Raw genomic sequence first — 114722 nt, 5'->3', positions numbered from 1 at the left:
ACAAAAGTGAATTCACCAAGTGCTGCTGGTGCTCGTAAAGAAGATTGGTGATGCATCTAGTCATTTAGTTGGACAAGTTCAGTTTGTTAAAAAATCCAAAACAAAAGTGCAAGACAAGTAGTGACATATGAAGAATATGGTGTTATTGATGGGTAATGATAAAGTGTGTAGAATACAGCAACATGCTTGTCTTGCACAAAAGATATAAAAAAAGAAACTAGTAAACTGAAAAACTTTTACATAAAAAAAATAAATAAATAATTACCTGAGGTCTATAGAACACTACGTTGGCCAGATCCAATTTGTGGGTCGTGAGTGCATGTTTAATAGTGGATCTGTCAGCAAAAATACAGTGAACAGACCTTCACATTTTGCTTGTAATACAAATCATGTTGGCATGCAGTAAAGTAGTACAGTTAATACAGGCGTGATTCAGGTTGTCGGGTTGGGGTGTTCCCTGTAACAAGATAATGAAACGGTTTATAGATAAAGATGGGTTTTTGTTTTGTGATTTTTATCCTGACCTCACAAGCTTGAAACATTAAAAGTTAGACTCTACACCCTGTTTGGCCTGTTAAACAGGAATTGTTTCTACAGGTCTTATGTAAATACATTTTAGTTTGTCGGTACATTACTGTCGGTGTTCTCTGGCCAGACCTGTTTTTAGGCATATTAATTTATTACTAGCTCTTAATATTAATTGCAACCAGATTAACTGTACTTGCAGCATACCTGTAATTATTATTAACGTATATTTATAGAGAGCCAATATATTACACTGCGCTGTAATCTTTTGCAGCAGTCATTGCCACATTGGATCTTGCAGTGTAAATTCTCTCCCACACACAGCATACTGTACAGATAACATAACAGTACTTGGAGAGATGTCTGTGACATAGAATTATCTTGCTTGTTCTTTAAACTGTTTTAAAACATGAACACATTTTACTTGACTCTCACTGTTTTTATTACTGCTATATTTACATTAATATTATCTAATTACTTTATTTTTTTGTTTTTTTTCTCAGTTTGATAACAAAGTGATGGTATTAAAAACATTCACAAAGGTTATTGTTCATAGTCCCACAGTATCAAAAGCACAAAGTGAAGAATTTACCATGTTTTTGGTGGATAATTCCAGGTACCTCTTTAAGGTAAATATGATAGAATGGCTGTGGAACATGTAACTGAGTTGAGATGTTCTGTAGTTTAAAATATTTGGTACCGAATGACAAACAAACAAATAATAATTTCTCTATAGCAGACACATTTTGCTTTCATTCCCTACAAATTCTGTTTAACTGCTGATAGTGTGCTTTATTTCTATGCATTCAGACACTTTCACACATGCATTCATGTGTATTCGTAAAAGTAGGGTTACGTCCTTCATGCTTATTTATAAACCCTAAATTTGCATGTGTTTGAACATGTGAAAGGGCTTTGAATATTGTCAAAATAGGTAATGGAAAACAATAAAGGACATTCTAGACTATCCTTCCAATGACTTTTACTTATTGGCCTGCATGTGTTCTCTTGCACTTTTAATTGTTTTATTTTTCGCACTTGTGTGCTGTCCAGTAAGTGGAATCCAATGTACATAGCAGCCTTGTATCATGTCCACAGGCAAAGAAACCTAGTTCCTGTGGTGATTTTTGTAGCCTCCTTCATGGCAACAAGTGTCCTGGCTCTCTGTCCAACTGTGAGCATGTTGCTAAATAAATATACCGCCATCACAGTGCTCCAAGCTGGTGGATAACCACCATGCACGCACAAGAGGGAAAGTCTTGTCTTGAACCAGAAGATGAAGGAGGTTCCGTTAATGTATATGGCGTAGGACAGTGACGGTTGCCAGCAGCTAACTGTCTTCAGATTTCTACAATGAATAATTCATCTTTAATCTCATCTTTACTTTGTTTTATAGCGATGTATGTAATTAGTTTCTATTATGATCCCCTTAATGTACAGTTCTGCATAATGACTGAACTTTATAAATGAAAACAGAAACTGACGATACATACCAATATACTGTATATTGCAGATAAAAAAATGAGTAAACATTCTGTTTAAGGAGATTATGTTAAATTAAAGGTATAGGCCTTATGAGAAATTATTATGTTGTGCCTTAATTGATGTTGCTTTTTGTATCACCATAATGCTACCGGTAACACGTGATATTAGGCAATTAGCCAGAAACTTAAGCGTATGTGGCTCAAAAATCAGGTAAATGACATATGACTGCTTTTGGCCTCTATGAACGTTCATCTTCCCACATCAAGTAGTCTGAAATCTTGATTTATTTTGACCCACTTCCTGAATATCTGCAATTTTTAAATAGTCATTAAAAGTATGTAGTGTGTGTTTCATTTTAATGAGCTTGTAATCCTAAAACACAAATTGCTTTAATAGCATTCACATATGTATATGTAAAAGTTCCCATACATTGATAGAACTTCAGCTTTCACATTAACATTTGCTGTGTAGCTGAGCGCAGTCTGTTTTATGTTATCGTTCATATCCGACCATGGAGAGGCTGTATGCAGTGTCCTTCAATAGGATTACTGATCAGAACGTTATCTTCATAAGCATCCCCTGAAAGTTTGATATGTATATTTGTTCTTGTGTTTATCTCTTCTATGAAAGCCTATTAGTATTAAGTTAAGTAAATCCTTTTCACATTGTATATTTTTAATACTTTTGCTGAGCAATGTCTGTATAATATTTTCTATTCGTATACAAATTCTTGCTTATTATTGTGCAGACACCTATGGAGTTACTGGATCTCGTTAGCACGAAATTAAGATGCCTGCAGAATGGAGAAGATCCTAATGACCTTTCAGGTAGTCGCTTGTGGTCATAGAAAACCCCATTAAATAACGATATTCAGTATATGGTCCACTAGTTGGGAAATGTAGCAACTCTTGCACGTGAACTGTACAAGGCCCTTATTCATAATTCTGTTACTGGGTTTACCTGATATGTAATAACAGTTCACCGGCACATTTTAAGTGATGGTGTTTAATTATTTCCGATTGAACACTGTAAAACCAATTCATGAATGAGATTTTTTTTTATTATTATTATTTCTGGTTTCTACATTCATAGTCAATCCCTAGAACCAGAATTCACTGACAGTAAATGTACATTATAACTAAATTATTAAACGTTAGTTATATTGACTTCTGTGACCAAGATGGGTAATGTTAATCATGAATGGGGAGGTAATCTCTCAGAAATCTCATCCCATTGACTTCTAAAATGACTGAAATACAGAAGATGTGACATTTTGGAAGCATTTTTTCTGAATTGTTAATTTGTAAAGCTGTACAAAGAATGTTATGCCACCATCCACTACTGGGATCTGACACTGTACAGGTTAAATATTTTATAACCTGAATGTAGGGACTCGCCAGATGAGACTGATTGCCCAGCCTGATGTATATTACAACAGGCACAAATACTCGTCCCGGCTTGAAGCCAGGTGTATAAATATTTTTGGTATTATATCCACTAGAGATTCATATGGTGGAAATGCTATGTGCAAAACTTACTACACATCTATTTCAGCAATGTTTTGCATTCAGTATAGACTGTAAGCATGGCATGATAAAAATGTACTACACACTTTGGAAGTTATGAGGTATCAATCAGTTAATATTAAGAAATATTATTTTATTAAAATAATCAATTTCCACAAAGCATTTGATTTAATAAAAAATGTTGTGAAATCTCATGTATACATCTTGTCTTGCGCCAGGCTTTACGTTTTGTCAGCGTTTAACGGCTGAAGAATATGAAAGACAGAGGTGTACCAACACAAGAATTGAGATACAACAGTTAGTAGAGCTGGTGGATGGGAGTTGTGCAATCCCTGAGAAGAAGAAGAAGAAAATGATGAAGGAATTCCATAAGTATCACCCTTCAGGCCTCAGATACCAACTCGACTGATCTGTTTACTGTCAGGAGGCTTTCTGCACCTTTTCGAACTTCGGTCTGATCGTTTGTAATGTATTAAGCCTATGTATACCTTGAGAAGAGAAAGGAAAGGGAATGAGCAAAGGGCAGTTGTCTTTATCTGCTCTGTGGCACAGATTGTCAGGGATTTGTATGTAGGGTTATGTGTGTGATTTATAAGGGAAGGATTTTGCTCTTGCTCTAGAACAGTTTGCCAGGAAGTAACTACTGATTTGTCACCTATACATAGTGGAGACAGCTGTTTTCAACCAATATTCATGAGAATGCAGCATATCAACACTGGGGTCATGAGTTCAATTCCTGACCTCCACCGTGTGAAAGCAACAGGTACTCTTTAACATATAGTAATCTTAGCTGTTCATGATGTGCTGGGGTAGTTTGGGAAATGGAATTTTAGCATGAAAATATGATGTACTGTAAACAAAAAGTTTTATGATGATTACACTAATTTATTTTTGTTACGTTCTGAAAAAGGACATGCTACATTAATGTATAGTGCAAATAATTTTCAGGGATTAAGTGCAATTAATTGTATTTGTGTAGGAATTCTAACTGAATATATTCTACCACTCTAACGCCTGTTGCATTCTTGGCCAAATATTTTGAGGAGCGTACACAATAATGCTTTGTCATCTTTTTTTATAACAAGCTTGTACATGTGCTTCCAAAATGCAACAATATATCACAGATTTGTACTATAAAGTACAGACGAAAAGTATTGGTACATAGAAAGAGAAGTATTGGAACAATAGGACATGCACTAAAACTAGAGGTTAGCAGGAATAGGGGAAATTTGAGGGAGAATTCCTTTACTGAAAGGATTGCAGATAAATGGAATAGACTTCCTACAGAAGTGATGGAATCTAATATTGTATAGGAGTTTAAACATGCTTAGGATGGACGCAAGGCTATCGTAAATCTGGCAAAACTGGAGTATTAAATGGCGATCTGCAGACAAGATGCGCCCTATGATTTTTATCTGCTGTTAAATTCTAGATATCTAGAAAGCATGGGCAGCACTGTGGCTCAGTGGTTAGCACTTCTGCCTCACATCGCTGGGGTCATGAGTTCAATTCAATTTATTTATATAGCGCTGCGAAATCAGTGGCGCTATATAAATAAATGATGATGATGAAAGGCAGGAAATTTTAGAATTGTATATTTACTATGATGCTCATATATACACCTAGGGTAAGTGTCACAGGCGAAGGATTTTTTTTTTTATCCGCTCCCCCCCCAAAGCAGTGATCTATCATAATATATTAGAGTTTATTTTCATAAGAAATTTTTCCACAGATGTTTTGCTGAATTGCTGCTGAAATCAGTTTTTTTGAATTTTTGAGGTTCGACATGCAGCAACACCAGCGAACATGCTCTTTATACCAGAAGTCAGATACCATTCAGTTCAGTAGAGTTGTATTTTTCGGTAGCATATACTTTACAAATTTTGTGTAAATAAGGAAGCACTTTTCTAGTAGCTTCAACTAAATAAATTTATTAGAGTTTAGATTAAATTGCCATACCTGTTAAGCCCATCTTGATCCATTACTTGGGTTTAGTAATATTACAGCTTAAAAGTATTGTGGTAAAAAAAGGCAGATAATCAATAATACCTATTAATCTTTTGATATGAAAGCTAAAAAGTTGTTGGCTTTTTTTTTTTTGGGGGGGTTAATACACTGTTTATTTTGTAAATACAAAGGGGAACAAGTTATTCTGTCCCCTGGCATATCTGCACACTTGCACTGATCCATGTGGATGGGTACAGCAGCCATTCTTGCAGATACCATTCATACTTTCTAGTAGGCGTTATGTCAATAAAACTGGAATAATACTTGAATAAATGGGAGTATCCATTTTTAATTACGTTCCACTTGATGCCTAAAATGTCCAATATATGATTAATACTGACATTAATAAGAAAATATAATTACTGTGTTTGTCGGGCTTCAGGTTTTTCTCTTGTTTTTTTGGTTTGTTTTTTTTGAAATTTATAATTATGTGAAGCATAGTAATAATAAATGTTAAAAACAAGTAAATTATTTGTAATGTCTTGTTTCACTGGACAGACTATTATCATGTGGGATGTTGCTTCATAAATTGTTCACACATACTAGTAATGGAAGGTACAAATGGTATAAATAGTATATATGCTGAGTGAATAAATTCGGGATTCATATGGCACAGCCAAGCGACAAGTAGCCCCTTATAATCTATGGTTAAGCCGAATAACATATTCAGCTTTGTTTTACTTCTGTGTACATAAATACATTGTGCACATTGGAGTGTGGATCACTTAGTACATGGCTGTTCTCTCGAGTTTAATCACATCAATCCACATAGTAGCGCTCTCTAACAATTTCTTTTTAAGATTGGACATGTATGTTGATCTCCAATACTGAACAAGAAAGTGGGACTCTTTATTATTATCGCATTTCATCAAGTGTAATTACAATTGCAGTTTTCCAATTTCGATTTTCACATATTCCTTATTATATTTAATATGATGCTTACTGTGCGCTGCGAGTATTTATGTACACTGATAAGAGATTGGAATGCTGTACTTACAGCAGCACGTAGGATCTCTAATTGTCACTAGACTGTTGTGCAGATATTGCATATTTTTTAAATAGACTGGCTTATTTCTGGTTGTATGCACTGACTAACCTTTTGTGAGCGCCATCTAGTGGCTGACCTTAATATCTCTTGCATATTGTTAAACTGATTTATCCCTCTGGAGGTGCACATTCTTACACTGTAAGGAACACTAGTGCATTCTCTGAGTAACACACACCATCCTACTAAACTGTTCTGTAAAAAAAGAAGCATCATTTTCTATTTTTCTCCTTTTGATATCCTTGCTGATTTACCACATGTACAGCCTACTTTTTCAATAAATGGCTGCTATCAAAATTGACACTAGTCTGTCTTTGTATCTGTTAGGCAATTTAGACTGTAAGCTCTATTGGGGCAGGGACTGATGTAAGCGAGTTCTCTGTACAGCGTTGCGGAATTACTGGCGCTATATAAATTGATGGTAAATTTCCAAATTTCACATTTCTAGATCTTGTGGCCTTAATGTAGAGTAGGAAGGTTTAGCTGCATGTCAAACCACACATAGGCCACAGGGTAATGTGTAGCAAGGACAGAACCATATACACATGTTCATAAGTGATGCTTAAGTAATGCCTTATCGAAGTGCCAGTTGCATAAATATTTTTACATGAGGTCTTTCACATATTCAAGACACCTGTATATTATGTAACTACAGATGTAGAATCTTCCAGCGGCTCTGGTACACACCGGGATTTCTTGAGTGGATTAAAATCTTTTTAAAATGCTTGTTTTTTTTTATCTACTAGAAGCAACCAACTTCATACTGCAAAAACCACAGGGTTCTTCCAGGTGCTTAACTGGAAGTTTAGGAAACTGTGTCCTCTCAGAGAACAGAAGCACCCCTACAGTGCATGTGTGTATGTGTTTCATATACATACATACACCGATCCGTCAGAACATTAAATCCACTGACAAGTGAAGTGAATAACATTGACTATCTCATTACAATGGTACCTGTCCTGGCAAACGAGTGGGATATATTAGGCAAGTGAGTAGTACGTTCTTGACTACTGTTATGTCATGCTACTTGTTTAGGTACCCGTTTTTGTCCTACCAAACTGTATTGAGCTGCATACTTTTGTGGCTCCCATAAATGAATAGTAACTGACAAGGAAACTCTATGTAAACAAGTGCTCAGTAGTTTCTACATTTTCTGAAAGCACAATTGGTTGTGTCGAAGTCAAATAATTGGATGAAAGAAACTATATATTGATTAATATTGTTTTACCATGCGATTGCGATCAGTACGCCACGTGTTATGACGCAATCGCACGATAAACACGCACACATACACTTACACATTCACTTTTACATAGTTCATTTTTATAATAGTTCCAACCCACTGTTGTTTTTGAACAAATGTTATTGAATTTATAGCTAAATATGATAATGTTAGCAGCACTTTATTGAGATCTAAGGTTCAGGGTACAGCAAACATATTATGTTTGGTGTCATTCTAATCCCCTATTTATCCTTGGTGATCCGGTTCCATTGGCTATGAGATCGCATCTCGCGTATGCTAGTTATGGAATATAGGGAATTAATGACCAGAATGGTATTGTGGGGGTGTGTGTAATGTAAATAGACCAGTTTGAACTAGCTGTCGGCGGGAAGATTAGTATGCAGCTGTTGGAGAGCTAACCCCGACGCTTGGAGGGTGTCGTTTGAACTGACCTATAAACTACACTATACTGGATTGTCCTGGAGCCTGAACCTATGGAAACATGCCTAGTCATCTGTATTGTATTACTGTAACATCAAATGTGTGTATATATATATATATATATATATATATATTGCTCTCTGAAACCAGCATTCAGTCTCTTTGACCACAGACTTAACAATTGAATGACTGTAAGCTGGATCCAGCAGGGCACGGCGTATGTATCGGCTGTATTTATTTATTTAATTGTTAGTCTTTTGCTAATAAATCGCTTTGTGAGTTGAAACAACACAAATCGCAGCAGGCAAAGATTATGGTAAACGATAAAATAACTTTAATAGTTGCATGAAAGATAATGTAGAAGCCTAAGAGCCTAAGCTATACATGCATGGCAATGCTGGGAGAGTTTCAGTAACATATTTAGTTACTTTTTATCATATTTAATATGATGGCAAAACAACCTATAAATATACAATGATGGGTCTATGCTACCATTTGTTTAAAGGACCACCAAATCTAGAATACAAAATTATTCTAATATGAAAAGGTAGTCTATCCTTCCCAGTTTGTTCTTTCCATCCATATTTGTGGCACCCTACTTCCCCTTGTCCCTAATCTCTCTGTCTCCTTCTCCGATCCCTCTTCCCTTTATGCTCTGCCCTTTAATTGTTTAAAACAAACACCGTTGAATGCCTTCTCTCTTTGGCCTTTTGATTTTATTTGGAACAAATGTGTGTAAATTGTAATCGGTAAATTTTAAAAAATGGTTTCTTGTATTGTTCACAAAGGTTTTATGAAAAAAGTTCCTATGCCATGACTGGATTATTTAGCATTTTCCTGTCTCTTAATTCACTGCAACCTACGGCACTCAGTCGTACACTACATTCAGTGTCCTCCTATAAACAGGAATTCTGATAATAATTCGTAAAAAATATTATTTTTGCACAAACATTTATTTAAATACAAATGTAAGTTTCAGAAGATAATCTAAAATTAGAGATATATGTGAATGTTTAATAGACACACCATTACAGAAAGCAACTTTAGTTGGAAATACTTGAATACAAGTTCCGAGGGCAGTGGCCTCCTCATACATGATGGCTCACTGTAGGCAGAAATAGAAGAGGGAGCAGCTAGTACATATATGTAGTGATGCAATGCTGTCATGTCACATGCTGTAAAGCTGGAGAGAACAGTAAATACAACTAAATCATCTGCATCAGACATACATTTGTCACCATTGGCCACCTTGCAATAACTTCAGTGCAGTGAATTAAAAACAAGTAAACGTATAGAAGGCAAAGATGATGTTTATTACAGACGCCCATAATATCAAAGTGGCAGGAGAAACAAAAAGTCAAGGTGTAAATTATGAGACAGTCATGTTAGAGGTGAGCAGATAGAAATGTATGCTCTTAATAACAGCACAATAAATGGCCCAGCCCTCTGGTCTTGTGCGGCTACATCTCTGCGAACCGCGGCCAGCTCTTCCTTCAGTTGTTTGATGTTTTCTTTATGTGTCTTATAAGAATGGTTCCGCTTCATTTTGTTCCATATCAGCCTAACATGCTCCATGAAGATGTCATCCAATGAATGGCAAAAAATTAAAAGTAATTACAGCATTATATAGTCTATGATTTCATGTTACATAAAGTCAAAGCGTGTATGGTGAGTGAATACATTTGAGTTCCATACAAGTTTTTTTTATGTTTTCCCTGTGTATCTTAGAAGAATGGTTGTGCTTCATTTTGCTCCATATTAGCTTAATATACTCCAGGTAGATGTCATCCAGTGCAAGGCAAAGGAAATGTAAGAGCCAAAGCATACTTGGAATGTAGTAGGTAAGTAAAGTCACTGAGACGATAATACTACTTGCACCTTAGCCAAGGTAAAAGTAACTGAGAGCCCGATTTGTGAGACAGAAACTGGTAACCTGGCAGTGGTGACATCCCAGTGCCTAACACATTCCATTGCATCACAATTGATAACCACATTAATTTAAAGGAAAAGGAGATATCGTTCAGGTACTTCTAAGTCTGCAACAGAATAACACAAACAGTATAACAGTCACATGCAGCCCACCCCTCCTAGGATCTCCTCCACCAAAAATCCCACCAAAAATAAAAGGGAGGAGTTCCTGGCTCTTGCGATAGGAAAAAGTTCACATGGAAAATATATTCAAATAGCAAAGAGTCAATTTCTTACAGTTCGTCAATCCAGAAAATAAATTCTTTCGATTCCACCTTGATTCAAACTCTTGCTGCTTTGCTCTATTGTCTTCAAACTTGCCTCCTGGGTAACATGTGAAAACATATAAATAAAACCATAGTGTAGTATGTAACCCACACATACTGATATTACTTGAATAATGTGAAGATGGAGAATCTATAGAGAATATCTATAAAAACATCTGCTAGTTCACAGAAAAACATGGTTAAAACTCCATTAGTGTATTGTCCAAAAACTTGATAAATATAATAAGTGTTAGAATAAGGAAACGAAAACAGAACTTTTAATTATAAACAGTTAAAACTTGTCCAAAATAAAAATGATAAAAGTGTAATAAAGTATATAATTTTGCAACAAGAGAGATTATACACTTTCCAAATCAGCTTTGCAGTAGCATTCAGTCAATTAACATGAAAAGATTCCACGTGAAGATGAATACAGCACCTCCTTAGTTAATGCGGGTGTGATATGCTCCGTGCAAATGTCAATGAAGGAAGAGGAAATAGCAACAATGCATTATCTTTTATTACAATTGTAATATAACCGTTAAAAACACTTGCATAACAAGTAATAAAACACGCTTTTGCAATAGATCAAACAAGAACACATATGAAGATGGACTCTTACCCAGGGTCGGACTGGCCCGCCGGGGTACCGGGCTATCTCCCATTAGGCCCCGACCCTAATCGCTACCCTCTTCCTTGGTGATCGGAGCAAAAATCATTAAAAAAATAAATTAAATAAAATAATGTAAAGATAGAAACAGCTTGGGGGCGTGGGTTGAATGGACATGGTGTAGAACGCACGGTGCTTCCTCTCCCACATACATCCGACAAGTTATCCAGTACCTCTGCACCTAACTGCCCTGGAACAACACCCTTATACCAGCTGGACTCCCTGCGTCTCCCTGGTCCGTGCCTGGGTCCTATCTTGCGGGCTTGTCGCTGGAATCACTGTTTGGGCTGTGGCTGTGGTGCCTGGGCGCGTCGGCCAGGGAACGCTCATACCATACCTTCTGTCCGTGGCTCCAGCTGCACGGCCTGGCAGACTCCTGGCTCCCCTCTTTGGCAGTTGTGGGGTTTTGGAGCAGGTCCCCCTGGTGCCCCATCTGCTAGCATTGGCGTGGTTTGACTCCATTGGGAAGTCAGGCGTGAAGCGGCCCTTTTGGATTGCATCATCACTGAGAGGTTGGAGGACAGCGGGAGTGTGCCGAATGCTGGGGTGGCTGAGCCGACAACCTGCTCCTCGACCTGACAGGTCGCATCCAGTTCGTGAGTAACGAGAATATTCTGTAGCTCCCACCCATCGCTAAGTGCCCACTTGTGACTGTGCCATTGCTTGGGTCCCTCACTGATATTGTGAAGCTTTCAAGATGGCTCCCTTGTCCTCCTGGGCAATAATAATCTAAGAAAAGGTTGGGCCAGAAATTGGTCATTTTTTCCCTGGGAGTGGAATTAAGGCTCCCAATACCACAGGGGCTCACCCCACTCCCGGGGCTCCCCCCTCCCCCTACTGGTAAAACTTACAGAATCTGACATATGCATTTCTGTGGAGTGAGAGTCACTACTCAGAGAAGTGGTGAAGCTACCGTTGCTATACAAGACAAGTGATGAGAAGTGCTGCTGCCATTAGGTAGTGATTTGCAACTAATATTTTGACACCTTATCGTCATTTGGTTTCTGAACTCCCTTCATGAGTGGTTAATCTCTGAGATTGAGTTGCTTTGTACTATACTCATCTTCACATCTGAATTACCCTTCCTACTCCTACCCTATTCTTCCTAAACATGGGCAAGACTAACGCTGCTAATACAGCTGCAAACCTGGAGAAATATGCCCAGGCCTTTTCAGCGGCTCAGTCTGCAGAAGCGTCTGGCACTACAAAGACATCTGTACCTGCAGGGGTTGCCCCTCCTATACCCACAGGGGACCCCAATTGCATCCAGCAAGTTCTTCTCGTTATAACCTCTTCTGAAAAGCGGGTCACAGATCGTATTGGTGAGGTGCAGTCGGATCTCTCATTTGACAAGCTCTACAAAAAATGAGGGAGCGAGTTGGAGAAACAACATCATATATCTTCATTAGAAGATGTTACTGCTCCCATGAGGGGAGAAATCACGGACTTGGCTACTCAAGTTAACATGTGTAAACAAACAATGTCTGATATGGAGGGCCGCCCATAACATCTGTTTTGTGGGCCTTCCCGAATGTGCGGAGGGATCCACTCCTGAAACATTCCTGGAGACCTGGCTTGTCTGCGAGTTTGGCAGAGAGGCCTTCACTTCACAGTTTGCACTCGAGCAGACTCGTTGTCTTTCGCCTCAGCCTCCCCAGCCTGGGGCCCGCACATTCATAGCTAAACTACTTCATTACAGGGACAGAGATACCGTTCTTTGTCTGGCCAGAATGCAAGGACCTCTAAAATATGAAAACCATGTAGTATCAGTCTTCCCAGACTTTGCTATTGAGGTTCAAAAGAACAGAGCCCAATTTACCCAAGTCAAGCGGCAGCTCCGGGATCTACAACTACCCTACGCAATGCTCTTCCCTGCAAGGCTCCGAATGGTGGCTGATGGGTGATCCAACTTCTCCACACCTAAGGAGGCCACGGACTGGCTGGATGGTAGGCCCTGTGCTGGGCCAAAGGCGAGATAATCCTTTTCATGGTTCAGGATTTAGCTATTCTATTGTTTATTTGCTAATTATACTTGAGCTGAAGGGGTTATATAATATGTTCTATTTCCTTTTTCTTTAGCAGGGATACATCAAGGGAGAGTCCCCTTGTCACAAGCTAGGACCAGCTCTCAAGTAGGTAATAGTTGGGTTTGTTTGAGTTTTGTTAGTTTAGTCTAGGGATGTTTACGGAATTAAGTATACCAAGGTTTTTGTCTAGGTATGCGGGGTGGGGGGGGGAATAGTAGATAGGATGTTTGACGTAGTTCCACTTGTCAAGATTTTTTAAATGCCATATGCTTCTACAATACTACATGTTTCTTTATTTTGACAATTTGCAATGTAATTCCTTGAAATATGCAGTGTTCAGCTATAAGATGTATTGGGGAAAGACTTTCATGTGCTTAAAGATAGATGATCGGGTCACCTAGGGTGGGGACTGGGGGGCTTCAGTTCCTCTCGTGGAATGTACGGGGGCTTAATCTTAATGCGCGCATCAAAAGATCCCTGGTTTTCACACAGACCAAAAAATATAACCCTGATGTAGCATGTCTCGTAGAGTCCCATTTAGTGGGGGGTCGTGTACTGCCTCTGAAAAAGTGGGATGGGCATACCACTTGGTCTACTCCTCACTACTAATGGGGAGTATCGATACTGATTAAAAAGAATTTAAGATTTGTGTTGGAGGAGGTACAGATGATGCCTATGGTCGGTATGTATTCTTTCGAGCTCTGATAGATAATTCACCTCTTATAGTCCTGGCCATATACATCCCTCCACCTTTCAATTCGGAGGTACTCAAGAAGGCCTTCAAGTTCATTGCACTCTCCCCGCATGTCCCTGTGATCAGCATGGGAGATTTTAATGCAGTTATCCACAAGGGTCAGGTGGCAGGAGAGGTCTGCGGCGGCAAGTGGGAGCTACTCCCTGTTTGTCAAATTAGTAACAGATATGGGCTTAATAGATATATGGAGGACTCGCTATCCCTTACAGAGGGTATTCTACTGCTACTCCCCGACCCATCATGTCTTCTCCCATATAGATTTGGCCCTAATATCCGGAAAACTGTCCCTGTTAGCTACAGAAATTGGATACCTCTCTAGGGGAATATCTGACCACTCCCCGGTGCTGCTGGTTGCTGCTCTCATACCAGGCACCAGAATTATATTTTGGAAACGTAATCCTTTTTGGCTTACACTTATGGGTACGGGTAGTGATCTGGTGAGGGATTGGGAGGGGTTTTTCTTGCACAATGCTGCCACTGCCAGTCCGCCGGTCATCTGGGATGTCTCCATGGAACTCTGGTCAACCATGTTGAGGGTCAAAAAAGGTCTTCCATGGCAGAGGAATCAAGGTTAGATCAGGTCTGTCTGGACTTGGAGCAAACATATTTGGTCACAGGACTCCCCGCTGACCGGCTGGCTTGGCTGCACAGAAGGAATGGGCTGATTACTTGCTAGATAAGTCTACCCACAGGCTCCTGTTCTCTAAACATGATATATATGCACATGGCAACAAGAGTGGTAGCCTCATGGCATACTTGGCCATGACGGAATTGCAAAACAAAACTGTATCTGCCATTTCTGACTAGACCGGAACCATTCAATCCCAAACGGAAAAAATTGCCATTGTGTTCCGAGCCTATTATGAGAATTTGCACTCCTCCAGGCTGGACTACTCTGCTTCTTAGCTGAATGATTATCTGTCCCGGGTGCATCTCCCCAGGCTCTCTTTGGAGGCTGTGGATTCCCTCGAGGCCCCCATTACTGTAGAGGAAATTGAGGCGGCCATAGCATCCTCTCCTTGTAACAAGGCCCCGAGCGTGGATGGACTGCCCATGGAGCTGTACAAAACATGTGTCTCTTTCTTTATCTCTAAGCTACTGGAGCAATATAACAAATTCTATGAGGTGGGTGCTATACCGCCATCCATCTCTGAGGCAATAATAGTGGTCATTCCTAAGCCAAGGTCGCGTTTTATGCATTCGATATGCTTCTTTTCCTGAAAGACTCGGAGGAATAGCCACACTGCTACACCTTGTAGATGAATGCGGTGGATTCTCTGGCCTGAGGATAAACTGGTCCAAGTCTAGCATTTTCCCTATTGGTGGGTCACTTATCTCAGTCAAAGGCAACAGCCATTATTCACTATCCACATTCCCTTCACTACCTTTTAACAATCTGACCACTTCCTGAACAACACTATCAATGAGCAGGGCCCAGTTCTTAAACCTCTAATAATATACTTGTAAATCCAATACAAATATCTATTTTACACAAAAGACATCTATTCTAAGGGGCATATTCAATTAGCTTTCCGGTTCGTGTTACCGCGAAACCTGCGCAGTATTGCCGGTAATACAGTACCACAATAACGCATATTTTCATACGCAACCCTATGGGCTGCAAACGAAAATCCATGTTATTGCGGTACCGCGGATTGACTTCGCGGCCCGTTCCGGCATGATCCCGCAAACCGGAAAGCTAATTGAATATGCCCCTAAATATCTTTAGCAACGGTCACAAATGCTACCACTTGAAACAACAATCCATCCTAAATATAACAGGAACTCCAGGAATTGTATAGTATTACAGGAATCAACACATTGTGAGCCATCGTAAGCACATGTGCTTGTAATGGCCTAATTTACTGCCAATGCAACTTTCATAGCAACAGGGCGCAGTTCTTATTAGACTACATAATCACATACAAATCAGACTAACAGCATACCATTACCTATGTTATATCTACACAGCATTGCAACACTATTACAAGGCATGCATTTATGTAACACTATCCATACCAAACCAAAGTCTTCACTAACTCAATTTTATCTGAACTCAGACAATTCCATTAAAATAACAAAACTCCATTACAACATTAGTCAACCATCTTCTATTCAAAAACACATTAAACTATGTTTCCAGACTCACTCACCTTTCATTCATTCCATTCAAAACTCCATTATAACATTTATCCTGCTAGCCAGGTTCTAATATAAATGGCCTCTCCAGACCCCTTATACAAACCGCCATTCCATTCCAGCAGTTCGGCCATGTGTGTCCTCCCAGGTAGAAAAACAGCCAGCAAGTGCTTCACTTCCCTTGTTACGTGAGATCAAAAACCTTTCTTGTGGGTGGAGTTTACCTTTCCACAGGAAACGGACCACAGCCTTTCACATGTAAATCTGACCAACTGCTCAAAACTTGGTATTCAAGTTCCATAGTAACAGGTGGGGGAAGGGATTGTATGTGCACAGTCACTGTGCTCATTCAACTATGGCTGAATTCTGATATATATGATAAAATGAGATATAAAATAATAGATTATTTATATACTCTTCATCATATTGGAACTATGTCTTGTTTTTCCTGTAAAAATTTTGTTTCTTTTTTCTATATGTTTTGTACTGTAATCTTAGGGTTAGGGATGGAAACAGTTTAAAGGAAAACCCATCAAGTGAATCTATGGGAGGCTGGCAATCACTGTAATGATTATCAGTTTAATGCAATGCTAGTTGGGATTATACATATGGAGAATTGCACTACTTACTGATGATCCTTTGACATACTTTGAATGTACCAAATTATGCCTGTTCTCTCTAAACAGATATTCCACAGGTCATAACTGAATCCTCTGCTTGTTGAAAAACAAAATCCTCCTAAGTGGAGACTCCGCGAATGGAAAGAGGGAAACAAAACGGCAAAACTTTGTAAAGGTGTGGACAGCTGTGATGAAAAGAGTTTGATAACACCTTATCCAGCCTGTCCCTCGTTTCTCACAATATGTGGATTATAGCATGTACTGTTTATAGCCCTTGCTTTTGTTCCCTGGTTCCCAATTTCCGCACTGTGTGGTGATTTTCACAGCCAGGGATATTGATATAGGACCTGATTCTTTAAATAAAGTTAAGCAAAAAATTGAGTAAGTTTTCTGGACAAAACCATGTTGCAATGCAAGAGGTGCAAATTAGTTTATTATTTTGCACATAAGGAAAATACTGTTTTTTTTCATGTAGCACACAAATACTTGATAGCTTATTTGTACACTGAAATTTAAAGTTGATCTAGGATATGCCCTATCCCAACTATAAATCTGCCATCACATTTTTAATTTACCTCCTCCTCCAATGCAACATGGTTTTGCCTTACTTACTTTTGCTTAACTTTCCTTAATGAATCAGGCCTATAATTACTAGGCTCTGCAGTTTTCTTCCACAGCAGGTAAGCTATTTGGAACATAACAGCTACACAGCAGACACCAGACCTCATGGACCTATTGGAAAGTGTGGTCTACCAATCAACACGTGAGTACAGTCATCAAATGACCATACTGCAGTTAGCCCCTGTAATACGTATGTTTGGTCAAAACACCAACAGAAGGTCTACAATTTGTACCTCCAAAATAGCTAAAGAACTTGTAATTTTGTATTCCCACCTTTAAACCGCATTGTTGCTCCACTTAGCTTGAATTTGTAACTGGCTCCCTCTTGTCCTGTGGACTTGCATAACTAGCTCAGTGCACCTTGTATTATGCTTTATGTTATACAATTGCCTTCCAATCATGCCTAATGTTACTGTCTAATCTAACTGTGTTTCTAAACACACCCATCTGGTATCTCTACTGTACTAACTGCTTCCTATTCCCTGGCTCATACTTTACTTCTTTTCGTCCTCTTTTCTCTCCTTCTACCGCTGCACTCTCTCGCTCTACTCACCTTTCCTGTTCTCACTATTTACTCACTTCACTTGTAAGCCCTTACCATCCTTGATTTCTGTATTACTTTTAACTGTCTATTCCACACCTTCTCTAGCTTTATCATGATTTGCTCCTCTCACACTTCTGTCCTCTCCGTCTATCCCCCTGCTTCCCTTGTCCAACCTTTCCATATTCTTCCTCCTCCTCACTCCCCCCTCTCCCTTCCCACCCCCTCCCTATTTCACCCCTCTTCTCTCCTGTGCTCCTGAGCTGACTCGCTGCCCCCTCCATCATCTTTCCCTCCTTTTCCTCATTCACACCCTTTCCCTCTTGTCCCCTTTTGCTGCTCTTCTCTCAGCGTCAGTCTGTTCCTACCTACCAACTCCTTCTCTTTCCCCCCAGGAAATCTATTCCCTCACATCACTCCTTCCTTCTGCCTCTCCCATTTATAAACCCCCTTATCTGCCCCATCTCCACTCCCCCCCTAACTCTTGCTCCCCTCCCCCCGTCTCCTGTCTGCTGACAAGTCCCCTCTTATTTCTGCTTCTCGTCCAATTCCAATCCTCTCTCCCTGTCATGCCCCTTGCTCCATATCATATTCACCCTTGCAGCCGAGCAACCCCAACAATCTCATCCACATCTCTCCTCTTCCCTCTTTTCCTGTGGTCTCTGGAATGCCAGGTCAGTCTGTAACAAATAGACCTCTATCCTTCTCCCACACACCCAGACCTGGGGCCCGGCAAGGTGATGGCGTCGACATACTTTTCTCCCCCTGCTGCTCTTTTCGGGTACTTCCCCCTGAACCCTCCCTCTTTTTCTTCATTTGAGGTACACTCTATCTGCCTATTCCACACAGTCCACCTCCTGGTCCTGTCTCTCAATTCCTTGATCACTTTGCCACCTGGCTCTCTCACTTTCTCTCCTCTGACCTTCCCTCTTTCATCTTTGGAGACTTTAATATCCCTATAGACAATCCCTCAGACCCTGCAGCCTCCAAACTTCTCTCCCTCTCCTCCTCCCTTGGTCTCTCTCAATGTACCTCCTCTCCCTCCCACCGAAATGGCCACTCCCTTGAACTGGTTTTTTCACACCTCAGTACTGTCTCCGACCTCATTAATTCACCTTTTCCTCTCTCTGACCACCATCTCCGCTCTTTTAGCATCTCTCCACCCTCTCACCGTCCCCATCCCCCAAGGTTACTCTCACCAGGCGTAATCTTGACACAGTTGATTTTACCACATTTTCCTACTCCTTGGGCTCGCTCCTCTCCCCCATCACCACTCTTTCTTGCCCCGATGAGGCTGTCTCCTTTTACAATCACACCCTTACCACTGCACTTGATCCGCCCCGGCTGTCACCATCAAGCTTCATCGGTCCCCACCTCAACCGTGGCACTCTAAACTTACCCGATATCTTCACAAATGCTCCTGCAGTGCAGAATGGCTCTGGAGAAAGTCACGCACTCATGCAGACTTTCTCCACTTCAAGTTCATGCTTGCGTCTTACAGTTCGGCCCTATCACTCTTTAATCCTTCTTTAAGGCTCTAATTTCTTCCCAATCCTCCAACCCCGTCGGGTTTTTCCACCTTCAACTTCCTCCTCCCCCCCTCCCCTCCACACTCTCTGCTGTCGACTTTGCTACCCACTTCACCTCCAAGATTGAGTCAATACGTCATAACATCTCCAAGCAGTCCCTTCTTACCCCACTCTGTCCCCCTTCCCACCCTCCTCTGCGGCTGCTATCGCCTTTCTCCCCTCCCCACTTGCTAGCTCACCCTCCTTCTCTTCCTTCACTCCGGTATCTGCAGATGAAGTCCATACCCTTCTCTCTTCCTCACCCCTGTCCACTTGCCCACAGGACCCAATCTCCTCCACTCCCTCTCTTTTAAAGCCTGCTCCCACCTTGCCCACCTCCTCAACCTATCCCTCTCCTCTGGAATCATGCCCTCCTCTTTTAAACATGGACTTGTCTCCCCCATACTCAAGAAACCATCCCTTGATCCTGCCTCTCTCTAATTACCGTACTATTTCGCTTCTTCCTTTTGTCTCCAAACTCCTTGAACGGGTTGTCTACAACCGTCTCACCTCATTTCTCTCTTCTCACTCACTCCTTGACCCGCCCCACTTTGTCCAGACAAAGCGAGGAAGCGAAACGCGCGTCTGCACTTGCCTCGCTATGCTAACAATCCAATAGTGACCATCTCTAATTGTATTTAGGAGCATTATTGGGAAAAGACAGATAATAGATATCTATAAGCAAAATAGCTAGGGTATATACAATGCCGCTAAAACTGTAATAGAAAAATCTAAGGATACTTTCTGTCTGATTTGCTGTCAGAATCCTCTGAGATTCATTTATAACAAGACATACTCAGTGAAATGGGACTAATAGTCCAGAGTGAATGAGCTCCCAATTTGGTGAAGACTTAGTTACAGATATCCAAATAGGAGTAAGTCCATAACGGAACTATATTAGAGGTATATATATATATATATATAAGGACGTCTACCTTGAACATCAAAATTAGCAATATACGTTGCAGACAGGATACCACTCCCAGCCCTATTGCTCCTATACAGCGATAGTATAATTACCTCCTCAATAATAGGGGCTAATTACTCTATCTAATAACTAACATACATCCATAGATGGTCACTATGAGTCCAATCAGGAACGCATGATATTGAATCAAGATTTTATTAAAAATAATCCTGTAATTGTGACAATATCATATGTTGCGACATATAATAAATTACAGTATATAGGTAATACATGGCCAGGGGCGGTGGCAGTGCTATTATTTTAATCATTTTATTTTTCACAGTATTATCACAATCACTTAAAGGGGCATATTCAATTGTCAGCGGAAACGCCGAAAATCTCGCTATTAAATAAAAACCGTTATTATGGTAGTTTTCTTGCTGGATTTCAGCTCGCAGCTCAGGGAGCTGAGAGCTGAAATCCAGCTAACTACTACCGTAATAACGGTAGTAGTTTTAGCGCGCTGCGGAAACGGCACAATTGAATATGCCCCAAAGGATTTAATATTTCGCTATTATTTGTGCTCAGGAATTTGTGAGAATCCTTGTTCCTCCTTTCATTTATTCTTAATATTAATAAAGATTATAGTTTTAAAAGGTTACCAATTACTGGATCATAGAGTACTCTATTAAAGTAATTCTATCGTTTTAAAATAAGCATTGCCCAATCAATTGTATGTGTATCCAAAGCACATGGTGGTTTATTTTAACAGATGTAAATAGTCAACAATTCAATACATTATTATATTATGATACAGTACAGTACAGCACAGCCAATACCAAAAGATAAGTACATACCAAATGCAATCGCTTGCGCACGCTGCGCACCCACCGGACCCGATGGACAATATTCTGTATAGAATATTGTGTCAGAGTTGACTAAGGCCCCAGTGAGATGCAACTAATATATATACAGTCAGTGTTTCATTGTGAACAATAGAGATGACGTAGATTGTTTCTATAGGTCCAGACGTTGGGTGGGTCCAGGCCAGACAGGTAATAGGTTGATTCAATCTAAGGAATCCAAAGGTGGGGGTCTTCTGTCCAGGGGGTCTGCTCCTTTTCATAGCCAGTATCATACAAAGGTTTACTCTCTAATATCAATAACTAAAGTATGCAATGTGCGATCTCTTCGCCGACTGCACCGGACAGCTGCTGATGATTAGGGCTTCAATATGATATCAGGCATGACACCTTTCCTATTACCTAAACCTTTAATAACACTACAATGTACATATAATCAACATATATATATATATATATATATATATAGATTAATAATAAACCGAATACTATCTGCTCCTGAATTACAGTGTAACAGAACCAATATGAAATTATATAACTAACTGTTGTAATGCGAGTGTGTGCGTGCGTATTTTACCGTGCGAACGCACCACGTCACGTAACACGTGGCGTACGCTTCGCAATACGCACGGCAAACCAATATTAAACCAATATACTTTCGTTCATCCAATTATACGACTTTGACAACCCCTAAGAATCAGGTTTTCCTACTTTTTTGCTCTTTGATATTAAAGCTCAAATCTATAGGCCTCTAACATCGTCCTCTCCTGGTTTTTCTCTAACCTCACCAACCGCTCCTTCTCAGTCTCTACACATGACTCTACATCCCCCCTCTTCCCTTACCTGTTGTGCATTCCCTAAGGTTCCGTTCTTGGCACCCTGCTTTTCTCCCTCTACACCTCCTCCCTTGGTGTCCTCATCCGCTTCTTTGGCCTCCTCTACCACCTCTATGCTGATGATACCCAAATTTATCTTTCATCACCTGACCTCTCCCCTTCCCTTTTGTCTCGTATCTCCTGTTGTCTCTCGGCCATCTCATCTCAGATGTCCCAATGCTTCCTTAAACTCAATATTTCCAAGACTGAACTTATCATCTTCCCCCTTCCAGGACTCTCCCACCTCCCCCCTCTCTATTTCTGTTAATAACACTACACTCGTTACTGTCCCTCAAGTACAATGCCTTGGGGGTCATCCTTGATTCCTCCCTCTCCTTCAAACCTCACATATTGTCCCTCTCAAAATCCTGCTACCACCACCTTCGGAATATATCAAAGATACGCACCTCACCACGAAAGCCACGAAAACCCTTGTTCACTCGCTTGTAATATCTCACCTTGACTACTGTAACCTCCATCTCTCTGGCCCACCCGATTCTCACCTTGACCCTCTTAAGTCTATCCTCAATGTTGCTGTCCGCCTCATTTTTCTCTCCTGCCACTCTATCTCTGCTGTCTCCCTCCAACAGTCACTACATTGGCTTTCCATGGCCTACAGAATTAAATTTAAACTCCTCACCCTCACCTCTAAAGCTCTTAATCAATGCTCCCTACATCTCCAATCCCATCTCTACCTACACTCCTAGCCGCCCCCTCCGCTCTGCCTGTGACCGCCGCCTCACTACTTCACTGATCACATCTTCCCATTCCGGTCTCCAGGACTTTGCCCGGGCTGCTCCCCAGCTGTGCAACGATCTTCCACGTTCCATCAGGTTAGCATCTACTCTCAAAGGCTTCAAGCGTGCCCTTAAGACTCCTTTCTTTATTCAAGTCTTTCAGTCTTCCTCCTAACTCCCTTGTCCCGGCTCTCTCCCCAGTTAATACCACCCTATTTGTTTCTCCCCCTTTCCTTTAGAATGCAAGCTCTCAGGAGCAAGGCCCTCTTTCATTGCGTGCTCCTTCTATTATTCCATCATCCTCTGTACCTCTTGGCCTGCTTTCTTAGCTCTGTTTTCTTAAGCTTCGGCCTACTTCTCGCTGATTGTACCATCACTTTCACTCACGGTCTCAGAAATAATTTGATTTGCATTACCATGTTACGTGTGTGTGTGTATATATTTATATATTTTTGTTCTTCATATTTTGCTCTTTATGTATTATGTTGTGTCATGGGTCACGGTTTTCTGTATATGTCATGTACGGCGCTGCGGACCCTTTGTGGCGCCTTATAAATTAAAGATTATAATAATAATAATTTGCAATTCAGCTACACAATCAGATAGCCACTGGGCCTAGCCCAACACTGCAATTGCACAATATGGGCACAGCCTATCATGGAATTAAAACATACATTAACGTTACCACAACATGTACAAAAGTACAAAAGAGCCTGGAGGCAGTGGCTGTAGTTTATTTTACTTTTAATAATTACATACAACCGTAGTAAACATATCTGGAAGTGACATGCCACATGACATTGATATAATAATAAAAATAAGAGACACCAATGTCATTCAATGATTACTACTATAGTTCTATTATTAAAAAAATAAAATGAAACTTATAGTGCCTTGATCCCTTCAAACACTATTCTTTCAACATATATATTTTTTTCCATATGGACTAAAATAGAAAGAACATTTACACTTCTTTCACAATCCTTTAACACTGCAGACTTTAATGCATACAAACAATACTGCAATACTGACACAACAAATGCATCTAATAAATAATGTTTATGAAAAGTCAGGCTATTTACATTACTAAAAAAATGTATAGAAAAGTAGTACAGTACAGTTATGAAATAATTAAATATCAAATTTTTCTTCACAAATCTCATGCCCATTTTCTTCATACTCCTCTCTGGTTACCAGCATGTCCTCAAAGTCATCATTTTCTGATATTAACTTTCCTCCTTCCCATGAGTAAGTAATGGGGCTGAAAAAGTGTAGAAATAAACATTAGTACAATGAGGTCTCAAACCTGTGGAGACTATCCATATGCACATGTATGGCTAGCTGCTTATTTTGGGGAGGTCAGAATGTTTTTCTCTACTGGATCACAAGAAAAAAAAGGGAACTTTGTACTTATGTTAAATCCTTTACTCAGAATCCAATGGGGGGGACACTGTAACATTGGAGTATAAAGTGCGGTAACAGGAGCTTCAGCAATTTAAATTTACCAGCAAAAAACTCTATACCCTCATTGGCTGCTAAGACTTCAGTATTTATTTTTCAGCAAAGCACCAAAGGACAGAACCAGAGGAAAAGAGGAAAACAACATTCAATGTTAACAAGGATAACAGTAAAAATAAAATAAACAGAAACAAGAACAAAGAGAAGCCCTGAGTATGGTCTGAACCACGCTTTTCGGGAAGCTCTTGGCTTTAAAGATCATAGCTTCAACAGTCAAGTTAGCCAATGTAAACTCAGGTGTACAAAAGGTCCCTAGCTTAGCAAGTTTGGTCTTAGAGGTAGATGCCACAGAGGGCCCTCTGCCACACTGAGAAGTTCCATGTACCAAGGCCGGTCTGGTGCCAGAGAGCCTCTCTCTTTACATTCTACCTGAGGAACAGGCAAATCACGTGAAAATCCCAATGTACCAACATGGCATCTACCAACAATGCCTATGGGTTCCTTGTCCTGGAGCAGTAGTGCTGCACCTTGAGATTTAACCAAGATGCCATCATATCAACATCTGGTTGACCACACCTGTCCACCAGCTGCTGGAAGACTTCTGGGTGAGAGGACCATTTTTCTGCATGAAGGGCCTGCCTGCTGAGGAAGTCGGCTTCCTAGTTTTCTGTTCCTGGTAACGAACACCGCGTGATGGCTGGAACAAACACATAGGGCTAGATTTACTAAGCTGAGGGTTTGAAAAAGTGGGGATGTTGCCTATAGCAACCAATCAGATTCTAGCTGTCATTTTGTAGAAGGTACTAAATAAAAGAAAGCTAGAATCTGATTGTTTGCTATAGGCAACATCCCCACTTTTTCAAACCCGCAGCTTAGTAAATCTAGCCCATAATCTCTCACAGCTAGGGCACTATTGGTACCTCCCTGACGATTAAAGTATGCCACTGCTGTGCATTGACCGACTGGACTTTTACACCCCTTCCTCACAGAAATAGACAAGCTCTGACCAGGGAGTTAAAAACCACCCTGTGCTCCAGCACATTTATCAGGAGCTTTGACTCCTCCAGTTTCCAAAGGCCCTGAAAGTGGAAGCGAAAGCATGGTCCCCAGTGTATAGTCCCAAATGGTGAATGGGCAACCCATGTTCAAATTGTCAACCCTCAACCATTAAAGAACTGACTAGTGCACCCTTGGAGATTGTCTGAGGCATGGAGCTGAAGGTGGGACTTGTTCCATTTCACAATGATTTCGATCTCAAACTCTTTGAGTGGAAAATGCACTAACTCATAAAGTGGAGACCATCTTACCAAGCACCTTGCAGAAGTGAAAACACACCAGTCTACGACCTAAGAGGGACTTCAAGAGTGTCCCTGTAAAGAGACTATCTTGTTCTTCAGCAGGAACACCCTCTCAATGCTCATTCCTTTGCAGCAGACCCAAGAAGACCATCTGCTGGAAAGAAATGAGATTGGATTTCTTGTTGATGCTCCAACTATGAGATTCCAAGATCTGGGCTGTCTCCTGTACATAGGCCTGAAGTAAGGTGGGAGAATCAGCATTGATCAGTAGATTGTCCAGGTATGGAATGACAGGATTTTAGAAGGGCAGCCATGACTGCCATTATCTATGTACACAGCCTTGGTACTGCAGATAAGCTGAATGGAAGGGCTCAGAATTAGAAATGCTGGGACTGCACAGCAAATCTGAGGATGCACCTGTATCCCTCCCATACTGGAACATGCAAAAGGGTATCCTTGATTTCCATGGATACCACAATCGCGTCCTGCTTCATGCCATTGACGATAGACCTCGGAGTATCCGTTTTGAACTTGTACACCTGAAGTTGGACAATCAGGAACTTGAGGATAGGTCATAAGGACACATTTGGCTTCTACACCAAGAAAAGTTTTGAGTAAAAACCAAGCCCACTCTGATACTCCAGGAGTAGGACAAGGACTGCATGGCTTCACTTGAAGCTCCAACCATGGTAGTTCCTAGGTACACTCCCTGCCTGTCATGCGGACTGTCTGCGGGCTTAGGAGTTAGACTTATAGCTGCTCAGGCCTATCTACCTTTCTGTTGGCCTGTGCAAGAAGTGGAGGCCTGACACCTTACCTTCAACTATGAGCGAAAATTAGGGCTCATAGGCCTAGGGGCATTAGTGGAAGGAAAATAACTCCCTGCAGTCAGGGAAATGATCTTATCCATCTCAGGGCCAAAAAAACCTCCCCTGTGAAGGACAGAAACAAAGAGCCTTGCCCCAATGGTTCTTGCATCCCCTTGGTATTTTTAGGTCTCTCCACCAGAGTGAGGAATTTCGATGTGGGTCTTCCAGGCCCCAGACCCTCTGCTAGCTGCTCCGCCGACCTCTCCACTGCCTTACTTACCCAAGCCAAAGCTAAAATGTGTCTACGGGAGTCCACTGCAGCAGTGAAAATCTTCCTATACCTTAGGTTAGCAGCGTTTAGTATGGGAATAGCGGTGGGCTTGAACAAGCGAACTATGGAAGCATCCACCTTAGGTGGATAAACCTATTTCACCATGTCCACGCTATGGAGTGGATAAAGGGACTGCAACCTGTGTGACACCTGAAACATGCAGTCAGGCTTGGCCCACACCTCGCAAAAAAGGTACTCTAACTGAAGAGAATGGGGCAAGGAAACCGTTTGTTTCTTCTTCCTCTTAAACAGTGAACTTTTGGATTCCTCTCTGTCCTTAGTCATTAGTGCCTGACGGATGGATAATACAAATGCCTCCACTCCCTTCCTACTGCTGGGGTACTCATCAGTGTACGTGAGGACATCCAGTATAGATTCGTCAGACACCACGCATTCTTCTGGGGAGGACACCATAGCCCGCTCCAGGCATTCCCAACTGCAGCTGAGGGGTGCCAATTACAGGTTCAAACAGCACTTTAAAAATAAAACAAAACACTCAACGGCTGCAATAGGCAGTTTCAACGGGCACTGAAAAAGACTAAAGCCCCAGGCAGCCAATTGGGTATAGAGTGTTTGAGCTTGAACTTTTGTCAGGAAATGTAAAGTATCCAAGCTCCTGCTACCACACTCAATACCCTAGTGTTCCAGTGTCACCATTAGGATAAGTAAATAAATGAATGACATAATTATAAGATATGCCTAGACTTTGGAATATACATTTGTGATATATTTGTTTTAGCCAGCAGTGATCAATATAAAAGATTTTCTGTCAATATTCCTTCATGTTCAATTATAGATGGTACAGGGAGGTGCAAATTATCTGTAGCTTTTTCATTAGTTACATTCCACACTGCTGTCTATTAGTGTTGTCTTTTCTACTACACAATTTACTATTGAAATGTCCACAAACTATGGTGCAAGGGAAAATCTCTACAGAAGTCAAATGAGTATGGTCTAAATACCTGTTCATAAAGAGTTAACAGGCATACGGGATGAGGGTTTGTTACTTGATACATGTCATGATTCAACTCAGCATCACACTTTCTGGGGACTATATGTTGGGGTCCTGTGTTCTGCCATTTATGTGTACTAGGTATATTACTTACTTGTCAGGCAATATAACAGACACATCATAGTCTGTAGGAGTGAGCTTGCGCACCTCAGAGTACACCCGCTCCTTGAATCCTGGAAATAGCGAGTTTCCTCCAGTGAGAACAATGTTCTTGAAGAAATGAGGTTGCATTTCTAAAGAAATGGGGAAAACTGTCAGAAATGTATTGTGTATCATGTCATGTATAAACAGTTCATACAGCAATACAAATAACATAACATTCCACTAAAATGTAATGACAATCCATACCCGCTATTAAAGGAAAACTAACCTTATTTTTTAGCCCCTTTGTATATCTTGACTGTAAACATTAAGGAATGACTAATAATGTGTTACATTACCTTCTATAAAAAGTATTACTAACTTGCCCTTGAGTACAATTGTTTTCTTGTATATGCCCCATAATAGTCTTATTTCCCCCAACATAAGACTGTGTGAAGTGTACACACTTTCTAGGAAGTGTTTGTGTATATTTGCAGATTACGCAGCAAATCTTCTATAGATGCATTAAAGTTGTCCACCATTGGAGACCCTACAAGCTGTCTAGAAAGGGACAATAATGTTAACCCTGTAATGTCAGTAGAGAGAAAAATGTCCTGAATGAAGTTTTTATAACTCTGGTCATTATCACTGCAAGAACAAATAACACAAGGGATAAGAAGGGTTGCAGGCTATTGTGAATCTAATATATACTACAAACTAAAATTATGTAGATCCTGAAAGTATAGAAAGGGTTATTTAGGTTATCACTGGACATCAAGAAGATGGTAGAATACCAATTATACTAGATGTACACACTTCACGAATTACATAAAGCCAGAAAATGTATTTTCAATGCCAAACAAAATATATATTGATATACAAGCAAGGAAATAAAGAAGGTGTGCACCTATTACAAGTTTTAACTTGTGAAAAAACTAGGTATAACAGCAGACTAACTGAAATCTAGAGAATGCTTCAGAACACCAAAAGAAAATTGACGATTATTAGAAATTAACAGTTTTAGTTTACAGTTTCATAAAATAGGACAGGAATGATTTTCAGACTAACCTTCAGGAAGATTGTGAATGGAATGCACTATGGCTTCTGGAATACCCATTTCTTGAATTCCTATGTCGGAGGGATGGAAAAGAATTTCTGGGACAGCAAAGCGTTCATTGGTCAAGCGAAGTATCTGCTCTCCAGCTGTGGTATTTCCACTAAACACCATCTCTTCCCTTGGCTGTTCAAATTACAAATACAATAGTCATACTGTAGGGACCTCTTTCTTCTACTATAATTAAAGGTAAAAGGTAGTGGCCTATAATTCAGGGTTTCCCAGTTTACATCCTAATGTACACTCAACAGATCACATTTTCTTTTCCTTAACTCGAAACGTAACAGCCCTACTACACACAGTATTCATATTGACATATTTCAAAGTGATGTTAACAGCACAACCTCTAGCTGGAAGCAATGCACTCTTTATCCCTTGTGAGGTGACACTAATTAATCAAACAAATGTATATACATCACTAATTGCATTTTCATGAATATAAATGGTGTTTCTATCTGCATACAAGTGATTAGGGACTGAATCTTTAAAAAGAAAAAAAAAAGTTTATATTCCCTATTTTTGGAAGTTTTCCTTTATATTGCATTTTCTGTAAGAAACATCCCAGTATCATCTTTGAACGATAGCGCCCTTTAAAAAGTGATATTAGTGTGAAATGTACCTCTTTGGTTTATGCAATATAGAAAATAATGTCCACTTAATGACATCTATCACATATATTTAATAGCCTAATAAATAAGCATTTAACATTTATACCATAGAAGTATAGAAAATACTTATCTACTGTGTAAGAATGAAAATAAGAATGTGACAACGTTTACAAATCCAAATAGCTTTTCAAATTGTAAATTATCATGACATTATTTGAGGTGAAGTTATATGGACTTCATTAATGCATTTTTTGGACTGTGGAATGAAATCCACGCAAACACAGGGTGAACACAAACTCCACACAGATTTGACCCTGGTCGGTACTCAACCCATGACTCCAGGATTATGATGCAGCAATAATATTATTAATATTATATAAATATTATTAATTTGGTTTAGCAAGACTATTATTATTATTAATATTTATTTATAAGGTGCCACAAGGCATCCGCAGCGCCGTACAGAGACAAACAAAATCACAATACAATGGGAGACAGCACAGTACAGTAAACACAGCAACTCAGTAAGCTCAATGCACAGCTAGAGAGGGCGGGGAAGGGGGAGGGAGGATCCGCAAACGACGGGGCCCAAGAAGGGGGGCGTGGAAGACAGGGAGACCCCCAGGGGGGAGGAGGGAGCGAAAGTGGACGTGGGGTGGAGGACCCTCGAGGAGGAGGGCTAAGTAGCTGGAGAGCAGAGTTAGAAGTGGTGGAAACAGGAGGAGAGATGGCCCTGCTCAGAGGAGCGTACAATCTAAGGGTTAAACACATCCAAACATATGCTTCTGTCTATTAGAATTTGTCTCTCCTTTCTTAATAGTTTAAAGAATACATACCCTATGCATTGCGGGAGACTGCTCCAAAAATGTTGGCATTCAGATCTCGCTCACCATTAACAATCTACATCACCTTAACTTTCCTTAATTAACTCCATACTAAACTTGTGATTTGCCTATCTGGTCCTAAGGCTAGAAAGAATTGTGTTGCTCAAAATTGTCCCAGCCTGCTACATTCAAATTTGTGGAGGAGAAAACTTCTAGGAAAGCTAGGTCCCAAATATATGCCCCCCCCCCCCCCCAAAAGTCAGGGGCGTCTACAACAGTCTATCAATATTCACTACACTGGTATATATGGCTACCCCCAGAACACATCAGCAGAGACCTCTCTGTACACATACTATGTAATATACAGATCTAAAATATGCTCTGCAATCATGTTTCTACAATGCAAACTGAGCGAGCCATCATACGGCCACGTCCTATGTATATTTCCCCACCCTGTCCTCTTGTTTTCGGTACCCTATCACTACCTTCTGGAAAAATTAACAGATGCGTCAAAAAAAGTATTGAAACAAAAAAAACCCACTGTAGAAGGCGAGTGAATTCTGTATTATTAATATAACTATTAGTAAGGTATTACTGCAGCCTTGGGAGTTTTGAGCTTGTTTTTCTTACTTCTCCTATTATTATTTTCTGTTGTGGAATCCCGACACCACATCAGTAAAAGTCAACTCCAGGAATGGATCACCACTGAGTGAAGACACCTATTCTCACAGGCTTCAAAAGGGAGCTTTCACAAGTGGAGCGTGTGCAAACATCTCTTTGTTTATTTACTTTTATCCACTTTTACTGTACATTACCCAAGGTGTGCCAAACCTCATGTATGTGTTTTGCCTACCAGAGATACAGTAGTGCTTGAATGTTAAAAAACTAGGTCATTAAGTAATCAAGATTATTGGCCTTGGGAGATGAGTGATCCTGTCCATACTTTTTCTATGCACTAGCAAAGCATTAAGGTGGCCTCCAGAGTCTGTATTCTACATGTGGATAAAGGGTTTAAAAGCAGTATTCTAACCTATATCAAAGTCAAAAGCAAATCACTCTGACACTACAAATAACCACTCTATTACTAATCATCTCTGTGATACAATATCGCTCACCATAAACTTTACCATAATATAAGAATGACACATACCTTCACAAACCCTTTCTTGATTGTGCTAAAGTCCGGCAGAACATAATCAACCATCAAGGAGTTCTCTTCCCCTTTCGATCTAAAGGAATGACTTATTAGGGTTGTATTTTGTAATTAAACTGATTAATAAATCTCTCTCAGAATACATACTTGGCCATCTCCATATCCTTGTAGAAATCTGCAGCCACGTAGCACACGTCTTCTTTTACTTGATTAATTACATGCGTCTCGTCCATAACTTGCAACTGCCTGAGAAGAAATATAAAATACAGATACAAGCTTTTAAGTTCCTTTGTAGTACAAATAATCTTGCCTGACCTTACAGACACAGTTACCAACACAAAAAATATTATTATTAGAGAACAAATAAATATGTTTCCTGGTCTTTCGTATGTGATATGTGGTGGAGAGAAACGAGCTGCAATACCATAGCAAATTCAAAATATAATAGGATACTAAGAAAAAAATTTAAAAACAAAAAATAGCGAACTGTTCTACACTGCCTAAAGCTGAATTACATTGTATTACAAACATTCTTAGGATGTATCATTATTCCTCTTTATTTATATAGCACCAACATATTACATAGTGCAGTACAAAAAATGTTTACTCATTCACATCCGTTCTGTTAAAGTATACAAACACATGTAGGGTTATCAAGGGTTTGTGAGAATAATGAAAATATTACTTGAAAAAGCACTGCCATTGGTAAATATGCTTTGGAAATATCTTTGCAACATCACCAGAATGGTGGTTATTTTAAGGTGGCCAACTTCAACTTCTCCAGCAAATATAGAATATTAACAGATCCTGGAAGAAGTTTCATTGACTGGAAATTAATGGGGGACAAATACACATTATGAGGTATGGGGTTGCAGTGCTGCTTGGTCAAGATAGAATAAATGTAGATTTGTCACCTATAACTGGTTACTGTGGAAAAATACAAGTATGTACAGAGTCATTTTAATTAAATGCAATGAGTACTTGTAAATAAAAATATATAGATGATTTCCATTACTATGAGAGCATAATCTTCCATAAATAAATGTAATAGATATCTATAAATATGTACATTTTGTGAAAATGACTAATACTCCACAAGTAAAAAATTAAGAGACGATTAAATAAAATATTATTGTAGAACCCTAAACTATGAAACCCAATCTGAATTGAGGCTGATAGAAGACTTCATTTTTTATACATGTACCTGTATGAGATGATCTCTTTTAAATGATTTGTTAACAGCTTTCCACCAACATTGATTCTAGAAGAATAAAATGATAGAAACAGTGTAAATAAATTTTGAAACACCTTAGACCAATGGTAGGTAACCGATGACCCTCCAGGTCCCAGCATTGCCCTCCCATTCTCTGGTTGGCAAGGGATGGTGGGCCGTGTAGTACCTCAACAGCTAGAGAGACACACCTCTAATGTACTTGGCTTTTTAACATTGTTACCTACCTTATTATCCCTTCTTGCTTTTTCTTACTGCGGCAATATGGCACAATGTGTGTGAATGAATAGCCAGTGTCAACAATGATGCAGCACAATTCTGAGGGGTTGTCATGGAAGTATCTGTGTGCGCTCAGAGCCCCAGCTTCAAAACACAACAAGATAGTATATATTTAACCTCCATCACTTTGTTATGCTACTGAGGAACTAACACTAAATTGTTTGAAACCCAAACCAGCGGATACTTACGGTTCACTCTTAGAGCTGCCTGGAACTGATATTCTTCAAACAAAATCTCATTCATAGACTCTTGAATTGAACTGAAGTTAAAATAGGGTTCGGTAATAATGATATTCGAGTCCACGAAGTCCACCTTACAATACAAAGTTCTATGCTTAAACACCACTTTTCCCACAGTGCAAATACAAACAAACACATTCCTTACCCAAAGATCCTGAACAAATCTAATTTATAAGAAAAGATCATAACAAGATGGAGACGCAAATACAAAATTATTTTAATTTCTTGGTTTTTCCTAATTTTCATGTATATCTTATGCTACTGTATTTTTATTTTATGTTATTCCACTGAAAACACAATGAAAATGAGCAATGTAATAGTGTGTAAAGTTTATATATTTATTTATATCTGGCGAGTAGGGACGTCACTTGTGTTTCTGTCTTTCTGACAGTATTGAAACAAGCTTATGATAAGCAATAAAACTGTCCCTAAGGTAAAACAGAAGTACCCTCTCAGTACCGCCACCTGGCCCTATATGGTCCATTCATCAAGTATAACATTGTATTGTCATGAGCTGTGCATTACCTGAAACATTTCCTTTCCGAAAAGATAATCCCATACTTGTCTTTGGACATCCCAGTTCACCAAATAACCCTATAATTATAAATAAACATACTAATTTATTTTTCATCAGAAATCAAATAGTATTGGCAACATTAATTGAACTACATGGTGTGAATAGAAATGAGACCTCTTGTTTGCATTACCTAAACATGATACATTTATCCTCTATTGATTACAATGTATACTCTTTGTATTTGTTTTATTATATAACTATCCGCTAAACTACAACATTACTTTCAATTACTTATCAACCTAGCAACCTAGCTCCTTTTTATTAACTGGAAACTACCATGAACTGCCTAAATTACTTACACCCCTCACCTGTCATCATGCAGTGCTTCATGTTGAGCGAGCATTGTCAGAGAGCTGCTCAAAACACACACAGTTAAAAGAGGAAATGATGGGCTCTAGCTGGACAAGGGGAATCACCCCCACACTATTATTTCTGTGGAAATATTTTAACCCACAATAGAGTTAGAGAAAATGCAAGTACAGCCTAAATCATAAAAAAGCAAAAGGCCTCTAGTGAGTATATTTACTAAACTGCAGATTTGAAAAAGTGGAGATGTTGCCTTTAGCAACCATTCAGAATCTAGATATCATTTATTTCGTACATTCTACAAAATGATAGCTGGAATCTGCTTGGTTGCTATAGGCAACATCTCCAAATTAGCAGTTTAGTAAATATACCCCTAAGAGTTCAATAAACTACAAATGAGACTGTACAGCAGAACCCAATAGGTGTCACATAAATATGAAATTATTAAAGACTGGATCCTATTTCATGTAAAAAGCTTTTCAGCACTTGATAATGTAGTAAATGTATAATTATAACAACCAATGACCTTCTGCAATGAATATCTCCTCTAATGGTACACAATTATTAGCTACTTAATATATAAAATTATTACCTTCTGAAATGGAAGTATATAAAATAGACCAGATGGATCCTTTATCTCATCAATTTGATTAGCTGTGAATGTCTTTAAGCGAGCAGTCTTTGATCTAAACTGACAGTTTGGAATAACACTGAAAAGAAACAAAAATAATCAAATTATAAAAGTATTTTTACCTAATAACACAGGCATAAAAATGCTAAAAGACAAGTACTACAATAGTTCTGCTAAATGTTTCTATGTAAACCAACTTGCTGGTGGAAAAAAGGATATAAGTATTTTTAGCGTACCATAGAAGTCTGGGGGGGGGGTTGAATTAGCATACAAATGCATGAGAAGGCAGAAGCTACAATCTGGACAGCCCGGGACTGAACTAATTATAATAGAAATTGTCGATACTTGTGCTGATGGGAACATCAGCAATATACAGTCATGGCCAAAGGTTTTGAGAATGACACAAGTATTGGTTTTCACACAGTTTGCTGCTTCAGTGTTTTTAGACCTTTTTGTCAGATGTTGCTATGGTATACTGAAGTAAAATTACAAGCTTTCATGAGAGTCAAGGGGTTTTATTGACAATTACATTAAGTTTATGCAAGGAGTCAATATTTGCAGAGTAAATCCTTCTTTTTGAAGACCTCTGCAATTCACCCTGGTATGCTTTCTGGGCCACATACTGACTGATGGCCGCCCATTGTTGCCTAATCAATACTTGGAGTTTGTCAGAATTTGTGGGTTTTTGTTTGTCCACCTGCCTCTTGAGGATTGACAACAAGTTCTCAATGGGATTAAGGTCTGGGGAGTTTCCAGGCCATGGACCCAAAATTTTGATGTTTTGATCCTCGGGCCACGTAGTTATCACTTTTGCTTTATGGCAAGGTGCTCCATCATGCTGAAAATGGCATTGTTCATCACCAAACTGTTCTTGAATGGTTGGGAGAAGTTGTTCTTGGAGGATGTATTGGTACCATTCTTTATTCATGGCTGTGTTCTTAGTCAAAATTGTGAGTGAGTACACCCTTTGGCTGAGAAGCAACCCCACACATGAATGGTCTCAGGATGCTTTACTGTTGGCATGACACTGATGGTAGCGCTGACAATATGCCAGTGCGAATTGCAGAGGTCTTCAAAAAGAAGGGTCAACACTGCAAATAATGACTATTTGCATAAACTTAATGTAATTGTCAATAAAAGCCTTTGACAATTATGAAATGCTTGTAATTGTACTTCAGTATACCATAGCAACAGCTGACAAAAAGTTCTAAAAACACTAAAGCAGGAAACTTTGTGAAAAACAATATTTGTGTCGCTCTCAAAACTTTTGGCCATGACTGTAGATATCTATCTCCCAAATGGCCAAATTTAGACACATAAAATGTGTTATAAAAATGCAGTCTTTGCATGCAGAGAAATGCACCCTAGTACTTTTGTATACAAATGCTAATAAAACAGTTTATCATACACTGCTGACACTTTCCCATCATAGCTGATCCCTGTCTTTCTATTTGCTCTAAATAAGCCTTGATGTCATTCAAATTGTAGCTCTTTTGTTTTATGTAATATAACTCAATATTAATAAGATTACATTTTCTGCCCCTCAAATAAAAAAAAACAACTAACCCCCTCTGTACATAACAGCATTTTATTACCATGATCATGCAGTTTAGTCACATAAACAACCCAACACGATAGATAACGTGGATTCCAAATATACTAGAAATCAGTCTTTCACACTGTCTGTGGATATGAACATTTAATTAAACTTCTTGATTCCCTTTATTACTTGTAGCAGTAAGTAATAAGCTATATTTTAGAAGAATTTGTCTCGCCAAGTCTGTAAGCATATGTGCATGCGGTTTCAGATAGGAGAGACCTATTGCTTTTACTCTGCCAGTAAAACTGGTAACATCTGTTACCATAAGAAACCGATCATCTGACAACCATAAGTGTCACTCTTTTGTCATCTATATGGGCAAATGACGTCAATGGTGGAGTTTATTCATACAGATTCATATCTCGCATCCTAATGATGGATAATTAGGGGCAGGGATGACATGACTATAACAGATAGTTTAGAGTAGGAGGTTTGTACATTAAAATAAGAGTTCAATTTTATTGGAGCATTATGCAGATAAAAGGTTAATAGAATAAGCCGAGTCCTACAATTTGTTCCCAAATAAAGCTAAATTGCAGCAAACCCACTTGTACAGCGAATTATCCCCCATAAAAGAGACGTTATTATGCATCATAAGACATTGCTGGTCCTCCCAGCAGTGAGTGAGTGAGAAGGAGGCTAGACAGTACAGGAGCCTGCCACTCTATGTGGACTCTATGGTAAGCAGCCCGGTAGCGCCCTTTGCTCCGTTCACACCGCACCTCACTTGTCCGTGGCTGTAGCCGAGCTTTGCAGTGTAGGCCCCGTTATCTAACACCAAGGTGGTCATCCCGGGTCTTGAAACCCCGCATACAGTGTAAGGATCATCCGGGAATTGTGTGACGTGAGCCGTACGAGCCTGGCGCCGCTCTCCCCGCTGCATTGTGGGAAATGGGAGGACTGTGATCACCTCCCTGCGTATAGATAGTTTGACTACAAGTTGTTACACAAGTGTCTGCGCCGTAAAGCATCGGGCTGCAAATACAGCATGGGAGTGACTGAGGGCAGGGGTGATACTTTATCCCACACCCAACAGGTGAAGCAGGCGGGCACGGTACATCACATGAGACGCTGTACCTTATTACATGCACTAATTCACAGCTTCAAAATACATTGCACTTTAAGGCGTTTGTTCCACTAAAGTTTACTGGCTAGCGTTGTAGAATGTTGTCTCCTTTGTAAATAATGATTTGGTGTATTACGTGTACCGGAAGCTGTTACCACCACCACCATTTATTTATATAGCGCCACTAATTCCGCAGCGCTGTACAGAGAACTCACATCAGTCCCTACCCCATTGGAGCTTACATTCTAAATTCCTTAACATACAAACAGACAGAGAGACTAGGGTCAAGTTGTTAGCAGCCAATTAACCTACTAGTATGTTTTTTGGAGTGTGGGAGGTAACCGGAGCACCCAGAGGAAACCCACGCAAACATGGGGAGAACATACAAACTCCTCACAGATAAGGCCATGGTTGGGAATTTAACTCATGACCCCAGTGCTGTGAGGCAGAAGTTGACCCCAGTGCTGTGAGGCAGAAGTGCTAACCACTAAGCCACTGTGCTGCCCACAACCTTCATATTGGAGGTTTTCTTGATAACCCATAAAGGAAACACCAGTGTAATGAACCTTTGTGACACTTTTATATATCTAAGGATAACTGCACCAGTCTGGACTTTAGTGGTATAAATGTGCAAAATAGACCCAAAGGCCTTATTTTGCAGATATAGCTCCTTTCCTGTGTGTAATTATTTGCCAGATACACTGTAGTAGAGTGTATTTAGCGCTTACCTTTCATGTAGTTTCAACATATTAAGTGGGCTGGGTGTCCTCTGAATATACATGGCCTTCACCACCACATCATCTTGCAGATTGCAGTGGTTTAAACTGAGTAGTGCAAAAGCTGTCTGGACTTCCGCATTCAAAGCAGATGATTTGAAACATTTAGCTGTAACATAAGGGTTACATTTAACCTATAAACAAAAATGTACACAAATATCCTTTATTTTAACCATACAGCAAGCTAAAATAGCTTTGTCAGAGGAAAGTTGAAAGGTAGAACACAGGTGAAAACTGCTGGCTGTTAACATTTTAGTAAGTTTTACTGAGTTTCCTTTGTTCCAGCCTTTATAAATGTTCCCTACTAAGGTTAGTGCCAAACAAGCTACAAAATGCCAGTATTATGTATAATTTTATTCCTCTGTGGGATGATACAACCTTCTTGATTCTTTGGCTTCAAAATGCTACTTACATGATGCAGGGCATCATTTGTCCACTATATGGACACAAAGTATTCGGTCACTTGACCATTACACAACAGGGACTGTAATGACATTGTATTCAAACATCTACTTTAAAATGTAATTGGACCCCCTTTTGCAGCAATAACAGCTTCCACTCTTCTTGGAAGGCTTTCCACAAGATGTTAGTGTTTCTGTGGGAATGTGTGCCCATTCATTCTGTAGAGCAGTCATGAGGTCAGACACTGATGTTGGACAAGAAGACCTTGCTTGCAATCTTCATTCCAGTTCATCCTAAAAGTGTTCGATGAGGTTGAGGTCAGGGCTCTGTGCGTGCCAGACAAGTTCTTCCACACTGTACTCATCAAACCATGCCTTTGTGGTCCTTGCTTTGTGCACTGGGGCACAGTCCTGTTGGAATAGAAAAGAGCATTCCCCAAACTGTTGCCACAAAGTTGTGAGCCTAGCATTGTCCAAAATTACTTGGTATGCTGAAGCATTAAGATTGCCCATCACTGGAGATAAGGGACCTAGCCCAAATCCTTAAAAACAGCCCCATACCATTATCCCTCCTCCACCAAACTTCCCAGTTGGCATATTGCAGTCAGGCAGGTAACATCGTCCCCGCATTCACCAACCCCACACTCACCCATCTGACTGCCAAACAGAGAAGCGTGATTCCTCACTCCACAGAACACGTTTCCACTATTCTAAAGTTCAGTCTTGATGTGCTTTACGCGACGCCATCTGACGCTTGGCATTGGTCTTGGTGATGTGAGGCTTCCATCCAGCTGCTTGGCCATAGAAACCCATTTCATTAAGCTACCGCCGCACAGTTTTTGTGCTTACATTACTGCCAGTGGAAGTTCGGAACTCTTCAGCTATGGAATCAGCAGAGCGTTGGCAATTTTTACTCACCATGCGCCTTAGCAGTCTTTGACCCCGCTCTGATTTTTACATAGTCTTCTGATTTGTGGCTGAGTTGCTGTTGTTCCTAAACGCTTCCACTTTCTAATAATATCACTTACAGTTGACTGTGGAATATCCAGCAGGGATAAAATTTTACAAACTGTTTTATTGAAAAGGTGAAATCCCATCACAGTACCACGCTTGAAATCACTGAGCTCTTCTGAATGACCCATTTTGTATAACAAATGGAGACTGCATGGCTAGGTGCTTGATGCTATACACCTCTGGCAATGGGTCTGATTAAAACACCTCAATTCAATAATTAACAGGTGTGGCCCAATACTTTTGTCTATATAGTGTATATATATGCATGTATACTAATCAGAGTCACAACATTAAAACCACTGACAAGTGAAGTGAATAACAATGTTTATCTCTACACAATAGCACCTGTCTAAGGGTCAGATATATTAGGCAGCAATGAACAGTCAGTATTTGAAGTTGAACTGTTGGAAGCAGGAAAAATGGGAAGCTTAAGGATCTCAACGACTTTGACAAGGGCCAAATTGTGCCAGCTAGAAGACTGGGTCAGAGGCCAGATCATCTCCAAAAAGGCAAGTTTTGGGTGTTCCTGGTATGCAGTGGTTAGTAACTACCAAAATTGGTCCTAGAAAGGACAGCCGGTGATTCGGCACCAGGGTCATGAGCGCACAAGGCTCGTGATGCACGTGGGTAACGAAGACTAGCCTGTCTCCCCAAATCCCACAGAAGAGCTACTGTAGTACAAATTGCTGAAAAAGTTAATGCTGCCTATGATAGAAACGTGTCTGAACACACAGTGCATCAAAGCTTACTGTATCCGTTCAGAGTGCTGAGATGCTTACCCTACACCCTTTTCCGTTGTTTAATCATTTATTCATTCTGTATTTGAAAGAAAAAATGTAGACCAAGACTTCATTTTGCAGGACGATTGCAATAAAAGTTGTTAACCCTCTCATTTAATTTCCACTAGGTGAAGTTTCAAGTTGGTGACTGTCTGCATCCACAGTTGTGGAAGATTATGTGTGCATGCTTGGACTGGTAGCTTGTATGAAAAATATACAAGTCCTAGGTAAATTTCATTTTGCAGGGTGGTTATCTTTTAACTGCTCACTGTTATACTTTTGGCACTTCGCATACATTCCTCTTACGAGTCTCTGTAATGACTTCCAAAATCCATCTGGCAAGAGTGTCTTTGGAGCTTTCCTTTGATGTGGACCTCCAGAAAGTACAAAGAGATGGTCCATATTTCTGAATTCCTTTTTGTTTTTTCCCAAGAGCTAAACAGAAATTTCTCTAACCAGGCTTAGAGTATGAGGTCTTTTCACACTTTCATTAGTTGACATCGGATAAAGGGACAGAAGTAGTTTCTTGATTGACATGAAATGTGGAAACTACCTTAGGTATGAAGGAAGGATTTGTTTGTAAAATTATGTTCCAGGTTGGATGAGATTCTATCGGTTTCAAAGAGTTAATGACTCATGAATGCAAGATTTATTGTGATGTTTACCTTTATTTTTACAATAAACATAACATAAAAGAAAAAGTAAATCAAATACTTAGCTTCCAATATGTTCAAGTAACAGTCAATTTCCAGGACCCCTCTTTCACACGAAAGCTGGAGCAATAATAGGCACCTTTCTTCATCAATGTCCAGTCATGAGGGAAGGGTCTCTCTGGCTGCACTCCAGTTTTATACACAGAGAACAAAGGGTCTTGCAATCAACTTACATATAAGGGTATGAATATATTTTCAGACTTATAAATGGATAATGACAAACCCTTACAGTGCTCCACAGACCACTGCTGCAAATATATTGAACTCTAGACTATACACTTAAATCAGAATAAATGGAAAGAAAAAGGATAAAGATCAAGCTTTCTGCTCTGTGGTTCCACAATAACGAATAAAATCAAAATAGAAAATAAAAATGAATACTTATATTCAATCGTGTTGTTGTGTTCAATTCTTTTCACATTTTCTTTCCAAATTGTAATAGACATAAAAGAAAAAGGAGGACAATAGTATAATCCAGTATAATAATAATGTTAACTAGATAATCAGGATAAAAATAGAAAATAAAAATTACATATGATGGCCGTTCAGAATCCCAAGACAAGCCTTCACCGACTAGTAGATTTCAGTTTGTATATATAAACAACGCTGCACCAGGTGCAATCTCTTATCTTCATGTGATGTGGGAAGCCTCCCACAGGGGATGCTACTTACAGCCAATATTCTTTAATTTTGGCACTTCAGATAATATTCCTATTCCTTGAACATCTCGATCAATATTCATGAAAAGGAAATAGAAGAAAACATATCTAAGGTAGTAACTAAAAACATTTATTCGATATACATAAAAGCATGGGTACTCCTACCGAAATACAGAAGGTAGTCACAAGGAATATTAGATTAACAGCGCCCTACCTTGTGCCCACACACGCAGCGTCACCCTGCCGGGTGCAAACACAGATTATGTAGCACTTACCCTTGTGTATCAAACTAGCATTGTCGTATTGATTGTAAGCTTGCGAGCAGGGCCCTCTTGCCTCTCTATCTGTATGTATTACCCAGTATTATTTTATTAATGTTTGTTACCAATTGTAAAGCATTACGGAATTTGCTGGCGCTATATAAATAAATGATGATGAACAATTAAAGTTACAAAATAACATCACCAGTTATCGGTATGACAATGGCCAGATGATACTATTCCTTTTCTTTATTGTATTGGAAACCCTAAACAAATAGGGGAATTATTATATAGGTACTTCCTGGCCAAAAGATATGACCTTTTCCCTTTGTCCTAATTCTTTTACTGATATACTGATAATACAGATGTTGAATTCATCAATATAGTAGCAAAGGAAATAATGTACAATATCTAATAAATATAATCTCTGGTTGCTAACAATATGCAATACATTTTTGTCAGTGTTTCAGCTATACATATACCAATTTCATTTAGTAATTAAATCTCCCCCAGAGGGATAACCCCATTGGGAAAAAAATCTTGTAATTTTGGCCCCGTCTGTGATAAATTCATCATTTTGTTACAGGTGGTGGGGCCAAAACGACGTAATTCATAGTGAATTGTGATTTTGGCTACTGATTTGCAGGATGCAGGAGACTTGCCTGCTTGCCCGAGAGACCTACCCGGAGCTCGGGAGTCTTCCGGACATTCCAGGAGAGTGGGCAAGTAGGCACTAGGCTGCCAGTAAACCAAATAAACTCTTCACACCAGTGGGATCACTTAACCAGGGTCACAGAGTAGCCCCAGCGTGGTGCATTTATATGTATTGCTGCATATTTACTGGCACTGCATTATATTAATGCATAAAGCCCTTGGGGTATTACAGCACTATGATAAGAGCAGGTGTGCCATACATTCCTATGTTAGGAGCAGTATGGGGCTGTCCCCCCTGCGGCTGAGGTAAGCGGGGCTAAAGCCGCCACACCGTTCTTATCTCGCGCTACAAGTAGCCCGGTCCCGGGTTATACAGCTTGTAGTATACTAAGCTACTCACTGCTGTACAACGGCTGAAGAATATGCCCCGCCCCAAACATTAACCCATTCATAACTGACAACAGCTTCCCATAGTAAGCGAGTTATGTGCTAGCGCGGATACGGGTTAATAATGAAAGGGGCGTGGTATGAAGGTCACCAGGACATTGTCCTAGCAACGGAACTCAGAGAGGGGGGACAATGCATGGGAGGAATACTTCCGTAAATACGTGACGTGTACAATCGGGCCGTACCATTATGTGTATGCACCTTTAATTGGTTTCCCACCGAACTGTCGTACTGTGTAAGATTAAAAACATCGTTCGCTTGTAATAGTGATAGATAGCCCTGGCGCTGCATGCGCTGGTGATGGCAGCAGCTTGTGTCTGTCACAGCCGTCCATGTGCTAAGATTGGTACAGTCCACCCCTCCCCCCGCAATCAGCTGTGAACTGGAGCTTGAACAAAAACAACAGAAGCTGCTGTGAGGCTGTGCTGGCTGCTACATACAGTGACCTCCATCACAGCGTCACACATCACTGTCCCCTGCTTCACCCGACGACTCGGACAGTACATGGAAGAGATGACCAGCTAGTCCCGATCACACAGCGAGGGGAGCTTGTTTTGTAGTCCTGGATAGATCCCGAGCCGCTTGTTTACTAGCTGCAGTAGCGGACTGTAAACAACTTGGCCGATCGTCTGCTCGTCCCCGACACAGTGAGAGGTAAGCGGTGTGCTCTGCTCCTATAAGTGCGGGCGCAGCGAGCTAAGGGTACGCTAAGCATAGTTGTCTTTATATTGCTTGGCTGAAGCTACTGTGGGACTACAAATCCCAGCAACCTTGGGCTGCTGTGGAATTATCAGTCCCAGTATGCCTACCTGTCCTGAACGTGACTGAGAGCTATATACTGCAAGCCCCAGTATATGTCATTTTATCCCTCCTACTTCACTATTGTATAAGGGACTTTTATGTGTTATTTCCGATGCTGATGCTTAAATCCTCAGACTGGTAGAGTGTTGCCTTGTAAGGTCCGGATTAGGTGATCTGCTTCTGTGGGGGTGTTACTGCCCTATCACTTTACACCCGAGCCAATGGCTACAGTATATCTAGTGTGGTATATAACTTGTTATGTACAGCTTTTACTTTGATTACTAGCCTAAATTTTCGAAAACATTTTAGCTGTAAACTTAATATGAATATTTATACATGTGCCAAACCTATGGTCTCTTAGTTTAGGGAGATAAACTTTAAATATAGAAGTATTTTTTGACTTTGCCTTCCTGAAATGATTTGCATAACAAGTAATCACAGCTACTAAATTTCCTTTCTCTTGTAATTGTTGAAACTTATTTGTAGAATGTTTTAATTAAAAAATGGAAGTGGTGCACTTTTTTTTTTTAAAAAACAAACAAAAACTAATATGGTTAAGCAAACAATACAACAACACCAGCAGGAGAGCACTGTTTTGGGGGATTTCCATGACAACCCCCTCCTTGGGTGCACTGATTCTATTATGTTTATCTCAGAAGGTGGTCTCATGACCACATACACCTTTTTTTCTCTCCTCTTGCCACTTGAGCTGTAAACTCTCCTCTTTTGTGTCATTTATTTATTTTACCTAGTATTAATATTGGTAAAGAAAGTTCAGTTGCCTATATCAGTAGCTGTTAATTTCAGTCTTTGAAATAAACTTAAGAGATAATTAAAATGTGGTCTGTTCACAGCCAAAGAGTTTACTAAAGGTAGCTGAGTGTAGATGTAATTCAGTTGTGTCAATGCCCTTAAAATAACTACTGTTTCCAGTAGACAAGTACAGAAGCTGGGGAGGGGGTTCTTCATTGTGAAGTGTTTGTGGTATACATGACTCCTTCTTGTCATCTGTCTTATGAGACCATAAATGAGTGGGACTTCTTTTCTTTAAGATCTGGTTATTAAATAAACAACTTGACGTGTTTAACCTGTTAAAGTTGTCATATTTATGTGACTCACATGGAAAATATGCTGGGTTTTTCTGTGTACAGTTACTAAAATGCCGTTTAGTGATGAGAAACCACTTGGTAATGAGGAGCAGCTAAGTGATTCTGATACATCGCGATTGTCCGAAAGCATGGCTTGTTCATCCAGTGACAGCGAGTCTCCGAGGGAAAGCTTTACCAGCGACTCGTCAAGCAAGCATGCTTCTCCACTGTGTAAGTCTTTTATGCATGATCTCATCGTGTACCTGGGATGGTGTTCTTGTTTGTGTAGTTGCTATATAACAAATTATATTCGTGTTATGGCATTTTAATATTACCAACATGCTGGTGTGTATAGCTCAATGGAATGTGCAGAGTTGTTCTAGTATGATTACACAGGTTTAGACACGTGTCATTTGTGTTGTCCAGTTTATATACTGTTCCAACTTGAATAGGCTTTTTCACTGCAGTCTGTAAAGAGCAAGCGGTAAAATATTGTTTAGTTGCTAGGCTTATCATATAAGAAACCGATTAATACCTAAGGACTGTAAGGACCCAACCCAGTGTTTGAGTTATGGGCCTATTTCCTTACTTAGCGTGAAGTTATGCGCTAAAATTATTGTTAATCGGGCAGAACCCCTATTAAATGAATTAATTCTTAATAATAAAATCTGATTTGTTCTGGAGAGGGAAGCTGAAGATAGTACCACCAAAATGATTGGCTTCTCATCCTCAAAAAAACCTGCGATTTTTACTTTCCAGAGATGCAGAAAAAAGCATTTAATAGGATAGACCTAGGGCAGCACGGTGGCTTTTGGTTAGCACTTCTGCCTCACAGCACTGGGGTCATGAGTTCGTTTCCCGACCATGGCCTTATCTGTGTGGAGGTTGTATGTTCTCCCCATGTTTACGTGGGTTTCCTCCGGGTGCTCTGGTTTCCTCCTAAAATTCCAAAAACATACTAGTAGGTTAATTGTCTGCTATCAAACTGATCCTAGTCTCTGTGTGTGTGTGTGTGTGTGTGTGTGTGTATGTTATGGAAGTTAGACTGTAAGCACCAATGGGACAGGGACTGATGTGAGCGAGTTCTCTGTACAGTGCTGCGTAATTATTAGCGTTCTATAAATACATGATGATGATGATGATAGACCGGCCATTTGTCTAGACTACTCTAAGCAACGGGCCTGTACTTATAAAGAAAGGATTTTTTTTTTTTTTTTTAGAAGCCCTATGTTAGAATTAAGATAAATTGAGTATTATCCAATCTCTTTTCTATTTCTAATGGGACAAGACAGAGGTGTCCACTATCTTCTGAAGTCTTTATTTTATGTATGGAAATCCTTGCTAGAGCCATAAAAACTGTTCCAGTTATACAGGTTGTGCATTTAGACTACAAACTAGATTTATTTGCCGATGATCTATTAGCTGTTATTACAAATCCATTTTCCAAACTTTAAAATTAATGACATAAAATCAGTGGCTCTCAGTCCTGCTACTCCAGACCAAATCATACATGGCCTACAACATGCTTTTACATTTAACTGACACCTGTCTTAGATCAAATACTTGGGTATAAAATTAACCAAGGATATTGGAAAGTTAAATAAAACTTTGAAGCGATATTAAGAAAAATAAGCACAGATCGAAGGAGTAAAAACTTCTTATGTATAGGAAGAGTAATGTGATGAAAATTAATGCCCCCCCCCCCAAAAAAAAAAAAATCAACATATTTAGAAAAAAAATAATTTATTGGAACAGTACATAAACTTGTATATAATACATGCTGATTTCAATAAAAAAGGGTTATTTAAAAAAAATACAGTTTGCTGTCTAGTCCTAAATGTTATGGAAATGAAGCCACCAAACTCAATAACACTTTTAACCTTGTTTACAGACAAATAGGGGTGCCCCTGTTTTCTCCAGTGACACCTATTCCGCCCATTGCAAATTACATAAGGGGCCTGAGTCATTAAGGAGAACAAAGCAAAAAAAGGGCTACCTTTGCCCTTGCAAAACCATGTCGCATTGGAGGGGGAGGTAAATTTAAAACGTGGGGACTTATATAGATTTATAGATGGGGTAGCGCATGTCCTAGATCAACTTTAAATTTCAGTGTAAAAATTAAGATATCAAGTATTTGTGTGGTAGATAAAAAAACAGCCAGTATTTAACTCATGTGCAAAATAATAAACTAATTTCCACCCCTTGTATTGTAAAATGGTTTGTCCAGGAGCAAATTTACTAATGTTTTTGCTTTGCTCACCCTTAATGAGTCAGGCCCAAGATGTTTCATGTATGTGGTTTTTTTTTTTTTTTGTTTTTTTTTTATAAAATATATTGTTTTGTATTCTTTCTGTATTAGCAAGTCCACCAAAAACCACAACCTTTGATGAAATGATGTCAACGACAAGGAATCTGTCAAATTTATTACTGGCCCATGAAATTGTTGCAAATGAAAACTTCCAGATGGATAACATAGATCCTCCTAAAAACAGGTATGATGGCTTGTTCAGTGTGTCATCATTTTATCGGCAAGTCCTGGAAGAGATTTGCTTGGATAACAGCCGCTAAAACGCTCTTAAACTGTGTGTTTTGTGTATGTATTTCTTATTTTTAACTGTCCCTGCAAGTCAAGCAAGTTATACCTGTGTAATTGTAACTAATTAGACAATTTTTATCAAATGCTAAAAACCAAATTCAGGTAGGAAGTGTTCTCCTGGCATCTGCCAGATCCAGATTTGTCCCTCAGACAGCTAGATGGTGAAACGCGATTCGTCACTCCAAGGAACACATTTTCACCACTCCAGAGCCCAGTGGTAGTGTGCATTACACCAGCCGACGATTGACATTGCGCAGGGTGATCTGCGGTTTGTGTGTGACTGCAAGGCTTAGAATTTGGTAGTGAGTGATGCAACCAAGGACACGTAATATTTTTATGCTATTCACTTTATAACTTGATGGTACCATTCTGTGAGCTTTTGTGGCCTAACGCTTTGCCGCATAACTATTGTTGCTCCTCAACACTTCTAATTCTCAGTAACAGCACTTACAGTTGACCAGGCAGCTCTAGCAGGGCAGAAATTTGATGAAATGACTTGTTGGAAAGGTGGTATCCCATCACCGTGCCCCATTGAAACTGCTCTTCAGTGCGGTCCATTCTACTGCTATTGTTTGACTATGGAGATTGCAGGGCTGTGTACTTGATTTTATGCACCAGTCAGCAATGGGTATGGCTGAAATGGCCAAATATACTAATTTAACAGGTCTCCATGTACTTTTGGCCATGTAATGTATATTCAATACAGTCCTTTGGGTAATGTCTGACACACCCACCACTTCCATACAAAGCAATATGTAGGGAATAGGTTTATGTTCTTCTATTGTGGTTTGTTAGTGAAATTCCATCTGAATTCTCTCGCTTTTGTGATAAACTCTAGAGAATTTGTTAAATGAAAACAAGTTGGACAAGTTCAGGAGTTGTGGTTTTTTTTTTTTTGGTTTTTTTTCTTCTCCTTTTGAAGTGAGAGCTTTAGAGATGCTGTTCTTGAAAACAAGAGTAAGGTTATTGTTCATTTATGTATCTCCCCCCCCCCCCCCCCCCCCCCACCAGTGCTTCATTTCTTCAGATGCGCCATTGTATAGAAATCTTACACGTGGCTTCAAATACTACTAATTTTGAAACTTTCACGCAGTACAAATGGAAGTGTAGCTGAGGCTCGCAGTAGCTATCTGACCCCAGATTATAGAAAAAGTACACTGTCAGCAGCCGTTAATTCTGTTCTATACATATCTCTATATCTCTGTTATCCTTGTATCTACAGTTTAGAAGGAAGGGTGAAGCAGATTGTTCACAAAGCATTCTGGGATTGCTTGGAGTCAGAACTCAAGGAGGATCCTCCACAATATGAACATGCAATCAAACTTTTTGATGAAATAAAAGAGGTAATTACTCTTAAGCTGTTGTGTAATTAATACTATTTTATTTTTATTTGTGTATTGCTTAAATTGCAATTTTGAGACCAAACCAAACTGACTTTTGGTGCAATTTTTTTAATGGAGAAAAGAGTAGTTAGCATTTTATAGTTTATATGTATACTCTGTAAAACCTTTTTTTCCCTTATTTGTATTTTCTTCTTGTAGATTCTGCTTTCCTTCTTAACTCCTGGTACAAACAGGCTCCGGACCCAAATCTGTGAAGTTTTAGATGTGGACCTAATAAGACAACAATCTGAACACAATGCTGTTGATATCCCAAAGCTTGGCAGTTATATCATTAATATCATGGCAAAATTATGTGCTCCTATCAGAGATGATGACGTGAGAAAGTTAAAAGCCAGTGATGACATTGTACAAATGCTGCGGTCAGTGCACTATTTTTTTAAAGTTTTTTGAGGAGGGTCACTTAGCAGATTTGTTTCTTTGACAACAGCGTGGATGGATCTATGGCCAATTTGGCACCACTTGCATGGGCACAGTTAGTGCAGTCAGTGACACACATGTAATTTCAATATGCTCACTATAGGCCTGATTCATCTTCAGACATAAGTCCACCTGCATTTATCTTCTGTGAAATAGCTCTGCACATGCTCAGAAACGGACCTTACTCCAATGAACGCAGTTGCATGAAATTCATGTCTGAATACAAATGACATGACTGCTTATGGCTTGAAGGGCGGAACAGGGGAGGGATAAGGAGGGTGAATGGAGCAATGTACATTAAGGGCCTGCAGAAGGTGTGCCAACATTGATGTGGTCGATTCAAGCCCCGTGTTTCTCTTAAGTGCATGTTTCTTAGCCGTATTTGCTCCAGCTATAGGGCAGGTGTAAGTGCCGACTGACAGTGATAACTGCCATTGCATCGTCTTTATGTTGAAAACTACATGTATGCGTGCAACTAGATGGCAAAGAACACTTGTATGCAAGTATTAGAATATAAATTGTAGGTACAGTATTAAGAACATCCTGATTTATGTATTTACTCTTAAAAAATGAAGAACTTTTTTTAAACAATTTTATTAATGATTATAGTATTATGAGTTGTTAATTTACTAGAATATTTTAATTTGCATGCGTTCTGCGCAACTTTATATTGCACATATGTAGGTGCATATCCTGCAGTTTGCTCTTTCTACACATGACAAGTAATATTTAGATAGAGCATACTTCTATACTTCTACCCAGAAATGTATTTTGAAATCAACTTGAAATTGAATATTTACACTCAAGTTCCGTGCTCGTGGTTTTTTTTTTTTTTTTAAACTGCATAAAAAACACACTGTTAGTAACACATTCAAACAAGAGCACAGATAATAACAAATTAAATAACATATATAATCATGCATGCTCTTTAAAAGCCGGTTGCGTCCAAACATGCATCGGGCCCTATGTGTTTAGTTTTTTTTCTTTTACTTTCTCTGTTGCATATATGATGTCCTGATTTTCCACAAAATAAAACTGTAATTGTCCAGTAACACATTTGGTTATCTTGTATATAAATTGTTCGGATACAGAAATGGCTGTTGGAATAATCTTACTGGTTTCCAGCTGTTGTGCTGCTAAATGGAAATCTGTTTTGCTCCTAGATGTGATCATTGCAGGACTTGGCCAGCTATAGTTTCTAGCTGCCTGAACGTCATCCAATCAGGAATCACAAGTGCAGACCTATTAATAGTGTTTCACTCATCTGGTTATAAAAGGAGTGACAAAAGTGCTGCAGAATTATTTCTGTCCTATGTGAAGTTCAGTGTCTGTTTCTTTTTATACTTAACTAGTGTTTACAGTGCTCAACTGTCCTCATTAATTTAAAGGGAAACTATCAGCACACTTTTGTATCTGTATGCTTGGCAATGCTGCTGTTGTAGACTGCATCTGTTATCATTGTTTATATTATCCTTCAGTCTCAGTATCTCTCTTTGTGTGTCTGTCTTGTTTCTAATTGAGAGTGGAGTCTACAGCCAAGATCAGACCTCTCCAAATGGTCGATCTAGACTCATTAATAGATCATGGAACCCCACTCACTCCTGATACTCAATCCTGTGGCTTGTACACCAGATGTGGGAAATCAGGAGCTTGACCCTCCTTCGCTATCTTTGGACAGTGGAGGAGGGACTGAAGTTTTGCACAGAGCTTGCAGAAACTCTGCGTTCTCCACATAAATTCTCAACAAGCCCAGGCTAGTTTCCATCTTAGCAGGCAGATAAGGAGTGTAGTATCCCCCTGCTATAGTGAAGACCAGTCCAGCGCCGGTACCTCTATCACAGCGGTACAAAAGAAAAGCTCCCCCCAGATACCACCAGTTTAGCTCTGAAACAACCATCTCTAGTGTCAGACTAGTTTATAGCATTTTTACTAGAATGCATATAGAGTACATTTAACAAATGCTTTGTGGCTACGATCACCCTTTTCTGGGGACCGGTTGTATGCAAGTTTGTCAATGCTCTGCTTTTTGTGCTAGTAAGGTCAAACTGTTGACCTTTGCCAAATGATGCAGCATTGGGGTCAAGGATAGATTGCAAACTCATTCACCTAGACCCTGAAGGTAATCTGATTCATGGTGTACTTGTGAGATTGACGTTGGAGGTAGTTTACAAAGCATCGGACGTGCGGTAGAAAATCTGCTTTGGACCCACCGAGCACCTATGTTTGTGCAAGAGCACATATTTATTATTGTAGTAGTTGAATTGTAATGCACCACAGGGCCTCGCAGCGCTGGACAGTGAGAAAAACCAGGCATGCATAAAACAGGGACATAAAAGGTAGACGAAATAAGTACAGATGTGAGAACAAAGCATAGAGAGCACCCTGCTCATGTGATCGTTTAAAATCTAGTTGGAGAAGGGCACAGCTGAGATGTGAAAAGTGAGTGTGGCTCAGAGTGGAGACTAGGACAGTTGTGAGTAGTATATGTGGCAGTAGGGTAAGCTCTTATGCAGAGGTGTACAGTTATGTGCTTTGGCAAAGCTCTATGAAGTTTGCAGATGAACACCCAAAGAGCGGAGTTAGGAAAAGTGTAAAGCATACTTGCCAACTTTCTGAAGTTGGCTTCCGGGAGCCTGCCGGGGGAGGTGGGCGTGAGGGGGGCGGGGTGACGAAATCCCCGGTGACGTAATGACACGCACACATCATTTTACACCGGGGGCAGGGCCAAATGCTGCGATTCTCGGAGAATCGTGGCATTTTGGACTTCACTAGGAAGTGGGCAGATTCCGGAGATTGCCGTACTCTCCTGGGAGTCTGGACATTCCGGGAGAGTTGACAAGTATGGTGTAAAGTACGGAGTAGGCACATCGGTTATTACAGAGCACAGCAAAAATTAGTCTCATTTCAATAACCATAATTTGCAAAATGTATTAAGGCGTGGAGAGGGCATTTATTTATAGAAGCGTACCTTGCTGTGTTCAAAGGCACATAAGCATTTCCTCATATAACATACACATCGGTTAAGAGCTACTTGTTTACGGTGCTTGCTCCATATTTTTAATAGGACCATTTTGTACCTCCATGAAACGCGTTTCTCTGTGCAGCATGGAACAACAATGCAGTAAAAAGACATATACACGTAATAAAAAAAAAATCACCATATTCTCATGATTTATTTAAACCATAGTAGTATAAGAGATCTTTTTTTAATCTTATTTAATGATTCTAAACTAAAGTGACATTTGGGTGACCTTTGACTATAACGCTTTGCACGCAGGTCTCTTCTTATTTCTACCCTTCCCCACAGCTAGATGCATTTCTTATTTTTAAGTTTTGCATTTGTATTGTATTAACATTTCTTTTCCAATTCATTTTTGTTGGTCTTCAGGGATGTCTTTCATGTGCTGGACCTCATGAAAATGGATATGGTAAATTACACTATCCAGAACATTAGACCACAGCTTCAAAGACAGTTAGCAGAGTATGAAAGGGTCAAATTCCAGGAAATACTTGAAAAATCACCTGGTACGTATGATCTTCAGTATCTGACTTTTGGCAAGGAGTTTGTTTGGTTTGCTTTTTTTTGCGTTTTTCAACTTGTGTGTATGTAAATGTACAACTTTTTTTGGTAGTTAATGAAATAATTTATACAATAAACAAACGGACAGTGCTGCATTAATCCACAACAAGCCTCTGACCAAACCTTAAAAATATGTCTGAATTCAGATACTCCTGGAAATGGTTTCATATATAAATATCAATGATCATTTAATTCAAAAGGCGGGACACAGCAACTGAGATGGTGATCCACTGTGAACCATGAAACTTCAACATCAATAGCTGCTAGCAATTATAATTGCCATACTAGTAATGATTAGGAGCTGTATAAGTCCCAAAGATGTAACGCCACTTCGTGTGGCTTCTATGAATATAGAGAAACTTCCCTTTTTAGCATATAGCTATCAGCATGCAAATCCGTGGCAAGTCTCTCTCATACATTTAGAACGCAGCATTCATTGTCAAATATATATATATATTTATTTTCAAAAAAGAATGCACAATTTCCCACCCACTCATATTTAAATAAAAAAAAAAAAAATAGTCCAATACAAATACACAATGGGGATGTAAATAAAAGGGATTATTAGTATTTAGTATTAATTTTTATTCTACATAATATTATATTGCAAAAAAATATTTCTAGCCTACTCAAAGGGCTGAATAGCAGTAGGCTGAAAAATTTGCAGCCACACAAATCATGTTACACTGCAAGGGATGCAAACATTTGCCCCCCACCCCAGCAGCACAAAAATTATGTTCTGTTGTAGTTTTTGCACCCAGTAGCTGTATTTGCTTCTAACTGTAAATCAGCCCCAATATTGCAAATTGTGGTGTTTTTATGTTCTGACAAAGTGGTTAATAACTCACAATTTAATGGGTAGTTCAAATGTCCAATCTTAATTTAGATGTGCTCAATCAAACCACCGAATGGATTCGGCAATCTCTGGAGGCTGCCGCAGAAGCACAGTCCCATAACAGCACATCTGGTGAAAATGGAGTAGCTAAGGACAAGCTGAGTCCTACCCTGGTGCTAAACAGCGGTTTTGTGAAACTTTTGCATATGGACTATAAGGGTGCAGTGCCAGAGGTAAGTGACAAATGCTGCTGCTTCAAATATTTCTCTTTCTGTAGACTCGTATACAAGTTTCTAGAAGTTTATTTTAGTTCTTTTCTAGTCACTACTCAATGGTAGAATTTTTTTTAATTTTTTTTTAATTCTTTTTTTTTCCCCCTCTGTCCAGACACTTATAACAGATGACTTACGGATTCAGGAATTAAAGTACAAGTTGCATCAAGTTAAACTGCTAGCTTGTGTATGCCTCGTTACTCAGAATACAATGGGATCTGTGTGCACCGCCACATTTATTGAACAAGTCAAAGAAATCACAGTAGTTCTCCTTCAAGGCATAAAGAGCCAGTGAGTGGTCATTTACTATTGGCTAAGCTTTATGTACTGATATATTTGTTACTACAAATTGGATACCAAAGAGTGTTCATATCCTTATTGTATAAAGGTTTGCAATCAAAATGTACATTTTTATTTATTTTTTCTTTATATTCCTCCCCAATATTTTCAGAACATTTAATTTGAAAGAGACTCTCATTGGACTGAGTACCAAAATATGCTTTGAGGTGAACAAATTGTTGACAGAGAGTGCACTTGGCGCGGAGGCACAAGCTATCCTGACTGGTCAGATCTGCAGCTTAACTGAGAAAGACCATCCCATTTACAACTTGATTGGTAAGTGGCAGAATATTAAAATGTGTATCTTTTGCTTAACAATGTTTATTGGTAAATGTTACTGTTATTCTTTGATATTTCTATAATAGATTCCCGAAGGAATGTTGATAATATTTGCATTAGTAATCAATAATAATTATCACCTAAGGTGCTCATACACACTGTCATTTTCATGGCCTATTAGCCAGGTTTAGACCTAATTGGTCTCTAATTGGGTTGTTTATTGTTACCAAGAGACTTGATGAATGGGAAATAGCATCTTGTATGCAGTCTTTGCCCAACTACGGTAAATATGGTCTGTCTGATGAAGCTGCTTGCCTGGATTGTCAATCTTCCACATATGTCACATGTATGGCCAGGGCCGGTGCTAGGGTCCTTGGCGCCCTAGGCACACTCTCAAAATCCGCCCCCCCACCTCCCCCCTGTCTTTCCTTACCTTATCTTGCCTCCATAAAGCTGCTCCGCCTCCTCCCCTCCACTCACTGACACTGTCGGGCCGTGATGATGTCACGCCCGACAGTCAGTGAGTGGAGGGGAGGCGACGGAGCGCCCCATCAGCTGTTGGAGGGGAGGGCGGCGGTGGTGATCCATAGCCCCTTTCCCCTCCCCGTGGATTTATCTGAAGCTGTGCAGCGGCCGTGGAAGGTATGGTCAGCGGTCGCCGCACAGTTTTAAAGTAATTTTAATTCTGTGGCACCCTCCAGAGCTTGGCGCCCTGGGCAACTGCCTAACCTTGCCTAATGGGAGCTCCGGGCCTGTGTATGGCCAAATCTAAAAGTGAACCGGTCTGTGCAGTACAGGCAGGGTCAAACAGTGTATGAGCAGCTTTACATTGTAAGCCAATTGACTGCGTTAGTAATACAGAGTGACTTCTGACTTTGACTTGCATTGGGCCACAAATGCAACTGACACTGCACAATGTTGTTATGCTCCTTCATATTTAATGCTTTGCGTGTGAATCATTGTCCACATTAATTTCAGCCTTACCAACTCTGCCTGAAGCTGTGGTTTCATAGGGTGACTTCCATGAAGCAGCAGACTTCACCTGCTTCCTCGTTTTATATATCATGGGGAAAATACAGATCTTCATTTTACCTCTCCTTCAAACATTTGGTTAGCAATTTATAATATACACATTGCCACAGAGCGTGCATTATCCTTTAGATTGTTTTGAAGGGCCTTGTGGGTTAAAGTGAAAGGAAATTATTCTGGAATGCATTCCTAAAGTATTACAACTTCACAACTTTTACGAATGTGTGAGACTGCAGTCTAGAAACCTAGCTTAGTCCAGCCAGTCCATGGGTTAGAGCCAGTCCCAGACCACTTTCCACACATGTATGTGGCGTGTTGGTTCAGCCCACAAAATGACTACCCCCACTGTTTCTTTTAAAAAGTAAATGAGGTCCACTATATGTATTGAATTTAAGGCAAACCTAGCAAATCAATATTTATTGTTAGAATTCCCTCAATGTTGAATGAGGCTGCATATCATACACCAGTGGCATCCACTCCATGTTTGTAGTCTGTGATGTTTTCTAGAAATATAATGCACTGATACCTATTATTGCTTAAGATAAAGGCCACTAATCCTGAAATCTACCTAATGAAATCTCCTCTCATTAATTTAATTTTTTTTGTTTTATTTTTTTTGAAGAAAAACGGATCCAAGAATACTTGACGACATTCCTTTGTCTTCCCTATCCATACAAACGTGTTCCTATACTTCCTGGCGGTCTTGCATCGGTCCATAAGGAAATGGAGTTCATTGGATTTCACTACTCAAACATTGTGAACTTTAACAAGCAAGTGTACGGACCATTCTATGCTAATATCTTTCGGAAATTGCTATTCAGCGAAGCGCAAAGTGGGAAAGCAGAGACACCGTCATAGTCGGGACAACTATTAAAGCATTGCACACCACTTATGTAAATACTCATTTCTTAATAGAGTACTTTTTCAATGAAGGAGAAAAATACATTTTATAAAGAGTTCTAACTTTAAACGTTTTGTTTCAGAAGCTCCCGCTAAATAGAGTTCATATTTTTTAAAGAAAGCCGCTCCACTAAGTAAGGCCTTGTACTCGCAGGTGTTAAGTTTAAAGCATTTAACGCACATTCTCAAAGCCTGTTAAAAGTGCTTTAACAATGGCGGTCTAAAACATAATGTAAGTGAATTGACCTGTACACACACTTTCTGGCTGCTAATTTAAGTACATAGTACCTATGCTGTAGCGATGATTTACCAGTGTTAAAGCATATTATATTAAACATGTTTCAACATTCATGTGTATGAGCCCTAAAACGGTCAAGCGGCATCTAGATTGTGTAGGTTGGAAAAAGTTATTCGTTAAATATAGACCAGAGTTACTGGCCTGTTCACAAGGAAGCAAGTCCTAGATAGTGATATGTACTATTGAACATTGTAGGTCCCTATGGAGAGCACGTCCACAGCACACACTGTGCTTATAATGAATACAAGTTATACTGTGAATACAAGAAAAATATCTAGTACCAGTCAGGCGGTATATAATGTCCAATTCCACTTTGTCTGTGCCTTCACCATACAGCTGAATATAACAGTGATGCATAAAAATGCCCGGTGTGTTCACAACCTATTCTGTTTCTGCATCATGCTGAAGATGTGCATTTAGTAGAAAATATTAAGCAACAAACAAAACCCTGTGCTGGTGTACAAATGAATAATGATGCACAGTCTAGTGAGATTATAACCCTGTTCAATTAATGAAAAATCCCCATGAATTTGTTTCTTTGTCTGCCGTCTGATGATAAAAAGGACCTTTTTGCGCAACCTGCAGATTGCTTTGTGGCTGCTGCAGAAAAATATTTTGCCCACTAGACATTTACTGGTGTTATCCAACTAATTCCATTGTTCCCTAGGCTGTTACAGAGCCTTGTAAAAGATCTTCTACACACAATACTTGTAATTACTGCATATTTCTGCCATGGCTGAACATGTACAGCAAATACTGCTGTTTGATAGATAACAGTTGCTTTTTAATTTTCATTGCAGAAAGAATATTATGGGAGTTGTCATGATCTATAGTAAATACATTCTATATATATATATATATATATTAGTATTCACACATTGAGCTGTAGGTTCCTGCCAGTAGACCAAGTTTAGCATGCCCATTTATTTGACATGTGTTACCTGTGTTAGGACGTTCATACATAATGAATCCTTGGGAAGATCTAGTCCAATGTAAAATATATTTTATTCCTGCTAGAATAGCTACAATATATTTCCTGTAATAGTAATTGTTAATTTTACTGAGCTGGCATAAAATGTGCTTATCCTGACCGTGCTTGCAAATCCCACGCTAACTGTAGGCTGTTAGCAGCCATGGCTTGCAGACCGCTACTTAGTTACAGCTTAACCATTTTGTATAGTGCATAGCTGCTCTATATTTTACATATCTCTCCCTTGAACACGTCATTTATACTAACGTTTACGTCCAAACAGTGTTTGTTGTGAGGTATGCATGGTCTTGCATGTATAGTGTTACGTGTTGTAATCTTGATTATTTCATAGCATGCTGACAGTAGCACATAAAGTGTGTTTGCATTTTTTATACTATCTGAACATTGGTTTGTTTAATTTTAATTTGTCTGCAGTTAAGTTGTTCTGTTGTAGTTTTATTGTGGGAACCTACAATATATACATTTTTACTTAATTTACAACTGTTAATGTAGTGAATAAATGTAGCAAAGCAAATTTGCTGTATAAACCTGCCTTGAAAACAAGTGATGGTGTAATCATGCACAAGTTTTTAATCCAATGTGTTACATTTTATGTTATTTTATTGCTTTTTCAGAACAAGCCAATCCCAAAAATACACAACAATTAATACAATATAACAAAAACAGGTTATAGACCCTGCATGGCATTTGTAAGGCAACTTGGAAATACAATTATGAATAGACTTGAAGCAGCAGAAAGTATTTCAGCGCAGTCTGACCCTTTTGCTCCAAACTTTCTCAAACTAGGGTGCGTAAGGGAGTTCATAGAGTGAGACTAGACTAGAGTGAGCAGGATAAAGAGAATTAAATGATATTTTCTACTTGCAGACAATTGCCCTACAGGCATAGAAGAGACTTGAATTTTGAAACTTTATTTATAATAAAGTGTACCTGGTAATCTGTGACCTAAAATAGTTATTGGTCAATTGAGCATTTCAATATTCTGCAAACCAATTTTACATCCTATACATATGAGATTTCTTAAACCAAAATAACTTTTGTTTTTGATTTAAGGAGAGTGTGACATCTGGTTTTATTTTATTTTGTTTATGCATTATGTTACATTGTTTAATGTTTGTAATCTTTACAAAGTTTGTCAATGCAATAAAGTGTTCATTACATAGTGACCGTTGTGTGAGCTGGCCTTTTCTTCATTTGTTTACATTAAACTTAAATAAATTCCAGGAGTGGACAATAGATAACATGTAATGCCCCAGTGAATCAGTGATCTTGTTTTTTTTGTATGCCAGCCAGTTATGGATTAACCTGCTGCTTGATGTTAAGTAGTGGGCATTAGGAAGTCAGCAATACAAGAAGTGGGCCAAATTGTATACTTTTTATTGTCATGAGCTGTGCATTTCTAACATGACAGATATGTTTTATATTTCTCACTTTGAGATACACCACGAAGCTGCACTTTCAATCCTATTACTGTGTATTCAATGTAGAGAGCACAGACAAGGCTTACATTGGCTTCTTCTCAAAATAACTTTATTTTTCAGTGATTCAATCAGTTGGTTCACTGATTTTACAGTGGAAATCCACAAGGGGTTGTCCTTTTACACAACTCTTGTATTTTTTATCTTGGGCCATCAGGGTTATGAATCAGAACTGGTGACAAAGTGGGCACAGGAGACATTTTCTCAATTTTATTTTTTTTTAGATTATTTTTTAGGTGGCCTCAGTTATGTGAGGCAGGTTTTAAATTTTAGTCTGCCAAACAATTCTTTTTTTTTTTGATCTGTTAAAATGTAATTGTTGTATTTGTATACTTTCAATTGGCTGTAAATCTCCCACCATTTCTCACTTTAGATATATAAATAGTATTTGCTGCCATGGAGGAGGAAGAGTAAATTTATATATGTAACTAAGGGGTTTATTTCTCCCTCTGGCTGAGTCAGGACAAAAAAGAAAATCCCTCTGAAAGATGTATAAGGACATTCCCCCTTCCTTCAAGTGTTGTCTTTTCTGTTCTCAAGTATAGTTCAGGTACAAATTTCTAGCTATTTTTTAAAGGACTACTGGGGTGAGAGCAGTGTCTGATCCAGAGGTTGCAATGCAGCCACTCCCCCCAAGTACACACTACATAGATGTGCCTTGCTGTGTAAAACACAATCGGAGCATCCAGCCAAGCAGTGTGTAGCTGCACAGTTACTGGGTTTGACAGTGTCCTACTAAGTTACACAATTGATTAGTCAATGGCACTGGCTATCACACTGTGAGTAGTGAATGGTTGGAACTACCTACCAATCACAGTGGAGGAGACTGTCACATGGCCCTTACAGCGTGGTGAGGGACCTCCGGAGGGAATAAGTAATTTAACTGGGTTGCCCCCACAGATCTGGTGTCTGATTTTTACACCAATAAACTATCTTATAATACCACCAGAGATCTGGGGTTTGATCCTTCTTTTACATTTTTTTATTAATAACAGAGAATAGGGGGTGATCCTTCCTAAAAGAAAAGTCTAGACCCACCATTGGATGCGAGGATACTAGACCCTATATTTTTCGCAGTGACAGGAAATGCTAGCACGTGTCTGGTGGACATGATGGGAGAAGTTGGGCCCAGTACAGAAAAGTGTTTTGTACTGTGACATGGGAAAAAAGTGAATCCAATCACAAAACTCTGTAAGCCCCAGTGAGTTCTTGATAGATTATTTACTGCTAGCTGGATCTTTGGATCTCTCTCCGCAGTCTTCCTGCACTCCTCTGGTAATTAGCACAAAATAATAGACCTAAGGTTGAAAAAAAACTAAAGTAAAGACTCCCAGAGTTGAGAGGTAAAGAAAGTCATTAGAATGATTTTTTTATTAAATGGCCACAAAATATCCCTTAACGGGGACATATGCGGCCATTAATAAAATGGTCCCCTTAGAGGTCTGAGGCAGCTTAAGATTAATTTCTGTCCTTATCGCTTACAGTTCAAATTAGGTTTTGTATTGTTATGAGCCCTCTCAATTAAATGAGCTATAGTTTTCATGAAATACATGATGTTTGCATAAGAAAATGACATCCGCTTCATATTGTAATGGGAGGAGCGGGGCAGATCAGGCAATTGAAAACTAGATGCAGGCTGGGCACACGTGTGCGTTTTATGGTATATCCACACAGGAGCGGATAGGCTATTCACTTCTCCGGGTAGGTCGGTGCCCTAATGTGGCCTCTCTTATGCCAGATAATCATCATCATCCTTTATTTATATATCGACACTGATTCCACAGCGCTGTACAGAGAACTCCTTCACATCAGTCCCTGCCCCAATGGAGCTTAGTCTAAATTCCTTAACACACACAGAGACTAGGGTCAATTTGATAGCAGCCAATTAACCTACTAGTATGTTTTTGGAGTGTGGGAGGAAACCGGAGCACCTGGAGGAAACCCACGCAAACACGAGGAGACCATACAAACTCCACACAGATAAGACCATGGTCGAGAATTGAACTTATGACCCCAGCACTGTGGGGCAGATCTAATGGAGACAGGCAGCTAGGCAACAAATCGGACTGCTGCCAGGCTGCCTGTCATTGCAGTGCGCGACCACTGAGCTATTGGTCTCTTGAGATGTGACTTACTTTCCTGTTCTATGCAGAATTTCTCCAACGGATGTCAGCAGCAGGTAAGTACAAGGGGCCAGGGGGTGGGGTGTTACATGCCTGGCATTGTGTATGTATGTAGAATTTAGTGTGGGTATGTATATGGCATTATGTGTGTGTGTGATTATTTATATATATATATATATATATATATATATATATATAATCATATAATATATATCTCCACATTATAATGTGTATGGGTATATATATATATATATATATATATATATATATATATATATATATAATGTGTGTGTATTTTGCATTCTGTGTGTTAACTGGATTTCTAGCCCTTTCAGTCTGCAGGCAAATGAACAGATTGAGAAAACCTTTAAACCTATAAGCAGAGAAGATCACTTTATCACCATAGTGGAATACAGAAATACAGTTGATAGCACTCAATGCTGCCAATTACAATTTCAATGGATTCTATTCCTCACATCCCATAATGCCATATACACACATACATACATCATCATCAACTATAATTCATATAGCGCTACGAAATTTGTGGGAAGTCTGAGGTAAAGCTGCCGGGCCCTGCGGCACTGGTCTTTTAATATTGGCATTGTGACTGGCGACATTGACAATGTCATCAATCACACTGACGACATTGTCCACCTGTCAACACAATGCAAGTGTATGCCTTTAGCGTGCTGACATTTTCATGTTGGCAGGTTAAGTGGCAACATTTACACTGTCTGAATAATGACTTCCACTGGTGGGGTGAGCAGGAGGAGAATCTCTCCTCCAGAGGACCAGGAGAGATTATTTAATTGATAATTTTGAAGTTGTACAGTGCTCATTCTGCCTACTTGTGCAAGCTCCATTTACAGTGCAAGCTTTACCTACTTGTGTGTTTGTGCGGGTAGAAGGTCTACCTACTGTGACCCACATGAGGCCACTTTCAGACTTTTTTCCAGGGCCACTTTTAGTTCCCAATCTGCCCCTCTGTCCACATGCAAAAAAGATATTAAGATTATATTTAACTGACTGTAAGGGTACAATTCTGGGGGTGTTGCTGTAGAGCATTTATTCTGGTGTGTGAATGGAAAGGAAGGGGGTTGGAGGCTGGTGTAGAGATAGCCATACTCTCCATACATGGGTCGTACAGCCTCTGGCGGTTGCACATACTGGGCCACTTGGTTCTACTATTGCCCCGAACGAAGCTTGTCTGCCAGCCAACCCCTGTGCAGCACGAAGTCGGGGAAATTACCGACTGATTTAAAAGCGCACAGTGACTGTTTTGAACGAAGAATCCATTGTTCCTACTAGATTGAATTGAATTGTTCAGGTTGTGAGACTAATATACAGTGAAAAAGTCCCCATGTTAACGGTAATATGCCGGCATAAAGCATTGTTAATACTTGGTAGAGTCTTCCATTTCTTGCTTGTGCATATTGTCCTATATCCGGATGGAGCACAGCACAGAGCGGCACCATTGTAATCTCAGTTCGGCGGTGTTGTGCTGCTCCGTAGACTCGCCCTTCACTACTGTTAGCCGTCACCTAGCAACATGGACTCGGAGCTGTGCTCACCAGGCAGGGCCGTACACCGGGTGTGCACACAGGGTACAGCAGGTACGTACCGAACTGTACCGGGTGTTACAGATCCTTCACTAACACGCATTACACGCACACTACGCCGCCGGCGCCTACTGCAATTGAGCATCACACTCAGTTTTTATCTTCAACACTTGCACCCGTGCATCTATCAATAGGGTCAGTTACACATTATTCTAACATATCATTTAGTGAGCATTACTCCTAGGATTCCAATGAGATGGATAGGCGTATCCATAATATTTACAAGTGCCTTGTGGCCTACAAAAGTTTTATTGTGAGTTTCTGCGTGTAGTTCTGTGTGATCCTTATTCTAGAAATAATCTTTATCACCTGTTATTGTTCTATTCATATTCTGAACTACTGTGTGGTGCTAAAGTTACAATTAATAATATATCTAGATATAATGTATTTTTAAGCGCTGCAGTTCACATACAAACAAACATTTATGGTATTTTGATCATAAATCCTAATTCCCACTCATTTTTTCCATATTAATATGAAGATCATACAAAAAATAATTTTACTAATGTTCATTTTCATTACTTTTTTTAATGAACATAAAGTATTTTGAAGTAATTCTCAACAGCAAGCTGCATTTACAAAGTGTAAAATGGCTGAGGCATTGCACAATATCCCCCTTGGAGGTAGCAGGTGCTTTGATTTACGCTGGGACTCCAGTGCAAGAGTGTTGTCTTAGCATCACTTGGAGTGAGGGCGTTCTCTGCAAAGTATGGAGTGCGTGAAAGAACAAGATTTTTAGTTTTGCAGAGCTCAGGTTTATTGTCAAAATGAAACAGTAAACAAGTAAATTAGGGCTGTTACTTAACATGGGATCATTATAGTTCCTTCAATCAGCAAAAGTTAAAAAAAGAAAGTCTAAAAAAGTAGTCTCCATGTACACCAGAATTCCTGAGCAATGATAAATCATGGCCTTAGATGCTATCCTTATAATCTTATTGGTGTGAGTTATTTGCAGATTCTCTTTTAGAATTGTTTGCATTATCTTGTGTTCTAGATACATTTATAAGCATGTTAAAGGATACTGGAAGTCTCAGATCTCTGTGGATAAACAGAAAACACACCTCACCTGGTGCAGAAGAAAAATTGGATACCCAAAAACTTCATCAGCTGTACAATGACATCCTGCAACCCCTCACCTTATTCCCCAATCAGACGACTCGTAAAATACCTGCGAGGAAAGGTTTGTATGGTATTCTATCCGTTAACTAGGACATTATTTTATTTGCCCATTTCTAGTGTGCAAGGCTCAGATGTCATCAAGAAGGTAATATAAGCATGAATAGGTAGAGCTTATATCATTTCTACGTTACTGTGTGACTTTATCTGACTATAAATGAGCCTTTCAATATTCTTGTAAGATCAATAAAATCTTATTTGGAGATAGCAAAACCTGTGCTTTCATCTTCCGTTGTATCCCCTTCAACTCTGCGGCAGGGACTGCTCCAAGTTTGAATGAGTGGCATAGATGGACCTTGTTTAAAGAAATCCTGTCCGCCTGGTGTGGGAAGGGGCTTTTTTAAGTGCAGGAGATCATTCCAGGGGTCCATGGATAGTTGGAAATGATGAATATGGTATTTTTTGATCTTCGGATGCAGCTGATTAGCCCAGGACATGAGGGATCTCCTCCAATGTGCATTTTTAAGCATATTTTTTTCTTTTAACACCAACTAATTCCATTATTAAGATGTTTCATGTCTGAACATGGTTGAGAATTAAATGTTATACATTTTGTTTTGTACATTAGTTTAGAAATTCCTGAATAATATAGTGTTTGTAATTAGCTGAGTAAACCCATGTTTATCTCGCCCTCTATGCAAGTCTTGTAAGTGTACCTTTATTCTTTCCTGGTTGACTTTACATCACCCATGTGTGTTTAGCTTCTATACTGCATACATACATACATACATACATACATACATATAGTCATATAGATGTAGAAAACATAGACAAGAGCATTGGTGAGGGAGACTAAATATATATATGTAATGGTAATAATTCTAAATAATATTTACATCAGTGAAATACACACAGTAAAATAATATTATATTATTCCTATTACAGACTCCAGACAGGAACATAAATATCCATCAGAAGACAATATTAACTTAAAGGAAGAGGTTGATGACACTGTTTGTAAAGGTAAAGTTCATATGAGAATCTTACACTGACTCTAGATACTAATTTTTAATGAGTGATGTTTTTATTACACTGGGCTTATAAGGTTGACAAGCTTACAGGCAACTAATCTTATTATGGGTGGTTTATTATTGGTCCTGCACCCATTGTGTAAGTTAAAGCCCACAGCATGGATCCAGGATTGAAACATTGCTAGAATTGAAGCATAATCTTGGTTCTGCATGCAGTGTTTCAACATGCTCGCAAACTGTGTAAGCTTCAGTTACTGGTAAACCTGGTCTTACACTTACAGTTATCAAGTGTAAACCCAGCGTAATTGACACGTCCTACTCTGGAAATCAAGTGTGTAAAGCATAGGTTGAAAGCAATAAGAGTCCATGCAGATGATACAGAGCTTGGAGGTAATAGGATCTGACCTCTGTTGTCCCCATAGGACTAATGGCATATGAGCACCTTTTGCAGGCACCTAATAGCCTAGGGAACAAATCAGTATTAATTTGTTTGGTACTCAGTGCTTACACTCAGCACAAATACTGAATTCCCTGGGCTGCTAGACGTGGATGCATAATGTGCCAACATGACATCAGTCTACCTACATATGTACATGTCACCATACAGGGCCATCTTAACAACATTATGGGCCCCCGGGAAAAGCAGTGCACCGGGGCCCCTAGAAATAGATATTGATATATAGATATATAGATGTATACAGATATAGAGATAGAGATAGATAGATGTAATTGCTCAGTGTCCCTTGAAGGTTTTTTTTGCAGGTTTTTTCTTTTGCAGGATTATTTATTCTCATTAAGAGCTATGCCTATGGGGCCCCCTTGCCCGTGGGGCCCCCGGGCAGCTGCCCATAGTGCCCAATGGAAAAGATGGCCCTGTCACCATAGAATATTATATCTGCATGCTGGAAGAAATGACTGAAAATGTAACATCATAAAGTAATTTCCTAGAAATATTTTTTCTTTTTAATAGAGGTCGCCAATGTCCTCTGAAATAATGCCCATTCTTCCAACCCACTAACTTGGTCTTGGTAAATTGACTGCCAGTTAGTAGTTGTATATGCTACTTGAGATCATTTCTCTTTTACCTGTTTTAAAAAAATACTGGGGCTAGAAAGGGCAATTTAAAAATAAGTAAAAATAGATGTTAATTAAAAAACTTACACATTGTAAAGAACTAAATACAAATGGAATATAAGTAATTCAGTTCTACTGTATCCTTACTGCAATATGCTAAACAGTTACCTGGTGCCTGGGATATTGCTCTTTGAAAGATATAGGCTTTATTGATATTTATATGTTTCTTGACATGTCAGTAAGTCGCCTGTTTTATGTTTCTGCAGATGAGCTATACACACGTCCAGTTGCTCCATTCATGAAGGATGTGTGCACCGTCTCTCCAGAGGTTCTGTGTGACATTGTTAAAAGGAGACTACATAAAAAATCAGCAGTAAATGTTGGCTCCACAGAAGTGCGCCAGATATTTGTATGTACTTTATATTCATTTTCATCTCTTATGCTGTCCTGGCTGTTACCGCTGTATACTGCCATTCTTCAGTGCAGTATGGTAGCTGAAGACTTCCTATCCCCTGAGCTTGGGGCCCTCTGAAATGCAAAAGCACCAGTACATCTTAGATATTGAAGACTTTCTAGTTCTTAACCTGTCTTTATTACATGTCACAATTGTACATTTCAATGTTTTTATTACATTGGTTAAAAATTTCTCTACTGTGTAAATGCATCTGGAAGGTGCAAAACGTGCGGCCCTGAAAGTACAGACTGAAGCCCAATCGCGGCTGCCTCCATGCGATGTGCACATATCGAGTCCCTTTCCCCATGGATGGAGCACTCTTTAAAACTCTCTGCTCTCCAATCCTTAACTCGTCCTGAAATATTCTGTCTTGTAAAAAAACATCCTGTTTTCTGATGTGTACATAATACCATATGCAAAAGTGGTCTAGCCCATGTTCAGCGAGGAACTGCCCAAAGCGCCAAGCTCCTCCCATCATAAAAATGTTGTAGTTACCACCATCTTCGTGTGCAGATCAATGGGTACAATTGCTCTATAATAGGCGCATGACATCAAGATATGTGGTTATTTTGTCCAGTTTTAATGATTTGTTCCTTTATGACTTCCGATAGGAAGAAATAATTCTCAGTGAAGTGAAAGTTGCCTGCGAGGGTATTGCAGATGTTCTATGCACTTCATTAGTAACTCAGAATAAAAAGCAACAACTGCACCGTCGGATCATCACCCACATCATGATTGTCGCTGAGCAGCTGTTCATGTACTACTTGCACAAAATGGATTGTAATAAATCACACTCTGTGTTTTCTGAAGAAGCCAATCTCACACGTTACAAAGCACAGTTGTTACTTGATTGCTCCAAATTGTAAGTCCCACAAATTAACTGGATTTCTTTTTTGATCACATCTATAAATGAAAAATTTCTGAGACTTTGTCAATAAAATTGTAATTTCCAGAAATAGAAAGTACTCCCAAATCATTAGAAGCGGTGTGGTGAAGAAGGTTTGTCCTGTGATGTAACAGTGTATCAATGACTATACACATGACACATCCCTCAATATTGTTGCTGGGAATTTCTCAGTCAATCATTAGATCTAGTCTTACAATCTGGTGGTAAAAGGACACAGCTGAGACAAGAGGATGAAGTGTGGCACAGAGTGGAGATTGGGACAGTAGTGAGTGTGTCTCAGTGTGAGTAGTATAGGTGGGAGTAGGCTAGCCTCTAATCTAGTGGTGGATTTGAAGGCTGCAGGAGAATCTGATGGGGCTGTTAGGGAATTCCATAGGTTGGTAGTGGCACTGGAAAAGTCTTGTAGGCAGTAGGAATAGGTAGAGAGGAGGTGAGGTCCAGGTCAAAGACATATCTAAAATGGTGTGTGGGAGAATATTTCAAGGTGAGGTTTGAGATATATGAAGGGAAGGTCTTCTTAAGTCTATGTTAAGGGTGGTGATTTTGAACTGTTTCTAAGAAACTGGTCTAAATCACTGACAGATTACATGTGATCAATTGGATAGAATTAAAACAGATTGGCAGCCAGCCATGGGACCATCTACAAATGTCTTATTCCTGTGCAAATATTGGAAGTAATTTCAGCAGATCCATACTGAGTGGTAGAACTATTTTCATGACACAATGTGAAATGCACTAATATATTAACATAATTAACTTTATCGAAGGCTTATTTCACGTAGAGCAGCATATTTAATCCAAGTTATAATAATGCAGGTAGATCTTTTGACTCTACAGACACAGCTAAGCTATAACTGTATCTTATACTGCTCCCGTTCTGTGCCCCTGCTTGTATAGCTGCCAGTGACAGTCCACTTTCTACCAATCATGGCGCCATTTAAAGAATGAGGAGGAACTTGTAAGATGCAGGGTGTATAAACGGGGTGAGGTTGACCCAGGTCTGGCCCTACCATTAGGCAACCTAGAACGGTCGCCTAGAGTGCCAGCTTCTCGGTGCAGTCTAAAACTTTTTTTCCAGCTACCTGCACTGAATGCTGGCCAACTTATAGATCTGACTGAGAATGGGGAAAAGATTTGTGTGTTTAATAATTGAAATTAAGTTGAGTGTTCCCTGCGCACTTCTTACCTATTGCTGCTCCTCCATGACAGTGATAGGCTGAGTGTATGGAGCTGGGCTTTGATGTTACGCTGCCAACCTGACATAGAGAAGCGGCAGCACTGTCTGCCGCACTTGATGGGGACATATGGTCCTACCACTTTCTTTGGAGGATTAGTAACTTCCCTTACATCAAATTACTGTTTTTTTTAATTGGACTGCCCCCAGAGTTATTTGTGTTAGTGCAGTGTTAACTTCTACATATAAATTGTTCACTATCGCTACTTTCTAAATCTGAGCAATTTATTACCTTCAAGAAGGTTTATTATATAACACGATGTACCTTGCACACATAGCAATTGGTAAGATACTGATTTGGCCTAAATTGCACCAGACTGATTAGTGCATATATTGTGCATTTCTGCTATTTACACAGTGTTATTAATCATGGCCTTTAAATGTGATGTTAATAGTTTATTTTCTAAATGTAAGTATAGTTTTAGTTTCTGGATGTGAGTAGCTTGCTTTGTAGATGCAAGTATCATGACTTCATAGGACCAGAATATCTACACAATTTCAGGAATTATACCTACTATTTGCTATATACCCCATGAGACAAATTCTGTATATTATTTTCCAACCACTCTCGCTATTTGTGAATTTTCAGAAATACTAAAACAATTCCTAAATTCCTTTGTAACCTGTGGCTATTATGAAAATGATAGGTGTCATTATTATTATTATGAATTTTATGCATGTGTATAACTCATAAACATTTCTATATAAACTCTAATTCAGACTTTGTTTAGTTTGAATGTGTTTTCAGTCAGACATCACCTGATTGAGGAGATAAAGGAGTTAGAAGACAAGGAATTCTTACATAATGACTTTAAAGAGGTGACTACGGAGCAGGCCTCCCTGTTTTCTGAACACACAGATGAGAAGACAACGCAATATAAAACTCCTAGGCCAAACTTGACTATGGGATATTTCTTACGATTGGGCAGACCAGACATTGTGGTTCATAAGGTCCGAAGAGAAACAGACCTGTTACAGGTAAGTGTGAAACAGATACCCCATTTTTATAAAACACAAATTTGAAGAAATCCATTGAAATTACATTTACAGAAATATAGTATTTTTATTCCAGATGAATGAAGTCACTGGGGATGACCTGCTAATATGGTTAGAATATGATGTAACCTATAGGAACCAGCAAAGACATTGATTGGTCCAGAACAAATTAAACTAATGAAAAGAACTGGTTGCTATGGGTTACTGTACTTTTTCATCATGTTAGTAAATCATCCTATTACTTCATTACATGTGCCAAATATATAAGATCTCAGGTCCCTATTACCCTGTCGTTCACCTATGGCCTCCATGCTGTGCTATTGGCAAATGAGTCACTAATTCCAGCTGTAACCATTCGTGGCTGGGATATAATGAATGGCCCAATAACAGCTATCCCTTTTACATTTAAATTAAAAGTAGTGCAGAGCCCCATCTATGCAGTATACTTTTTGCAACTGATTCAAGCATATGTTTGTGCAAGACCTTACATGCAGTTCATGGACTATTAACACGTTAGATAGATAGAAAATTCACAGCAAACTCTTTTCAAATCTCTTCAGATTGAAAACATAAAGCGACTGGATTTAGAGAAAGTGCATATGTTGATTCCCAGACAAGAAGACTATAGTAGATTTATGAGAAATATTCACTGTGAGTATCACTAACATCTTTCTGCCTTTTTAATCGTAAATAAAGAGTTTGTTTTGCCATGGTGCCAGGATATACTTCATCATCATCATCATCATCATCACCATTTATTTATATAGCGCCACTGATTCCGCAGCGCTGTACAGAGAACTCACTCACATCAGTCCCTGCCCCATTGGAGCTTACAGTCTAAATTCCCTAACATACACAGATAGAGAGAGAGACTAGGGTCAATTTTGATAGCAGTCAATTAACCTACCAGTATGTTTTTGGAGTGTGGGAGGAAACCGGAGCACCCAGAGGAAACCCACGCAAACACAGGTAGAACATACAAACTCCACACAGATAATGCCATGGTCTGAAACTCATGACCCCAGCGCTGTGAGGCAGAAGTACTAACCACTTAGCCACCATGCTGCCGTACTTGTTTTCATGTACTTATTTTAGAAAAGCTGTATACACTATAATACCTGGGGACTGCTGCACACTTGCTGTATGGAGGCAGGGTTCATCAAAATAACTAACAGTACCCAGTGGGGAGCAAGGGCAGATAGCTAATAATGCAGTACTTGTCACTATGTGCCCTGACTCCACACTTTGAAAAATTTGTTTATGGAAAGTCAATTACACAAATACAGAAGTAATACAATGAAGTCAGGAAAACAGCTGCGGGTATAATGAGATCAGCAAGGAAAGGAAAGGTAAGTAGAGTTAACCCAATTGAATAGCCCATCAGGTTTATAGAGGACAGAGAAGCATGAGAGGAGAGGAGGAGAAATAGGGGCAGGAGAAAAAGAGAAGAAGAGAGAGGAAAAAATTAAGGAAGTAGAGTATGTGACGTGGCTAGGGCCGAGAGGAGGGAGGGGGGCTAGGTTTTTTCTAGGGAACAAAGGCACTAACTGTTAGGAACCCCTCCAGCCGGCACAACACAACCCGGAATCTACTCTGCCAGTCAGGTGTTCACTGGAGCCCCTGATGGTGGGGACAGACTGGGCCGCAGACTGACAGAGGGTCGTGAAGTGCGTACCAGCTGGGGAGAACCCAGGCAAGAGGAGTCAGGTCCACGCAGAGGTCAAGGGCCGGCAGCAGACAACAGTATCGATGAACAAGCTGAGGTCAGGGGTCACAGGCAAATAGCAGAACGGGTAAACAGGCCAAAGATCAGGGTCACAGGAAACACGAGCAAGGTCCAAATCAAAGCCAAGGGTCATACACGGGGAGTCAAATAGAGATGTCAGGATACAGGACAGGAACTAGCAGGTTAGCAGACTGGAACACAGGAGCTATAACCGGCAATGAGGCAGCAGACCTCATTGCCTTAAATACCAGTGGCCACCAATCAGAGCCTAGCTCTGAATTAGACACAGCCCCCAGTATAATTAATAGGCTGCATTAATTAGCCCACAGGCTTGAACATATGGTGAGCACTGCGCCCGGCTTCCTCTCATTTCCGGGACGCAGCGCTGAAGCGTCTTCTCGTTGCCCCGGCAACGGCCGGGTCAGGGCCGGAAGTGACGTCCTGGTCGCCATAGCGACGGCCGGGACGCAGGTGAGTGAGTCGCGGCGCTGGGCACCGCCGCGGCTCGTAACAGTACCCCCCCCCTTGAGGAGGGGTCGAGGAACCCCGACATCCAGGTTTTCTTGGGAACCTCCTAAAGAATTCCTTCAATTGTTTAGGGGCATGGAGTTGTCTTCGCGGAACCCAAGATCGCTCTTCTAACCCGCGGTTCCTCCACTGCACCAGGAAGTGCACCTGTCCTTGCACTTTTTTGGAATCTAAAATCCTTTGAACCACATATCTTAGTGGCTTACTCGAACTTCCCCCAGGCACAGTTGAGGATTGGCTAGGATACAATACCGGCTTCAACAATGAACAATGAAATGTGTTAGGAATTTTTAGTGAACTAGAAATCTTCAATCTAAAAGCTACCGGATTGATCTGTTTGGTAATCATGAACGGCCCAATAAATTTAGGCCCTAGTTTTTTACAAGGCTGTCTGAGCCTAAGATTTCTAGTTGATAGCCATACTTTCTGGCCCACTTTGAATGGGCAGGTGGTACGGTGGCGATCCGAAATTTTTTTGGCCGACAATGAGGATTTTTTCAAGGAGGACTGAACTTTCCCCCAAATTATTTTCAGATCAGCAGCTGTGGAATGAATCTCCGGAATACCAGCAGATTTGAGAGAGTACAGAGAATTAGACCTGGGATGGAAACCGAAGTTACAGTAGAACGGGGAAGTTTGAGTAGATGAGTGAGATGAGTTATTGTAGGCAAACTCTGCCCAAGGCAGCAAAGATGACCAGTTGTCATGGAATTCTGAGGAATAACATCGGAGGAACTGTTCAAGTGCTTGGTTAACCCTTTCAGTTTGCCCGTTAGACTGAGGGTGGTATGCAGATGACAGACTGATCCGGATTCCGAGGAGGGTGCAGAAGGATTTCCAGAATTGTGCTATGAATTGTGAACCACGATCAGAAACAATATCGGAAGGAAGTCCATGGAGCCGGAAAACATGTTGTATGAAGAGAATGGCCAGATCTCGAGCTGTAGGAAGCCTGGTTAATGGGATGAAATGTGCCATTTTACTGAAACGGTCCACCACAACCCAAATAGTATTATGTCCTGCAGAAGGTGGCAAATCAACAATAAAATCCATGGACAAATGTGTCCAAGGTTTTGCAGGAATGGGCAATGGAAGCAATTGACCCACCGGGCGAGTCCTGGGGACTTTGTTCCTGGCACAAATTTCACACGAGAGGACATGACTCTTGACGTCAGCGGACAAGGATGGCCACCAGACCGTACGGGAAAGGATCTCCAGCGTCTTATAGACTCCAGGGTGTCCAGCAGACCTACTATTATGCGCCTCTGCAAGAACCACCTTCCTTAGATGGACTGGAACAAAAAGACGTTGTTCCGGAGTAGTATCAGGGGCTAATTTCTGGAATCTCTGAAGTGTGATACTCAGATCTTGGGTTAATCCAAGATGGATTATGGAAGGAGGAATAATAGGCTCTGGGTTCGAAACTGGAACGTGGTGTGCCAAGAAACTTCTGGACAGAGCATCTGCCCGGACATTTTTGGAACCCGGTCGATAGGTGATCAGGAAATTGAACCGAGTAAAGAATAACGACCAACGGGCCTGTCTGGGATTTAGACGTTTGGCCGATTGTATATATTGCAAGTTCTTGTGGTCGGTAATGACAGAGATCTGATGTGGAGCACCCTCCAGCCAATGTCGCCACTCCTCGAAGGCCCATTTGATTGCCAACAGTTCCCTATTCCCGACATCATAGTTGGCTTCTGCTGAAGAGAACTGACGGGAGAAATAGGCACACGGGTGTAGACGATTAGTATGAGGGTCCTTCTGTGATAGTATAGCCCCAGCACCGACGTCAGAGGCGTCGACCTCAAGAACAAATGATTTAGCTGGATCCGGGTGTCTAAGGACCTGAGCGGAGACAAAGGCTTTTTTCAGGCTTTCGAATGAGGCTACTGCTTGAGGCGACCAATTAGTTGGATCCATTCCTTTACGGGTTAGGGCGACAATGGGGGCCACGATGTCCGCAAAACCTGGAATGAACCTTCTATAATAATTGGAGAAGCCCAGAAACCTCTGCACCGCCTTAAGGTTGTTTGGTTGCACCCAATCTAGAATAGCCTGAACCTTAGTTGGATCCATGGAGAATCCCTCAGAAGAGATTATGTAACCTAAAAAGGATACTTTCTGCACCTCGAACTCACACTTTTCTAGTTTGGCGTAAAGGTGGTTCTCTCGCAGTCTTCGTAGAACTTGTTTAACGTGATTCTGATGTACAGACAGAGATCTGGAATAGATGAGGATATCATCTAAATAGACGACCACGAAACTACCAAGAAAGTCCCGAAGAACCTCATTGATTAAGTCCTGGAATACTGCAGGTGCATTGCTAAGACCGAACGGCATAACCAAGTATTCATAATGGCCAGAGTGCGTATTGAATGCCGTCTTCCACTCGTCTCCCACCTTGATACGGATGAGGTTATACGCTCCACGAAGATCGATTTTTGAGAAGACAGTAGCACCTCTCAGCTGATCAAATAATACGGAGATGAGCGGAAGGGGATAGGTATTCTTGATTGTAATAAGATTTAATCCCCGGTAATCAATACAGGGTCTTAGTCCTCCGTCCTTTTTGGATACAAAGAAGCATCCTGCTCCTACGGGAGATTTAGATGGCCTGATGAAGCCCTTCTCCAGATTTTCTTCAATGTATTCCTGCATGGACTTGGTCTCCGGACCAGAGAGAGAGTACAGGCGACCCTTAGGCAACTTGGAACCAGGAATAAGCTCGATGGCACAGTCAAAGTCACGGTGAGGTGGTAAGGTGTCAGCAGCTTTCTTGGAGAACACATCCCAGAACTCATGATATTGTGAGGGAAGCTGCTCCGGAATAGACTGAATCACCCGCAGGGGCAGTGACAAGCAGGACTGTGTAAAGTAAGAGCTCCACTGGACGATTTCTCCTTTTACCCAGTCCATGACAGGGTTATGACGGGAAAGCCATGGGTGGCCCAAGATCAAGGGAACTGATGAACAATCGATAAGAAGGAAGGTTATTGACTCTGAATGGAGAGCTCCGATTTTTAATTGTAGTGGCGAGGTCTCCCAGGAAATCTTGCCACCAGGCAACGGACCTCCATCTAATCCACAGACAGTAATAGCGGACTTGAGTTTTACCATCGGAATTTTAGCAGCGCGGGCGAACCCGATGTCCAGGAAGTTGCCTGCAGCTCCACTATCAACGAAGGCGGACAGGTCCATTGAACGAGCACTAAACATGAGCTGTGCAGGGATCAATACGGCGTTTTTCGGGGAGACAATCTGCAGACCTAGGTGAACTTTCCCCTCGTTCCCTAGGCATGCTCTTTTCCCGGCTTATTTGGGCAGGAACGGGAGAAGTGGCCTTTTGTGCCGCAATAAAGACATAGGCCCTGTGATCTTCTCTTGTCTCTTTCCTCAGGGGAGAGACGATACGCCCCCAATTGCATGGGTTCCTCACCATCCGTGGGAACAGGAATGAAGCCGGATAGAGGTGATGATGTCTCCTTTTCGATTTTCCGCTCTTTAAATCTCCTGTCGATTTTAATGGAGAGGTGCATCAGATCCTCCAGAGAGGTAGGAGATGGGTACTGCACCAAAGAGTCTTTGACCTGTTCCGACAGGCCAAGATGAAACTGACTCCGCAAGGCAGGATCATTCCATCCACTATCAGGTGACCATCTACGGAATTCAGCGCAGTATTCCTCTGCCGAGCGCCGGCCTTGTTTCAAGGCCCGTAGATGAGTTTCAGCGGAGGCAGTACGGTCCGGGTCGTCATATAGTAGACCTAACGCCTCGAAGAAAGCGTCTACTGACTGCATGGCAAGACTGGTCTGCGGCAAGGAATACGCCTAGGACTGGGGGTCACCCTGTAGAAGGGAAATGATAATCCCGACTCTTTGATGCTCTGACCCGGAGGAGCGGGGTCTCAATCGGAAATAGAGCTTGCAGCTCTCCCTGAAATTCCGAAACAGGGACCTATTTCCAGAGAAGCGATCCGGCAAGTTCATCTTAGGTTCACAGACGGAACTTGGAGTGGGTTGTGACACTTTTGCGGCTTCTTCTTGAACAGACAGACGCTCAGCCAATCCCTGGATCATCTGATATAAGGACTCAACATGGGCTGCTAGGGCTTGTGCCGGAGACGGTGAGGATCCACTTGCATCCATTCCAACCTCGTCTCCGTGAGTGGGCCGGTTATAATGTTAGGAACCCCTCCAGCCGGCACAACACAACCCGGAATCTACTCTGCCAGTCAGGTGTTCACTGGAGCCCCTGATGGTGGGGACAGACTGGGCCGCAGACTGACAGAGGGTCGTGAAGTGCGTACCAGCTGGGGAGAACCCAGGCAAGAGGAGTCAGGTCCACGCAGAGGTCAAGGGCCGGCAGCAGACAACAGTATCGATGAACAAGCTGAGGTCAGGGGTCACAGGCAAATAGCAGAACGGGTAAACAGGCCAAAGATCAGGGTCACAGGAAACACGAGCAAGGTCCAAATCAAAGCCAAGGGTCATACACGGGGAGTCAAATAGAGATGTCAGGATACAGGACAGAAACTAGCAGGTTAGCAGACTGGAACACAGGAGCTATAACCGGCAATGAGGCAGCAGACCTCATTGCCTTAAATACCAGTGGCCACCAATCAGAGCCTAGCTCTGAATTAGACACAGCCCCCAGTATAATTAATAGGCTGCATTAATTAGCCCACAGGCTAGAACATATGGTGAGCGCTGCGCCCGGCTTCCTCTCATTTCCGGGACGCAGCGCTGAAGCGTCTTCTCGTTGCCCCGGCAACGGCCGGGTCAGGGCCGGAAGTGACGTCCTGGTCGCCATAGCGACGGCCGGGACGCAGGTGAGTGAGTCGCGGCGGCTGGGCACCGCCGCGGCTCGTAACACTAACTATGTCAGGGGAAGGGAGAGCGGTATTGAAAGAAGGACAACCAAGGGTCTCATACTTTATTGAAGGATTTAGAGGAGTGATTAATAATGCTTGTCATAAGTTCCATGCAGTGGACGTGCCATGCGCAATTTAGGACAGTCGGGAGGGTGGGGGGAGCAGTTTCCTTCCAGTCCGCAGCAATTTGGCAGGTAGCGGCTGAGATTATGTGACACGCTACTTTGTTTTGATGTTGGGACGCAGCAGGAATCCCGAGGGGCAGAAGAAAAAATTTGGAATCAAACGGAACATCAATTTGAATCAGGTTCTTAATATCTAACCAGAACTGAGTTAACTTTGTGCAGTCCCACCAGATATGGAAAAACGTGCCCACTCCGGAGCATGCATGCCAGCACCTGCCTGAAGAGTCCGGCAACATCTTGTGAAGGCGGGTCAGGACATAATACCACTTATACAGGAGTTTATATACGTTTTCCTTGATCTTAACACATATTGAGCAAGAGGCGGCATTTTTGCGTATTTCTGTCCAGTCGTCATCATCCAAAGGGTCACCCAGGTCACGTTCCCATGAGAATTCGTGGGGATCCCAGTTAGATTCAGTCAGGGATGTGAGTTCGGAGTAAATAGTGGAAATTAAGCCAGGCGTGAATGCTCTGCGCAGGCACAACGCTTCAATCGTGGTGAGCGGGCAAGCAGTGAGACACAATTTAACCGAGGTATAGAGGTTGCATATCTGTAAGTACTGGTAAAAAAATTATTCGGAATTCCTATTGCCGTTTGGATGCCTGAAAATTGAGGGAAAAGGGAGGAGTGGGATATATTGTTTAGATAGGGAACACCTCAGAAGTGCCACGAGGAGAACGCGGAGGGTAGCAAACCTGGCGGGAACTCAGGAGAGTTGAACAGTGGAATTATTGGAGAGGGATGCATAGAGAAGCCATATCACCAAGAGGAAGAGTCCCAGACTGCTAGGGAGTGTGCGACCATTGAACTAATTTGGGGCGACAAGCACGCAGGAGCCAGAGAAGGGTAGCAGGGATGAGTAATCCCAGCCCTTCAGCCTTTGGAGCCACCCACACCCTAGAAGCCGTCTGGCCACACCATAGGACACATTAAGCGAGATGAGCAGACAGATAATAGCGTCTATAATCGGGGATACCCAGGCCACCACCCCGAGAGGACCTCTGAAGGACACGCAACCTCACGCGTGGGCATTTACCTGCCAAAATAATTTTGGAGGAGATATATCAGAGGAACTTGAATACATAGGAAGAAATTTGAATGGGGAGCGTCTGGAATAGGTACAGTACCCGCAGGACTATATTCATTTTCATCACATTGAAATATGTAATGACAAGACCAGGACTGGAGATCAGATTTAATTTGAGAGAGGGGTTGAAAAAGCTGAAGATGGCGCTTGGTCAGGAACACACCTAAATACTTGAGTTTCTGTAGTCGCCATTTGAAGGTTAATTGCAATTCTAAAAGGGATTTGTCTGATTGGGGAATGTAGAAGTCCAAGGTCTCAGTTTTGTCAGGCTTTATTTTATACCCTGAGAAATGACTATAAGTGTCGAGCTCTCTGCCCCAATCAGCAAGAGTTATGTGTCAGAAGTCCCAACGTATGTCAATAAATCATTGTAAAAAGCAGAGAAATCACTAAGTAACAGAAGATAAATTTATCATGTCTCATTGTTTCCTTACAGGTGAAGCAGTAACAACCCCATGTCCATTCACACATGAAGGAGACCAGGAAACAAAAGATGAAAACAGTCATGCTAATCACACAAGTTTGAAGGTTGTTTTCCTATATCTAAATAAGAGACATGTGTAGGTCTAGTCCTTTGTCTTTGGGTACTATGGGGGGGTCATTTACTATGTCACTTGCGACAGAGTGGCACAGCACAAATGTTGTTTCCCTCTGTTTGTGGTGTCCCAAGCTTTGTTCCCCTGTGTTGGGTCTTGTGCATCTGCGATGGGCTATGTGAGCGAAGATGGCAGCTTTTTTAGAAGTGTGCAGGATTGGTCGGCATGATTACTGTATCCCGGCATTCAACACGCATGATAAAATAGGAGTACATGTCCACCAAACACAGTGCAAATGCATAAAAACTGTTATTTCATCTGTGTTTGCATTGCAAACCCTAAACAGAGTTGTCACAGCACAAAAATGCTTTGTTTTTTACTGCTTATTTGAGCAGGGCTTTAACCATTTATTTCAATGGAATGCTCTTTTGCAAATCCTAGCTAAGTGTACAGTTAGGTGCAAATATGTTGTATTTAATCTTATTTAACCCTATACAAACATAACAGTTCAAATGAAGAACGGCTTAATGTCTCCCTAATTTTCAGAGTTAATTATGCCTTAATGAGGATTTTTCTGGCAGTTTATGGCCTTCACCTGACTTCGCACATTGTCTGTATTAAAAAATATCCATCTGTTTATATAGACAGAGGTTGGTACAGTATTGCCCTTCTGCTCCTCATAGGTTAATATTATACATAAAAAGGGCTATGTAACAGTATGGAAATTCACTTTGCAGATATCACTAGCATTCTATAATATCCATTCACTTTATTTAAAATGATATCACACTAATAAGCACATCACAGTTTATCACAGTGATATGACAGTGCCAGTGATATCAGGGGAGGGTTGGCAAATTTTAGAACGGGGGCATGTCTTGACTCAGCAACCTATTAGGAAAATTTTAAAGGAAAAAGAATGCAACTGGCCCAGTGACCCAGCCCAATGTAGCCCACTATGGGACTGGCCCGGGGGGGAAAATGCCTCCCCAGCCCAGCCTGCCCCTGAGTGCTATTTATAATAGCTTTCATCCATTCAGATAGATTGCAGTATTTAAATGTCCCCAATTTGGATCCACCACCTTATAATCGGAGGTGGTTATATCGATGCTGACTACACCGACCAGACTTACCCCAACGTCTTGACACCGAAGGGCTCATTCCTGACCAGGCTCCAGGACGACTGATTTGCCAACCGACTGGAAGCAATCGCGATGAATGCCCTCTTAAGAGCACCGATAACAGCGTCGCGGCTGCCAGTGATGTCATCAAGTCGCGGCGGCTTCTTCATTCATCACGATTGCTTCCAGTCAGTTGCAACATCAGTCATCCTGGAGCCTGGTCGGTAAGGAGCCCTTCGGTGTCGGGATGTTGGGGTAAGTCTTGTCAGAATAATCAGCATCATTATTCCTTACCCCACCCCTTATAATACATATGTAATGTTTCTACATTGACCATTTACTGTGAAGCATATATGGGATAATGCACATTGCTGCTGTAAAATATAAGGATATTAGAAGTCACTGAGGAGTTCTGTGACCATTTGAAAGCATGAGGCTGTAGGCACCTTCTAATGCATGTAATAATATCTAGTACTGCGTGTATTATTTATAATACAGAAGTTTTCCTGATGAACACTGAAGAGATGACATTTGAACTTCACCAATTACACCACCACTCACTTCTACAATATTATTCACAGCAGTTTATAACAGATTTAAGCTGCATTATCACCTATTACTAATATACCCCTTACACTCCCTGGAGACCCAGGAGCAGCTCCATGCAGACATTTTCCCCTGGGTTTCGTGGCTCATCTCACTGTGTGACACTGGAGGGGGTGTGCGACTGGGAGAACCAATCAGCAGCTGCATGAAGATTGCAAGTTCTGATTGTTTCTCCCACTCACACTATACATCCCCTCTTTGTGCTGCTATTTTGAAGTGTCTAGTGTAAATGTTCTGCCACTTAGGTTCTAATGCAGCTTCACCATCACTTGGTGTTATATAAATATTATTGTAGAGTGTGATAACAAGCTATAATGTTATCTCAGTATTCAGAAAATTGTTTCATCTCTTTCTTTTTAATAAGGAATAACATATCTTTGCTGTGAATTATAGGAATGTTACATTTCTCTATAATTTGTTGACCAGTCTATAAACGCCCAGCCGGTGGGCTCATATCTTCATATGGTAACAGATATCGTTAATGACTTCTTGTATCATTACAAGCGTAAGTTACTTTGAATGAAGATGAATAGTTTGCATGCATGTTCTTCCAGTTAAAAAAATAAATAATTCAAATGTAATCCTTTACATAGTTCCATTCTATAGTAAACTGCCAAGTATTATTTTTATATTATTTCGCTGCTAGATGTTCTTAGTATACATTTTATACTCTAACAATCATTCCCTATTCTGCAAGGGAACCAATATGTTAACAGACGCTGTAAAACTTTGTATCAAAGTAGAAGTGTGTGTCCTGCCCAAATCTGAGGACCGGTCACCTGCTGGCTGATGAATTGAGGATAACATTTTATCCACACGTGGCTGAATGTCCAGAGATTGCTGGTATATTAGACACAGTGGAAACCAAAGACGATCCTCTATCAGATGATCTCAGAAGGTATTTTATCTTCAGTTTTATAGCAGGGCAATATTTCTGTCAGGTATGTTTGTAAGAGTAGGTGGTAAAAACAGTGGCTAGAGTTTTTTTTTTCTCTCTATCACTTGGATTACTATGTCTAACATGGACTAAAACACATTTAAAAGTCACCTCAGTCATTAATTGTAATGCCTCCAAACTGTACTTGTCCAGTAGCACTATGTGTCTGTGTGTGTGACAGTAACACTGCATAACTAACATCTTTTTATTTGTTTCTTTTCTGGATACTGGACCTCCAAATTAAAAATGTGGTAGAAATTATTTTTGTATACTAAAAAAAATAGTTTTTAAAGGGTCACACTTCAAAGTGTATAAACATTTTTCATAGTATACCACAATAGCACATCACAAGCTACCAGCATGTTGTCCTAACATTTGCATACATATGTTTTAGTTATTTATAATATTCTTCATTCTTCTTTGCTGCTGTGACTATATGTATTCAAGCAAGACAGATTCAGCAGGCATTCTTGTAGCATAACATGAGAGGTGACTCGTCCCACTGTCGTTTCAGGGAGAGGAATGACCGGGTAATTACAAACGGTCCTCACTGATTTTGACACACTATAGATGTCCTATTCTTTTTCAGCGTCTAGTTTCTGGCAGCACCACTGCTCAAAAACACCACAACGTCCGCTGTCTCTACTATTTTGCATGTGTACCCTAATTATTCCATTACAGACCCTATATGGGTTAATATATGTCTAGTAATGATAGAGAGTAGGATTGGTAAAGGGGACTCAGAAATGCTTTCACTATTAGGTTTATAGTGATTATCACCATAACAGGCAGTCATTGTCCTTCCATTTCTAACCATTTATAATGTATATTATTTTCTGTTCTTCAAAAACATATACAAACCTGATTATATATGGCCATGTTTAATAGTAAACAAAATTAATGTCTTTAAGGTTAATGCAAGACACATTGCAGAGGTCTGAAGGAGAAATACAACATTCTGAGGAGGAAATTCCTCCCTTAATAAGAGCTATAGGTCCTGGCAACAGGAATGCATCTAAACGTCTGGAGATGGAAGATTTATTACAGGTAGAAAACGCTTCATACAACAGCGGTTGATCGGTCAGGCATTTGTTCATATGGTTGTTCTAAATTCACAACTTTTGTTTCAGATAATATATATATATTCCTTTATTGGTAGCAAAGTATGGTTTTTTTTGTTTAAATTAGGCAGGCGAGGGAGAGGCTGTGTGGCGAAGTGAGGGTTAGGCTTTGAAAAGGGGTTTCGGTTGTGGGGGTAGTTTGGTGTTGCTATAGGAATCTTTGGTTTCTAGCTGGCTATTGTGAAGGAAATTTAACAAAGGGGTTTGTTACTATTCAAACAGCAAATTGTTGTTGCTCAAATGAGTCATGATCAATTACCAGCAAACTATTTTTATAGAACTGTCCACAACCATATTTATTTTGCTGGAAAACCTAAGTAGCAATGAACTTGTATCTCAGTAAATTAGTGTCCTCACATGTCCTAACGTTTTCCAGGCCTATCCCAGTTTTAGCACCCGGAAATTTGTAGCTTATAAAACTTTTCCATAGAAATAGTGAGGATATGTTCACTCTTACTGCATTTACATCTTAAACGAAGCAAAAAGTAGTAAAGACACATGCTTTTCTGTTTTAAGCATATGGCAACTCTACTCTGGTTATAGAAATATCCTGAAATGTATCTAAGTGCATTGAAATGTTTCTGTTTCGTATTTAGTTTTAATAATTTTAAGAGAATCCTGTTGTTTAACAACCATACTTTGATTCTTCAGCTTTCTCTAAGATTGCATAAATGCATTTTAATGAAAAAAACCCCAAACTTGTTAAATTAAGCCTTTAATAAGCTACACGTGTGTTTCCTCACTAGGATTTGAACAAGAAATCGGAACAAAATAAAGAAGCACAGAAGAAAGAAACATGTTTGCATCCTCAGTCTTTCACACTTGATGTGCAGATTCCTAACAGGCCATTAGCCAGGAAAGCGGATGTTCAAGCCTCTAACAGGATATTCACAGACTTAACTGAAATTCCCAAATACCCTCCTGTCTACAATGATTTTACATCAGAGGTAAGTAGTACACCTACAAATACAGCTAGAGTTGATGGAGCTCTCAGTTAATCCCATATATTGCTGGACAAAAACCTCTTCCTTCCATCCACTGTCTTATAATAGCCTTGATCCTCTCTGGCCTTTTCTGGGTTTCCTTTTTTATTTTATTTATGCTCATCATTTTTACATATTTAATTAATTCTCGTGTATATGATCCAAAAATATTTAATATATTTATTTGTATAATGTGAGGGTTTGAGGCAATTAGCCAGTGGGTTCCGTAGTAACCTCGCGGATGTTACCACACAATGTACTAGATAATTATATTTGCCCATTTTTTCTCGCATCTTGTAGGGGTCCCAATCATGTGGCATTGATAACAGGCAGGCAGGCCTTTAATTAGTGCTTAGATATTGTGATGGTATACATTGAAGGAGTTGGTTATTTGAGATCCTGATTTTCACTATTGGGGATGATCTTAAGCCTAAACTACACAGGTGACTTTTAGTTTCTGTGATTATACTGTATTTCATGGGATTAATCACTTAGAGGATACTGTGCTGCTTTATGGAACTTATACCATTTAGTCACCTATAAATAATACCTCTGAAATCTCATTACAGAGATGATAGAAAGCAATCTTTCCTGCCATGATTCACCCAAAAACAAAAATTGCACCACTGATCAATTAATCGTTCATCTTATTGCCGTCAATAAATGCAACTAATTGCCTGAAGTTCCTGTGATGTGATTACATTGTGATATTAGAAGGCAATCGTCACACAACAAAGTAAATATGACCCTATAAGCAGTCTACTGATTGCAAGTTTATGTTTGAAATTCCAAGAAGTGCCTGTAGGTGGCAGTAATAATACACAGAATAATATGTACACCTAAATAACTATTACCTACGCTGTCTATATATAGTAAATAGGTTGATTTAAGCTACATAGAAATCTCCCCATACTCAGTTAAAAGAAACACAGATTTTCTGTGTTCCTGTCAGTCAAATTGATTACTTGTTTGATTCATGCAAGTCCATTGTGCTTGCAGTGACATTCTCTTTAGTGAAATGGCCTGCGGATAATGTGCTGCTCCTGTCTCTGGAGATTTGAAAAGGCAACTAAGCTAAGAATATTAGTCTATTACTATGACTTACACCTGTCAGTGGTATTTTATTTTACTTTTACAGTACACATTAAATAATAAATATAGTGAGTGTGTTCATTGGAGGCTCCAGGATCTGCCCCTTTATAGCATGTGTTATAAGAAAGCTTTAGCCATATATTTTAACAAGAACTTATTAGCTGTTGTGGTGCTTGTGGTGTTGTGGTGCTTTAGTCTTTTCCTTAGTCTCCTTCTTTTGGGTATGCCTGCTTGTTTGATAGTGCTTTTGTATCATGTTTCCTGGTAAGGGAGAAGGCAGAGGTGGGTAAGTCCCAATTACTTTATTGATGCAATGGGGGGATTCAATTACCATCGATGTGGCACGCGGACATCACTACAATGTCCTGCTGCGCACATTCCCGGAAAGTTCGGTAGGAATCTCCGCTCAATTTTTAGGGGTGCAAGGAAAAATGAGCAAGGATTCCACCCATAACATTGGCGCAAGGTGTCTCCGTGGACGTTACAGAGACACCTCGCACCTTATTGAATATATGGGACAGATTCAATTTGTGGGCCACGCATTAGTACCATTACTACAGTAATTTTAAAACAGATTTTTGTTTGCGGCTCACAGAACTGGGAGCAAAAATCAGCATTGAAATTATCGCAGTAACGATAATAATGCGCAGCTATTACCGTAGTAATGGTAATAGTGCGCGGCCCACGTTGTTCTTTAGAATTGAATCTGCCCCTATGGGTGGAATTTCCGCTCATTTTTCCCCCTATGTGTTTACGCACTGTTAATAGTGTTTAACTTTCTTTCTGTTTGCTATGTATACTGAAATGTAAAAAATTAAAACCAACAGATAATGTGTAAGGGGTTATAACCATCTTCATCATTTATTTATATAGTTCCAACATATTTCGTAGCGCTTTACAGTTGGGACAAACACAGTAATAATACTGAGTAATACATACAGACAGTGAGGTAAGAGGGCCCTGCTTGCAAGCTTACAACCTATTGGAACAATTCCACAGAATTAACTGCGGCTATAGATATAAGATCCATTAATACTGATTCTCACTGGCAGTTTGACTTCTGACATTGGGGATGACATGCTGGGTGGGTGGGGGTATATTGCAAGTGGAAAGAGCTTCTTGCTGCTGCAAGAAGTTTAAAAATAGCTTTGTGTGTTAGAGAGGTAACTATTGGTACATGTAACATAAAAAGGAAAGGAGGTAGATGAAAGGGGGGGGGTTCTATTAGTATTAATGATGGTGACACTGCAAGGTATATGGCATTAAAAGTTAATAACTAGTATAATTAACCTTCAATATAGCTATTATATAATTTTACTGAATGTGAAAAATAGAAGGGTAGTAACTGGTGACTTTTGTAGACCGGGAAAGACTCATGTCACAAGGGTGTCCTAGTCCCATTCAGGGCACAGACATATCTAACCCTCATACCTAGACCTGCATGCAGACTTAGGTATCAGGAAGGAGCAGGATCCTCACCTCGGAACCACCAGTACCTCAATATCTACACTGGAGACCACCACTGGAATTGATACCCAGTAGACAGTCCATGAGAATAGCAACAGTACCCAATTGGACAGGTGCTGCAGCCATCCATGGTACCAATATGCCTGTATCACATAAGTTAAGCATTTTGCTAAGCCCACTACTCCTTCTTGCAACTGGTCCAGTGAATGATACATGTGATTTATGGCAGCAATATTAAGGTAATGTGAATTGCACCAGAGGATGTACCCCCAGCATTATGCTACTAAGTAAGTCAATAATAGTACTACATATGTCTGTGCCCAGACTTGCTTAAAAATAAAAAACACAAAAAAAATAATAATCGCATATTCAATTAAAACAAGGTAGCTTTCAGTTGTATTCTGAGAAGTATGAGAAGACAATTCCGGCTTCTGTTACAGATCGATGCTGCTACTGTGAAGAAATTAGACAGAAACCTGTATATTGGGCAGGAACTACAAGAGGTTTATACAGAACTCATTAAGAATATTTCAACAGATCACCTGAGGTTTGACCAGGTAGGACATTTATATTATTTGTAGCAGAGCAACTGTAACCAAGCTAATCACAATTTAGTATTTATGTGCAGAAATATAGCTGAACATAATGAATTCTGCTATAGTTATCTGTATATGAATGACTAATACACAAATAAAACACCATACATATAGACAAATGTACAACTGTATTCCTTACCCATAAGTCATGCAGCAAGTTTCAAACACCTATGATTATGCCCCTAACAAGGTTTAGCCTTCTTATAAGAGAAAGTGTCAGATACCTCTCCTTCCACACCCAGAATGCTGTCTGTTTGGGTGCCCGGCCTATGAAATGGGTTTTATTTCCATTGTTTAAGGATTTAGAAATTGAGCCCTATGCAACAAAGGTGGATTTCTCCATGTGCTCAGCTTCATCATCATTGACCAAGGGAACCAATCAGCGTGTGATCAACAAGGAGCTAGACTCCCTTACTTCCAGTGACAAGTGTGAAAGGTAAGCGAGGATCTTACTTGGGGGTGAACACACTCAATTATAATACACATAAGTCAGGAAGTGGCATTACAGGCCAGTTACAACAGATACATTAATGCTATGGATCTTTTTACAGCAACAGAGACACTGCCTCATAATTTGCTCATTTGGGGTAGAATGTTTAAATGAGCATAGAGTAACACTTTCCAATAAATTTTCTGTCATTACTATATGAGAATCTGCTTCTACATAGGGCTGTCGTCATTTCGAAAATGAAAACAGCGACACTAGTGACATAAATATTATTTAGTCTACAAATGTAATCTTTTGCTTACATTTGGCTGCTTTATAAAATGCAGCACTTATAGTATAGTATATTCCTATCGATTGTATATTTTCAGGATCTGACTTCTGTGAAAACATTTTGGGTTAAAGATTTCCAATGACCAATCTAGGAAATGTCCTGGGAAACAGAAAGCGGGTTGGAAAAGTATTGCAGCAAGTGGGAACACATGAGAGGCCTACTTATACATCATACCAACTATTGTTCCAGAAATACATTCTTAGTTTTCTTTATCCATCAAATGAATGTTTTCATTGCCATTGGTACTATATGTTGAGACAGATTCAGCAGGCATACTAGTAAAAAGGAAGATGGACCCGAGCACTGTAGCTTTGTGCAGAGGAATAAAGGGTAATGCCAGAAGTTCCTTTCAGCTTTTCATACACAGTTGAGACTTTATTTGATGTGGTAAAGGCTCCACGTGGATTCATGTGAAATGACAGGTTTACTTGACAGCTGTGGTCACTCTAAGTAAAGTGAATTTGGTTATTAATAACACCTTTTTTTCCCCTTTTCTTTCTGGATAAGTTTGGTCCATCACATACCTGTGGATAAAGACGCTTCAAGAATTTGTAATTCCTGGCTTGTTTGGTGGAAGTCTGTAGTGAACGCTGATGACTACATGAAATATATATCCACACAGGTATATCATCTTCACATGTTCAGAGATTTTAAGTAATCATCCTGATATGTAGAGTCATGCACAAACAAAAAGTAGGGATTCATCAGTATCAAAACTATGGACATTGTGAGGGGCAAAAACCCAGAGGACCTCATTTATGAAGTGCAAGGCTACCCTTCACTCCGGAGATGCTTTTACAAACTAGAAGCACGCCTATGTTTGCTTGGAACCTAAAGAGGCACACTGTGCAAATAATACTGTACACACTGTGCACTACACTGCCATCCTTTCATTAAATACACATTTTCAGTTTACTCCTAAAATGCTGCTTGGTTTAGCCTCCTTTATATCTTAAATTACTCATGAGAGTGAGGGAGCATTGAGCCTTTATTACATGTGGCGCCTTTGTGCGTTTGAAGCTGTTTTCATTGGGCAAAGTATCCCTAGAAATGCGTGTCTCCACGGAAGTGTAACTGAGCTTGTACAAAAAGCCTTTTGGAAATGGCTGTGTGCGCTTATGCACAGGAAGGAACACCACGAAAAATGCTCCACCTCTTTATCTAATTTATCTTGTTCCACAAAATGAAATCTAATTTTGCACTGCTCCACAAAAATAGGCTCACTGTTACAAATACTATGTACTTAGCAGGGAATGCCTTCACTCTACTCGGCTCCTCCCATCTGCACAGCCCCTCCCATCAGTTGGTGCAAACTTCTGCTCCTCTACATCCCATACGTGTCAGTAGAAATCTAGGGGCACCCGGGCAAAACATCTCAACTAATTAAATCTGCTGCTTTAACTCTTTCACCGTAGCATTGCCATAGTAAGGTGATGTACAGTAAAAAGAAATTACAGGCCCTGGCCTGCTCACCTTACTACATGTGTTATGCCAGCATATTTATCTTCTAGTGAGGCACTGGAAATGACAGTCCCCTGCATGTTACCTGGTAGCCAGGCACAATGATTCTGAAGTGATACCCAGCGGGATTATCCAATTGTGGCTGAAGAGAACTTTCAGAACAGTTTTCTGAAATTGGCAATTATGATCACAACATTTATGGGCTGAGGGGTTCCTTGGCAACAGAAAATTCCCCTAAATGTACAAGTATATATAATTTATATGATTTGACACTGTGCTAATGGGGTCATTTTGCTTTTCTATGAAAACAAATGAATACACTACACTGAAGTTCTTTTAAATGAATTATTTTTTCTGTTGTATCTCACACAATACTGGTGACATACATGTTCAACATTTATAGTAATTACAAATAGTACTACTGTAAGTGCAGCAGGTTAGTGGTTTTTCATATGTACAGTTAATAGTCTCCCACTGATACTCCGTTGATAGATGTTTTATTTTTCAATAGAAAGTAATACAACTGGCCATGGACTGTTTTCAATATATGCTGTGTTGCATCACATATTTTCTGTTATATCCCTATTTCCAGGATCTGGATTACCTAAAAGTAATTTACCATTTATACAACAGTGATTCTGAAGATGAAGAACAGGCAAAGATCGCCTTAATAAAGAAGCAAGAGGAGCAGAGGAGGTTTGCATATTTATTACCTGTGAAATGAATGCAATCATATTCCCTCCTCTTTCATTTATTTCTGCATATTAATCAGGACAAGGAGAAGATGTCCTCCATGTTCTATTCAGGGCCAGAATATAAAAATGTATCTCTCAAAACTCCACCTAAGTGAGAGGATAGTAAAAAGCACACTAATCCACAATCACAAATATTATACTGATTTTGCAATTTTGCAATCATGTAAAACGTATTTTAAGTAATCAACTGTTAAACAAATATTTAATTTAAGGTACTTGGAATCATTACAATTTGTTCATCTTCTTGTTCTGAGGTAATTGTAAAGAAATCTTTCAGTGTGGAAAAATCATATTGTATAGACTGCCAATTGGATGAGTTGGATATTTGTATATTAATTCAAATGAAATTGTTGTCTGTGTGCTGTAATCATACGATTCTGCACTGAAATGCACAGTTTCTGCCAAAACCACCAGGAAAATTCTCGTATGTGTGTATGTGGTGTAATATTATAGGAACAGCCCGTTGGCATATGTCTCCATACTCCAGGCTGCCACTGGCAGAGCTGAAAATACTCTGCTCTCCAAAGCGTGACCCTGACTATGGGCAAGTAATTTGTAATTACTGCACTACCTGAACTGTCTGACAAAACTGTCTCCCCTTTTGTGCTGGCCTCTGCGTGAGGAAGAGGGAGCGGGAAAGGTGCAGTATCCGGACAGCAGATGGCAGTGGTCCAGTTATGTTCTAGTGTCCTAGGGGAATGAAGAAATAGCTCTGTGAACGAGCTTTGGATAACATGGGACACACAGCTCCTGAAAGAGTTCGCATCACACAGTTTGGGTTATTGAAATTATGTTTGTAGTTAGGATGGAGAGTGAGGTTGCTGGTTTGGGTGGGTACGGCATACATGACCCTTAGTGTTTGACTAAGGGGCACGGTGGCTTTGGCCCTTTGGTTGCCCGGGTACGCCCCTCCTTTTAAGGCTACGGTGATAATAAATAAGATGCTGTCTTTATTGCTTAGTATTGATTCACTTGTAATTATGGATGCTTTTAATAATGGGTATTTACGGGAGCAAAGGACAGATAGCTGCACTGTCTAAGCTCATGATTATTTATCAGGTCTTGTCCTAAACTAAATCTGGTCAGCTCACTGATCATTGACTACTGTCACTCTAATTTTTTCATGCTTTGCCTTCAAAGGTAGATTGATTTATACTGCTGCAGAAATATTATGTGTACCAGTCCTTACTAATCAGATGAGAACACTTTGTCAGCAGCAGCTGAAAGCCTTTATATGTTTGAATACATCCACAGGCTGTGATTGTACAGAACATTTGTGCTTTCTTCTAATTAAAACCACCTGTGGAACAGGGATAGCTTTTAGATTGTCGAGTCCTTATTGTTTTCTGTTCTGAATTTCCCTTGCAAAATTAATTTGCCAGATTCAGTGGGGGGTTCATAAAAAGGCACTTTTCTTTATTCATATTAAAATGTTTGTGTCCTAGGCGCTGATAATGAGTTTTCAAACTATTTTATACAGGCAATGGGACAAAAAGATTGCTGATCTCAGAGCGGAGAAGCAACACTATGTGCCTGGTCTGTGGAACAGCAATAGTATCCTGCTCGGGGGTCTGGGATCAGATCCATCCATACAAGGTAATCTACATTTGCTATAATACAATCATATTGCCTACTTTAGATGTGTCTTTAGGGGCAATCAATTATTACATCATAAAAATAGAGGATCTTAAAAAACATGTGTTTATATACAAACAAAAAAACATTTGTAAAAAAAAATTCAATGACTTTTAAACCTGTATCTTGAACCTGTTTTATCATCAAGCGCATTGACTGCTTGTTTTTCTGTCACAGGTGTCACTTTTTTAAGTGATACCTGTGACACTTTTTTAAGTGACACCTTGGCAAGGCATTTTTCTAAATGCCTTGCCAAATTAAAATTCCTGTCCACCCTCCAGCTATGAATAAATCAATATGCAGCACTCGAGAAGAGCACAATATAAACTATGTACACATATATATATTATGTGCAGCATAAGAAATGAATAATACATAAACAGGCAAAATCTTCCATCTTCCTCAGCACTCTCTCTTGCTCTGTTTTTGTATCACATTTTAGTTCCACAGGAAGTGCACTGACATCACTGAACTCCGGATAGTTGGATGTATCTCAGGGGTGAATGTGGGCCACCTTCTGGCAGATGCTGTCACTTGACCTGAGTGCTGACTGACAGAGTCACCGTTTAGTTTTGACACACATGTAGGTGGCAATATTGGAAGAGATCCAGTTAGTCAGTACTCACGACCATAGGACAAATCATCAGGTCTAGAACACAGTGGGATGTCTTAGTACTGTTGGAAGATGGTTGCACACATAGGCGAATAGAGGTCCCTTTCTGAACACATGCAGAATAATGGCCTGATCATATTATAATCAGCATTACAGTCATTAAAGATCAGGCAGGGCCTGACTAAGGGTCTGACTTCAGGCTGCCCTAGGCTAATATGCTTGTAGTGCCCCTTGCCTTCCACACCAGAGTAATACGCGGCAGGTAAAAATGAAGGCGTCCTTAATTTAAAATCTAACTTCCTTCAACACCCAATGTTTATGTTCCCATATTGTTGTAAATGAACTCCACTGGCCTTTTTAAAAAGGTCACCGCAATCTTGGTCACTTATCTCATTTTCATGAAAATCAGAACTGTATAGTAGAGAGGCATGAACGAGCAGTACTGAGGGTGAATACGGCAAGCTGGAGGGCTGTCTCTCCATCGTTGTTTCTCCACCTCACTTATCCTCAAGCGTCCGCCCAAGGATGGCTCATTGTCTTCAGCCATTACCAGGAGAATCCGCCAAGATTTAAAACCTTGCTACATTTTTCTTTCATGCTTTCTCTTCTCTTTGGAGAACAACAGTTCTCTTATATTTTAGTCAATTTCAGATGATACCTCTAATCAGGCCCTGGCATTAGGCCAAGTGACCAATATTGATGCTGATATCACAGCATGTGAGCCAGCTTTAGACTTATGTCATCCTAGTGTATTTAGCCTTTCATAGGCAAGTTTGTTTGTTTCTTTCTTTAGATGCCTCACACTGATGCTGATGTCTTATTATTTCAATACATATAGTGCTTTCTTATCTTATTTTCAGATATTGACTGTGATATAAAGGAATCAATCAATATCCTATCTGAGGTAATATTTTTTTTTGTAGTTCACATTTTCTACAATAAAAACAATTCATAATACTGTGCAATATGAATAGTGCTAAGCAATCATATCAGAAATAGAAGATCAGTTTATATAGACAAATATAAAGCAAGGCAACCTAAGAGGTAATAAGGTTTTTACTGATGCCAACAGTTGTTCAACTAACATTGTAGCTACTGTGTAAAAATGTGTGTGAACAAGCATCAAAATAATTTCATTTTCTATTAATTGATTGCATTATATATCTTTCTTTCATGACTATATAATAAACATACTAAACTATTTCTGATATAATTTTTGCAATACCACAAATTATGTTACCTGATTTTTGCTCTATTCAGAGCGGCTTGTGCAATGATCAGAAAATATTATTTAATATCAAATATTGTAAGCTCAATATCTCTAATTGGAAACAAAAGAACACAGTGATTTTAATACCTACACCTGGTTAAGTTACTTTTTCCAACACAGTTCTGGTTTACAGTGAATACACAAGAAGTATAATAAATGACAATATAATATCCAGTCTTCTTCTAGGGATTTTAATATTTAATTTACATTCTTATTTATTCTCATATTTAGACATTGCTAGAAAGAACCAATTTTCTACATTATTTCAATGTACCTATGGTAAATTATTGCTTTCTTATATGTTCAATGGTAGATGACTTTGGCTGCGTTTTTTAAATAATTTAGTAATTGTGATTATTTTATTTGTTTTAATATTTTAAAAACGTTTTGGACTTCAGCAGAACATAATAGCAAACACTTTCAGTGATTTTCCTTACAAACAAACAATCATGTCTTCAATTTCAATATAGGCTCTATTATATATTTATGTGTGAAGAGAAGCACGATTGGCATTGATAAATGTTTATTCATAATTATCTTGATATTTCATTTGACAAGTATCACATTCACCTAGAATTCTTATGATTCTTTAAGGGATTATTTTATAATGTATTATTTATGCTTTTTGGGGGATTATTTAATGATTTGTATGAATTTTCTTATTACCTAATAATTGTTTATTTATCACACATATGTATTCTCATATATAATGCCACTTATTTTGGACTAATATATTTTATGATCTATGGAATATAGACTTATACACATATATTTCATTATTCATTCACATTATTAATTGCTTTAAAAATGGTCACTACGCATTTATTTGAAAATGATTTGTATCTTAATCAGGGGAGGGCTGGCAAACTTTAGCCCGGGGGGCAAGACTTGACTCGGCAGCCTATTTTAAAGGAAAAAAAGTGCAGGTGACCCAGCCCATGATAGCTCACTATGGGACAGGCCCAGCCTGCCCCTGAACTTAATGATAAAAAGTGGGCACTATGATTTGTTAAGTAATTCTCTGTATGATTAGGTATCATAATTTATGACTCCCTGAAAAATGGCTCTGACACTGTTGGCCTACACATGCACAGAAATGTAACAAAGTTGGATGTATTCTGGGAAACATGTTAGATGCACTTGTTGCCTATTCACAGGGGCAGATTCAATTGGCCACAGGGTGCCACTGGACATCGCCTCAAAGTTCGGCTGCCCACATTACCGGCCAATACAGTAACAAATCTCCACTAATTTTCTCTATGGGATGCAAAGAAAAATGAGCGGAGGTTTGATTAAAAACATTGAGGCGTTCCAGAGAAACATTGCGGCACCTTGTGACAAATTCATTCTGCCCCACAAAGGTGGCAGCCAGTTTGTGGCCTGAACAATATGCATGAAATTGCTGCCTATCAATTTCAAAATAACTAGTGATGCTCCAGTTCATAGTGAATTTATAGGCTGCGTACAGCCCACAAAATAGCTGTCTGTCAACATGCAACAAGTACCCTTTAATAGGTCCCTAAAGTTCAATGTTGAAGGACATCATGATTGTTAGTTGGGTACCATGTATTCAAAAGCAGATATAGTTATATTCGTAGTCACTACTTTAAGGTTTTTCATTTACATATCTGTACAGACAGGGACAGCAGCCTGCTATGAAGTTATGCAGAAAAAGATAAATGCCATCTGGAGTTCACTTCATGTTCCAGAAGGCCAGCGGCTGGATATGGCAATTAAGTATAGCTCAAATGAATACCGAGACCGGCTGCCAGAGGTAAGATAACAATAAATGGGCACTAAATCATATAAATGTGTACAAGTGGCAGCAACGTATACACAAGCCTTACACTACATAATTTAAAGAACTGCTCACAGGAGCTTACAGACTATTGTTCATATGCTTATGCATGTGATCGCATCAAACATTGTGACTCTGACTGCAGCTCCAAAGAAGCATTAGCGCTGCACAATTGCTGCTTTGCACTTTATAAATTACCTCTACTGGGGTCTCCTCTTTTTCGGCATGAGATCTATAATATAGAATATAGGTATCCACAGCTTTCTAGAATCTTCAGACATGTTAGAATGTGATGAGTAACACCATATGTATGGAGGCCCTGGATGTATTGGGTGAGAAACGGATTGCCAAGTCAGTCTCGCATTATCAATCCTACGAGTGATGCCCCAAATACCTAACCCCCGGGGACTTGCATAAAAGAGCAAGGCCACGCTTCTAGGGAGGAGAGCGAAAGTAGAAAATAGAATAGGGGCAACCAGCTCCTGCATACCCATAACACTAAAATCTAGGACTGAAACAGGCATATCGGACCCCTGTCCATTATGCAGAGACCAGTGCGTGGTAATGTTGCCACTCCAAGGATTCCAATCTTGTTAATTAACCTGGCCTCCACAGCTCAGAGGGTTGGGAAGAGCCACAGCAATTTTCAACATGGGGACATGAGGTTGATAGCCTCTGAGAAAGGGGGGTACGCTGTTGTTTTGCGCTCCCCCTCATCAGACGCACCAATCCTGCCCTGACCAGCTTGTGGCCGACTTTCACTATAGCAGAGGTAACTGTCAATCACTTGTACTTCTCCACTAATCAGAAATGTGTATGTTGCTGTAAGTGATTGGTAGCTACCACCGCACAGACCAAATATGCTGCTAAATCATTAATTTCATCCAGGACAACAAAATAGTTGGTTTATTCACAAAACACAATATGCATGCACTGTATACTTTTCATTCTTCTGACATGCTTATTAGGTACAATTCTCTCAAGTGCCATCCAGTGGCAGAAAAATGTAGGATTTTTCAATATTACACTTTGGGAATCACTTGCGACAATGCAATATGTTTTCTTAATACAACCGCAAAGAATAATGAAAACACTTGGTATTAGAAGACAGTTTAACACATTACATTAAAAACTTGTCATTGGTGTTTGCTGGCCGACTGTTGTGACAGTTCAAATCTAGTGTCATTTTAGTGCTACATATAGAAATAGACACAAACTGAGCAACTACTCTAAACATATAGGGCATCATTTGCACTTAGGAGAAATTCCAGCCAAAGGGGGCAAATTTTGCACCTGGACAAACCATATTTCGATGCAAGGGGTGTAAATACAATTTCTCTTTTATATGCATGGAAAGCACTGCCTTTGTCTATTAGCACAGAAATATGAGGCAGCTTTATTTTTACACTGTGACTTAGTGTTGAGCTAGGGCATGCTCCCTAACTGTAAATCTGTCTGTACATTTTAAATATATCTCCCCCCCCCCAATGCAACTCTACATGGTTTTACCAATGTGCAAATCTGCACCTTGTAGCTGGATTTACGGGTGGAGTACGCGTTGCCAATGCTGATAAATCCGACGCTGAGGACACCTACAAAAGAAAACCGATTTGAGAATAAAACGACAAGAATATACACAGACTTACCTGATCAGCGACTGTCCACGTATTCGATCCTAGCAGAACACTGATAGGAGGTTCTTCCGAATGCACAGGTGTCTGGCAGTAGTGTCTGACGCCGGTGCGCCCTCAATGAATTTTTATTTAAAGCGACAATGTCGGGACCACACAGGTTAACTGTTAAGAGAGGGGTCCCGACATTGCCGGTGTAAATAAAAATTCATTGAGGGCGCACTGACGTCAGACACTACTGGCGGACACCTGTGCATTCGGAAGAAGCTCCTGTCAGTGTTTTGCTAGGATCGGATATGTAGACAGTCGCTGATCAGGCAAGTCTTGTCGTTTTATTCTGAAATCGGTTTTCCTTTGTAGGTGTCCTCAGTGTCAGATTTATCAGAATCGGCGAAGAGACTACCACCGGGATTTACTCCTAACATAGGCCCATAGTGTTCATTGATTGATCCCTAACAAAAAGTTGTAAGAGGCAACATGTGAACATTGCTTTGGAGTTAGTCACAGCAGACTACTGTGGTAAAGAACAGTGGAAGGAGACAACAAAATAAATATTCCCAAAGATAACAATTAACATAAATTAAAACTGGAAGTACAGGTAAAAGCAATAAATGATGATCTGCAGCAGCAATGACATACCATAAATTAAAGTGTTCACCAAAAAGTATTAAACTATAGGTATACAGATACAATGCAAGGTACCTTATTAACTCGACAGCCCCAGAACATACAGATGTAGAAAACTAGGAAATGTAACTGTCCTAGCTTATTTCTCAGGCAATTGAAATGTGGGAAAAGACAACACCACTCATCCAGAGACGAGAAAAGATTTTAGCTGAGCTGGAGATGTTTGAGAGGACTGCTTCTGACCCCAACAGATTCTTTCATAGAGGTAAGCTTTTATACAACGTCAAACCGGAGGAAAACCAATAAGAAAATGATGTGGCTACAAAGCTCGTAAATGCAAGGAGACCTCACCCCACCTCTACACATCAAAATATACAAGAGAGTTTTATAGAAATATTTTTTAAATAACCAAAATGATCTCCTGTTAATACTGAATAACACATCTAGGTAGGATCTGTGTTATCTATCTGCTTTCTCTCTCCTGTTGTGCATCACAGTCCACGGACAATCACCAGATCCTTCCATAACAAGTAATGTCCTGCACCCAAAACATCTTCAGGTTCTTAATCATACATGTCTATTACCATGTATATTTATGGTCACCATGTACTGTAAATCTCTGTATGGCATGGACATACTTGGAAATGAGGAAAGTAAATCAGTATTTTGTTAAATTTAGGATATGAAGGAACATCCATGGCCAGAATGGAAGAGTCTAGAAAAAGACAAACCCTACACAAACAAATAGCAGACTTTGAGCATGACTTGGTTAAACTATTGCAAGTTATAAAGAAGACACTTAATGACACAGTCAGCTTTAAGGTGAGTACATAAACAGTTATTCAGAAACTGATGTCATCTGTTTGAACTTTAATTTACCAGAGAGCATGTGAACATATTTTTTACATTGCTTAATTATCCTTCACATTGGACCAAATGTGAACGTTTTACATTTGTGTAATTTGGTCAATTTGCTTTTCAGTTTGACATTTTTCAAAATACTTGATAACAATACAGAATTGGTATATAGTTCAGCATAGCTCTGCCTGGACCGTCTTAACCTGTTCTGGGCAACAGTGTTTAAGGATGCATATGTGTAAACACCCTTGACTAATATGAATAGGTCAAGGACTAAAATGTCTCCATATATATATATATAGCAACAAATTGAATAGAAAAATTAAAAGGTTTATCATAAAAGATAGCCATTTTTTTCTGATGGAACATAATGGAAAATTGAATCAGATTTTATTTCTAAAAACATATAAATCACATAACATTTAGAAAAAGAATCTACTACTTTTTAATTTTTAGCAATGATGTCTCATCACTAAAGGGAGGACAGCCATTACTCTTAATGAAATAAAATTAAATAAACTACAGTACATAAAAACAGGGACTCAAGGGTTAGGGCAATATTCTCAGCTGTCAATGTAAAAATAGAAAGAAGTTGAAATGTATTTGACAGGAGTCACACCATTTACATAGCATGAGTACAATCACTGGCGGATCCAGAGGGGTGCCCCTTCCCCAGAGCAGTCTTCATCCTATTAAATTGCGGTGGAGAGGTCCAATCATTGAAGAAAAGGGTGTAGGACCAACCAGAGTGAAGGAGAGACGTGGCTAGGTCTGCCTCGGGGTACAAAATGGACTTTATTGGCGTCAGACACTAGTAATACCACTTTTTTGTTTTACAGGGAAGACCATATGCTGAAAAAATAAAGTGGGACAAGACAGAAATGCTCTATTGGCTGCAGCAAGATCGACGCAAATCTTTAATGAAAATGGATATAAAGAAAGAAAATACTCTTGTAAAACTCGAACCTCTGAACCAAGTCATTTAATATACAAATTTATTAGCTTAAGCCTTTAAGCTTCGGTTCTGATATTTTTCTTTGTAAAATGCGAAAAACACAAGAAAAGGGCCAGCCCACTTTTAAGATTTGTGCATTAAGGGGCTGCAGAAGTGTACATACTGACGAGAGGAAAGATGTGGATTTGTGTGTTCCTTGCACTGATGCACCTCATTTTGAGCCCATGTGCATACAAGGTTTTGTTTTGTAGGAAACGACTATTTAATGAGATTCAGGGAGTGGAGAAGTGCATTTGGGTTGTGTGGGCTTCCTGTTTAGTGGTGTGTTTTTCTTCCTACAAAAGGACTTGATGTTTAAACATCCTCAGAGATGGGGGAAGTCAGACCTCAGCCTTTACTTTCTATGCCCATTGCGTATATACGTGGTTTCCATTATTAACACATTTAAATGTGTCATAGTGTAATAAATAAAGTCCCAGTATCCCTTAACTTGACCAGTATTAAAAGAAAAAATGGAAAGTTTGGAATTAATGAATGGAATAGTGCTAATGTAGTAGGCTGGAAGTGAGGTCTTCCCACCAGGCACAATTCTTCTGGACCACAAAGGTTGAGTGTGCACCTCCTTATCCCTTAGGCAAACAAATTCATGCATTTGTACGGAATGAAAAGCACTGAACTCTCCTATTTTTTGTTGTTTGTAAATGACCCTCTGTGTGGTCATTCACAATACTTGTGCTCTCTAGATAACATAAAAAAAATGCAATTTGGTGTTTGTCCACCCTTTCATCCTAATGCCAAATACAAAGGCAGTAATTAAAGTGCAGGAGATTTCAAGGTGGAGACTTGCTGTTTCATGGGGAAGGTGGCACATGATAGGCTATCTGTGTGTTTGGTTGCTACACTGGAGCATGATATTCAATCAGTGGTTCTGCAATATACCAGGACTGCCTTTTAATTATTTGTGTATAAATAAAGTGATTTTTAATAAATAATAATGACTGGAAACTTATTCTTGTACAAAATAATATCAAAAGAGAGTCAGGGGACCCAGTCTATACTACATGGCATTGTGAGTCTCAATTCATATGTTAAGAAACCCTGCTTTGGACTCTTACCTGTTATCTTCAACAAGTTATGAAAAATGTTGCATCTAGTACAGAAATTCCACAGATATCTAGCATGTACAGTACTACTCACTAAATGCTTCTTTTAACGGATAAGGGGTTACAATTCTCCATACAGATTATTTTCATCAGTGTTGGTTCCATGATGCTCATATATAAATCTAAGCAATCACATCAATCAATAGAGAAGATAATTCCATAGCCCTCTCCACATAAACTCTACCTATTGACTTCGAAAATGTAGATCGGATTCTTAAGCCAGTGTGTGTGTATATTTCTAGGAATTTAATCATACTTTAGCCTACTACCTTAATTTCCATGGAGAGCAATACAAATTGGTGAGGCTTGGACACCCCTAGAGGCAACAATGGTGTGCCTTGAAAAGACTCATCCCATAGGTATAACTCGATCAGCAAATGCTCATAAGGGGCTGAAACTGTGAGGATTTAAAAATTAAAGTAAGAAAGAAATAAGTGCCCTCAAATCCAATTTCTTTTTCTCTAGGGGATAGAGCACATGGAATGTTGCGTCAACCCCTTTGCTTAAAAAACATTTAAACAATTGTGGGGCTAACTAGCTTATCAGATGCTAGGAAAACACCAAACTAGCCACCCAAAGCGTGAAAACATTTGACAGATAATGGAGAGGCAGCAGTCAACAAAATATTGCCAACTGAACATAAGAGTCAGCAGATGAAAAAGCAGGGGGGGGATGTAAGGGAACAATCTGAAAGCCAAATCTTCATCTGCCTTAGCCATAGCACCCCAGTGTCTAAACATTTCACCATGGACATGGTACTGTCAAAGGAGGTACAAACTACACAGCATAAAACTTACAAACCTACTCCTTTTGGGCTCCTGAAACTCTCCTGCCATTAGAAAGGGGGACTTCACTGGGCACCATATAGCAGGAGGACTGGCTCCCTTAGGCAGTCTATCTCTGGCTCCACTGTGATGTCTACTGGATGAAACATTTTACTCACAGCCTTTCTACTACACTTAGGAGTATATTTACTAAGCCGTGGTTCCGACAATGGTTTGTCAGAATAGACGCATAGCAAATACACTTCTTAGTCTTAACTGCTTCCTCACATTGGAGAAATTTGCTCAGTTACCTGTCTTATTGCCTGTGGAGTAAGATACGGAATGTAGGGGGCAAATTCTCCCTGTGGCCACATCCTCCAACCTGATTACGATCCTATAAAAGAAAACAGGCCTAATATAGTTCTTTTAAGTACCTTTTAAGCATACATCTAATAGTACTTTTGAAGTAATAGTACTTGTACTTGTCACGTTACAATTGAGCATGTACTTTTTATCCCCATATCCCCCTAAAGGGGCGTATTCAATTGTTAGCGTTAACGCTATCAAACGAGCGCTCAAAAAATCTTAGCGTTAATACGGTAATTACTCGCGGAATTTCAGCTTGCCGTGAAATTCCGCGAGTAAACTACCGTATTAACGCTTTTCGCACGCAATATTACCGTATAAACGGTAATATTTTTTGAGCCGCTCGTTTTTTAGCGTTACCGCTAACAATTGAATACGCCCCAAAGAGTCTGCCCTAGCACACATTACGACTGTGTATTCAGTGTGTGTGTTTTCATTCCCGTAGCATGTCTGTGCTCATCCCCATACTGTATTTGAATATTAGCTTTAAGATTGGTAATATATGAGATTGTGTCATATTATCTATTACACTGTAGGTGATGTATTCGTGTTAGTCTGAAGGCTTCCTATTGTTTACTTATGTCAACAGAGTAAGTCTATGTGTATTCTAGGTCTGCAATAACAATACATCAATAATTATATTATCAGGTAGACCAGATTATTTTTTAACAGAAGCTATCTACCTAAACAACAGGAGATCTAGCTAGGGGGTAGTGTCCCCATCTCTGTTAAAATCTAGTCAGGCTGTTACGAGCCGCAGCGCTGTCCATAACCACCGTGGCTCGTTCTCCTCTGCCCCCGGCCATCTCCTTGACAACCGGGATGTCACTTCTGGTCTGCGGCCCGACCATTGCTAGGGCAACAGCTGGACGCCATGCTGTTAGAACACCGCGTCCCGGCGGGAAAATTAGCCGGGCATGTGCGCATTAAATGATCATTTATTATTAGCCTCCTGGGACTGATTAGGTTAGGCTGGGCTGCTCTGCAATTAGCTGCTCTGGGTATTTAAGTCAGGGAGGACTGGGCCATCCTGCCGGTTATAGCGTTTGCAGTCCTGTGCTTTTGCTGACCTTGTGTTGGACTTTTGTTTGCCTGATCTCCTGTTGTGACCCTTGCCTGTACCTTGAACCTTGCTGTCACTCACCAGACTGTGAGTGCTTCTTCCCGTGTGTATAGGAACCGTGGCCGTCCACCATCCTGAGGGTCTGCGCATGCGCAGCCCTTTCAAAACCTTCAGTACCTGTCCCTTTACTTAATTGGCTGATCAGGCAACACTCCCTATTTAAAGCACCTGCTGTCCATACCTCGTTGCCTGATCTTGGAGTCTCATTCCCCATGAGCCTCTGAAGGTGTTCCTGTGTTTCCTCGTGTATTCAGCGCTGCTGATTCCTGTGGTTTCCAGACCACTTCTACTCCTGTGGTTTCCAGACCACTTCAACTCTCCTGTGTTTCATCGTGACTGTTAGCTGATTCCTATCCGCTGCCTCCGTGCACTACAGTCCTCAGACCACTTCAACTCTCCTGTGTTTCATCGTGACTGTTAGCTGATTCCTATCCGCTGCCTCCGTGCACTACAGTCTTCAGACCACTTCAACTCTCCTGTGTTTCATCGTGACTGTTGCTGATTCCTATCCGCTGCCTCCGTGCACTACAGTCTTCAGACCACTTCAACTCTGCTGTGTTTCATCGTGACTGTTAGCTGATTCCTATCCGCTGCCTCCGTGCACTACAGTCTTCAGACCACTTCAACTCTCCTGTGTTTCATCGTGACTGTTGCTGATTCCTATCCGCTGCCTCCGTGCACTACAGTCTTCAGACCACTTCAACTCTCCTGTGTTTCATCGTGACTGTTGCTGATTCCTATCCGCTGCCTCCGTGCACTACAGTCTTCAGACCACTTCAACTCTCCTGTGTTTCATCGTGACTGTTGCTGATTCCTATCCGCTGCCTCCGTGCACTACAGTCTTCAGACCACTTCAACTCTCCTGTGTTTCATCGTGACTGTTGCTGATTCCTATCCGCTGCCTCCGTGCACTACAGTCTTCAGACCACTTCAACTCTCCTGTGTTTCATCGTGACTGTTGCTGATTCCTATCCGCTGCCTCCGTGCACTACAGTCTTCAGACCACTTCAACTCTGCTGTGTTTCATCGTGACTGTTAGCTGATTCCTATCCGCTGCCTCCGTGCACTACAGTCTTCAGACCACTTCAACTCTCCTGTGTTTCATCGTGACTGTTGCTGATTCCTATCCGCTGCCTCCGTGCACTACAGTCTTCAGACCACTTCAACTCTCCTGTGTTTCATCGTGACTGTTGCTGATTCCTATCCGCTGCCTCCGTGCACTACAGTCTTCAGACCACTTCAACTCTGCTGTGTTTCATCGTGACTGTTAGCTGATTCCTATCCGTTGCCTCCGTGCACTACAGTCTTCAGACCACTTCATCTCTCCTGTGTTTCATCGTGACTGTTAGCTGATTCCTATCCGCTGCCTCCGTGCACTACAGTCTTCAGACCACTTCAACTCTGCTGTGTTTCATCGTGACTGTTAGCTGATTCCTATCCGCTGCCTCCGTGCACTACAGTCCTAAGACCTTCAACTCTCCTGTGTTTCATCGTGACTGTTTGGCTGATTCCTATCTGCTGCCTCCGTGCGCTACAGTCTTCAGCTCATCTCAACTCTCCCGTGTTTCCTCGAGACTGCTACAACTGATTTCTATCCGCTGCTCTCCGTGCTCAACAGTTCCAGCTCAGCTCTACTCTCCCGTGTTTCATCGTGGCTGCACCTGCTGGTTGCTATCCGCTACCTCCGTGTACCTGCAGAGTCCTGCTGGCTGCTACTCCTCAGTTCTACTCGTGTCTGCAGCAGCTGATCCGCTCTCCGTGCTTCTCAGTGTTCCTGCTGGTCTCTACTCGCCAGTCTGCATCGGATCTGCGCCTCACTGCTTTCATCTCGTCTAGACCATCGCTACTCTTCAGGGTCCTCCAGGAGTCCAGTTCTACATACTACTGCTTCCTGAGTATTTGTGCCCCTGCTGGTCTACCTACCTGTGCGCTGCACCTACTTGATTACCGCTTCACCCTCCAGGGACTTCGCATCCTGCTGGCCTCCAGCCGTTCAGGTATCTCTGCACTCCTGTCTGACAGCCTGCTCCTGAACCACGGTATGCATACTTCTCATTGACTGTGCTGGTGTATTGCATATCTTGCTGGACTGAGTTGTTCTCCTCTGGAGCTTACTATCCGCTGAGACTTTTGCCATCATTGACTGTGTTATCTTTTGCCCGGATAGTTTCTATGACTTTGTATTATTGCAGTGCTGTTCAGTCATTACTATATTGTGCATGTCATTGTGGATCAAGTTCAAGGTGCCCGTGTATCCTCTGTATTGCAGTCTCTCCCCGTGCTCCTCCTCACATATATATTCAGTGGTACAACTTGCTAGAGGCAGACCACTGATTCCTGTTTCCAGTGTCACCTGTTCCAGTGTCCTCTCACATAGCAGTGGTACAACTTGCTAACGCAGACCACTGACTTCCCGGATACCTTCACCTGGATCCCATTCCTTCACCCAGACAGTGGTACAACTTGCTAAACGCAGACCGCTGACTCTCATCACCTCCTCGTTTCTGTTGGACATTCCTCCTCACTATAGCAGTGGTACAACTTGCTACCGCAGACCACTGACTACCCTCACGTGTCCTTTGTCCATTCAGTTCCTCGTGTATTACTACATATATATTACCATTGCTGCTAGTCATAGACTTTCTCGAGCATCTCTATCAGCTGCTGTCTCCTGTTCCGTGATCACCCCGCTACCAGAGTACCATATTACCACCTATACTGCTCTGGTAAGCTTATCACCTGGTGATCCCTGGGTAAAGACTCCTAGTGCCCGTGACACTTGCCTATTTGCCTGTTGCTCTGATCTTTTGGCTTGAATAATGGACTCCGCTGTTTCACTTGTGACCCGACCTCTGCTTGGATACTGATTTGCCTGTCTGCTACAGATCCCCTGACCTCGGCCTGTCTCTAACCACCTGCTCCAGTCTAGGCTAGCGCCTCCAGTTCCAGCTGCGCTGCGGCCATCATTGATGAGCTTTTACTACACTGAGCTTAAGACCCGAGGGCATCCAAGTACCTGTGAGCACATAAAGCTCTACGGGAAAGGCGGCTGCTAAAGGTAAAGACCTCAACACTATCCGTTCTACAAGCTCATCTTGGTGGTCGCGGGCCCTAACATTATAACCGGGCAGTGAATTTTCTGGAGAGGATTATTCATGGATGATAACAAGACGAATCCCTCTCCAGCCCAAGTCTTGGCAGGACAGATCCACACCTTGTCACAGATATTCCAAGGACTATCACTTCGTTTATCTGCGCATGAGGAAGACACTAGGACTTTGCAAGCCCAGCAAGCTCCCCTGACACCTGCTGTAGAACCCAAGTTGAACCTGCCAGACCGATTCTCTGGAGAGAGAGCTTTATTCCGCAATTATAAAGAAAGTTGTAAGCTCTATTTTTGGTTAAGACTCCGTTTTTCTGGTTCATAGCAGCAAAGGGTCGGTATTATAATATCCCTCCTTCAAGGTGACCCCCAGTCCTGGGCATTCTTTAACGCCTTGGGCCTACTTTATGATGATCCAGATGAGGTTGCCTCGGCCGAGGCTCACCTTAGGACCTTGAAGAAATTTCGGCGCTCCGCTGAGGAATACTGTGCCGAATTTAGGCGATGGTCTACTTACAGCAAATGGAACTTTTCGGGGCAGATCAAAGATGCTTTGGTACAGTATCCTTCTCCATCATCTCTGGAAAATCTTATGCAGCTTGCCATCAAGAATGATAGACGGATCAAGCAGAGAAAGACTGATAAGGAGGTACCTTTCTGTTCATCATCTGCGTTTGTTCTTGCATCAATGGACACGGAACAGCCTATGCAATTAGGAGCTTACCGTCTTTCTGCAGAAGAAAAAACCAGGAGACGGATCCAAGGTCTTTGTCTTTATTGTGGCATCAAAGGACATTTTTCCCGTTCCTGTCCCAATAAGTCGGGGTTCACCTAGGTCTGCAGATCATCTTCTCCAAAAATGCAGTTTTGGTTCCTGCTCTTATCACTTATGGTGCTTGTTCCTTTGGTATCTAGGACTTTATAGATAGTGCAGCCGCTGGTAACTTTCTGGACATTGGATTTGGCAATTCTTCTGGGATTCCTTTCAAGAGTATCAGTACTGCTATTACTGTATGTGGCTTAAATGGAGAGCCACTTCCAGGTGGCAAGGTCTTGTGTGAAACACCCCTGCTACAGTTGACACACACAATTAGACCCAATCATACGTGCAGCACCTACTTGTGTTAAAAGCAGTAGCTGCAGCTGCTGTAGTGCTTGAAAAGAGTATTGATATGGTGCTAGGACATCCAGTTACCTTAATGGTACCGCATGCTGTGACAGAAAGTTTAAACCTAGCACAAACAAAACATTTGTCACAAGCCAGACTTACTAAATATGAAGTAGTATTATTTTTGCATGTTTCAAAAGATGGGAGGACACGTCAGGGTTCCCCTAGTGGAGGAATCTCAGTTTGAAAAATGGGTTCCCCTAGCGGGGGAATCCCAGTTTGAAAAAGAAGGAAAAAATATACACACAAATGTTTTCTGAATATGATTGTGTAGAACTAATGAGACAAAAATCTATAGTTTATCTGACATTAAAGATACACATCACCCTTTTTGTAGATGGTTCTCGCTATTACATAGATGGTCTTCCTCATACAGGATGTGCTGTAACCACACACAGAGAAATAGTGATTTAACAGACTCTACAGAGTCACATGTCAGCGCAAGAAGCTGAACTAAAGGCCCTGACACTTGCATGCATATATGCAGGTGGACAAAGAGTAAACATTTACACTGATTCAAGGTATGCATTTGGAATTGCGCATGAATATGGCCCTATATAGAAAAGTAGGGACTTTATGGGTTCAGCAAGCAAACCAGTCAACATGCTGAACATACCAGGGCACTGTTCACCACATTCCAGCTGCCCACCAAACTGCCAGTGATGAAGGTGAAGGCACACACAGAGACACTACCCCCAAAGCTAAGGGAAATAGACTGGTAGACCAGGCTGCACGAGAAACCGCCATAGCCTCAGTACCCCAAAGGGAATCTATTTTTCATGGTAACTCCTGACCCCAAGTTTGACTGTACCACACTACAAATTATGCAGAAACAAGCAACAGAGAATGAGAAAAAGACTTGGGCAAAACATGAAGCACTACAAGTGGAAGGAGAGTGGTGTAAAGGTCAGCGTTTGTGTCTGCCAAAAGCACTTTATTCCATTATGGCCAATATAGCATACGGGAAAGTGCATCTGGAGAAAGATGCTATGGTCGCACTCACTAGCAGGTTATGGATAGCACCAGGATTCGCCCCAAGCAGCACAGGCGTTAGTGGCAGGATGCCTAATCTGTGCACAGAATAACCTGGATAAGTCTGTCCCAACTCCATGGAAAAGCACAGCCCAGACACAGTATCCCTTTCAGAGGATACAGCTAGAGTTTATACAACTTCCCAAATGCTTGGGCAACGAGTATGTGCTTGCCTGTGTCAACCTCTTTAGTCACTGGCTGCAGGCATGGCCGTATAGGAAAGCAAATACTAAAACAGTAGCCAAGAAAATTATGAGTGAGGTAATCTGCAGATATGGGGTACCAGAGGTCATTTAAAGTGACAGAGGGACACACTTTAAGGGGCAAGGATTCCAGGAAATGTTAAAAGACATGGGAATCATATCTTCCCTTCACACCCCCTACAGACCTCAAAGTTCGGGATGTGTGGAGCGCCTTAATGGTAAGCTGAAATTGAAAATGCAGAAAACAATGGCTGAAACAGGCCTGCCATGGATCTAATGTTCACCTATGGCCCTGCACTCAGTAAGAAAAACTCATAGGAAAGACACAGGTTTAAAACCGTATGATATCCTGTTTGGCACAGCAAACAAAACAGGCTATTATTTTCCACAGCAACTACAGCATGTACATATATTACAGAAACAACTAACTGAGATACATGGTCAAGAGTTCTCTTCCATTGCAGACCCTAATTTTGATGCAGGTACCCATAAACTCTAACCAGGGGACTGGGTGATCGTGAAAAATCACGTCAGGAAGAGTCATGACACCAGATACAAGAGTCCTTTCCAGGTCTTATTGAAGACTCCCATGGTAGTGGAAGTACAGGGAAATAACACCTGGATACACGCATCCCACTGCAAGATCTTCAGACAAGGGGAGTCTGGGTAAAATATATTTTACAAGTTACTTAAAGGTCCAAGGGACACCAGAGACAAAAAGGAAGCACAAGAGGCCCCAGAGCCTATCATGTTTACTGATATATGTGAAGATCTGACATCAGAACATGCAAGACGGTTGTCGACTCATTGACCATCTATTAATATCAGCTAGGAAAGGTATCATGGACTTGCTATTGGTGGGGGATGGGTTGTTCTATATATCCAGTTTTAGGCATCCCTATGCATATGTTCTGTTAGACGGGTGTATGTGTATAAGTACCCATTTAAAAGCGACAACAAGAATGTGATCTCTGATATAGTATAGGGTAAATAATGAATAAAAAGATGGTATATGAGAAATGTGATTTTGCTGAGCCATCTTGTTACCTGTCAGACATTTTGTCCTTGTACAGCTTAAAGACAGCTTACATACAGCTAGTTTGTAGAGGTTATTCATTATTATCTTCTTGTTTACAAGGAGCTGCATCCATGACCTTGGATATGCCAGACAAGAGATAACCACCAGCCCCCTTGGGAGAATTCCTGTGAGAATGTAGCAAGATCTGTGTAACAAAATCATGCACAATGAGTGGTTAAGACGAAGATAAGACAGTTAGGGGCATAGTTTGCTGAAGTACGTGATTTTGTGTAACCAGAGTGCTATAAGTATGTGAATTTGTAAACAAAGTAGAGTTAATTGCACATACAGAACTTGCAGTGTCGTTTATTCTCTCCGACTGATGAGCTCATAAACTGGTAAACTGACGCTTACAGGTGAACTGATTGATTAGATCCAACAGTGGGAACCCTTCACTCAGAAATTTTGTTCTTCTACCTCATCAATTGCCCGTCTGTATCAGTAATACTGTGTCATCCCTGGCTTCGCCTTCATAACCCTGTAATAGATTGGGCTCAAGGGGAAATTACCCAATGGAGTTTCTCGTGTTCTCAGATTTGTTTGAGTTTGCCCCTTCGATTTCTGCAGCCTGCTTCCGAACTACTTCCTCCTCAGTACTGTGAATTCTGGGATTTATTCTCTAAAAAAGCTGCTGACACTCTGCCTCCACATCGGGATTTCAATTGTGCCATTGAATTAATTCTGGTTGCTAAATTACCTAAAGGAAGACTATATTCACAATCTGGTCCTGAGACTAAGGCCATGCCGGAATATGTCAAAGAAAATTTGCAAAAGGTTTTATTAGACCTTCAAAATCTAGGGTGGGAGCTGGATGTTTCTTTGTATCTAAGAAGGATGGTGGGCTTTGTCTTTGTATCGATTTCAGAGGTTTTAACAAGATTACTATAAAATACACCTATCCACTCCCTCTCATCTCAGTCCTCTTTGACCAACTTAAAGGTGCTACCATCTCCACCAAAATTGATCTCCGCGGGGCATACAATCATCTCCTTCTCTGATGCGGATGAGAGTTGAAGATAGCTTTCAATACCCATTCCGGTCACTACGAGTATTTGGTTATGCTGTTCGGCCTTTGTAACACACCAGTTGTCTTTCAAGACCTCATTAATTAAGTTCTCCGGAAGTTCCTCGATCACTTCGTGGTCGTATACTTAGATGACATATTAATATACTCCCACTCCTTGCCTCAGCACCGGCTCCATGTCCAGCAGGTTCTCCATACACTATGGGATCATCATCTTTTTGCCAAACTTGAAAAGTGCGAGTTTGAAGTGTTCGGAGTGTATCATTCCTGGGATATATAATATCCTCTACCGGATTCTCTATGGACCCAAGTAAAATTCAGGCTATTTTGGATTTGGTGCGTCCCATTAATCTGGAATCTGTCCAAAGTTTCCTGGGTTTTGCCAATTACTAACCGAAGATTTATCAGAGGCTTTACTGATTTAGTGGCTCCCATTGTTGCACTTACCCAGAAGGAAGCAGATCATGGTATTTGGTCCTCAAAGGCTATCAATTCCTTTGAAGCTCTAAAAAAAGCATTTATTTCCGCTCCTGTCCTAAAGCATTCTATCCCTCAGTTGCCTTTCTGGAGGTTGATGCCTCTGACATTGGTGCTGAAGCTGTCCTATCTCAGAAAGACCCTGGCAGTTGTCAACTGCTTCTTTGCGCCTTTTCTCCCGCAAGTTCTCTGCTGCAGAGGCCAACTATGATGTTGGCAATCGGGAGCTCTTAGCCATCAAATGGGCTTTTGAAGTATGACGTCACTGGCTGGAAGGAGCCAGCAATGTCATCTCAGTCATCACTGACCATAAGAACCTCCAGTACATTGAGTCTGCAACACGGCTGAATCTTAGGCTAGCCCGCTGGTCATTGTTCTTTACCCGCTTCCATTTCGTTATCACTTATAGACCCAGGATCCAAGAATATCAAGGCAAATGCATTATCTAGAAGCTTTGTCTCTCATCCGAAACCGCTGCCTATAATACCATCTTCTGTTATTCATGCGGGGTTAGCCCAGGATTTGGGTATAACCCTTCGCAGATTTTAAAAGTTGACTCCCTCTGAGACACCCGCAAATCACTTATTTGTGCCATTTCACCTTCGAAAGGCTGTCCTCACTGAAGCCCACGGAAATAAGACAGCAGGACATCCTTGTATCTTTAAAACCATGGAAAATCTCTCACGTTCTGTTTGATGGCCAACCATGTCTTCAGATGTTTGAGACTTTTGTGCTAAAAACAAAACCTCTAGGAACCGCCCTTTGGGCCAACTTATGCTATTATCTGTCCCTTCAATACCTTGGACACAGTTGTCTATGGATTTTAGTGTGGATCTCCCATCTTCAGCAGGCCACAATACTTTTGGGTAGTGGTTGACCGCTTTAGTACAATGTTTTACTTCATTCTGTTGCCCAGACTTCCTAGTGCCCAGAGTCTAGCGTCACTTTTTGTCCAGCACATTTTTCGGCAGAGGCGTCTTCATGCTGATAGACTCATTAAAGATTTCTTCAAACAATTCCCCAGGAAGCCAGGGTGTCGGGGTGTCTTAACACCTCCTCAAGGGGGGCTATTGTTACGAGCCGCGGAGCTGTCCATACACGCCACGGCTCGCTCTCCTCTGTCCCCGATGTCCCAGCCGTCTCCTTGACAATCGGAACGTCACTTCTGACTTCTGGCCTGAATGTTGCTAAGGCAACAGCCGGACGCCACTCTGTCAAAACGCCGCGTCCCGAAGAGGAAATTAACCGGGCGCATTAAATGATAATTCATTATAAGCCTCCTGGGGTTGATTAGGTTAGGCTGGGCTGCTCTGCTCCTATTAGCTGCTCTGGGTATTTAAGGCAGGGAGGACTGGGAGACAGCAGACAATCAACACACCCGTACAGCTCTCAAAATGTGATGGCAGAGTGGGGAGAAGGAGGATGTCTGAGCAGACATTTCTTAGAGGGATATTCCAAAGCTTCTCTGTTCTTTACATTATGCTCAATGTGACTGATAGTCCAGAGTCATAAATAATCAATAGTAGCCTGAAGAAAAAAACAAGGGGAATTGGTAAATACCAACATTATTTTTATCGCCCGCCATAGTTACTTACGTTAGAAAAAACAAAAACTAAAAAAAAAACAAAAAAAAACACCACACCTGATTTCCTGGGATTGTTGCTTTACTATAAACAACTGTAAAAGTCAAGTACAACTGTATAGTACACAGATTCTAAAACGAATCTAGGGTTCCCATTTTTACACCAATTTGCTTTCAATATATTTCCCAGGCACTGCAGTTATTTTCAGCTTTCAGCAGCAGATCCAACCATTCTTGCTTAGAAATGTATCTTGTTGATTGTTATCAGGGATAAGTATGTGAAGCATAGAGGGAGGTGCTTATAATACCTTGTATAAACTGTATTATGCAACAAATGTAATTCATCATGGACTATACCGTCACTTCATGGTACCCCTGTGCCAACTTTTCTCTGCTAGTCAAAACAACCCAGGCAGCTAAGGTCAACAGAAGACATATGAGAAGAGATGTCTGACTGTGCAGTTACATGCTAAAGACAAAATAATGTAACCTAGCATGCCAACAAAGTAGAATATTGTGGTACATAGTAAAAACATAATCGGCAAAAAAACATGTTGTTTCATCACTACATGTCATACTCTTTAGTACCTTATTTCAACAGGTAAATTGCAATGATATATTTAGGGCTTCTTCACTTTCACTTCTTTTGCACTTTTAACAAATTAGCAACTATACGAAAAGTGCATTAAGAACAGAACAAGTAACAGTCAATAGTACAATGGTCTTAAATTTTAACACTGCATTTATCATTTTATAACGCGGGGCATCCTAATGTGTATGCGTTATTGCGCACTACCAGGACAGTAAATTGTATTGGCAAAAGCACCACACATGAAAAACGCATGTCTAACATGACAAAAACACATCATTAAAGCAGACATTAGTTTTCATATATTTTTACCCATTTTCCAAATGCATATGTGTATACAAGCCCTTAATGCATACTTACCCACTCTTCCCGGAATGTCCAGGAGACTCCTGAATTTTAGGTAGGTCTCTTTAACAAAACACCTTCCATGTAATTAAACATGTATCATAAGAGTTGTTGAAAAACAGCATATTCGGCTTCCATAGTTGTACCTTTTAAAATGTTTTATTTTTAGGTCCAACCAATCATACTTTTCTTTTAAAGCTATAGTAATTTATACATCCTCCTAGGACTAAGCGAAGCAAGTGGTGGAAATTTAATACGTAGATTGATAAGACCTATATAATATGCAAATCCTAAATCAATCATCAATTGCAGCAATAGGATCAAGCACTGCACTCAAGTTCCGTAGCATAGCATTTGCGTAGCATTTAGGGAGCAACTTTTTCAGACTATGAAGACATATAGCCTGAATGCATATCTTGATCCTGTTACTGCAAATGTTAAGGCCAACAGCTTCAGGACTCGTTCATACCCATCCACTTTTATTGCACTTTTCACACACTAATAAATACAAAACGTGCATTAAAAATAGGAGAAGCAAATGTCAATGGATCCATTCCCATTACTGCATTCTAAAATTTGAATTTTGCATTTTTAAAGAAATAATATTTCAATTTTAGAATACAGCATATGTAATTGGTAATGATAAAACTGTGACAATGAGCCCTAAAAATATCTTAGAACAGTACATATATTGGTTTTTTGTTCTGTTGTCATGGCAACAAAGCACCTTGCAATCTTTAAGTCATATTTACTGTTCGTTCTTATGAAAACAGTTCAGGAGGTGGCATTCAACCTTTTAGTTGCTGTTTGTGAGAGACGCAATGAGGTTTAGCTCTATCATAAATTAATATCAATTGGTAAAATCTAATCTAAATCTGATTGCTTCATTATTTGAGCAACTTACATAACAGAGCCTGGAAGTCATTTACAAAATAGCAACTTGGCAGCGGAAACAGTTTTGAACCCGCCATGCATGTCGATTTGCTTAGCACAAATACACCTATATTTCTCCTGGGGCGCATAGTTCTGCAGAGCAAGATGACTGCATTTGTGGAGGAGCAGAAGTATGTACAGGCAGAAGGGAGGAGGGAGTATATTCCTAATGATGTACGGAATAGGAACACTCACGCACCTAATTCTGCTAAGCAGAAACAAGATTATTTTAAGGAGATAAAAGGGTGGAGAGGGAGCAGTTTCAACTGTGTTTCTGTCCATGTACTGCCATTTCCACTGCACAAAAGAAACTTTTGCTGCACCAGTTCACATCTGGAAGAGATATGGTTTTGTCCTATAATTTTAACTAAATTGTTTTTATTGCATACAAAATAGAACATGAGTGGCAATAACAGAGAGCAAAAAGAAGTTTGATTAGAACATTCAAAATACATGTATCCAGCAATGTCACTCTCATAACAAAAATATACATTACATTATAACAAGTTAATGGTGGGCAGGGGAGGGGGAGGTAAGACAG

General features: G+C 40.4%; 4 protein-coding genes across 7 annotated transcripts in view; 3 read left to right on the top strand and 1 right to left on the bottom strand.

Moving 5' to 3' along the window:
• The window catches only part of DEPDC4 (DEP domain containing 4), a 19855-nt gene extending 15470 nt beyond the window's left edge, over positions 1-4385 (top strand). Inside the window, exons 7-9 of one of the 3 annotated variants that reach the window (XR_012691350.1) lie at positions 1029-1154; positions 1624-1925; positions 2759-2830. Coding sequence is in view for 2 of the 3 variants with exons in the window: in XM_075209239.1 (XP_075065340.1) it covers positions 1029-1154; positions 2759-2837; positions 3755-3945 (396 nt within the window). In the remaining variant the exon portion in view is untranslated. Of the gene's footprint in view, positions 1-1028; positions 1155-1623; positions 2723-2758; positions 2838-3754 lie in introns of those variants that run through there. The other 2 variants (XM_075209239.1, XM_075209240.1) reach the window with 2 other exon arrangements.
• A 19140-nt stretch (positions 4386-23525) lies between these two features.
• ACTR6 (actin related protein 6) lies at positions 23526-37270 on the bottom strand. The gene is made up of 11 exons (XM_075209238.1): positions 37081-37270; positions 34720-34837; positions 33770-33838; positions 33194-33317; positions 32954-33089; positions 32700-32756; positions 31643-31741; positions 31493-31571; positions 28865-29036; positions 27810-27948; positions 23526-24068 (listed from the first exon to the last, which is right to left on the bottom strand). Exons 1-11 carry the CDS (start codon positions 37239-37241, stop codon positions 23939-23941), a joined length of 1284 nt encoding a protein of 427 aa, XP_075065339.1. The 5' UTR covers positions 37242-37270; the 3' UTR covers positions 23526-23938.
• Positions 37271-43329: 6059 nt separating this feature from the next.
• TCP11L2 (t-complex 11 like 2) lies at positions 43330-59121 on the top strand. Of its 2 annotated transcripts, XM_075209235.1 has the most exons (10): positions 43332-43781; positions 45080-45247; positions 47376-47508; positions 48835-48955; positions 49154-49374; positions 52821-52957; positions 53899-54080; positions 54235-54410; positions 54571-54734; positions 56389-59121. In XM_075209235.1, the coding sequence occupies exons 2-10, from the start codon at positions 45088-45090 to the stop codon at positions 56622-56624; spliced, it is 1530 nt and encodes a 509-aa protein (XP_075065336.1). In that variant the 5' UTR covers positions 43332-43781; positions 45080-45087; the 3' UTR covers positions 56625-59121. The 2 variants fall into 2 exon arrangements, with proteins under 2 accessions (XP_075065337.1, XP_075065336.1); XM_075209236.1 differs by lacking the exon at positions 45080-45247 and having other exon boundaries at positions 43330-43781.
• Positions 59122-63057: 3936 nt separating this feature from the next.
• Positions 63058-99504, top strand: CCDC87 (coiled-coil domain containing 87). The gene is made up of 21 exons (XM_075209234.1): positions 63058-63172; positions 64173-64358; positions 65240-65317; positions 66666-66808; positions 67465-67715; positions 69726-69972; positions 70551-70641; positions 78827-78918; positions 81397-81551; positions 82502-82637; positions 83458-83658; positions 86694-86810; positions 87149-87285; positions 88136-88250; positions 89682-89785; positions 91325-91440; positions 92953-92996; positions 94999-95136; positions 97569-97683; positions 98098-98240; positions 99116-99504. Exons 1-21 carry the CDS (start codon positions 63109-63111, stop codon positions 99260-99262), a joined length of 2820 nt encoding a protein of 939 aa, XP_075065335.1. The 5' UTR covers positions 63058-63108; the 3' UTR covers positions 99263-99504.
• Positions 99505-114722: the final 15218 nt, after the last annotated feature.

The sequence above is a fragment of the Mixophyes fleayi genome, chromosome 4 (genome assembly GCF_038048845.1).
Source record: "Mixophyes fleayi isolate aMixFle1 chromosome 4, aMixFle1.hap1, whole genome shotgun sequence".
NCBI classification, from domain to species: domain Eukaryota; kingdom Metazoa; phylum Chordata; class Amphibia; order Anura; family Limnodynastidae; genus Mixophyes; species Mixophyes fleayi.
The sequence above is the reverse complement of the archived record's forward strand: the minus strand, read 5'-3'. Positions and strand labels throughout refer to the sequence as shown.

Bases quoted from the DNA above. Each gene is read 5' to 3' on its own strand.
- ACTR6 (XM_075209238.1), bottom strand. From the start codon at position 37,241: ATGCAGCGGGGAGAGCGGCGCCAGGCTCGTACGGCTCACGTCACACAA. The intron at 33,839-34,719 runs GTAATAATTTTA...TTATAATTATAG, and splicing joins ATATACTTCCATTTCAGAAG to GGTTATTTGGTGAACTGGGA. The intron at 24,069-27,809 runs GTAAGTAATATA...ACACTTTTTCAG, and splicing joins TCTGTTATATTGCCTGACAA to CCCCATTACTTACTCATGGG.
- TCP11L2 (XM_075209235.1), top strand. From the start codon at position 45,088: ATGCCGTTTAGTGATGAGAAACCACTTGGTAATGAGGAGCAGCTAAGT. The intron at 45,248-47,375 runs GTAAGTCTTTTA...TTTCTGTATTAG, and splicing joins CAAGCATGCTTCTCCACTGT to CAAGTCCACCAAAAACCACA. The intron at 52,958-53,898 runs GTACGTATGATC...ATCTTAATTTAG, and splicing joins AATACTTGAAAAATCACCTG to ATGTGCTCAATCAAACCACC.
- CCDC87 (XM_075209234.1), top strand. From the start codon at position 63,109: ATGGACTCGGAGCTGTGCTCACCAGGCAGGGCCGTACACCGGGTGTGC. The intron at 64,359-65,239 runs GTTTGTATGGTA...TTCCTATTACAG, and splicing joins TAAAATACCTGCGAGGAAAG to ACTCCAGACAGGAACATAAA. The intron at 97,684-98,097 runs GTAAGCTTTTAT...TGTTAAATTTAG, and splicing joins CAACAGATTCTTTCATAGAG to GATATGAAGGAACATCCATG.